At 40.8% G+C, this 143,567-nt stretch overlaps 4 protein-coding genes and 1 pseudogene across 4 annotated transcripts; 3 read left to right on the top strand and 2 right to left on the bottom strand.

Moving 5' to 3' along the window:
• The first annotated feature begins 12,367 nt into the window (after positions 1 to 12,367).
• On the top strand, positions 12,368 to 52,668 carry SNRNP200 (small nuclear ribonucleoprotein U5 subunit 200). Its single transcript, XM_027853821.1, has 45 exons — positions 12,368 to 12,546; positions 13,257 to 13,420; positions 16,961 to 17,132; positions 17,671 to 17,863; positions 19,784 to 19,839; positions 24,269 to 24,367; positions 24,767 to 24,919; positions 25,826 to 25,925; positions 26,091 to 26,227; positions 26,638 to 26,721; positions 26,827 to 27,000; positions 27,401 to 27,538; positions 27,997 to 28,152; positions 29,010 to 29,180; positions 30,183 to 30,376; positions 31,586 to 31,709; positions 32,175 to 32,324; positions 32,685 to 32,795; positions 33,133 to 33,264; positions 33,434 to 33,622; positions 34,096 to 34,293; positions 34,708 to 34,860; positions 34,982 to 35,062; positions 35,331 to 35,414; positions 36,050 to 36,156; positions 36,463 to 36,581; positions 36,918 to 37,072; positions 37,780 to 37,969; positions 38,207 to 38,380; positions 39,701 to 39,861; positions 40,289 to 40,516; positions 41,144 to 41,335; positions 41,433 to 41,611; positions 41,908 to 42,059; positions 42,546 to 42,654; positions 44,030 to 44,138; positions 44,592 to 44,781; positions 46,778 to 46,942; positions 47,148 to 47,269; positions 47,484 to 47,627; positions 47,715 to 47,891; positions 48,240 to 48,400; positions 48,536 to 48,617; positions 51,987 to 52,079; positions 52,220 to 52,668. Exons 1-45 carry the CDS (start codon positions 12,502 to 12,504, stop codon positions 52,361 to 52,363), a joined length of 6,411 nt encoding a protein of 2,136 aa, XP_027709622.1. The 5' UTR covers positions 12,368 to 12,501; the 3' UTR covers positions 52,364 to 52,668.
• Positions 52,669 to 53,837: 1,169 nt separating this feature from the next.
• CIAO1 (cytosolic iron-sulfur assembly component 1) lies at positions 53,838 to 57,616 on the bottom strand. Its single transcript, XM_027853897.1, has 7 exons — positions 57,429 to 57,616; positions 56,695 to 56,843; positions 56,238 to 56,349; positions 56,044 to 56,132; positions 55,353 to 55,554; positions 55,144 to 55,231; positions 53,838 to 54,358 (listed from the first exon to the last, which is right to left on the bottom strand). The coding sequence occupies exons 1-7, from the start codon at positions 57,565 to 57,567 to the stop codon at positions 54,118 to 54,120; spliced, it is 1,020 nt and encodes a 339-aa protein (XP_027709698.1). The 5' UTR covers positions 57,568 to 57,616; the 3' UTR covers positions 53,838 to 54,117.
• Positions 57,617 to 58,122: 506 nt separating this feature from the next.
• Positions 58,123 to 73,762, top strand: TMEM127 (transmembrane protein 127). The gene is made up of 4 exons (XM_027853947.1): positions 58,123 to 58,201; positions 58,409 to 58,738; positions 70,794 to 70,958; positions 71,247 to 73,762. Exons 2-4 carry the CDS (start codon positions 58,495 to 58,497, stop codon positions 71,552 to 71,554), a joined length of 717 nt encoding a protein of 238 aa, XP_027709748.1. The 5' UTR covers positions 58,123 to 58,201; positions 58,409 to 58,494; the 3' UTR covers positions 71,555 to 73,762.
• A 20,219-nt stretch (positions 73,763 to 93,981) lies between these two features.
• STARD7 (StAR related lipid transfer domain containing 7) lies at positions 93,982 to 114,567 on the top strand. Its single transcript, XM_027853884.1, has 8 exons — positions 93,982 to 95,237; positions 106,228 to 106,436; positions 106,778 to 106,827; positions 108,212 to 108,322; positions 108,405 to 108,487; positions 109,214 to 109,313; positions 111,016 to 111,100; positions 112,161 to 114,567. Exons 1-8 carry the CDS (start codon positions 94,810 to 94,812, stop codon positions 112,343 to 112,345), a joined length of 1,251 nt encoding a protein of 416 aa, XP_027709685.1. The 5' UTR covers positions 93,982 to 94,809; the 3' UTR covers positions 112,346 to 114,567.
• On the bottom strand, positions 104,311 to 104,760 carry LOC114037082 (annotated as a pseudogene).
• Positions 114,568 to 143,567: the final 29,000 nt, after the last annotated feature.

Below are 143,567 nucleotides of genomic sequence, written 5' to 3' on the forward strand. Positions count from 1 at the left end.
TGAAAGCAACAAAGAGCAAATGGATAGCCTGAGATCACCGGTGATAACTTTGAGGATGAAAAACATATAGAGATAGGCCTCCAGCCTGGCAGGTGATTTGTTTGTGGGGGCTCTAGGAAAGAACAAGGATGAGAATAGCACAAGATAAGAAGCCATGAAGGGTTTCAATCTGTACTAATGGAGGGAATATCTACTTTGATGAGATCACAGGTTGATACAAGGAAGGCATCTAAGGCATAGAAAATAGTATACAACTCTAAAATATGAGCATTCACAAATTCAAAAGATCTATATCATACCAACATTTAACTTTTTATATATGCTTTAAATGGAGAGGCAGCATAATATATGTATGTAAACATATATACGTGCATATATGTGTATACAGTATATACATAAGTGTGCCAATAGATCTATAGATCAATCAGTAGATAGATGGAGGGATAGGTAGATAGATAGATGTGATAGAACTAGCCTTGGAATTAGAAAGACATGAGTTTAAGTTTCCACTGCTGGCTACATAGATGGAACTCTGAGCACTTCACTTAATATCTCAGTACTCTAGAGGCAATTCTCTAAGGTGAAAAGGCACAGAGAAGGTACCTGCATAAGTAGAGATCTGGAAGTTCCCTATACTAATTAAATCACAGCTATACCTATTAAATCCTCGCCTATGAATTGAAAATCTTAGCCACCAGGCCTTAATTTTTTTTAAATTTGCTGTAAGTTTCTGCCAGGAATTGAAATTAAATTTACTGGCCTGTAGTTTGAACTGTTTCCTTTCCCATTTCTGAAGATCAGAATATCATTTGCCTCTCCTCAGTCTCAAGACACTTCTGCCACTTGGGAGAATCCCTCAAAAATCACAGACTTCAATTCAACAATCATGTCTGCAAGTTCTTTCAAAACTCAGAGATGTAATTAATCTAGGCCAAGTGAAGAACTCAATCAGGGTATCTCCTTACTTATTTGGGTTTCTTTTGTCTTTCCCATTCTGGTAGAGAAGACTCATTGAAGAAAAAAAAAAGAAATGAAATAAAAATTAAGCAGTTCATCATTTTTCTTGCCATCCACTACAAGGTAAGGATCCTATCATTTCCTGATTCTTGTCTCCCACATAACCCAAAAAAACTATTTTGGTGTCCTAGTGCTTATCACAATCCTCATTATACTGGTCTTTAGCCTTCCTGACATTAATCTTTCTGGACCTTGTCACTCTTTTATATTCTTCTACTGTTACTTGCCTTGGCTTTCATCTCTTATATGTATGTCCCTTTAAAAACAATTCACTTTTAAGGTTTGCAGAGTGTTTTCCAAAAAACAATCCTGTGAGATAGGTAGAGTATTTTTATTTCCATTTTACAGACAAAGAAACTGAGGCTCAGAGAAAGTTGTTTGCTCAAGGTCATATAGGTAGTTATCAGTAAATAAACATTTAATTACTTGAGGTACTAGAAATTGTGCTAGGCACTAGGGATAGAAAGAGGAAAATAAAAGTCACTTCCCTTGAAGAGTTTACAGTCTGTCACCAAGCCAACATGTTCATGTATAACAGACACACAAAGAAGTTATGAATCAACCATTTTGGAATGTAATTTGGAATTATGCAAATAGAATGATTATAATATCTATACCCTTTGACCCAGAGATTCTATGACTAGTGGTTGTATACCACAAGAAGACCACAGATAAGAAGAAAGTGCCCATATACACCAAAATATTCATATCAGCACTTTTTGTGATAGTAAAGAATTGGAAACAAAGTAGATGCCCATCAGCTGCGGAATGGCTAAACAAATTGTGGTACATGAATGCAATGGAGTATTACTATGCTATGAGAAACAAATAATATGGTGAATACAGAATATGGAAAGGCTTACATGAACTGATATAACGTAAAAGTAAGCTGAGCCAAGAAAAGAGTATATACAATGACTAAAATGTAAATCATCGCTCTGCTACTTACTACCCGTGTGACTTCAGGCAATTTGCTTAACTTCTTCAGGACTCAGTTTCCTCATGTGTAAAATAAGAAAGTTGGACTAGGTAGCCTCTCTAATAATAAAAAGAGTTTTGAGACTTGCAAAGCATTCTTGTCTGTAAAATAGGGATAATAATAGCACTTATACCGTAGGATTGTTGTGAGGATCAGATGACATAATTTATGCAAAGCACTCTAAAGTACTACATAATTGCTTGCTATTATTATTGTTGTTGATTATTGTTGTTGTTGTTATTGTAAAGACTTGTAGAAATAAGAGTTCTCCTCTCCATAGGAACATTTATATTGGCACTAAAGTGAGAAAGACTGATAAGATCTAGGGAAGGCAGTGCTTGTGAACATAGGCTCCTCTTGGACATAGCCCCCAGCCACAAGAGCCAATAAAAGATTACTGCATCCTTCATCTAAAAGCATGAATCCGGGGCAGGTAGGTGGCACAGTGGATAGAGCACCAGCCCTGAAGTCAGGAGGACCTGAGTTCAATCCAGCCTCAGACCAAACACTTGACATTTACTAGCTGTGTGACTCTGGGCAAGTCACTTAACCCCAATTGCCTAAAAACAAAACAAAACAAACAAACAAAAAAAAAACAAAGCATGAACCCTTCAGCAAGGGGTCACAGCAATATGTCCACTGGCAGCGACCAGGCCAGATGACCCATCCCCCTACATATTTCATAAGAAGCGCTCCAATCCAGTCTTCCTATAAATAAATCCCAAGTAAGTAATTAATAAAGTAATTTCTGGGAGTAGGAAACTGGTTTAATATGAAGGCAGTTTGTTAACAACAGAACAGGTGTTCTAGAAGGTACAATGGAAAGGTAGGAATGAATTAGATGGGGACATCAGAGGGATAAGGTTGACATATGGGGATAAGGAAACAAGGAGTGTTGACCAGAGAATTATAGGTAGAGAGGTGAATACTTTGTACTCTCCTTTTAAAGACTACTGAGTGGGTCTCAGTGGCCAATCCTTTCTGGAATCAGACTCTCCTACAGTTGAAACCTATACATGTGAATCCAGAACAGGAGCCCACTGTGGGAGAGGGGCACTCAGCAGGCTGCAGTGTGACTTTTATATGTGCCCATGCTATTTCCCCTCAATCTAACATAAGCTTCCTGAGGCTAGGAGTCATTTCATTTTGTCTTTGTGCCCCTGGTACCTAGCACAATTCCTGGCCCAAAGAAGAGATTTAGTAAATGCCTGTTGAATTGAATTGACTTAACACCTCTAAAGTTCCAAAGTAAAGCTACTCCACATAGGATTTCAGGGAAAAACAACTTTAAAGTTTGAAGGGGAAAGGAGATAAGCTGTTTTCTAGTGAGAAGCATTGTTTATAAACATCTGGAGAACTGATTAACATTGCCAAGGGTAGCTATAGCTTATTCTGTGCCCACACCCAAAGCCCTCACTTAAGTGTGACAAAAATCATTTAATTCAGACTCTGACATTTCACATTGACTTCAGAATCTTCTAAGCTTCCCTCTGCCTGGTCCTCCTACTCTTCTCTATTCCATCTCCCATTCTACATTTCTTTAGATTTTGGCCTCCCCCGTCTCAATCTTACTCTCCCTTTTGTCTTGCTCTCTCCTTTTTTTTGTTAATTCCCTGTCAGCAATCATAAGGACAGTAAGGAACACCAGGATACATATTTATAGAGATTGAGAATTAGAAACTAGTAGTGTTATTGAAAACAAAGGATGGTACAGATACAGAAATGGGCTGACCCCGAGACTGGATCCAGAATACCATGGTGAAGGCAGTCAGGCCCAATTAAGCCATATTAAATGGGGATATGCCCAACTATGTAAGGTCAGATCAAGACGACAGATCAAAATGAGCTAGGCAAGACAGAATCAAGTCACTTCTTGGTGGTAAAAAGTTGGCCAGGAGATAGTTAGGTGGTGCAATGGATAGAGCACCAACCCTGAAGTCAGGAGGACCTGAGTTCAAATCTGGCCTCAGACCAAGCACTTGACATTTACTAGCTGTGTAACCCTAGGCAAGTCACTTAACCCCAATTGCCTAAGTTGGTCTGAGACTAGTCAGGCTGACTGGAACTTGAAGATATAAATATTGTTGGGCAGAGTCAAGAATCCTGGGATCAGAAGGAGCTGATTGGTTTAAGATTGGGAAAAGAATATAACAAGGCTGTATATTGTCACCTTGTTTATTTAATTTATATGTGAAGTACATTATGTGAAATGTCAGGCTGGATATTTATCCAAAAGCCAGAATTAAGGTTGCCCAGAGAAATAACATTCTCAGATATGCAGATGATACCCTCCAATGGCAGAAAGCAAAGAAGAATTCAGAATCCTCCTGATGAGGGTGAAAGAGGAGAGTGTAAAAGTTGGCTTAAAGCTTAACATTAAAAAACAAACAAGGGGCAGCTAAGTGGGGCAGTGGATAGAGCACCAGCCTTGGATTCAGGAGGACCTGAATTCAAATCCGGCCTCAGACACATAATAATTACTAACAGCGTGACCCTGGACAAGTCGCTTAACCCCATTGCCTGGCCAAAAAAACCAAAAAAACCAAAAAAACGAACAAACCAAAAAACAACAAACAAACAAAAACTAAGATCATAGCAACTGGTCCCATCATTTTCTGGCAAATAGAAGGAGAAGAAATGGAAGCAGTATCAGATTTTATATCCTTGGACTCACAGATCACTGCAGACATGAAATGAAAAGACACTTGTCTGGACAGCATAATAAAAAGCAGAGACAACCTATCCAGGATTCTTGACTCTGCCCAACAATATTTATATCTTCAAGTTCCAGTCAGCCTGACTAGTCTCAGACCAACTTAGGCAATTGGGGTTAAGTGACTTGCCTAGGGTTACACAGCTAGTAAATGTCAAGTGTTTGGTCTGAGGCCAGATTTGAACTCAGGTCCTCCTGACTTCAGGGTTGGTGCTCTATCCATTGCACCACCTAACTATCTCCTGGCCAACTTTTTACCACCAAGAAGTGACTTGATTCTGTCTTGCCTAGCTCATTTTGATCTGTCGTCTTGATCTGACCTTACATAGTTGGGCATATCCCCATTTAATATGGCTTAATTGGGCCTGACTGCCTTCACCATGGTATTCTGGATCCAGTCTCGGGGTCAGCCCATTTCTGTATCTGTACCATCCTTTGTTTTCAATAACACTACTAGTTTCTAATTCTCAATCTCTATAAATATGTATCCTGGTGTTCCTTACTGTCCTTATGATTGCTGACAGGGAATTAACAAAAAAAAAGGAGAGAGCAAGACAAAAGGGAGAGTAAGATTGAGACGGGGGAGGCCAAAATCTAAAGAAATGTAGAATGGGAGATGGAATAGAGAAGAGTAGGAGGACCAGGCAGAGGGAAGCTTAGAAGATTCTGAAGTCAATGTGAAATGTCAGAGTCTGAATTAAATGATTTTTGTCACACTTAAGTGAGGGCTTTGGGTGTGGGCACAGAATAAGCTATAGCTACCCTTGGCAATGTTAATCAGTTCTCCAGATGTTTATAAACAATGCTTCTCACTAGAAAACAGCTTATCTCCTTTCCCCTTCAAACTTTAAAGTTGTTTTTCCCTGAAATCCTATGTGGAGTAGCTTTACTTTGGAACTTTATTGGAATAACAGACACTGAAGCTAAAGCTAAAATACTTTGGCTACATGATGAGACGGCAGAAAAGACCCTGAAATCAGGAAAGATTAAAGGCAAAAGGAGAAGAGGAGGCAGAAGATGAGATAGAGGGATAGTTTCATGGAAGCAATGAACATGAGCTTGGACAGACATCGGGAGATGGTGGAGGATAGAAGGGTTCTATGGTCCATGGGGAAACAAAGAGTTGGACACGACTGAAAAACTGAATAACAAATTTCTTTTGATACTTTTGAGATCTATGTGTGTATAAATTTCAACATACTTCAGCTAATTTTGTAAGGGACTACAAAATTTCTGGCCCTAAGGAAGAATGTGACCTGCCTTTTGGGCCCACAGAGGCATTGATATAGAAGACTTGAAGAGTGACAGACCTTCCTGCTAGCAGGGAGTGATATATACCCAGCTTCTTCAAGTTCCTGGAGTCAAACCCCTGATTTTGAACCTTAATGAACTTCTGAGAGAAACCATAGTGGGTGGCAACATAAGGGGAAGCCATTGAAGCCATCTTGCCAAACTACAAACTAATAGATAGTTATCTCAAATACTTTGTGGAGGATCAGGATTGAGAAACTAAGATGGTCTGATGGAGGTCATGTATGAACCGAGGACAGCATGAGCACAAGTATGCAAAAATGGTAGGTCCAGGCTGGTGAGATGCATAAAACCTGAGCCACAATGCTTTTCTTCCCCTTCTCATCCACAAAGGATATATATGTGGGGAGGGGGAAACCTATTTCCCATTTACTTCCTGCCCATTCACTTCCTGTATCCATTGTTCCCTTCCAGGCTCTTTGTCAGTAGCTTATGTGTTTGTGTGTGTGTGTGTGTGTGTGTGTGTGTGTGTGTGTGTGTTTTCCCCTAAATGTTTACTTTGGCATTTTAGCTATGATAAACTTGTTTGGCCAGCAAACTCAAGCTGTTTGCTGTAGTTATTGAATAAATTACAAAAGAAAGGAAGAATTCCATTTCTTAAAGATGGGAAATACTTTTTTTTGTTAAATGAAATTGGGTGGGGAGTGGGGAAGGAAAGGGAAAAAGGGGAGAGGGAGAGGGAGAGAGTGCGCACCATACTGAAATTCCACAGACTAATAAAGGTACCAGAAATCACAAACTCAGAAAGTCTATGGATTGGAAAAAAATAGCTGCTTTTAGTCTGAGAGGCCTTGAGTGACTAGTTACCCTCTTACACCTCAATGCCCCCTCCCCTACTCTCATTTAAAGCCAAAATTTATAGTTCCAGGGAGGAAAGGTGAAGATATCCAACCCATACTCTCAGTTGGAGTTGTATATATGTCAACTCTACCTGGCTGTTAGCTCCTGGGCAGGAGGATACCTATCTCCACTCACAAGCTCCACCTTGTGGTTAAATATATTCTCTCTCAAATCTTTAACCTCTCTAGTTACTGGCTCTTTACTTAATGAACTCAAACATGCCCAAGTCTCCCCCATCCTAAAAATCTTTACAAGACACTACTATTTTCTTAAGACATTATGTTCTCTCTCTCCTCCCTTTCTTGGTCCAGGTCCTTGAAAGACCTGTCTATACTTGTTGCTTCTACTTCTCTCACCCCTCAATCCTTTGCTATCCGGCTTTTAACTCCATCAATCAACTAAAATTATTGTCTCAAAAGGGACCAATGCTCTCTTAGTTGCCAAATTTGATAGTCATTTCTCAGTCAATCCTACTCAAGCTATTAGATTCATTTGACACTGTCAATCACTCTCTCTTTCTGGATACTCTCTTCTCTCTGGGTTTTCATGGCACTACTCTCTCCTGTTTCTCCTCTAAGCACTCCTAATTCTTTGCTGATCCATCTTCTACACCATGATCCTCATCTGTAGGTATTCCCCAAGGGTCTTTCCTAAGCCCTCTTTTCTATTCTCTCTACACTCTCTCATTTGGTAACCTCATTAACTTCCATAGGTTTAAATATCATCTCTAGGTTGGTTGGTTGGTTGTCCTTTGTTCTTGAAGACCAAATTGACATCATTATATTGGAGTCAAGGCACAACATGTCCAACTATGACTGATCAGAACAATACAAGCTCAGAAGGCTCTACCACAGGTCAGATATAAATAGTCCACATGAACATTTGGAATGGAGATGCCTCTAAATTCACACATCTCATGTTTTTTTTGAGCTACTGCAGTTCTGCTTCACTCATCAGTGCCTTCTTTGACGTGAGCACGCCATGCTGGGTGGTCTCCCGTGTCATGCAATCAATTTCAAAGTTCTTCAGAGAGACCTTGAGAGTGTCCTTGTATAGCTTCTTCTGACCTCCATGTGAATACTTCCCTTTCATGAGTTCTCTAAAATAGTCTTTTGGCAAACATAGGTTTGCCATTTGAACAACACAGCCAGCCCATATGAGTTGGGCTCCCTGAAGTAGAGTTTAAATGGTTGGCAGTTTAGCTCAAGAAAGGACCTCCATGTCTGGCACCTTATCTTGCCAGGTAATCTTCAGAATCTTCCTAAGACGATTAAAATAGAAGCAATTCAGTTTCCCGGCAGGGCGCTGATAGACTGTTCAGATTTCACAGGCATACAACAATGAGGGCAACACAACAGCTTTGTAGACCTTCAGTTTGGTAGGCAGTCTTCTCTCCCACATTTTCCTTTGGATACTCCCAAACACAGAGCTATCTCTGGCAATATGTGCATCAATCTTGTCATCCATATGTACATCCCTGGAAAAACTGCCAAGGTTAGGGAACTTATCCACAGCATTCAAAATTTCTTCATTTGCTGTAACCAATGACTCACAGGTCTAAATATCTAGCTTTAGGCTAGAACACCAGTCTGGCAGCACTAATTCCATTTTGGACATTAAAATTGGATGTTCCAGAGATACCTCAAACTTTACATGTCCAAAACTGAACTTACTATCTTCCTATTCAAACTCTCCTCTCTTCTAACCTTCCTTATTTCTATTAAAAGACACTGACATTCTTCTAGTCTCCCACCTCCATAGTTTTGGTGTGGCTCCTTACTCTCTCTCGCTTCACATATCCAATCAGTTGTTATATCTTACCATTTCTACCTCCCCATTAGAATCATTTATACTTGACATATATAATCATCTGATCTTGTTGTTTTCTCAAAAAAATTTTTTTTCACTCTAGTTACGTACTCTAGTTATTCACTCTAGCTGCCCACTCTCCCCCTTAGGAGGATGAGATGCTAAGGATCTAATCCTATTAGGAACACGTAGGTAAGAACATTTTTTGTAAGTAGATGACTTCTATGCTTAAGTTTAATGGCCACACAAATGAATTTATTTAAGAGATGCTTATTTTACTCCAATTATATTGAAAGATATGGAACAGGGTGTGTAAATAGACCAAGTAATTAAGACTACTGCTCTTAAATCCTCTCTAAAGGTGAGGACATATTTAATGTAACTCATGTAATTTGCTAGCATTTCAGAGTGTGTTAACATTATACACAAATATATAACTACTACCTTGCAGATGACAAGCCCAAGTACTCATCTACTTAGTTCTTTAGGATATGGAAAGGACTATAACTTCAGTCTGAATAACTTAAATTTTATATACTTATATCATCTTATAGTAACTTAGATGTGTTCCAGGATCAGTTTCTTAAAGATTTAAAATTGTGTTCATATATTCTACTGACCACCTGCCATAAAATTTGTCATAAAAGGAAAAAGAAGGACATAGCTATGGTAAGGGGAAAATTCTCCCCTAGCTTGATGTAAATTTCAGGCAAGAGTCATATAGGCAGCCAATTAACATTATGTCACAGCCAGGCTCAGAATTAGCCAAGTGGGAAATTTTTCTATTCAAGAGGAAATGTTGCACTAGGGAAATCAGTTGGGAGAGTCCTACTTCAGCTCACATAAAAAGTCACTCCCCTGACTTTTCCCTGAGACAGAACTCCACCAGTGGTAGGTCCCAGATGTCTTTCCCATAGGGCAGCTGAAATTATGAATCATTGGCTCAATGACATTTCCTTATTATTATATCTGGAATAAAATTCAGAATACCAATTACAGTCCCATAAGATTCAACCTTGGGGCAGCTAGGTGGTGCAGTGGATAGAGCACCAGCCCTGGAGTCAGGAGGACCTGAGTTGAAATCTGGCCTCAGACACTTGACACTTACTAGCTGTGTGACCCTGGGCAAGTCACTTAACCCTGATTGCCTCACCAAAAAAAGAAAAAAAAAGATCCAACCTTAATAGGCAAGTTTCATTAATCATTGCTTGGAGCTGAATTCAGTTATTATTACTCTCATGTTGTTCAGAATAAGTATTGTAGATTGACCTTTTAATTAAGTCCCTAAGACTGCAATCTTAAGACTAGGATGATTCAAGATGTAATTTCAATATATACCATTTCAGGTATAACTTCATAAATTTCATAATCACAAATCATCTCGCATACTTTGTAAAAGGATATTAGTAATACATGAAGGGCACTCATTTTCTTAATAACTATATTTTGAAGTTTCATAGCCTCTGCAGCAGCAGAATCATTCCTGGCAGAGTTGCTGTTTGTTTGTCCTTCATTTTTTTTCAAAGAGGACCAATGATAGTACCGGTGATGTCTTGCATATGAATTGGATTTAAGTGGGGCAGAGTTGCACAAAGTCATTAACCTCACTCTCTTCCAGAGTCATAGAAGTCCAGTGGCAAGACAAAAGTCAAGAAGACTGGTGATGCCCTGGGATGTAGTGGATGACTTGGCATCTTAGATGACCGACCAAACTCTAAGTACTCCACAATGCCTACTTCAGCTGCCTTTATGGCCATTGGAACAAGTTATTCTCATCTACCCATTCCCCTGGGAGAAGTCTTCCAGTGTTTGAGGTAGACATCCCTCTAACACACCAATGGATTTGAGGTCTGTCAATCTGGTTTAGCACATCTGCTGAGATGGTTTTACTGATGCATGGCTGCTGTGCATGCTACAGCTTCTTGGAGGCACAGATTAAAGACAGGTGAAGGTGGACACCAAAGGCGGATGAACAGTCTTGGAAAGGACTCAATAAGGCCTTACATCAGTGGTGCTACTCCTTCCTGAACACCCCCTACACCTGGATTATCTAGAAAAATAAAAGTCGTTTTAATCAGGCTCCCCCTATTTGGTCTAACCCTTGTAGACCAAGTCACCCTTAACTCTGATGAAGGAAAAGCAAGGACAAGAGACTTGTCCCATTTGGGAGAGGTCCAGCCCAAGCTGGTTAATGAGCAGATGCCTTAGGGGCTGGGAGTGATAACATTACTTGATCATAGCCCTTCAGAAATTGCCTGGTGAGTTTCAACTGAAAAAAATGAGGTCTGACCAAATAGGGAAGAGGATGGATTTCAGATTAATATGATACAGCATGATATTAATTTTTCTCAATAGTGAGACATGTTCTTCAAGATGATGAGATCATACACTGAGAGCTGGAAGGGCTCTTAGAGGCTATTTAGTCCAGAATCCTTCCCAGATTTAAATCGTGTCCCTAAGTCCCATCACCCAGGTCAGCCCTGGGGCTTCCGTTGTGACTCACCAGGTTTCCTCTTACGCCCAGCATTGATTTACTGGAGGTCACCTGGAAGCTCACACCACCTCTGGAATATTTCTCTATTGGAAGTCTCCTTGCAAGTCTCCCTCTCTATTCGGCTGTTTCCTCCCAGAACTTCCATTTTAAAGAGGAGACCCAGGCCCATCAATCTTTATTCCTCTCCAGGACATACTCCTGATTCATTTACACAGGACTTCCTCTACCAAAGCATCACCCCACTCCTATCTCCATTCCCCCTTCCCTTCCTCCTTTGTCTTCTCCATTAGACTATAAACTCCTCAAGGAAGGAGCTTTCTTTCTGCTTGCATTTCTATTCCCAGGGCTTAATGTAGGGCCTAACACATAGTAAGAACTCAATAAACAACTGACTAAGCAACACCTAAGATTCCCCCAGGGAGAGCCACAGAAAAAACTCCGGAACTTCAGAGGAAGCCCCAGCATCCTCATAAGGTGTTTGGAGGACATTGGAGACAGACACAGGTACAAAAAGGTAGTCTTCCAGCAAAATCACTACAGTGTGGACACCTCTGCAATCACCTCCGTGATACAGAGCAGGCACTTAAATGTTTGTGTTCTAATTGGGGACACACACAGTTTATGAGCTCTTTTCAATAATTAAAAACAACCAGCCAATATTTACGCAACTATCCACTTTAGAGAGGAAACTGAGGCACAGAGAGGTTGTCATTTGCCCTGGGTCCCGCAGCTATTGTGTTTTAAGAATTCGAATTTTAACTTTGATAACTTTAAGAAATTCGAATTTTAAGAATATTAGGAATTCGAACTGAGGTCTTCCTGACTTCAAGAAAAGCTCGTTGTCCCAGTCATGGAAACGTTTACGATATCGGTCTTGTATAAGGAATGACCTGTTTTTATTGGTACGTTTATTTTAAATTTGCTTTCAAGGCGGTATAAGAAGGCGCAGCATTCACTCTACTTTAATTTCGGACTTGTTCGAGATTACTATTGCACATGCGCACGGGCAAGCTAATCGTCACGGTGGCGTCCAAACAGCAGCCGTGCGGGCCAAAACGACCGGACACGTGACTCTCGTGAGCCATAAGGGAAGCCTGCTTTCTCGTTCCCCGCTCTTGAGAGACTTGGGGTTTTCTGCACATGCGCATTTCCCTAGTCGAGTAACCTGGAAGCGGAAGTGAGCTGCTTTCGGCTCCTTCCTTCCTTCCTTCGCTGCTTGTATGAAGAGTTTCTGTGGTGTGTCCGTTGTACTGGAAGAGTATAGTAGAAGAGCCGGGCTTTGAGAAGATAGATTCGACGCTCGGGGCCTCTTGCCGGAGTACTTGAGCAGGCGCAGCCATGGCGGATGTGACTGCCCGGAGCCTGCAATATGAGTACAAGGCTGTGAGTGTCAGGCCCCGGCTCGGCCTGGGGCGGCGGGAGGCGGGAACGGGAAGAAATCTCTGCGGGTCTTGGAGAACAGACGGAGGGAGGAGTAAAAGGCGGAGAGAAGGTTTTAGAGTCGACCACATTGCAAGGAGTGGTGAAGGGGAGTCCCTGAAACAGAGTCCGAGCTTGGAGACTACTAGGGACACCCATAAATCCTGAAGGAATAGGAAAAAGGATGGGACGAAGAGACCGGACTCTTAATACATTGTCTCCCGCCGTCAGACACACCTGTGTTCTTAGATACCAAGTTGTGTACTTACTGTAGGTGCTATTTTCAGGAGGCATTCCCGAGAATGGGGAATCCTCTTATTCGGCAAGTTACAATAATTTGTAATTTGCTAATTTTAGCCAGTAAGTGCCATATCTACGTGTACTGTTATGAAGTGGCCATGCATAAGTGCATAGTTATTCTTTCTTCAAAATATTTTTGCTTATCAATTTTTAGCATTTATTTTAAAAATTGTTTTTGGGTTCCACATACTCTTTCTCCAGACCCTCCCCCACTAATTGAGAAAGGCAAGCATTACGATGCTCATTATACGTGTGAAACCAGTACACATTCTCAAGAATTATCATCTAGGTAAAGGAAACATTTACAGGAATTGGGTCTACCAGTGCCAGATCCCACTTTTGTTCTAGCTCTGTTAATATTGTGATTATTCCAGAACTCCAACCTTGTCCTCCAAGCTGACCGCTCTCTTATTGACCGAACACGTCGTGATGAGCCAACAGGGGAGGTACTTTCACTGGTGGGGAAACTGGAGGGTACTCGAATGGGTGATAAAGCACAAAGGACCAAACCCCAGATGCAAGAGGAAAGAAGAGCCAAGTGAGTGTATAGAGAATTCCATTCTTTTCCTTGAAACCACCTTCTGATTTTCACGTATCTTTTGTTGAAATGCTTGAAGCTTGAGTATGGAACTACTTGACTGGAAATCCCTAAAGGATTTTAGGGATCCTTCTAAACTTTATGTCACATATAGGTACTTCATAAGTGTTGTTTTACAAGTGAATGAAATGTAGAATGCTGGTGCTGAAAGATGTATTAGAGATCTTGTAGTCTATCCCCTTCATTATACAGAATCAGTCAATAAGTTTTATTACCTATTCTATGACAGGCATTGTTCTGAAAGTGCTATACTTACAACTACTAAAGATCCATAAATGAAAGTTCTTGCCACCAAAGTTCTTTGCATTGTCAAACAACTTAACAGCTGAAACTGTTATAATTTTATTGGTAGAAATGACATTAAAGAGAAGACATTAGTTATGTGCTTTGCTACTGCACCCAGAAGACCATGGGACCTTTCTATTTGACTTGAAGCTGAAACTTTCTTTATGTCTTGTTTCCCTTATCAAATTGAGTTCTTCAAGAGCAGGGACTGTCTTTACTATTTGTATTCCAGCACTTTATATAGTACTTTGCACATAGTAAGCCCTTAATAAATGTTTCTTAAAATTTACTTATTCATTCACTGGGGATATAATTTTTTTTTTTCAGCCAAAGACAAGGTTTATTAAAGATTTGCCATGTTGGCCAGAGTCTTAAGGAATCTGAACGTTTGTAACACTGTATTGGCTAGATTTTAAGAATCTGAGCCTGGGGATATAAATTTTTAAAAATGAAATAGTCCCTACTTAAGTTTACAAGATGATGGATGATACTTATATGAGTATACACAGAATAAATATAAAGATAATAAATAAGAAATAGTTAAACACAAGGTAGCCTGGGAGGGAAGACAGTAGTAGTTGGGAGCTCAGGAAAGGCTTCATGTAGAAAGTGGGACTTGAGGTACATCTTGAAGAAAGAGAGAAATTCTGTGAGGTCAGGAAGGGATGCATTTCAGGCGGGGGGGGGGGGCAGACATCGAGTACCACGGCAGGGAAATGCATTGTCTCTTGTGTGAGGAACAGAGAAAACATGAGTTTGGCTGGATCTCAGAATTCAGAAGAAAGAGTAAAGTCCAGTGAGGTTGGAAAGATAAGTTCAGGCCACTTTGTGGAAGGCTTGAAAAGCTAAACAGAAGTTTTTATGTTGGAAGCTAGAGGCAGTGGGGAACTTCTGGAGATGGTTGAGTAGTTAAGTTACGAGGTCAGATTTGTACTGAAGGAAAATCACTCTCCCAGCAGTATAGAGAATGGACTACAATTGGGAGAAGTTTGAGGAGGATGTTACAGTAATGTAGGTGAGGAAATGAGGGCAAACTAAGGTAATAGCTGAGTGAGTAGAGAGAAGGGCTCAGATGCAAAAGATATGGAGCTGGAAATGTCAAGATTAGACAACTGATTGGATATGTGCAGTGATATTGAGTAGTCCAGGATTATACTTATTCTAAACCTGGGAAACTGGAAGAATGGTGGTGTCTTCAACAGAATTAGGAAGGTTTGGAAGAGGGAAGTATTGGGGAGAATTTATGTTCAGTTTTAGGCATGTTGAGTATGACATATCTCCAGGACAGACTTTGTAACATCCACTAGGTGCTGGAAGACTGAAGCTCAGAGGAAAGATTGCGTCTGAACATACAAGGAGAAAAGAAAAGAAGGCCCAGGACAGAGCTTTGAGGAACACCCACAGTTAGGGGCTGTGATATGAATGATGAGCCAGTGAAGTGTACTTAGAACAAGAGATTCAACAATAAGAAAACCAGAAAAGAGTAGTGTCACCAAAACCCAGAAGAGAGAGTATCAGGAAAAGAGAGTGGGCCACAGTGTCAGAAACAGCAGAGAGGTTGAGAGGTATCAAGACTGGAAAAAGACAAATATGGAAATTAAGAGATTGATGGTAACTTTGGAAAGAGCAGTTTCAGTTGAGTTGAGTGATCAGATCAGATGCCAAATTGCAGTGATTAAGAAGAGGAAATAGAAGTATAGGGAGTGTATAGAGCTTTTTTATTTACTGGGGGGAAGAGGGACATTGAAAAGCTTGTCTAAGAAGGGAGTCGATACAGAGGATGATAGCTTGAGATGATGGTAGGATCTAGCAAAGGTTTTTTAAGGATGATAGAGACATGAGACTGTTTGAAAGCAGTAGGGAAGAAACCTGTGGATAAAAAGAGATTGAAGATTTGAGAGAGTGGGGATAAGATTAAGATTGCAGTCTATTAGAGAAGATGGGAAGGAATTGGATCAGGAGCAAATCTAGAGGGCCTGGCCTTGCCAAGGAGAAGGACCATCTTACTCTCAAACTGGGGGAAAGGAATAGACTATTGGGAATGATGTCAAAGGGCTTTGAAAAAGAGAAAAATAGGAGCTTACATCAAATAGCCTCAGTTTTCTTAGTAAAATGATGGGAGGGTCCTCATCTCGGAGCAGGGAAGGAGACAATATGTGAGATTTATGAGAAGAAAATATTTGGAATGGTTTCTATGGTAAGTGAAATAGGGAACCAATTAGGGAAGAATAGAAGGATTACCTTGCTGTAGTGAGGGCCCAGTAGGAATTGGATAACACGAATTTGTAAAACCAGCTTGTCTGTGTGACTTCCTCAAGCTTATTTTCCTCTCAGCTTATCTTCCTCTCAGAAGATGTAACTGATACAGTGACTTACTCATAGAGTGGGAAGTACTTAATGACAGAGCTGATATTAGAACCTATGTCTTTATCCCTGTTGCTTTGCTGCTTCATATTTGGCAGTGAGATGATTTATTGAAAATGAAGACAAAATAGTTCCCTCCTATAGCAAATGTTTCTACAGAAAACAGTAACCCTTCATTAATTTTTTTTAAAAATATTAATATGTTGGGGCAGCTAGGTGGCAAAGTGGATGGAGTTCCAGCCTTGGGGTCAGGAGGACCGGAGTTCAAATGTGGCCTCAGACACTTGACACTTACTAGCTGTGTGACCTCAGGCAAGTCACTTAACCCAAATTGCCTTACCAGAAAGCCACCAAAAAAAGTTCTTTTGCAGAACTGGTTCTTTTTTCCTAGCACAGTATCTTCAGGCTTTTTCCCTTCCCAAAGAGACTTACTAGATCATTTATTTAATTTTCTTTTGCTCTCAAGTTCTCTGATTATAAAAAAGAAATTTCTCACATATAGAAAAAAGTGATCAAAATAAAATTGCTTCGTGACACTGAGAAAAAAGCATCAGAAAATATGAGTTGTAATCAAGTGTCAAATCTTTAAAATTTTAAAGCATTTGGTGAAAACCAGCATGGGAATTTTCTGGCTGTCATTACCGTAACAGGATGATTCCTGAAGTTAAATGAGGCCAGTTTGATTCACTTTGGGAAGACATCCATTGTGTTGTTTCCACAAAGAGAAGCTGAAAGGAAAAAGGGTGTGTTTTTTAATTAGTCTTATCATGTGGGTGAGAAGTGGTAGGGAGGGGTCTTGATCAACTTTCTTTCTTGGTTCTCTGCACTCAGACGAAGAAAGCGTGATGAGGACAGGCATGACATCAATAAGATGAAAGGCTATACGCTGCTGTCAGAAGGCATTGATGAGATGGTGGGTATCATCTATAAACCCAAAACCAAGGAGACCCGTGAAACCTATGAGGTGCTACTCAGCTTTATCCAAGCAGCACTGGGGGATCAGGTAAGTTTCTAGACAAAGCAACTAAGGGAAGATGCCATGTTTTTGTTGAGAGAGTCCGGGCACCTGAAATTCTGTTTTCTGATAGGACTTCTTCCATATCAAACTGTCCCAAATTAACTGCCTGTTTAGGTTGGGGGCCCTCATATGTCTTTAAGACAATGCATTGAAGTAGATCATAATTGCTAATAAGTACTTTGGTGTTTTCTAGGGACTAAGTATACTTAATTTACTGAAGACATGGGATAAATCGATTAGGGGAAGCTTTTGTCCAACTTGTCAAGGCATTTACTTTTTCCCTTCTAAAAGCAGTTTGTGCTTCCCTTTAAAAAAGCAATAGTCATGTTTGTGTGATTTTGAAACTGTGTGCATATCTTCAACCAAAAGAACCACAACTGCTTTATGTCTTATATCATATGGTTTAATAGAGAAACTAAAAAAATTTGATGGACTCTAGGTTATTTATTAAAGTTTGTTGTGGCTTGATGGCTAGCTTAAGTATCATGACTCTAAAACAACACGTTTCTTTTTCTTCCATCAGCCACGGGATATCCTTTGTGGTGCAGCAGATGAGGTCTTAGCTGTCTTGAAAAATGAGAAACTCCGTGACAAGGAAAGAAGAAAAGAGATTGACCTACTGCTGGGCCAGACAGATGATACCCGATACCATGTGTTGGTGAATTTGGGCAAAAAGATAACAGATTATGGTGGAGACAAGGAAATCCAGAATATGGGTAACATAGCTCTTTAAAACCTATGTTCCACAAATCTGGCCTCAGACACGTAATACTAGCTGTGTGACCCTGGGCAAGTCACTTAACCCCATTGCCTAGCAAAAAACCAAAAAAAAAAAAACCAACCCCACTGGATAGCTGTTGTCTGGTTGAAATAGAAGTATTTGGGCATAAAAGAAGGCTTGCTTAAGTGGAATGCGATAACGGTATTTGAGTATTAGGATCGTTGTTATATGAAAGACTTGTTTTGCTTGGTCCTAGAGCAGAGGTTCCCAAACTTATTTGGCCTACCACCCCCTTTTCAAAAAAAAATTACTCGGTATCCCCCTGGAGATCTACCTTCTTATGTATTTTTCTAAAAAGATGCATCTTAAATTTAATAATTTATTGTAAATTTGTAGATTTTTTTTCCCTGCATTGCAATTTTGATGATGCAATATGTAACCATATAGTATTGTGCTGTAAACAAGTCATTACACACACATATTCCTGCTGATGCATGCTGGACTTCCCAACAACGTGCGACACACTTGCCTACCAACACTTCCTTGTTAAGACCTGTCAGTGGATTTGACCACCAATTGGTTATACCTGGCATTTTGTGTGTTTATTTCAAAAATAATGTAATCACTATAACTTTAACTCTGTAACACAACAGATGAAATATATACGAATGGTTTTTCAAAATTTTCTTCTCTTATGCTTCCACTGCACCCTTCTTTTTGTTCAGTGCCCCCCAGTTGCACCTGAAGCTACTACAGCCCCACCTGGATCATTCCAGCACCCCACAGGGGGCAGTATCACCCACTTTGGGGACCCTTACCAGGTAGAACTAGGAACACAGGGTGAAAACTGCAGAAAGGCAAATTTCATCTGAATATAAGAAAAACATTTCTTGATTAAGAAAATTAGTGCTACCCAAAAGTGTAGTGGCTGCCTGAAAGGTCATGGGTTCTTCATTAGACATCTTCAGGCAAAGGTAGCGTAACCTCTTGTTGAGTCTGTTGTAGAGAGTGTTCTTACTCAGGTTTGGGTGAGACTAGCTGCCCTTTTAGGTCTCTTTAAACCAGCAGTTCTTAGCCTTTCTTGTGTCCTGGACCACTTTGGCAGACAGGTGGAGTTTTCTCAGAATAATGTTTTGAAGGCATAAAATAACATACGTAGCAATACAAAGGAAACCAATTATATTAAAATAATAATTAAAATATTTTTAAAGGCAGGTTACTGGATTGCAGGTTAAGAATCCCTGCTTTAAACTCTTAAAGAGGCAGAATGGTATAGTGTAAGGGTAGGGAACCTGTGGCCTTCTAGGTCCTCAAGTGCAGCCCTTTGAATCCAAACTTCACAGAACAAATCCCTTTAATAAAAGGATTTGTTCTGTAAAACTTGGACTCAGTCAAAAAGCCACACTCAAGGACCTAGAAGGCCACATGTGGCCTCAAAGCCACAGATTCTCCATCCCTGGTGAAGTGGAAGGAACACAGGAAGGAGTTAAATGAGATCTGGATTCAGTCCCACTTAGTAAAAGCAAGTAGCCTAACCTCTTGAAGCTTGCTTCCTTATCTACAAGATTAAAACAATTATACCTGCAGTTTTTGCCTCAGAGTATTTGTGAAGGTTAAATGAGATAATGCATGTAACGTCTTTTAGAAACTTTAAGCTGGCATATAAAATTGTTATTAAGAACATTTCTGGAATTTTGCCACTCTGCTCTTTGATGAAGCTTGGTGACTTTTTTCTTTCTGGTATTTATAGGGTTGAAGTTTTTACCTTGAAGTGATACATAGTGGTGAATTCCCAACCATCGTTTTAGCATTCCTGAAGATAATTAGGGGTACTGTGAAAGGCAAAGATTTATTGTCTTACCTCTCTCTCTTTCCTTAGACAACTCACTCTTAATTCCTTCATTTTCCTTTTTAGATGATAACATTGATGAGACATATGGTGTAAATGTGCAGTTTGAGTCAGATGAAGAGGTAAGTGATGAACTGTGAAAGCGAGTAATAATTCCGCACTTTTCTATCTTTCATGGTATTGGCCTAATGAGGTGGCTAGGTAGCACAATAGCTAGAGCACTGGACCTGGAGGCAGGAAGACCTGAATTCAAATTCAGCCTCTGTCTGTCTCAGTTTTCTCATCTGCAAAATGGAAATAATATTAGCACCTACCTCTCAGAATTGTTGTGAGGATAAAGTGAGACCATATTTGTAAATTGTTTTGCAAAGCTTAAAGTGCTGTATAAATCCTAGCTATTATTATTACTGCTGCTATTATTAGTATTATTATTATTAGCTTCCAGGGAGTCTCCTGTCATGGAATTCTTTTTAAACTTTCAAGCCCCATTCTTATAGCCTACAAACATGCCTATCTCTTCACCCATCCTCAAAAAACCCTCACTTGATCTCTCCCATCACTTCTAGGTATCATCCTTTATCTATCCTACCTTTTGTTTCTAAACTCCTTGAGAAAGCCATCTATACTAGGTTCTCCACTTTTTCTACTCTCACCTTTTTCTTAACTCTCCATAATCTGACTTCCAACCTCATTCAAATGAAATTTCTTTCTCCAAAGTTACCAAAGATCTCTTAATTGCCAAGTCCTTCAGTTCTTATCTTTCTTGTCTTCTCTGCAGCCTTGGACCCTGTCCATCACCCTCATCTCTTTGATATTTTCTTCACTGGGTTTCTGTGATACTATTTTAGTTCTCCTACCTGTCAGACCTCTCCTCAGTCTCCTTTACTAGATCTTCATCCAGATCATGCCTGCCTACCCTGGTTGTCCCCCAAGGCTTGGTCCTGAGCCCGTTTCTTTTTCTCCCTCTATTCCATTTTGCTTGGTGATCTTATGTGCTCCCATGGATTCAGTTATCTCTATCCTAATGTTCTCAGGTCCACTTAATATCCAATCCTAACCTTTCTTCTGACTTCTAGACTCACATTTCCATCTGCCTCTTAGACATCATGAACTGAATGTCCCATAGATAACTTAAACTCAACATATCTGTAACTAAACTTACTGTCCTCTTCCCTTCTCTACCTCTGTCCCCCAGCCTTGCCTTTTCTATCTTTTCTGTTACTGTGGAGGATGCCATTATCTTCTCAGTTATCCAGGCTCACAACCTATGTGTCATCCTTGACTCCTCACTTTCTCATTTTTTATATCAATTTTTGCCATGCCCTGTCAATTTTACTTTTACACTTTTCATATGTACCCTCGTCTTTCCTTTGACGCTGCTACCATCCTAGTGCAGGCTATTATCACCTCATGTCTGGATTATTGTAAGAACCTTCTGGTTAGTTTCCCTATCTCGTCTCCCCATTCCAGTTCATCCTCTATTCATCTGTCAAATTGATCTTCCAAAGGTGGCAGCCTAACCATGTCACCCTACCCCCTTCAGTAAATCCCCCTGGCTGCTTATTCCTGCTGGGATCTAATACAAAATTATCTATTTGGCATTCCGAGCTCTTTATAATTTGGCCCCTTCCCATGTTTCCAGTTTTCTTAGACCGTACTCTGCAGTCCTGTAACACTTGCCTTCCTGCTGTTCGTTGCTCAAGACCCTCAATCTTCCAACTCTGTACATTTTCACTGGCTGTCCCCCATGCTTGGAATGCTGTCACTCTTCATCTCTGCCTCCTAGATTCCCTGGCTTCCTTTACATTCTAACTGAAATCTCACTTTCTGCAAGAAGCCTTTTTTGATCTCCCTTAATACTAATACTTTCCTTCTGTTGATTATCTCCAATTTATCCCACAAATATCTCATTTGTACATAGTAGTTTGCATGTTGTCCCCCATTAGACTTTGAGCTTCATGAGAGCAGGGATTGTCTTTTGCCTTTCTTTGTATACCCAGTACTTTGCACAATGTAGACACTTAGTACTTAATAAATGTTTGTTGCATTGGTAATAACTTGCTGCCTATATTCACACTCATGTATCTTAACATGGCTCTTTGATTCTTCTGAAATTGAGTCCTGAGATCATGTTGCTCCATGATTCACAGCCATAAGTATTGCCAGGAGAATACTACTGTTACAAAGATTGGCATTTGTGGAATGGAGCAGCTTGGAATCACCAAAGCACTGTGCTATTGACTGACTGACTTTCCCAAATGCAGTCCATCTCCCTCCTCTTCTATCCCTATCCAGCTTGTTGTTCTTTGGGAACACTTGTCCCAAGATACATGGTCTAATAGGACAATTCAGTGTGCTACCTATTCAGCCACATTATCATCTGGACAGTGCATTCTTTTTTGGGTTGCTAAACCAGTCTTTTGAGTGACCATGAATCTATCTCATTGAAGGAGTATCTGTAGTGTTCTAACATTCAATACAACTAGCAGATTGTTATCTGCAAAAAAGAGTATTAGGTGACTCTCACCATTTATAGGGAATCTTCTGTTTTGTACTTTGCACTTGAAGTGTTCTATGACACTCACACATACCATTGACAAGCATCTCTTTGTTTGGTGGTAGTGCTCAAGCTCTTTGAATAAAGTTATCTCTGTATTATAAATAGGAAATACTGCATTGGAGGAAAGCTTTAAAGTCTGTGTTTGCTGTACCCAATCTAGTGCTTTTGGGGTAATAAGCAATAACAGTGGCATCCTTCATTCTCTATACCTTTGAGTCAGTTGTGTGACTGAGAATGTCATCTGCTATAGCAAAGCTTCTGTGAAAACTTGCTTGTTTCTTTTCCCATTGTTTCATGAAGTTTAACCTTAATGTGTGCATAAAACATTTCCATATGATTTCATAGCAGTAAGAAGGTAGATGTGTATTAATAGTTGCTGGGGGGGGTTATTTTGGGTTTTTGCTAATAATACTTTGCATAACCCTATCCCTTTCTTTTAGAATCATCTCTTTTTTGATACTTTTGAAAATTGATCCCTATGTTGCCTCTAGCACAGGTCATTTTTCCTCTACTTCTTTATTCAGGTCTAACTGCTCTACCTGAGTTAATCTTCAGTGTCATTTTCACTTATCCACACCGCTTGGGTTCTACATCTAGTTGTTCTTTCCAGTTCCATATATAAAACCTATCAGGATTGATCTCTGGCTGTCTCCACTTCTTTTTTCTGTTTTATGAGACAGTACTACTTATAATCTTCCATCTTCCTTTATAATATTTTATGATTAAGCTTTTATTCCAAACTGTACTGCTCTTGACTGTCATGACTCTCCTTGTGGCACCTCATGTCATGAAATGAAGTGCCACATTGTATAGTTCAAGAAGCCTGTAATTTTGAGTCTGGGGGCCTGCCTCTAAACATTGTGTGGGGCAGCAGCCCACAGACTTTCTCTTGGCTTCAGTTTTCTTAACCATACAATGAAGGTATTGAAGTACACAATCTCTAATATTCCTTTCAACTTTGAATTCTAGTGCACATTGCTGTCATTGATTTTTTTAAAAATATTTTAACATTTTTATTAAAGTTTTGAGTTCCAAATTCTATTGTTTTCCTCTCCCCTCCTCGAGACAGTAAGCATCAGATACAGGTTTATACATGTGCATTTATGTAGAGCATTTCCATATTAGTCATCTTGTACAGGAAGACTAGAGTAAATGAAAGAAAGAAAGTGAAAAAATAGGATGCTTCCCTCGTATTCCTAACAATATCAGTTCTTTCTCTGGAGGCAGATAGTATGCTTCATCATTACTCCTTTGAGATTGTCTTGGATCATTGTATTGCTGAGAATAGCTAAGTCATTCACAGTTCTTCATCGAACAATATTGCTGATACTGTTCTTCTGGTTCTGTTCACTATGCTTCACAGTTTATGTAAGTCTTTCCATGTTTTTCTGAAATCCTGCTTGTCATTTCTTATAGCACAATAATTTTCCATCACAATCATATACCATAACTTGTTTAGCCATTCCCCAGTTGATGGGCATCCCTCTGATTTCCAGTTCTCAGCAACCACAAAAAGTGCTGCTATAAATATTTTTGTTCAAATAAGTCCTTTTTTCCCCTTTTTGGGATGTCTTTGGGATATAGACCTAGCAGTCACTGATTGTTTTGCTCTTCCAAGTGTATTACTATAAGACTTTCATTTCATGTTACCTGCTTATTCTAAAAAGCTTCATTAGTCCAAAATTTTAATTTTGGAAACCCAGACCATTAGAGACTTTGTCTCTTTTCATATTACCCCGTTGAGGTAATTGCCCCTTTGAGGAATGATACCCTATGGATTAAGTCCTTGGTTTGGAGTAAGAAAGAGATGAAAAATCAGATTAATGAATTCACATGACCCTGTTTTCTATGCTTAATATAGTTTTTGTTGGTTCATTTGATATTTTCATCCTAAGGATTCTGATGTAAGAAGCTAATTTTGAGTGATTTAGGACTAATAGACTTTTATAGAACCACCAAGGTCTGCTCTGACTCATTAAATATATCTACAGGAAGGTGATGAGGATGTGTATGGGGAGGTGCGAGAAGAAGCATCTGATGATGATATGGAAGGGGATGAGGCCGTTGTGCGTTGCACCCTCTCAGCCAATGTGAGTACAGCCTCTCCACTCTTCTCACAATCTATGGAATAGACTAAAAGTAGGGCTGAAGACCAGTTTATTTCTTGGTGTAGCATACTATTCTCACCCCCTAGGTTATAGAGGTAAACTTGTAATGATACCTCTTTGAGGGCGAACCCAAAGGTGAGGAGCTAATCTCTTGATTTTCATAGTTTTTCAGGAAGGGGGAAAAAATGATTGCCTGGAGCCTGGGATTGGTGAGCTCCTACTTCAGTTGACCGAGGGGGAAAATTACATAACTGTTTTTGAAAAGATATCAAAGGCACAGTTGACTTTGTGGTTGGGAATATGGCTTGATTTCAAACATTGGAAAGAGTAGTTGGGACATATTAAGAAGTATTGAGTTAATGATAAAAGTTATTTTTATAGCTTGTAGCCTCAGGTGAGCTGATGAGCTCCAAGAAAAAGGATTTGCATCCCCGGGACATTGATGCCTTTTGGCTACAGCGACAACTTAGCCGATTCTATGATGATGCCATTGTATCTCAGAAGAAGGCAGATGAAGTACTGGAGATCTTGAAGGTATGTTGAGGGTAGTTTAAGGACAGTGCCATTCCTTTAGACAAGTGGCTACCCAGTCAGTCATTCTTTTTATTCTTTTTATTCAGTGGCATGACTACATAGGGAAAGTGTATGAGATGTTCAGGGAAGACCAGCACCTCTGGTTTGAGGGCTTGCCAGGCCCTTTTCAGGGCCACTCGTCCACCTTTGGTGTCCACCTCTTCACCCAACTCTCACCTGTGGCTCCAAGAAGCTGAAGCATGATTAGTGGCCCCTCCCTGGTGAAACAGTCTTGGCAGATGGGCTAAATCAGGTTAAGGGTAACTGACAGACCTCAAACCCATTTGTGAGTTAAGGGGATGTCTGTTCCAAGCAATTGAAGACTTCACCCAGTGGGATAGTGGGTGAAAACAGTTTGTTCCAGTGTCCATGAGGGTGACTAAAGCAGATGCTGTGAAGTACTTAAAGCTTGGTCAGACGTTGAAGACACCAAGGTCATTCACTGTATCCCAGGTCATTGCCAGTCATACTGACTTTTGTCCTGCTATTGGACTTACATGACTCTGGAAGAAAGAATGAGGCTAGGGCAGCTAGGTGGCGCAGTGGATAGAGCACCGGCCCTGAAGTCGGGAGGACCTGAGTTCAAATCTGGCCTCAGACCAAACACTTGATACTTACTAGCTCTGTGACCCTGGGCAAGGGCAAGTCACTTAACCCCGATTGCCTAAAAAAGAAAAAAGAAAGAATGAGGCTGAAACTTTGTGCAACTCTGCCTCACTTAAATCCAGTTCCTGTGCAAGTCAAGACATCACCCATGATGTCACTGGTCTTCTTCAATAAGACAAGGCCAAAACAACAGCCTAGGGAAAGTAATGTGGTAAGAACAAACTGCTATGTCAATTCTAATCATACCTTGTGTCTATATAGACAGCCAGTGATGATCGGGAGTGTGAGAATCAGCTAGTTCTGCTCCTGGGTTTCAACACATTCGATTTTATTAAAGTGCTGAGACAACATAGGATGATGAGTAAGTATTCACGGGGTTCTGTCTCTTCATTTTGTATGTGTGTTTGAGACTATTGTTTTCATCTCTATGATTCCCATAACATAGTAACTTGGATTCCCCATTATCCTGTTATTCCTTCTCTATTCCATTATTTATGTTTCATCTTTTTTCCTTTCTGTTTGGCAGTCTTATATTGTACTTTGCTGGCTAGTGCACAGAGTGAAGCTGAAAAGGAAAGAATCATGGGAAAGATGGAGTCTGATCCAGAGCTCTCGAAGTTCCTCTACCAACTCCATGAAACTGAGAAGGAAGATCTGATCCGGGTAAGGTTTGGGCTATAATTTTTTAATCTGCTTTCTGACTTCAGTGATTGTCTTTGAAAGAATTAAATTATTAAATGGTTCCTAAAGAGCTAAAATGTGGAGTAGAATGTTATTTTGTCCACTTGAGTACATGTTAGTGGGTCACATTAGATCTGGTAAGTTCAGATAGGCCGTAGTGAAAAGACCATAAGTGCTTTACTGGCACTATGTGGTTCCTTTTACTCCAGACTGCCATGCTGGCTAGAGGCTGTCCACATGCTTTTGTGAGCACGCTGTGGCAAGTGTCAGAAATGAGGACCTTTCTGTTTTAAATTGTTAGCACTGACCCTTTCCAAGCTAAGTTTGGTTTAAATAGGTGCATTATAAAGAGCCTGAGGTTGAAGGTGATACTTGTCTTTTATCCACTCTAGGAGGAGCGGTCCAGGAGGGAACGTGTACGTCAGTCTCGAATGGACACAGATCTGGAAACCATGGATCTAGATCAGAGTGGGGAGGTAGGTCAGCACGGCTGTTTCAAACAGCTGACACAATGAAAGTATTGAAATTTAAGAAGGCGAAAGCAGCTTTCTGGCGAATTGTGCTTTCTTTGATCTTTCCAGGCACTGGCCCCAAGGCAGGTTCTAGACTTGGAGGATCTGGTCTTCACCCAAGGAAGCCATTTCATGGCTAATAAACGCTGTCAGCTTCCTGATGGATCCTTCCGCCGCCAGCGCAAGGGCTATGAAGAGGTACATGTACCTGCTCTGAAGCCCAAACCCTTTGGCCCTGAAGAGGTGAGTTCCTTTATTGATAAGCTGTTACCTTTGTCCAACCTCACATTTATTTTTCAGTTTGAATGTTTGGGCCCTTTCTGGGATCTGGGGGTTTTCTCTTAGTTTTGTAGCAGACTCTGAGCTGAGGACACTGTTAAAACTTATCCATAATGACACTACATTTTACATGCTTGGGCTCATTAATGCTTATGCTTTGACAGTAATGAAGTCATTTGAAATTCAAGCATTAAATGCCTTATCTGGTACATTCGCCCATTTTGACAAATTAATATTGTCTTTCCAGAAGCTAATGGTTCAAGGAAATTCTGGCATTCGGCAGAGTCAGATTTTTTTAGCAAGGTAGACTACCAAATGTTTGAGACTTTTTCGACATGATGTGTATGCCATTTTGTCTTCTTAGCAATTGCTGCCAGTGGAGAAGCTACAAAAATATGCCCAGGCTGGATTTGAGGGATTTAAAACACTTAATCGGATACAGAGCAAACTCTACCGTGCTGCATTGGACACTGATGAGAATCTGTTGCTGTGTGCTCCCACGGTATGAACTCCATAGATTCTTCCTCTTTCTTTTGAGATCAGCTATACAGTTTGGTCAAGGTGTATCTGCCTTTTATTAGTGGAGGGATTTTGAACCAAAAAAGAATAAGGACACTTAGGTGGTACAGTGCACCGGGCCTGGAGGCAGGAAGACCTGAGTTCAAATCCAGCCTCAGACGCTTACTAGCTATGTGACCCTTGGCAGGTCACGTAAACCTGTTTGACTCAGTGTCCTCATCTGTAAAGTGATCGAGAGAAAGAAATTGCAAACCACTCCATATACTTTGCCAAGAAAACCCCAAATGACATCATGAAGAGCCAGATAGGACTGAAACAACTGAACAAATAACAAAATCCAAAGTAGGATACTGTTATATAGTCACCTGAGATGAGGACAAGGAATGAATTTAGCTTACTTTGCCCTCTTACCCACCTCATGTTTTTTGCTATTTGTCCTAGGGTGCTGGCAAAACTAATGTGGCATTGATGTGTATGCTCCGGGAGATTGGGAAGCACATTAACGTGGATGGTACCATCAATGTAGATAACTTCAAGATCATCTACATTGCTCCCATGCGTTCTCTGGTACAGGAGATGGTGGGCAGCTTTGGAAAGGTAATAGTATAGAGCCTTATAAAAAGTTAACTCTACTCTGGACTCTCCTAAGGCCATTATTGTAAAGATTTAACTACAGATTTTAAAACTTCAGAGTGACCTAATTCTTTTATGTACTGATAATAGTGAGATGTGACTCGGTATCGTTAACCCTATTTCAGAGTCATTGGAGTGTATAGAAGTAGGTCATGAAGCAAGTCTGAAAGAAATTAGTTTTGAGCATTTAGACTCTTGTTTGTGGTTTTACAACTGCGTCACAAACTTGGTGTTCTGTGATATGGATCCTTTCTTGGAAATTTTTGGGTATCAACAGTGAAAATTGCTTTGTGATTGTCTTTTGCCAAGGTTTTTCCCACTTTCTCATTCTCAGTCATTTTTTTCTTTACTAATTGATTTATTTTCATCCCCATAATATTTGTTAAATGCTCATATCACATAGCAATTGGATAAATGTTACCTAAGCTTACCTAAGTTTTTTTTCTTCTTTTCATTGAGATGTATAGTGCTTCCAAAGGTCCTACCTTAGCTTTAATTTTCCATATATATAGATTTAACGGTGTGAGTGTGTGAATAGGGTTAGGAAAACTGAGTTCTCGCCCTAGCTGTGTGACCATGGACAACTCACTTAACCTTGAATTGCTGATCTGTATTGGTGAAGGGAATTTTCACACGAGGAGTACTTATACAGGTCTGGGCCAGAAATTCAGAGGTAATCTGTTTTGGCTGACAGCTTAGTCAGTGGATTAATTGAGCTGTCTATATCCCAAAACAAGATTTGCTGTGGGTTGTGACGTATATAATATAGATCATCTCTAAACTTTCCTCTCTGAGATTCCTCTTGATTCTTATTTCTTCAGCGCCTTGCAACATACGGTATTAATGTGGCTGAGCTGACAGGTGATCATCAACTGTGCAAGGAAGAAATCAATGCCACTCAAATCATTGTCTGCACCCCTGAAAAGTGGGACATCATTACCCGAAAGGGTGGGGAACGTACCTATACCCAGCTAGTACGCCTCATCATCTTGGTGAGTAGAGAGCCCCTTCTGGGTTTACCTGGCCTACATTTACTAGTTTTGAAGGAACAAGAAACAATCTTTAGTCAGAGAAAATAAGGTGAGTCTAATACTGTAGCTGATACAAGCTTTATGCTCTTAATGCTATCAGTATGAGACTGAGGCTGATAGAAAATCTTGAGCTAAAAGTAGTTTTACAGATGTTCTAGTTCAGGATACCTCAGAAAATGACAGGGAGAATCAGGAAAGGAACTCAGAATGAGGGTGTCTGAATTGGAAGAGAATCCTTTGCCTAGTCCATCCCTGAATCAGAATCTCCTCAGCTTCTCTTGAGAGGAAGTGGCCACCAGCTTTTGCTTGGAGAGCTTTATGGTAGAGAAAACTATAGGTGTTTCACTCTTAGAAAACTGTTAGGGAGTTTTCTGGACATCAGGCCTAAAACTGCTTTTTTTGTAGCTTCCCCTTCAAGTCGTCCTCTAGATCATGTAAACCTTTTGCTGCTGATGAATGAGCATATTTATCTTCAAAAATACTAACTCCAGGAGTGGAAACATTTGGAGAAACAAAGTAAAGTTTGGCATAAAATTGCTTGATAAGCAGTTAAGAAATTTACCTTTTAAATAAATTAAGAAATCTTTTGCCAAGGATGTTATCTTTCCTGTTGGGAAGTTTTCTTTCTTATAAATAAATGGTAGTTTTATCCGTGCCTCTTCTGACTTTTTTTTGTTCTCTTTGGTTCAACATATGTATGTGAAGTACAGGTTACATGCAAGACTATTGTGCCATGTACTGTGTACATTTTTCCCCTCGAAAGTGCAGGATTCCCTCTGATAATACAGGATTGATGCCTGTGCCCTTTAGTGAGAGATTGAGTAAGATACCTCCTTTCTCCTTAATACAGGCTTTATAAACAATTAGTTGGTAGATATAGTATGTTTATTAAAAGGAAAAAATTTAGTCCAAGGGATTATTTCTCTTGTAATGAGGTTACTCTGGTTTTCATCTCATCTCTAGGATGAAATTCATCTTCTCCATGATGACAGAGGTCCTGTCCTGGAAGCTTTGGTAGCCAGAGCTATCCGAAACATTGAGATGACCCAAGAACGTGTTCGGCTCATCGGGCTCAGTGCTACCCTCCCAAACTATGAGGATGTTGCTACATTCCTTCGTGTAGACCCTGCCAAGGGCCTTTTTTACTTTGACAACAGGTATGGATTGGGAGAAGACCTTGAAGCTGTTGGCCAAGATTTTTCCCTCTACTATTTCCCATACAGTTAAATATTTGGACTGGAGATCCCTTGGATTGGGTCAAGGAGGAGAAGCTTTGAGGGGAGTTGTGGAGTAAATATGGAAGGCATTTTGGGAAACAGAGTTTAACATTTGTTTTCTGAGAATGAGGGAAAAGATTTCACTTTCCCTCCTCCCCACTCTCCCAAAAAACACAACACTTATGACTATTGTTTTTTGTTTTTTTTTTGGTTACATTTTAAGTTTCTGTCTCCCTCCCACCTTGCACTAGAGAAGGCCACCATCTGACACAGATGGGTGTGTGTATGTATATGTATGTATAACACCATACTATGCATATTTTTACTTATCAGTTCTTTCTGTGGAGATGGATAGCATCTTCCTTCATATGGTTCCTTTGAAGTTGATTTGAGTATTTATAATACTCATAGTAACTTAGTCATTCACAGTTGTTCTTTGAACAGTATTGCTGTTACTGCATACAACATTCTCTTGGTTCTGTTCATTTCACTTTTCATTATTTCATGCAGGTCTTTCCATGTTTTTCTAAAATCAACCAATTCATCATTTTTCAAAACACAGTAATATTCCATCATGATCATATACCACAACTTGTTTAGCCCTTTCCCAATTGATGGGCATCCCCTCAATTTTCAGTTCTTTGCCACCACAAAGAGAGCTGCTATAAATATTTTAGAACACATAGGTTCTTTTCCTTTTTACCTGATCACCTTGGGAAACAAACTTATTAGTGATATTGCTGGGTCAGAGGGTATATACACAGTTTTATAAAACTCTTGGGCCATAATTCCAGATTGCTCCCCAAAACGTTTGGATCAGTTCACAGTTCCACCAACAGTGTTTCAGCGATCAAATTTTTCCACATCCTCTCCAACATTTGTCTTTTTCCTGTCCTATCTTTTAGCCAATCTGTTAGGTGTGAGAAGATATCTCAAAGTTGTTTTAATTTCCATTTCTCTAATTAATAGTTTAGGGCCTTTTTTCACATGACTATAGTTTTGATTTCTTCATAGAAAAACTACCTATTTTTATTCTTTGACCATTTATCAATTGAGGAATGACTCATAGTCTTATAAATTTGACGAAGTCCTTTATGTATTTGAGATATAAGACCTTTATCTGAAAAACTGTCTACTGTTGTTTTTAAGCTTCCGTCCAGTGCCTCTTGAACAGACATATGTGGGGATCACAGAGAAGAAGGCAATCAAACGTTTCCAGATCATGAATGAAATAGTTTATGAGAAGATCATGGAGCATGCTGGGAAAAACCAGGTCAGTTGCATGTTCCTTAGTTTGATTTCAGGTGTCTTTAAGCAACTTGAGTCCTTTGGGTTTTCTGCAGACCTGTTAATAATTGTAGAGGACTGAGATGCATTTAATCTTCCTAAATCCTAGATTTCTGACCCTGCCGCATTCTAGGGGCAGATGAATTCCAACTGAATTCATCTGGGACGATGCCAGGGTATTAAAAGGCAGCTGAGACACAGTGAATAGAATGCTAAGCCTGGAGTCAGGAAGACCTGAGTTCAAATCAGGCTTCAGACACTAATTGTTCTCAGACAGCCAAGATTGTTGCTTTTCCTTAGCTCGTCCTTCTCAGAAAGCCTTGACTTCTTGTCCTTTTACAGTATCAGATACTCTGTGCTTGCTGTGCTTCTCACTAAGTTTTCTTGAGGTGGTAAAGGTGGCTCTTGGCATTGCACCTCTTAAGATTGACATTATATAATTTCCTTACAGGTGCTAGTATTTGTCCACTCTAGAAAGGAGACAGGAAAGACAGCCAGGGCCATTCGGGATATGTGTCTAGAGAAGGATACACTTGGCTTGTTCCTTCGAGAGGGCTCTGCCTCCACTGAGGTTCTTCGGACAGAAGCTGAGCAGTGCAAGGTGAGAAGGAAAAGACAGGCTCCACTCATGGCCTGTACCTGCTGGGCCAGAGCCTGGCTTCAAACAAGCAAGTCAGCAGTATCAGCAGCTATTCCATGTTGTACCCTAAGAAATTGTTGAAGTGATGACCCTGCCTCACTTATGCTTGGGATCTTGCCCTGGGTATTGTTCTTTCCAAATGTGGAGTTACTATGTAGATGGGATCTTGAAAACTCAGTAGTAAACTTTAACTTCATCTGTGTTGCAGTGTGTGTTTGCAGGTTGCAGAGAGAGTTTGGTGACATGGAAGGGTTATGATTTCAAATCAAACCAGGAAAAGAAGATGGGGCTCACTTACTAAGTGTCTTTATTGTGCTACAGAATTTGGAATTGAAGGACCTCTTACCTTATGGCTTTGCCATTCATCATGCTGGTATGACCAGAGTTGACCGAACACTTGTGGAAGATCTTTTTGCTGACAAACACATTCAGGTGAGGGAAAATATGGCTGACATACATACCTCAGTGGTGACCCAGCCAATTCCTTTGTAAGGCCCTGTCCTTTTTGGGGGGGGGGCATAGGGTAGAGTTACTTTTTTAAGGTATCTCACAACCTCATTTTAACTAGAGACCTGATTGTTGTGGTTCCAGAAGCCATCTATTACCTGGACATTGCCAGGCATGTGAGATACCAGAAAAGGTGATCATCCTTTTCCTAGGGACAGTTCCCAGATATCTAGAGAAGTTAGAACTGCTTATTTTGGTGTTGCTGCCTGTAACTAACAAGACAGCCTTTGGTTATCTTTAAAACCTTGTCTTGCCCATATAGGTTCTCGTCTCTACGGCAACTTTGGCTTGGGGTGTAAACCTCCCTGCGCATACAGTCATCATTAAAGGCACACAGGTGTATAGCCCAGAAAAGGGGCGATGGACGGAATTGGGAGCATTGGACATTCTGCAGGTACTGGGCCTTTAACTTAGGAGTATTTCTGTTAGAAAAAAGTACTTTGTGCAAGGGTACTAGGAGATTGCCAGGATAGTAAAATTTAGCCCAGAGTTTTGAAACCCTTAAGCCAAACAAAAAAGCTTTCTTCCATCCTCAACTCAATTTCTTTTTCTGATTGATCTAGATGCTGGGTCGTGCTGGGCGACCACAGTATGATACAAAAGGGGAAGGCATCCTCATTACATCTCATGGGGAGCTGCAGTACTATTTGTCCCTACTCAATCAGCAGCTACCTATTGAGAGCCAGATGGTATCAAAGCTGCCTGACATGCTCAATGCTGAGATCGTCTTGGGGAATGTCCAGAATGCAAAGGTAGGAGTTGCTCTGGCCACTGGATGTTACTTTCTTTCTTCTTCTTCTTCTTCTTCTTCTTCTTCTTTTTTTTTTTTTTTTTCTTGGTTTGTTTATTTGTTTGTCTTTTAGGCAATAGGGGTTAAGTGACTTGCCCAGGGTCACACAGCTAGTAAGTGTCAACTGTTTCATCTGAGGCTGGATTTGAACTCAGGTCCTCCTGACTTCAGGGCGGTGCTCTATCCACTGTGCCACCTAGCTGCCCCCTGGATATTACTTTCTTGTATCTATCTGGAACTCAAAATAAAGTACTCAGAAGAATAAGCTAGCACCTTTAATCTTGATCCTACTGATCACTCAGTATTCAGTGATGCTTTCTCCTTAATACCTCTTTCTTTTTTTGTAAATTCTCACTTAGAAGATTTTGAGGCTACCAAGATCTTGGGGATTGACAACTACTTCTCTTCCTAAGATCAGTGCTCTTCTTTTTGCAGGATGCAGTAAATTGGCTGGGTTATGCCTACTTATATATTCGAATGCTTCGTTCCCCAACCCTCTATGGCATTTCACATGATGACCTTAAGGGGGATCCCCTGCTGGATCAGCGCCGGCTAGATTTGGTGCACACTGCAGCTCTCATGTTGGACAAGAACAATTTGGTCAAATATGATAAGAAGACTGGCAACTTCCAAGTGAGTAGGATGATTCTTAGGCCTCATAGCCTGGGGAGAGGTCCCAGACCCTGGGAAATTTTACTTTATTCAACATGGACTTTAACTTGTACCCAGTTCCTACCCAAAAACATAGAAGGTATGGTAAAGTACAGAAGAGCATTTCAATAGGATGGTTGATTCATTGAACTTAGAACCTCCTGATCTCATTGTGATGACTCCTGAAAAATCTTTCCTTTTATATTGGTTGAGTTGATATGGAAAGCTTGTCTATCTTTTCACTGTGGCCACTAGAAATGTGTCCACTTGATTGAGCTAGCTCAATCACACTGGTGAACTCACTGTCTGTGCCTGTGGCCCTTTCTGCAAATGAACCTGCCACAAAAAGGGATTTGAACAATTCACCAACCTTAAATCGAACTTTCCTACTCACAGGTGACAGAGCTTGGCCGTATTGCCAGTCACTATTATATAACCAATGATACGGTGCAGACCTATAACCAGCTGTTGAAACCAACTCTGAGTGAAATTGAGCTCTTTAGAGTGTTCTCACTCTCTTCAGAATTCAAAAACATCACAGTGAGAGAGGTGAGTCTGTAGAAGTCAGTCTGAAAATGATTGGGATTTGGTACTCTGTGCATTGGGACCTAGAAGATTGCTTTCTGTGAACATTAGTTTTCTTTCTGATTTATTTTCTGACCTATAACAGGAAGAGAAGCTAGAGCTTCAGAAATTACTAGAGAGGGTTCCTATTCCTGTGAAGGAGAGCATTGAGGAACCCAGTGCAAAGGTAAGCCTCTTAACACTTAAACTAAGGCACTTGCACAGGGATGAAGATCACATGGTTTTCATAGCTCCTAAAAGAAATGTTAAGATTTAGGATAACTGTTTTGGTAACCTGCTGAACTCTAACCTAATGCCTTCTACCTGTCCCTTTTGTACAGAGTAACTACTGTCGCGTATTGGGAAGGATGCCTAGAGTAGGAATGTAATTCACTTGATACTATACATCAGACCACATGGGCTATACTGCTTTCCTCTCCTTTTCCCTTTTATAGATCAATGTGCTTCTCCAGGCCTTTATTTCACAGCTAAAGCTTGAGGGTTTTGCACTGATGGCAGACATGGTATATGTTACACAGGTGAGTTCAGAGTTGTAATTTGGTTGTAACAGAGTCAAGTAGTTTATAATATCCTAATCTCCTATGTCTGTGGGTGGGGTGGGGGTGGAGCTTGTCAGAACTGGTTGTGGTTCATTGTTGCTGTGAGGGCCTAATTTCTTATGCTTTGTTGACCATGAGCATCATGAAAGGGTGAGGCTGCTGGACAAGATGGTAGTGGTGGGGAAAGGCGGGGAAGTAAGTCATATAGCTATGCCTCTTGAGGGCAGTTCCTTCTTGCTAGTGTCACAGCATTTATTAATAACCAAGGGATGACAAAAAGCCTCTCCAGTTTTATTGTTCCCATCTGTTAAAGTCACTTGGTAGCCTCAGGCTGCTGGCAAGAGACATCTTTGCTATATTGAACAGTGAACCTTGAATTAAGTTACTTAAGATTTTTAGAGATCAACCATCACAGAGATCTGTTTTTCCTCAGTAGCACCTCAGTAAGCATAGAAAAGGAATAAGAACTATGTTCTAGCACAGGAAGAGGAGAGAAGTGAGATTTTTTTGTGAGCAGATAAGGGTGGTTGGATCAGAGGATGAGCTCATCCCCACATAAGCCTGCCAAACAGGTCTGGCACTAGTAAGAGCTAACCATAATTTTCTTTTCCTAGTCGGCTGGTCGGTTAATGCGTGCCATCTTTGAAATCGTCTTAAATCGAGGTTGGGCACAGCTGACTGACAAGACTCTGAATCTGTGCAAGATGATTGACAAACGCATGTAAGGAGCTAGTAGGCTGGAAAGTTAATCATCGTGGGTTGCAGTAAAGAGTCTGAGGGTACCAGCTGTGATTTCAGTCTATAAATCTGATATCTGTTGGTTGGAGTGGATATGAAGCAACAGTTTATATCATCTTTGGCTTCTCTGGGTTTATTGGAGCTTGTGGAATTAGGATTAACTGTTGGGTAGCAAGTGTATTTGGCGGAGCTTAGATTTTCTTTTTGTTAGTTTCTGTATGTGTCTTCTATAATCTTGCCTTGTCTTTTGGGAATGTGACCCAATGGCTTTCATTTCCTTCCTGGTTAGGTGGCAGTCCATGTGTCCCCTGCGCCAGTTCCGGAAGCTCCCTGAGGAGGTGGTAAAGAAGATTGAGAAGAAAAACTTCCCCTTCGAGCGGCTGTATGACCTGAATCACAATGAGATAGGTTTGTGGAATTCTGGTCTTTTTTGCCATGTTGGCAATAAATATGAGTTGAAATGAAAACTACATTCTTATGTCTAAGCCCATCCTAACTCAGACCTCTTTTCTTATGCTCTGACCTAATTCTGTCCCTTATCACTTACCTCTCACCTGACTACTAGGGCTTTGTCTTTGAGCTTTTAAGTGATTGAAGTGCAAATTTGCATTGTGATCAAAAGAACCCAGCCAACCAACACATAAGCTATTGATAATCTATAGTAGTTCTTTGGTCCCTACTTATGTAGTGCATCAGGTTGACTGGGCCTTCAACCACTGAGCCACTTCTTGGGTCTTTTCATAGGTGAGCTTATCCGCATGCCCAAGATGGGGAAGACCATTCACAAATATGTCCACCTGTTCCCCAAATTGGAACTCTCCGTGCATTTGCAGCCCATTACTCGTTCTACCCTGAAAGTAGAGCTGACTATAACCCCTGATTTCCAGTGGGATGAAAAGGTGAGGTTTTACTTTGTTATGACTGGTTGTTCTCAGAGTGATTATGAGGAGATTGAATGAATACAGAAACATTTGTTAAGTACCTACTGTGTGCCAGTCACTTTGCTAGGCTCTAAAAATACAGGGTGTACCAAAAGTTGTAGTGCAGCTACTAAAAGCTTAGATCTGCACTAGGGCTTTTGGGGTGCCTTCTGTAGCTACAAGAGTGAGTCAGTCCCTGCCCTTGTGATTAGAGCTTACGTTCTACAAGAGGAGAAAACACATTGGAGAAGGAAGGTGTGGACTAGGGAACCAAGTTTTGATCTGGAGAGTCAAAGGGTTTATGAATGAAGCCATAGGGCAGTGAGTTGCCATGCTCTTTCCAGTAGTAGTGTTACTATTGATTTCATTGGTGTACTTGGTGCATGAGGCTAGAAAAAAGAGGGGGTGTGTGTGTGTGTGTGTGTGTGTGTGTGTGTGTGTGTGTGTGTGTAAGCAATGGCAGGGCAGGGCATATGGCAGAGTTTCAGGTCAAGTCAGCAAGCATTTATTAAGTTCTACTCTATGTTAAGCAATGAAGATACAAAGGATGGTCAAGGCAGAATCTGCTCTCAAGGAGCTCACAATCTAAAGGGAGATACAGTTTCCTGGAGCGGTTACTGGATGGGATACCAGCCAGTGAGTGTAGGGCATTGTCCTCTGCTGACCCTGTGCCCCTCTGTTGGAAGGTTCATGGTTCATCTGAGGCATTCTGGATTCTGGTAGAAGATGTCGACAGTGAAGTGATCCTGCACCATGAGTATTTCCTGCTCAAGGCCAAGTATGCACAGGATGAGCATCTCATTACGTTCTTTGTTCCTGTGTTTGAGCCACTTCCTCCACAGTACTTTATTCGTGTGGTGTCAGACCGCTGGCTATGTGAGTACTGCCTTCTCCTGAAAGCCGGCTCCTTCGACAAGAATATGTCCCCTTTGCCTACTGATTTCACAGTATCTTCTTTTTTTTTTTTTTTAAATGTTCTGGGGAGGATGTGGTATTATATATTGTGATAGTGCAGAACTACAAACCTGGAGTTTCCTCTGCTAACTACTGGCTTTTAAAGGGTATGTAGTGGAGATTGATAGGAATTCTAACTCCTGATTTCTTATATGGTAGCTTGTGAGACCCAGTTGCCTGTCTCCTTCCGTCACTTAATCTTACCTGAGAAGTACCCACCTCCCACAGAACTTTTAGACTTACAGCCATTGCCCGTGTCTGCCCTGAGGAACAGTGCCTTTGAGAGTCTCTACCAGGACAAATTCCCGTTCTTCAATCCCATCCAGACTCAAGGTGGGTATCAAATCACCAGATAATACCTCCTTATTTGAACCTTGTCTTGAGATTAATTCAGAAATAAACCTATTTTTGCCAAAGAAGGCACATTTCTCTTGAGACTTGTTTTTCATGAAAGCTAGCTGTTGGGAAGACCCAGTAAATTTTCTTTCATAGTAACACTTGAATCCAGCATCAGAATTTAAGAGTTCCAAAAGCTTTGCCGTCTCAGTAACTGGAAGAACCTTCAAACTTTTGCTGCTTTCTGGGATTTATTACAGTGGATCCAGCTTTTCTTCAAGTGCTTTGTTATTTCTTTGGTTCTCATAGCTAATGCCAAAGACATGTAATATTCATCAAATTTATTGCTTAACCACATACCCAGGGTGCTTGAATGGTTAATCTTGTAGGGTGACTTAAGGTTCCTAACCTCCCTATCCAGTGGTCCCTAGAACTATTATAATGGCCTAGGTACTTAGAAATATTTCTGATGACCAGAGTTAGGGATACAACTTTTAGCAACTGTCCCCTTTTTAGTAAGTGATCTTTGGGATAAAGGCAGTGTCAGAAAAGCAGGATAGAAAATGGTTTGGGTTTTTTTACTTGCTTTGGGATTTATTGTTAAAATGGCAGAAACTCTCCTTGGATCTTGAGCTATTTCTCATTCTCATCCACTGTGTCTCTGGTTACCTGACTTCTTCTCTTCTTCATTAACAGCTGCAAAAAAGAAAATAACTAGCATTTATATGGCTCTTTAAGGTTTGCAAAGCACTTTACGTATGTTTTCTCATTTGATCCTCACACCAACCCTGTGAAGTAGTTGCTATTATTATTATTCTCATTTTACAGATGAGGAAACTGAGGTACCAAAAAGAAGGCATGAGGGGGGCGGAGCCAAGATGGTAGAGTAAAAACCAAAAAGAGGGCATATGACTTGCCCAGTGTAACACAGTGTCTGAGGCATAATTCAAATTCAGGTTTTCCTGAGTCCAGCACTGTATGCGCTCTATCCCCTACCTGCCTTGAGAGGGACAAAAGATGAGAAAAAAGTGGAATGAAGTAAAATGAGTTGATTATTTTTAGTTTAGTATGCCACCTGACAACTGAGATTTCTAGCCTATCAGTATTGGCAGTTTGCTTCCCCTAGTTTTGTGTGTGTGGTGAGAACTTAGTAACTTCTTGTTGAATGAATGAAACAAGTGCTATTGTACTAGTAATGAAATAACTACAACTTGTCTTACAAGGGCATTATTTTTATACAACTTTTGTGGCCAGTAGTCTGCCTGGTCCTCCCTTCTCCTCTCTTGGCCTTGACATTGCCATTCTTTTGGCTTGTAGTGTTTAATACGGTGTACAATAGTGATGACAACGTATTTGTGGGGGCCCCCACGGGCAGCGGGAAGACCATCTGTGCTGAATTTGCCATTTTAAGGATGCTCTTGCAGAACTCTGAAGGTCGCTGTGTCTATATCACTCCCATGGAGGCTCTAGCAGAACAGGTAAAAGTATTGGTAGCCTTTCTCTAGTCATACCCTCCCCAGAAGCTATTCATAGGTTCAGAGAAGGACCCTGGAGACCTGCCCCTGAGCCTCATTTTGGATAGATGCTTAGGCTGGGTTTGAAACCAGATCTTCAGACTTCAGATCCAATCTTTCTGTTCTGTGGTTTTTCCCTTGTTAATCCATATAAAGGTTCCCCTGCTTCTGAAACCTTCAGCTGATAGTTTCCCCCTTTTATGTTTCATTTTCTTTATTTGTGCACTGTGGGAGAAGGGATTCTTCAGTGAATTGGTGAAGGTTTGTAAAGTACTTAGACACCTGTAGCTAAAAAGGTAATCTTATGACCTGTTTGTCTCCTGAACTTTCTCTCAGAATGATTGAAGTGATGGCTTGAAGAGGCTTATTTCTTCTGCCCTTCCCCCATCAGGTGTACATGGATTGGTATGAGAAGTTCCAGGAGCGGCTCAACAAGAAGGTAGTACTACTGACAGGAGAGACCAGCACAGACCTGAAGCTTTTGGGCAAAGGCAATATCATTATCAGCACTCCTGAGAAGTGGGACATCCTCTCCCGCCGCTGGAAGCAGCGCAAGAATGTCCAGAATGTCAACCTCTTTGTGGTGGATGAGGTCCACCTCATTGGGGGTGAGAATGGGGTATGTACATGGTCTGTTAACAAAATTGGGGGGCTAGTACATCTCACTAGGACATTGTGGTTTTGGGATGCCCACACAGGCATAGGGACAGTTTCCTCATCTGATGGTTCTCACTTAAGAGAATGGTATTTGCCATTTGCCTTCTTAAAAATTCATTGGAGAGGAGAGGACCTAAATGCTTTTTGTAGAGGTCATGGAGTATGACCTGGAACATTTTCTAGTGAAGAATGACTGCTTTGGGGGATAAATAGTGGAAGAAACGAGATCCTTAGCTTTGAAGAAAGGATTAATAGTAATTGTAGCATATATTTACTTACGAGCTTTGTGAATATATAAAACATTATACATACTCATTCAAACCTGTGATTAGCATCATTTATTTATTGGTAGACTTCTTTTGCAGATGGTTAACTGAGGCTTGGGTTATAATTTGCTCCAGATTGTGTAGCTAGTAAATGATGGAGGCAGAACTCAAATCTAGGTCTTTGTGACTCTCAGGTCCATTGCTTTTTTTCATTATGGATGGATTTGAAGCTGTTGGAAATGAAAAGATGGGTTTCTAGAGGATTGACTGGGGTAGTAAGTTGATAGCCCTTTCCTGAATTCATTCCCTTATTTCTCTTACAGCCTGTACTTGAAGTGATCTGCTCTCGTATGCGCTATATCTCCTCCCAGATAGAGCGACCCATTCGCATTGTGGCACTTAGTTCCTCCCTTTCTAATGCTAAGGATGTTGCCCATTGGTTAGGCTGTAGTGCCACTTCCACCTTTAATTTTCACCCCAATGTACGTCCTGTCCCCTTGGAACTGCATATTCAGGTGAGAGCTACTCCCATCATTCCCACCTGCCCTTACATATCTAGGGAGCAGCAGACTTTATGACGTCCATCTTTTCCCTTTTCCTTTTGGTTCTTAGGGCTTCAACATTAGCCACACACAGACTCGCCTACTATCTATGGCTAAGCCAGTATATCACGCCATTACAAAGCATTCGCCCAAGAAGCCTGTCATTGTTTTTGTCCCATCACGCAAGCAGACTCGCCTGACTGCCATTGACATCCTCACCACCTGTGCAGCAGACATTCAGCGACAGAGGTACGCTTCTTAGGTAGCAGAGCTCTTGTGGGCAGAGGCTGCTTCTGCTACCTTGCTTGGGGCCAGCTCTGCATTCCCATCTTGGTACAATGGTGTCAAGTTCTATAGAACTCCCAAATTCCCTGGAAAGTTCTTTGTCTCTAGGTAGGTCCTTGTAGAGGTGTAGGCATTCCTTGCATTCCTTTCATGGTGCTGGGCAAGACAAGTATACTGACCCACCCACCACCAGAGGCAGAGAATGTGAGGCTTCATGCCTGAGATATCCTGTGCTTTCCTCCCATTGCTCCTATGGGCAGATTTTTGCATTGCACAGAGAAGGATCTAATCCCATACCTGGAGAAGCTGAGTGACAGCACCCTCAAGGAGACACTACTGAATGGCGTGGGCTACCTGCATGAGGGGCTTAGCCCTGCAGAGCGGCGCCTGGTGGAGCAGCTCTTCAGTTCAGGTACGGAACAGAAAGAAATCACCACAGGAACCATCTTGGACTTTATCAGCCTCCCCTTAACCTTGTCTTTGTTCACTTGGCACTTCATTGCTGGCTTTGGTTTTAACATTTGCTTTTCTTATTGTTTCTCCATCTATAGCGCTTGTTATTCTTCACAACAGGCCTTGCAGCCTTTTAGGAAGCAGCCTGTTAATGCTTCCTTTTTCTTGTCTTTAGAGTGTATCGCTGGCCTCCATTATTAAGTTATGAGATTTCCTCCTTTCTTTCCCTCTTCCCCCCACCAAACTAGAGCAAGGGTGCCTTTGAATTAAGTATCTGTGGTGCTGGGCACATTGCCCTGAAGCAGTGGTCTGTTTGTCAAAGAGTAATATGTGGCAGATCTGCCTTGGTGTCTCTAGATCCTAAATGTCATAACGTAGTGTGGAAGCCACAGGTCCTTCCTCAAGGGAATCCTTGGACTCATCTCTACTACCCTCTGCTCCTCAGGTGCCATCCAGGTGGTTGTGGCCTCCCGAAGCCTGTGCTGGGGTATGAATGTGGCTGCCCATCTGGTGATCATCATGGACACGCAGTACTATAATGGCAAGATCCATGCGTTAGTACAGTACTTCTCTACACATGGGCTTTACCTCCCTGCAAAGCAAAGAGAATACAAAATCAGTAGCTATGGATACATAAATATCATGGAAGAAATATAATTAATGAAGTGAAAATGCAGCCCAGTTAGTACTCATTTTAGTCAAGTTACAGTGATAATTGTCTCTGTCTTTGTTTACCCTAAAGGTCACTTTTGTGATGATAGTCACTGCTCTGCTGCATTTTGAGAAATTGTAGACAAGATTACAAGAGATCAAGACATAAAGAAATACTGAGGATGTAGAAATAATATATAAACCTTTTTTTAAAAAAAGAGAAAGAGGAAAAATAGGACAGAAAATGTGAGGAAACAGTTTTTTTTTTTAGTATTGGGAAAATCTGAACACATTTGTAGATTAATATGGACCTAGGGAAAAGAGAGAATGAAAATGGATCACTTTTCAGTTCAGCTGACAATGGTACAAGACAGAAAAAGGGATGATGGTTTAAGCAGTGTCCCAGAGGAGTCAAGAAGGGGATAGGATTTAAGAGCATGGGGTAGAAAAAGGATTAGCTTCAGCAAGGAGTTAAAGAATACCTTATCTTTTGAGACGAGAGGAGAGGACAGGCAAAGATCCTGAGAATTTTTTTGTGGATGTTGGAAGATGAGCAGGCTCTCTTTAGATAGCTTCTATCTTATGAGTCAAATGGGAGACTTGGTTACTTGCTTTGGGAGTGAGGGGTGAGACTCTGAAGAGAAAGGATTCAAGACAGTTATTGTAAGGAGTGAGATAGGGAGGTAATGAGATTGCTGAACCCATACTAAGGGCATTTTCATTTGCATATAAAGTGGATTAAATGGTATAGTTTTGTAACTTGTTCCAAAGTTCTGTAGCAGCCCAGGAACAGAAATGGAGGAAATGGATGATGGGGATTAATTACTCCAGGGTTTTGAGGTTGTTGGGAATGGAAAAGGATCAAGGGATAAAGGGTCCTAGGATAGGGTCTAGTGAGTCCCTAGAAATTGCTGTCCAAAGGTTCCATACTGATTGTGGAGTCCTTTAAAGGGAGTTTTGTAGTTTTTGGTTTGGGGTACTTTTTGCCGTTTTTGCTGAACTCCCTTGGGGCCCTAAGCCATGAAAATGTGAGATTTACCCTTAAACATTTTATCCTTAAGTTCAAAATTGCTAACATAAATTACATGCATAAAAAAGAAACTGTAAATGTAAAACTCATAGATAATAGTAGTTTTTACCTGTGACTTTCACCCTATTATGGGAACATTTTAAACCCGACTTGGCATTCAAGGGAGAATGATCAGGATTTTTCTTTTTCACATTGTCTCTCTATTTTATACACTGTCTTATTTCCCTTCTTGCCTTCTATCCTGTTAGTTATGTGGATTATCCCATCTATGATGTGCTACAAATGGTGGGTCATGCCAATCGACCTCTACAGGATGATGAAGGACGATGTGTCATCATGTGTCAGGGCTCCAAAAAAGTAAGTCCTGGGAATATGAAGAACTCTGGAGAGTTAGGCCTCAGAGTACCCAGTCACGTTGTTTGTTCTCGTCTGGATGATGGCTTCACTTACAACCCAGATATCTCCGGTGTTGTCTACTCTCCAAACTCCTTTGAGTTCAGTTCCATGAAATCACATCAAGATGTTGGATTCTTGCCTGTCATGTTTTCTGCTGCTGTTCAGTGCTCCCTCACATTTAACTCCTACCTCTAGCTGGTTCTGGCTGGTTCTGTGCCTCATCATCTGTTTCTCAGTGTCTTCAGTGCTGCTGCCTTCTCCTTCCTTAAGAAGGAGATGGTTGAGTCAGTGATTGCTACTTGCAACTTTAGCTTCTTTTGGTGTCTTATCACTGTCTGACAAGCAGAGTCTATGCCTTACTGATCAACCTAGTAGGGTTCTTATTTTTCATTCTACTGTTTCCTTTCCTCATAGGACTTCTTTAAGAAATTTCTCTATGAGCCACTGCCAGTGGAGTCTCATCTGGACCACTGCATGCATGACCACTTCAATGCTGAGATCGTCACCAAGACCATTGAGAACAAGCAAGATGCAGTAGATTACCTGACCTGGACATTCCTGTACCGGCGCATGACCCAGAACCCCAACTACTACAATCTGCAGGGTGAGCTCAATGTTTTGAAGCCATCTTCACTGTGATATTTCTAGCATTAGCTCTGGGTGTCTAGCTTCTTAGCCCTTTCTACACATTTTTTTTTAATTGATTTATCTTTTGTTTTTACATTACCTGAATTTCCCCTGATAATCATACTCTCCCCACCCCCGTGAAAACCATCCTATATAACAGAATTTTAAAATTGAAAAAGAAATTCAACAAAACTGATCAGTACATTGGGGAAATCTGACATCATATGCAATATTCCATACCTGTTTTATCATTCTCATCCCACCCCCCAGCAATTTCTGCAAAGAGGGGAGGAGTATCTTTATCATACCTCTTCTTTAGAGCCAGCCTTGTTCTTTATAATTTTGTAATAGTCATTTTAAATAAGTTGTTATTGATATCTTTTGTTCTTCTTACTTCACCAAATTTCCCCCAGTATCCCTCTTGTTTCCCCTCTCAGAGAGCCATCCCAGATCACAAAAACTGTTTTTAAAGGAAAATAAAAGGTAAAGAAGAGGAAAATCAGTGTAAGTGATCAGTATATCAAAAAAAAAAAGTTTGAAAATGAAGTGATCAACACTTGTGGACTTCCCACTTCTGTAGAGATGTTGGTGTGTCTTTTTGTATCTCTTTGAGCCACACTTGTTCTTTAAAATTGTGCCACATTTACTTTTGATTTGTGTATGTGTATTTGTTCTTTCTGTTAACATTGTAGGCATGTATATTGTTTTCTTGGCCCTTATTTCACTCTGCATCAGTTCAGGTAGATCTTTCCATGTTTCTCTGTATTCATCACTTCTGAAAAAAAATTCTTCATTTCTTTTATAGCACAGTAATATTCCATTACAATCATGGACCACAATTTGTTTAACCATTCCCCAATCAATGGGCATATACTTTGTCTCTGTTTCTTTGTTATCACAAAAAGTGTTGTTGTAAATATTTTGGTTTATATGGAGGCTTTCTTCTTATCAATGACCTCCTCGGAGTATAAACCTGGTAGTGGAATCTCTGGGTCAAAGGGTATGGATATTTTGATCATTTTTTATATGTAATCCCAAATTGTTTCCCAAATGGTTATAGTGATTCATAACTCTGCCAACAATGCACCAGTATGCCTGTCTTCCCACAACTCCTTTTACATTGATTATTCCCATCTTTTGTCATCGCTGCCATTTTGCAAGGTATGAGGTGAAACCTCAAGATTGTTTTGATTAACATTTCTCTTTTTAGTGATTTGGAGCATTCTTTCCATTTGTGGTTGTTAGTAATTTTCTTTCTTTTTTTTTTTTTTAAGGCAATTGGGGTTAAGTGACTTGCCCAGGGTCACACAGCTAGTAAGTGTCAAGTGTTTGGTCTGAGGCCAGATTTGAGCTCAGGTCCTCCTGACTTAAGGGCCAGTGCTCTATCCACTGCACCACCTAGCTGCCCCCAGTAATTTTCAGTTCTTTTGAGAACTGTCTATTCATATCCTTTGACCACTTAGCTAACCTGTAGTATTCAGTTTCCATTGTTTTATAATTATTATTTTCCATTTACGTTGTTGTAGTCATAGTGTATATTGTTTTTCTGTCTCTGCTTACTTCATTTTGCATCAGTTCATTTTAAGTCTTTCCATGCTTCTCTGTAGTCATTTCTTATAGCAGAGTAATATTCATGTTCTACATTTTGTTTAGCCGTTCTCCAGTTAATGGGTCTCTGATTTGTTTCCAGTTCTTTGCTACTGCCAAAAAAATTATTACTCTAAGTATTTTGGTGTTTGTGGAACCTTTTTTTTTTTTAAATTCTTCTTAATCAATAACCTCCTTGAGGAATATACCTAGCAGTGGAATTTCTTCTCAATGGATGCAAGCATTTTTGCCATCTTATTTGGATACTTTCAGTTGCTTTCTGGAATGGCCTTACCTATTCACAGATCTACCAGCACTGTGTTAGTGGAATGTTGTCCAATACAATCCCTCCAGCATTGACTTCAATTGATCTCTTAAATCTATAGGTATCTCCCATCGTCACTTGTCGGATCACTTGTCGGAACTGGTAGAGCAGACATTAAGTGACCTGGAGCAGTCCAAATGTATCAGTATTGAGGATGAGATGGATGTGGCACCTCTGAACTTGGGCATGATTGCTGCTTACTACTACATCAACTATACCACCATTGGTAAGGGAACCTAGAGTCATCTGAGGGAAAGTCGTGCAGGAAGAACCTTGCCTAAGGAAAAAAGGTGGCCACAGGTGCCTTACCCAAGACCTTTGAATGTGATAAATTATGTAAAATATCATTGTAGTTCCAGGATGTTGGGAATTTCTTTTCTGTTTCCTTCTCCAGCTGTCCTTGACTTTCTGCCAACATCTTCTCTCCCCAGAGCTTTTCAGTATGTCTCTGAATGCTAAGACCAAGGTGCGTGGGCTCATCGAGATCATTTCCAATGCAGCAGAGTATGAGAACATCCCCATCCGACATCATGAAGACAACCTGCTACGGCAGGTAAGGATAGAGAGAATACTAGTCACAACTCTGAGAGTGTTCAGACCGAGCACCTGAAGTCCACAATAACCTATCACAGAAAAATGCTATGTGTAGAAATTACTCAGTTATAAATTTGGGGCTTAACCATAAGGCTGAACGTTTCTACACGGCTACTTTGGGTGAGGAGCAGTGACACTTAAGCATCACAATATTTCTTTTTCCCTCTTACCAGTTGGCTCAGAAAGTGCCTCACAAGCTGAACAACCCCAAGTTCAATGATCCCCATGTTAAGACCAACCTGTTGCTTCAGGCCCATTTGTCCCGTATGCAGCTAAGTGCTGAACTGCAATCTGACACTGAGGAGATCCTTAGTAAGGTACTGTGGGATTGGAGGGGGTGCATAGTGGAGGGAAGTAAGGCAATAGTTCCTGTGCCTAATGTGCTCTTGTTTCTCCATCTGTAGGCAATCCGGCTCATCCAAGCCTGTGTTGATGTCCTCTCTAGCAATGGTTGGCTGAGCCCTGCTCTGGCAGCCATGGAACTGGCTCAGATGGTTACCCAAGCCATGTGGTCCAAAGACTCCTACCTGAAGCAGCTGCCACACTTCACCTCTGACCACATCAAACGATGCACAGACAAGGTAATCTGAGACTCAGATTGGGAGCATTAGGGAGATGCCTGAAGAGGGAAGCACCTGCTATCTTAGCTGAACTTTCTGGACTTAAGCTTTATCCAAGGTCAGAGGGAGCCCAGCTGTAACCTGAAAAAATCTCTGGTCCTCATTTGGCAATGAAGGGGCCACACATTAAGATCTTAGATGAGGAGAGGTAACATACTTACCTCCCAGCTGTGGGCAATGTTTCCTCTGGTTAAGTAAGACCTGGTACTGTTAGTGAAATTAATGAGTTCCTTCAGCAAGTTTTCCTTTTTATTGGTATTTTCCTCCTTTTCTCCTGGATCTCTCTGAGCCTCCATTGTTCCCTTACAGGGAGTGGAGAGTGTCTTTGACATTATGGAGATGGAAGATGAAGAACGCAACACGCTGCTTCAGCTATCAGATAATCAGATTGCTGATGTAGCCCGCTTTTGTAATCGCTATCCCAATATTGAATTGTCTTATGAGGTGGTGGAAAAAGAGAGCATCCGCAGGTGAGTTGGGAGGGGCCAGCCTCCGGCCCCAGAAGTACTAAAAAGGACTACACAGTCGTGGGTGGGTGGGAGGCAGCCCTTGGGTTTGCTCTGAGCCCACTGCATGGGTTGTGATGTCCTGTTTCTTTCGTACAGTGGTGGGCCAGTTGTTGTGCTGGTGCAGCTGGAGCGAGAAGAGGAAGTCACAGGCCCTGTCATTGCTCCTCTTTTCCCACAGGTAAGCTTTTCAGGTTTTGCTGACATATAGGTTTGAATCCCTTTTTACTAGCCAGAGTCCAAACATATCATTGAGGAAGAAGACATTTAGACTTAGTAATGTTGCTTTAAGAAGTAAAACTGCATAGTGCTTAGAGAGCCGTCCTTGAAGCCAGGATGTCCATTTGAGTTCAGGTCTCACCTTTGACATATACTATGTTGACCTTGAGCAAGTCACATAACCTTAGCTTCTCTAAAACTGGAAGTTAGAGAATAGATACCAGTCTGTGTTGGCAGAGATATTTTCTTGCCAGGAGTCCCAGACAGATTTTTAAAATACAGATTTATGGTGCTAGAAATCCCTTGGGGCCATTACAAGCATTATTCTGTCTCTTGCGGCTGGGGCTGGTTCTTTATCTTTCCTTCAGCCACATTTCTGAGCTGGTTTCAGGACCAAATTCTGAGTGGGGGAAGTTATGGAAAGTATAGTGGGACTGGTGAGTAGACTAGCCCTTTTTCTAGAGTTCTAGAAGCCATCCCCCTGCTAAATGAATGTTTCAGACAGAGGACTAATGCCTCTTTTTTCTCCTCCAACCTCATTCTGGGAAGGTCCTCTCCATAGGTGTTAACTGCATGGCTGTACAATTGCAGAGTGCCACTGGAACCAGATTAAAATGTAATCAGGATGTGTTTTCCAAAAGGAAAATACAATACAACATAGATACTGTTAATGTGTGGTTTTCCAAGTCACTGTGCAGCTGCAGGGATCTATTTCTGTTTGAATTTGACAGCCTGGCTCTGCACGGTAGCTTGCCTTATCAGGAAGCGTTGTCTTTTATCTGATTTAATATTGGTGGATATGGAAATTAGATGATTGCTGTTTTCTTCACTAATACTTCAGTTACCTGACAGTGTAAGAAACTGAAGTGTTCTGGATTCATGAGTTTCTAGATAACTGAATTAAATTCAGTTCAGACATTAAGTTTTGCAAGGCACTAGGTATTGGAGTTTTCTCTTGTAGGCCTCAGAAACTATTTTAATGGTTTTTGATGAAAGTTTGGAAGTGGTTTAAAAAAAAAAGTTTGAACACTTTCCTGCCTTAGTGACTTGGGTTAATTATAAATGTTGTTATACTGTGCTGTAATATACAGGGACGATTGGGGGCTATTAAGATATGTTGGATCTCAACCTTTTCACACCTTACTAAGACTCTTGATGAGTTTTTGTGGCCAAAATAACCTCACCTGGCAACCACACTACCCTTGATGAACCTCTCTGAACTTAGTTAGGCTGGCCTTTAGGCAACACATCCAGTCCATTATTAGACCCATATCTAAAGCCATTTTCAGCTGCAGTGCCATTTTCTTCACCTTTGAGAACCCAGTCATCTCTATCCCATTGAGTCACTGGAGTAGAACTTGAGTGGAGGACCATGATAGTCCTCATTTTGATTTCTATACTCAACTGAGTGTGTATGTTGTTCCCTCTTTGAGCCAAATCTTATGAGAGTAAAGTTCAAATAATGATTGTCCCACTCTCCTTTCCCTTCACTGTAATAGGTCTTTCATGCCTCTTTGTGTGATATCATTTATCCCATTCTGCCTCTCTTCCCTCTTCTCCCAGTGCAGTCTTCTTTCTCACCCTTAGTTGTTTTCCTAATGTATATTCCTTCTAACTGCCCTAACAGTGATACAGTTCTTAAGAGTTACAAGTATCATCTTTCCATGTAGGAATGTAAACAGTTTAACCTTATTAACTTATGTTGTTTCTTTCCTTTTTATGCTTCTCTTGAGTCTTGTATTTGAAAATCATATTTTCTGTTCAGCTCTGTTCTTTTCATCAGGGATGTTTGCAAGTCCTCTATTTCATTGAATTTCCACTCTTTTTCCCCTGAAAGATTATGCTCAGTTTTTCTGGGTAGTTGATTCTTGGTTGTAATCCAAGCTTCTTTGCCTTCTGGAGTTTCATATTCCAAGCCCTCCAATTCTTTAATGTAGAAACTGCTAAATCTTGTGCAATCTTGTGACTTCTCGATATTTGAATTGTTTATTTCTGGCTGCTTACAGTATTTTCTCCTTTATCTGAGGGTTCTGGCATTTGACTATAGTATTCCTGGGAGTTTTCATTTGGGGATTTTTTTCAGAAGGTGATTGGTGGTTTCTTTTGAATTACTATTTTACCCTCAGGTTCTAGGATATGAGGGCAGTTTTCTTTGATAATTTCTTGAAAGATGCAGCCCATGCTTTTTTTTTTTTTAAATCATGGCTTTCAGGTAGTATAATAATTCTTAAATTATTTCTTTTGGATCTCGGATCAGGTCAATTGTTTTTCCAATGAGGTATAAATTTTACATTTTCTTTTTTTCCCATTTTCCCCCCATTCTTTTGATTTTGATTGATTCTTGATATTTCTTAATTAGCTTCCATTTGCCTGATTCTAACTTTTAAGGAATTATTTTCTTCAGTTAGCTTTTGTACCTTCTCTTCCATTTGGCCAATTCTACTTTTTAAGGGGAGTTATTTTCTTCAGTGAATTTTTCCATTTTTTTGCGCTTCCTTTACCAAGCTGTTGACTCTTCATGATTCTCTTGCAAACTCTCATTTCTTTTCCCAATTTTTCTTCTGCCTCTTATTTGATTTTTAAAATCTTTTTTGAGCATTTCCAGGAGGACTTTCTGGGCCTGAGACCAATTCATATTTCTCTTATGAGGCGTTGCATACAGGCCTTTTGACATTGTTGTCCTCTTATTAGTTTGTGTCTTAATCTTCACTGTTACCACAGTAGCTTTCTGTGATCAGGAACTTTTGCTTTTTGCTCATTTTCTAGCCTATTTCATAACTTTTAAAGTTGAGCTCTGCTTCTGGGATACAGGAGGCACTGTCCCAAGCTTCTTGTCCTGGGAGCCAGGTGACTGGTCATTGGCTTGCTGCACCAGAGCCTCTGGGACTGGTAGCTCACTGTATGTGGGGGTGGGGCTGGAATTAGGGGCTAGCAGCTCACCTGCTGGTGCTAGAGGCCTCACAGCTGGTGTGCTGAACCAGGAGGCTCCAGAATTCATTTTGAGGCTTGACTTAAAGTTGTTTCGAGGGAAATTGGGGAGAGCTCAGGCAGCTTCCTGCCTTTTCTCTGACATGTTCAATAGCCCTCATTTATATAGCACTTTAAAGAGCTGTGTGCTTTCCTTTTAACAGCCTTATAAGGTGAGCAGTACAAGTATTATCTACCCTTTATAGACAAACTAAGACTTAAAAGACATGAAATAACTCATCTGGTTATGGTTAATAGGTATAAAGAGGTAGGATTCAAACCCCATGTTTTTTTCCATTACAATAAATGGCAAATACTGAATTATCTTTGTTTATTAAGGTCCTTACTTTGTTTACTTTTATAGAAACGTGAGGAGGGCTGGTGGGTGGTGATTGGAGACTCCAAATCCAATAGCCTCATCTCCATCAAAAGGTTGACACTGCAACAGAAGGCCAAGGTGAGTGAATTGTTTGGGCCTTACCTGGTAGGTAAGGAGCAGACTGGGGGGAGGTGGGGAGAAGGGCAGGATGGGACAAGACTAGGTTTTCTAAATCCTAGAACTGCTCATCTTCATTCTTGCTTCCTTTCTCCCTCTAGGTGAAGCTTGATTTTGTGGCTCCAGCGACTGGCGCCCATAATTACACACTCTACTTTATGAGTGATGCCTACATGGGTTGTGACCAGGAATACAAATTCAGTGTGGATGTGAAGGAAGCAGAAAGTGATAGTGATTCTGACTGAGTCCCAGGGCACTCATTTACTCTCAGAAAAATGCTAAACTGGGATTTGAAATGTGCAGTTGTCTGAAACCGTGGATTTTCAGAGATCCAAAATATGTGAGAGAGTCATGCTAGTGTTGGTTTAGCTGTCAACATTTTCACCCTTTATTTTGTTTAACCGTAGGTCCCCTTCGTAATTTGAATGTCTGCTGGTTTTTGTTGGCTATGCTGAAGAATGGAACTTGTACAGTATTTTTTAATGTGGTTCTTTGTAGGTGTTTTTTGAGTTTTGAATATTCAAGTAAAATTATTTGAAGACTCCCTTGACTATCTTTACTTTTTGAGGTGATTCTGTTTAGTAGTAAAGGCTCATGGACAGCCCCTTGGCTAAGATAGGTCTTCCATCCTGCTCCATTGGCCAGATGAAACTCCTCAGCATAGCATGTAAGTGCCTTATGAGGCCAATTGCTATTCCCAGGTAACCACTCCAGAATTTTTGGTCAGGGTTCAAGTTCTCATTTATTACATTCCTCGTTAACTGAAATAAGGTCATGTCAGAAACTGGGTTCATTGTTTAGCGGATGACGGGGTGGCTAATTCAAATCAGGCTAACATGTTGGCCAGTGGTACCCCAGCTTTCTTGGACCAGCCATCCTACAAGGCTGGTCAACATTATAGTTTCTAAGCACCAGGGGGCAGTATAAATTGCCCAGTGAGACAGTGCAGTCAGCTGTTATTCCAGAAAGCTTTACACACAGCTTTCTTCATTTCTTTTCAGATCATATGCACAGTATCATTTTAAGCAAGTGATCCAGGCAGGTTTGAGAAGCCAAAGTTGCATGTGCTAAATCTGTGGATTTCCTTGAATTGCTACTTCTTCAAAAGAATGTAGAGCTGGAAAATATGCTAAATTTCATCTGAAGGAGACTTGAACATTTTGTGGTAGTGAGTCATTCTTGGGTTCCAATTAAAACAGGTTGTGGAATGCAAGGCAGACTTTAGTTCTGGCCCTGCCTGCCTTCTGCAAGAAACCTTTCCTGGTCCTCAACCTTCTCTCTGAGATTACCTCCTAAATTTATCCTTTATATAACTTGTTTGTATATAGAGATAAGTGGACATGAAAGTGCATATAAGAATATAGAACACTCATTCCTAAATCTGAGCAGGACCAGTTCTACTGGGTGGTCCATTCCCAGCTTCCCTGTAGTCCCTGGAAATTTTTCTGTGAGTCATGAATAGTTACAGTGGTCTTAAGACTGGCAAAAATGGCTTGGGAGACAGAGATACAGAGCTGAAATGAGAAGTGACTAAAGGTGTATTGAGGGGTATTTCTGACATCCAGTACTGTCGCTCTCTCTTAAATATTCAATTTAATTCATACACCTGGCTGAGTTTCTCAAAATGAAAGCCATGAAATTTTTATAAATCCATATACAGTATAGATATTTAAATAATTAATACTCCATACCCACCTTAATGCAAACAAAAGCTGAGGATAAGATTTTTAAAACATTTATTTTACACAACTGAACTAGAGGCCCAAGTCAAAAGGATGGAAAAATTATTAGTGATCCTAGAGCTGGGCTCTTTCAACCAGCTTCTAACAAATGAATAGGGGATTAAGTTCAGACATGAAGAGAGTGAAGCTAGCACTGTGTTCCTTCAGGCTTTTTACATAGACTGAGAAAACTGACTCGTGATTTTTTCCCCCCTCTGGGGAAAATCAGTATTATCCCTCTGCTGAAAGGTTCAGGGGATATGTGTGGGTAAAAGGCCTTAGAGACTTTCCGGTTGTTGGTATTTCCAGAAAGCCATCTCACCATCATCACTGCAAGAAGCCAGCAGTCCTGGCTCCTTGGGGTTCCAAGCTACACAGTTCACATCCTGAGAATGGGCCTGGGGTAGGTGAGCTGTTAGGGAAAAAGATGGCTGCTGAGGGTCTGAGCTGGGATCTTCTTCAAATACTCGAATGGCATCATCACCACAAGCTGTGGCCAGAGCCCCTGTCAGGTGACACCTAGGAAGAAAGGTGTTGCTTTTCAATGCATAGGTAGTTTTTTGGGGGGCAAGGCAATTGGGATTAAGTGACTTGCCCAAGGTCACACAGCTAGTAAGTGTCTGGTCTGAGACAGAATTTGAACTTGGGTCCTCCTCACTCCAGGGCTGGTGGTCTATCCACTGAGCTACTTAGCTGCTCCAAATACGTCAATTCTAAGCAGAACTGGAATCGTGATGTTGGGAGAGGTACTAGTTTTCCCAACTTGGTCTCAAAAGTCCAGTCTCCCTTTAGGATTCAGCCACAAGTTTTACTCAAGATCTTCCTTGAACAGACCTAGAGACCAACCCACCTAATCCTAACATTTCTAAACCTCTACGAACATGCTTATATGCAATTTTAGAGGTAGCTTTAGCTTGGAAGAGATTGAAAGAAAAGTTCCCTAAGCCATTTTCAATACAGAGACCAATTACTGAGCCAGAATTAGTGCTGAAACTACTTTCCAGTCTTCCTTAACACATATTTCATAAGGGGAAACTAACTCCATATACTCCAGACACAGAGACAGTCAAATATTTCTTGATAGTAAGATAATAAATAATGACTCCATAGCCCAAATCAAGCTGATCTCCAGGCCTATCCATCTTCTGTCTAAATACTCCCAGACCAGCAGTTAGTGTGAGCTTGTTACATCAGGAGGCTAGTACTGGCCAGATCTGGCAAAATCAACAATCCAGCTCAATCTCAATGAGTAGAAGCCAGTGCAGGATATGTGTGTACCAGCTTCATGAATGAAAGGGACTTACCAAGAGACATCATAAACAGTTCTAGAATGGAAGCCAGATAAGGTGCAGATACACTTCCATGTAGGGTCAGAGCCACTGCAGGCCACTCCTGTTACAAAAAGTCTCTAATTAGTTTGAAAAACAAGTTGCTTCTTACAGCAGATGTCTCCGGAGGATTCTGATCCGAATCTTAGAGAAGCCATTCTCTGCCTTAGTTTCTGGCAACTCACCTTGCTCATTGCCTGGTAGGTACTGGCGCCAAATGCGCACGGTTCGGTCATCACTGCAGGACGCCAGGCGCTGGCCACTGGGGTCAAAGGACAAGCTCCACACTGTGGACTCATGGCCTTCCAGGGTAGCAAAGCATACCCAATCATCCTCTTCTTCCCGGTATAGCTTTACTGTGTCATCATAGCTGGCTGATGCCAACAGCTAGAACAACACACAGGACACATCAATACTGCTAAGCAAGTTAATGATAACGAGCATTTGTATAGTGCTTTCAGATTTGCAAATATCACAAGTGTCACATTTACACACATCTCTTTTGATCTTGACAGGCATCATCACCCCTATTTTACAGATGATGAAACTAAGGCAGATCACATAGTAAAGGTCTGAGACAGTTATGAACTCAAGTTTTCTGACTCCAAGTCTATCCACTGTACCACCTAGCAAGCAGCCTTTGTTAAGGAGTTACGGAATATCCACACTATCTCTTCCCACTAGGCCCACATGCTCTTACAGCCTGGAGGGGCTTTATTACATGTTTCTAAGAGTAGCTTCAAGGTTTTGATTTACAGCATACAACAGTTTAGAGTCCAAGCTCAGGAGGGACAGAATTAAGACTGTTTAACATCAGAGATTTTCAAAGTCCCAAGACTTTTTGTCCCAAAAGTTGCCCCTACCCCAGATTCTTACCTCTTGGTTAGGGTGCCATATCACATGTTTAACATCCTGTGTATGTGAATTCAAAACACTGACACATTCATATTCATCCTCTTCATCAACTGTAGGAGGTAAGGACACTATGAGCCCAACAGCCAAAGGCTACATTAAGAAGGATACAACTGACTACCTTTCTTAACTATCTCCACACAAGCTATGCTACTCACCTTCCCAGACCCAGACACTCTTGTCCCGGCTGCAGGTAGCCAAAAGGCTACCAGATGGGGCCCAAGCTACTGACTTTACTTCATTTTCATGTCCTTCAAGGGTGGTTACACACTGTGGAAAGTATAGTGGGTGAAAGTCAATAGAAGGAGAAGGTCCAGAGAGGCCTTTCTTGATTCCCTCAATCACTATCCTTTCCCTCCCCCCCCATCCTAGATAATTATTTGTATATATTTTGCATTTATCTGTATTTACATTTCAAACTCATGGAGCGCCCCATTTTTGTCTTATTGCCCCAGTATGCTGCAAAATTCCTTGCAACCAGATAATAAATAATGGCAATAATAGTTACTTGTTCGGTGATAATAATAAATGCTTAATCGAAATAAACTAAAAAAGCCAAGCACAGGTGGGCTCAGGATTTAATCATCCTCAGCCAGAAAGCTCCAGCCTAGTTACCTCAAAGTCATCCTTGTTCTTCTTCCAAATACAGGTGGTAGCATCAAAACTTGCAGATGCCAGGTAGTTCCCACAAGGGGACCAGGCCACCTTCCTCACAGTGCGCTGGTGACCCTCGGCCAGAACTGACTTACACACCCAGCCATCACCTAGAGAGAAAGATGATGCAGGTCACAGCATCAGCCAAGGAGCTTGATGTGGGGAGGAAGGTGGCTGAAGAAAGACACGACAGATTTCTTATCTTAGAGAAAACAACTGATGCATTAGCACCAGGGATACCTCCCTTACATTTTTGGGGGTGGGGGGAGATTAAACTTCTCTCCAGTGACATGGCTGGTGGGATGGGGTAGGGGAGGGGAGGAATCTGGGAACAATTCCAGGATGGTGGATGGAGGAGGGTAGCATGACACGGCAAAAACTTGAGGCCGGGAAGACCTGGATTCGAATTCTGATACTAGGCATCAAGAGCATGTCACCGTAACCTGAGTCGAATTTCTCGCCTTTTTAAAAGATGAGGATCACACCTGTAATCTTCCCTCATTCAACTAGATAGCGAATGCACTGAGTTTCGTAAACTTTGAAACGCTGTTGGTCACTATAATTACGCAAGGCACCTGATTTGGGGGCTTCCCCGTGGGGTGGCACCTAAAGAAGGGCGGGGGGAAGGGGAGGATGGGGAGAGCGTCCAGGACCAAGGGCCCCGAAGGGAGGGGTGCGGGGGGCCTGGCCCTTACCCTCCTTGCCCCAGATGCGAATGCTGCGGTCACCGCCGCACGAGGCCAGCAGGGTCCCGGCAGGGTTCCAGGCCAGAAACCAGCAGCGGGAGTCGGGGTGGGCCGGCACGCGGGCCAGGAGCACCAGGGAGTCCTTCATGGCGGCGCTCAAGCTCCGCCGGACCCGGGCCCCCCCCCCCCCGCTCCCTTGGAGGCCGAGTCAAGGTCTGCTCGGAACTCTAGCAGTAACTCAGCTCCAGAGTCCCGCGGCGACCCCCCCCCCAGGTCCCCTCCACTTCCGCTCTCGGGCCCCGAAATCTCCTGGGAACTGTAGTGCCCGCTGGGTCCGGCTGCCGCACTGCCTTCTGGGTGTTGTAGTTGTCTCCTGGGGACTCGGAAGCACGGTCGAGTCTTCTACAGCCTCACGAGCCGCAGCGGGCTCGCACCCCGTTCCCAGGTAAGCGGATCCTTCCCAGAACTGGATCTGGCCGACCCCAAATGGTCCCTGGAAGCAACACAGGAGCAGCAGAGGCGGGGCGGGGGGAGGGGAGAAGAGGGGAGGATGCTTACGAAACACGTACGCGGCGTCATGACGAGTGGTCCGGGGAAAGAAGGGGTGGGGGCGGGAGGGGGGAGCGGAGGGAGGAAGCCGGAAGTGGACCGGGCTCTGGCCGAGTCCGGGCGTTGCGGGTTCGGGCTCCGGGATCGCTCGACCGGGGAACCTGGCGGGTGGGCCCGGGGCGAGGAGCGGAGGTGACGGGCCCGGAGCTGCGTGGCGCGAACCCCGAGCGGAGGTGAGCGGAGGGCTGAGGATGGATAGATGGATGGATGGGCTGGGGGGTGGGGGCTGCCCTGGGATTGCCGGTTGTACCCCCCTCCCCCAGCTGGAGCGACGGTCTCCTGCCCCCTCCCCGCCGAGCCCCGGGTCTCCGCCCCCCGCTGTGCCGGGGCTTGAGCCGGGCCGCCCCCCGCAGTGCCCTTCTTTTTCTCTTCTCACCCAGGCTTTCGGTCAGCCGAAGGTGGGCAGCGGGCGAGCAGCGAGCAAGCAGTCCTAGAGGATCGGGCCCAGCCCGGCGGGCTCCCCGGCATGTACGCCCCGGGAGGCGCAGGGCTGCCTGGTGGGCGCCGGCGGAGAGGCCCAGGGGGCAGCGCCCTGCCCAAGCAGCCGGAGCGTAGCCTGGCCTCGGCGCTGCCGGGGGCCCTCTCCATCACTGCCCTGTGCACCGCGCTGGCCGAGCCGGCCTGGCTGCACATCCATGGGGGTACCTGCTCTCGCCAGGAGCTGGGAGTGGCCGACGTGCTGGGCTATGTGGACCCAGACCTGCTGAAAGGTAAGGATGCTCCAGGATGGCCCGGGTGCTGCCTCCCTGCGCCTGGGGTTGGGGGAGGGGGCGGGCGATGGACAGAGCCAGAGCCTCTGGGGTCTGAGGATGGGCAGCCTATTCAGTCGTGCTTTTCCAGTGCTCATGCCCACCAGGTGGCTCTGTTTGAGACGGCCCAATTCATTAATTTTAATTCTATTTAGCTAACCTCTATGGCGTACTCCATGCTAGGTTGAGAGATGCAGATTTTGACTCCATCTAAGGAAACCCTTACAATTTCAGAATTGTCATTATAACTGTCAGAAAGTGAATTGGGCTGCTTTAGTGGGTTCCTTATTCCTGGAGGTCTCCACAGGAAGCTGAGTGACCACTTGTCCAGGCTTCTGTAGAAGGAATTCCTTTTAGACTAGGTGACCTCTGAGGATTCTTCCAGCTCCAAGATTCTGATTGATTGGGATTCTTCCTAAGGGTGTTTATGTTCAACAAAAGAGAGATAATTAGTAAAATGAGAGCCCAATTAGTAGGGTCCTTCTTAAGCATAATTAGGAAATTGCCAGCGTACAGGAAGGCTTCCCGATGGTAATCTGATAGTGAGGTAAGAGTTTTAATTTTATTGCTTGAAAAAAATGTCAGTAGTGTGAAGGTGTCTTGTAGGTCAGTTATTTGCCTCTCAGAATGAAATGTCATTTTCCTCTTTTCTATATAAATTTAGTCAGATGTTGCTGTACTTGGAAATACTACATTGTGCCTAACAAGCTCAGTTGATTGATTCATTTCACTCAACCTTTTACCTTTCTTGTGAGATCGTTAGAAGAAAAGAGAGTATTCTCTCTTTGTTCTTAGAAGAAAACCAAAGCCCACAAGAGGATGTTTGTGTCTGTGGTACATATGCCTGTGATTTGTTTGCTCCTGTGGTGGAGTCTTGAATGGAATCTGGGCATTCTGCTTTTCACTCAAATGCTAGAAGCCAAATCTGTAATAACGATTCATTGACAGTAACAGTTACAATTTTCAGGACAGCCAGTTGTCCTCCTAACCTTTACAAAGTGTCCATACACACTGTCAGATTATAAGAAATGTTATATTGGATTGTGCTAGCAGTTTGTTTTGACCATCATTGTCTCTGGCTGTGGCATTAAGAACTGTTTGGTTTGGAAGCATGGACATCCTCCCTTTGACTTTAATCTTAAAAAGCTATTTATGATCCCCAATGGCCCCAGCTTTTAACACATTGTGGACATAAAGTCCATGAATTTTTAAACCTGTCTTAAACTTTCTTGTATTTGTATTTATCCCATAACACTTTAGAAATCTGGCTCTTTCAAGCCCAAGGTGTTGTTTCCTCTATTTTGAGAAATATATAAATGAGTTTCTCAGCTAGTCTTTGCATATCTTTGTATGTTGCCCTGCCCTCTGCCCCTTTTTTTCTTATCAAGCTGAAGAATCTTCCCTTTTTTCACCACCTTTCAGTTGTCTTGATTGTTTTAGTTGTCTTTGGATCTTTCCCCAACTTGATTATATTTTTATTTAGGAAGCCCAGACTTCACACAGTTGTCCGAGTATAGATATACCTGGACATATTTTTTCTACATATGCTGCATAACAGGTTCAGCTTTTCTTCCTGGTGCTACACAGCACTGCATTGGCCCGTTGGATTGATCTGTTCAGGGAACAGTTTTATGACAGCACCTAGATCTCTTTCCTGATACACATCTGACAGCTCAGATCAGAAACTAAGTATGTAATGTAAGTATGTTTGTAAGTTTGGTTTGTATAATTAGTCCACATTAAAAATCAGCTACCATTTTTCCAGCTTTGTGATCTTTTCCTGTAGTTTATTGTTTTGTATTTCATTAATTGGGAGAGCTTAGCATCTGGTTGTCAATTAGGAAATTTCACTTTCTGTGCCCTGTATACTATCATTTGTAGGAGAATTATGAAATAAAATTTTACAACTGGAAGTGATACTGGGTAAAAATGATGTGAATACTTTAATCCTGACTTCTCATTTTACAGATGAGGAAACTTAGACCAAGAGAAATTGTAACTTGCCTAAAGTCACACTCCTAATTAGGACAAGAATAGAGCCCCGAGGTCTTGTGACTCCAGTATTTATTGTAGTATGGTACCCTATGCCCTCTTTTTTACATTTCTTAATCCATTTTTCATTACCCTTTGAGACTGTCCCCTGCCAAAAACAAAGCTTTCCCATTGCCAATAATTCTGTGTTAATTCAGTTTGGTTGTGAATCCTTGTCAGAGGCATTTTGAAGGTCTACTACATAAATTAGGTGCACAGGTTTTCCCTTGTTTACATGTTTATTTGTCTCCTCAAAAAAGAAATATATAATACAGTATGATTTCATAAAAAGGAGGTGGTTCTCTTATGTCCTAATTATGAGAAATCATAAATAGAGAGCCCCAAGACTTCACTGATCCCTGAAGAGTATTAAGAGAAAGTCCTCTGGTACATTGAGTAGATCTTCTATGGAAGATATATGTGAGGTCATAGATGCCAGTCACACAGGATAAAAGGTATGGATGTATTGCTTCCTGCAGTGTTGATATTACAAATCTGTTGAAATATTGAAGACAGATTCAGTATTGAATATCAGTTTAAAATTGGTTCAGATTGAATAGCAATATTAAAGACCAGTGCAGTGAACTTTTCCTTTATTATAGTTTCTCTATATAATAACTTGGTAAATATTTAAAATACCTTTTTATCTTGTTTGCTAGAATCATGCAAGACCTATCTTGGTGAATAAATTTGACATTGAGGACAATATCCTGCTATCCACTCATAGACATTAGGAAAAAAAAAGCAGTAGAAGAGATCAAGAAGGGATCAAGAAGATATCTGGTAGATTATCTATCCATTACTTGATTTCCTTTTCCTTTTTATTCTGAGGCTGTGTAGCCAATAGGAGAACCAGGTTAATGAATATATATCCTAACCTTGGTTCCAGCTCTTTTGTGGACCGTGAAAGATTGTCCTAGTATGTCATAGAGATCCAGGAATTCTCTTATCCCTGAACATACCAACAAAAGGCAAGGTTATTAAAGCCTCTGGTTGGAAATCTATTTTCATTTAATTGGTTCCTGAAGGAGGAAGAAACCCTGGGAAATCTTTGTAGATGATTGGGGAAAGATGGACAGTTAGCCCTGGAATTGAGTCAGAAGGGAATTCTTCTTCATTAAATTAGAGCTGTCCAGGGTTTGTTTGTTTGGTTTTTTTTTCAAGTTTAGTATCTTCCAAAGCCAGCCAAGGCTGTATTCCTTATCTTCTTGAATACTTTGATGTTGAGGCTTAGTGTTTTAGAGGGAGAAATATCCAGCTTTAAGCAGTGGTTCGGGCAGCTTTGGAGACTTTAACAAATACAGGCTAGCTTGATCTCCTTCAGGTCATCCTGAATTGCTTCAAATCCCCTAATCTAAGGCCTGCATTGTATAGAGAAATCACAGTTAGGACCAGCTCAAAGAATATTTTCAGCTTTCCTGTGCTTCAAAGGGGTTAGGATTTCCTTCAGAGAAAGACTAAAGTGATGATAACTCTCAAACGTAAACAGCTTTTTAAAATTTCCAGGTCAGTATGCTGGATGACATATAGGATAGCAGCTTCAGGAATAGCATCTTTCAGGAACGCAGAAGGTTGAGATTTGGTGCTTGATGAGTCATCGTTGATCAGCCATTGGAATTTCAAGTATCTTCCAGGGATTTGACAGTGCATCTGAGGTTGGCATATGTGTAGCTGGATCCTTCCAGGTGCCTTCAGTTCGTTCAGGACCCAGTTTATACATTTTCCTTTGACTTTTTGGTTACTATGGTGACAGACTCCCCCAGAGAACTATTAGGATCAAGTGTCAGCTGCCTGTCATGGATTCAGTCAAATCAAGGTGGAGGAAAAAAAGCCTGAGCAGGTGGGTCTTCCTAGTGCTCAGAGAGATTGAGTCTGTCAGAGGCTTTTCCCATCTGTCAGGGAGTAACCTGGAGTTGACAGGGGCACCAGTAAGACAAAGGGAAGAAGAAAAGGGAGCTACTCTGAAGCAGAGTTAGGCATTTAGCCTGCAGCCTGTCTGAGGAAGGCAGTGGCTGGAGTGATGAGCAGGCAGACAGGAAGAGCCAGAGCTTTCAAAACAAGGCCACACTGGTGACTCACCAGTGACCTTGGGCAAAGTCAATTTCCCAGGATCCTGTTACAGATGACAACAGACCTTTTTGTGTGGCCAGAGGTGGCAGTCTAGTTATACTCACCAACTTAAAGAACTCCAGAACAAAATCTGATGACATCCACTAGGGACTTCTGTATGTCAGAGTGGAATGGAATAGAACAACGAAGTCTCCTTCAAGCCCCACTTCTGTCCTTTTACTTTTTAAAAATTAAATTTTTGTCTCTCCTCTTCTTCCCCCTGCTTCAAAGTAATCATTTGTTCTAATTTTGTCCTTTCCTGAAACGACTAGATTTTATGATAATATACCATCTTATATTTCTATAGTCATTTCAGGTTTTCACAATTTTTCTTATTCATGAGCTCATTTTAATCCCAAACAACAGCCCTTTAATTTTTTTTATTCTGAATTTAACAAATGCCAAAAAAGAATATTTCCATATACAAAATAGAAAGAAAGAGAGTTATGTGTAAAAATGCAAATATATTATGTACAACTTGTTCTTTAAAAGAATGTAGTAAAATGGTCAAAGGTTATGAATAGGCAGTTTTCAGAGGAAGAAATAAAGCAGTCAGTAGCCATATGAAAAAATGTTCTAAATCACTTAATAATTAGAGAAATGAAAATTAAAACAACCTGAGGTACCACCTTATACCCATCAGGTTGGCTATTTGTTGTTGTTGTTGAGTCCTGTCCAACTCTTTGTGACCCCATTTGGGATTTTTTTGGCAAAGATAGGAGTGGTTTGCCATTTCCTTCTTCAGCTCATTTTACAGATGAGGAAACTTGAGGCAAAGATGGTTAAATGACTTGCCCAACTTGACACAGACATTTACTAGCCATGTAAGCTGGATTTGAACTTAGGTCTTCCTGACTGCAGGCCGTGTACTCTATCCACTTCACCACCTTTCTGCAGATTGGCTAAGATGACAGAAAAAAAAATGACAAATGCTGGAGGGATTGTGGGAAAACAGGTACACCAATGCGCTGCCTTCTCATTGAGTGGGGGAGGATGAGGAAGAAAATTTGGAACAGAAGATAAAATTGAATTTAAAAAAAAGTTTTAAGTATATAATGAAGTCATCATGTTATTTTCAAAGCCATCCTGATTATCTGTTTCCTTCTAGACTTCCTTCATTTCTTTTCTGTGCATTTTAAAAATGCTTCAATGACCCTTAGGTTTTGCTTTTTTGGGGGGGGGGGTTGGCACTCTTAGAATTAGTTCCTTTCCCTCCCCTAAATTATATCCCATCCATAAAAAAGGAAAACACAATCCTTATGTAAAATAAACATAGACAAAATAAATGTACAATTTGCTGTATCAAAAAAATATGTCTAATTCTGCACCCTTAAATCTGCCCCACCTCTGTCAGGAGTTGGGTAGCATGCTTCTTTGCCAGTCTTTGGAATCATGGTTGGTCAAAGTTGTTTTGCTTTATTATGTTGTTATCGTATAAATAATTTTGTGTCAATTCATACAAGTCTTCCCAGCATTCTGCAAAACTGTAATATTGTATTGCATTCATGTACTATATTTTGGTAAACTATTCTCCAGTTGATAGGCACCTACTTTGTTTCCAGTTCTTTGCTGCAACAAAAATATTTTCATATATATGAGTCTTTTTCCTCTTTGATCTCTTTGGGATATAGACTTAGGAGAGTTATAACTGGGTCAAAGAGTTTACATAGTACAAATACGTATTTGGGGGCATAGTTCTAAATAACTTTCCAGAATGGTTGGAGCAATTCAAAGTTACACAAACAGTGCATTAGTGTATCTGTTTTCCCAAAGACCCTCTAACAATTGTTATTTTCCTTTGTCATCTTCAGTGCCAATCTGTTAGGTATGATCTGGAACCTCAAAGTTATTATAATTTGCATTTCTTTAATTATTAGGCAGTTGTAGCATTTTTTCATATGGATGTTGATAGCTTGGATTTTTTTCTTTTAAGAACTGATTGTTCATATTCTTTGATTGTTTATCTGTTGGGGAATGGCAGTCATTCTTATGTATTTGAATTGGTTCCTTATGGATCTTTGATATCAATATTTATCAGATAAACTTGCTGCAAAGATTTTTTTCCCCCAGTTAACTATTTCCTTTCAAAATTTAACTAAACTGATTTTGTTTGTTGTATCACTAATAGTAGGGCAGGAATTAATCCCATAAGGAGAGTGTACCTCAGAAAGGTTAAGTGATTTGTCCAAGGTCACACAGCTTTTAAGAAACAGAACTTTTCTTCCTTTGAGGGTCATTCAATCCAGACTTATCACTCAATCCAGATTCAAGTGGCTATTACCTACCAGTCCAAAGGACATTTTCCCTCCCTTCTCAATTAGTTCAGCGCCAGGCTCACTGTCTTCTTCTCTACCCCAACTCTTTCCCCTATCCTAGGGGACTTCAAAATACTTGTTAATGTTTCCTCAGATACCCTAACTTCTCAGTTTGTCACACTGCTTAGCTCCTGTTACTTATTCCATTTCACTCTAGCTATACACAGCATATCCTCTTGACCTTGATCATCCACAGCTCATCTACCTCCACGTCAAGGAACTCTGAATTTCCTTGATATGATCCTCTTTTATTTTTCCAGCTCTCCCTTATGCCTCGCTCCTCCTACCATGACATCCAGTCCCTCCATCCCAGGTCATCTCTCCTACTTTAGCTACATAGTCCTCCCTACCCAATCTGGACCCCTTAGAGAACCAGTTTAACCTTATCCTCTGCTCTTTCATCCCTAGCTCCCTTGTTCTTTTGCCAGTTGCTTTCAGACCAGAACCTTGGATTACTTACTCCCACTGCCTGTCTCTTCTATATCTATTCATTGGCTGCTGCTCAGAGCTAGAGGAAATTTAAAAACTGTGCTAACTGGGTCCACTATAAATTTATGCTGGCTAATCTCAACTGGGCCCTCAAGTTACAGGGAGCCAGTCTTCCTCTTCCTTAGATGTTTCCCTGTTTTACTCACCACAGTGGTTATTCCAAACATATTTTCTCTCCTCAGACTTCTCATATCACTCCCTGTTCTCTCTTATCTATGCTGAGGTACTCACCTCATACTTTACCAAAAGAACCAGGACAATTCACTGAGGCCACCCTCTTCTCCTTTCCCTCTTCTCCTTCTGACGTTGTTCTCAACTATCTCCTCTTTCACTCCAGCCTTTGATGTGGAGATGGCCCTTTGCTTGCCAAGCCAATCCCTCTACCTGCACCCTTGATTCCATCCCTTACTATATTCTCCAGCTCCCACCATTATCCCCACTGTTTTCTCTAATCATCAGTCTCTCCCTATCTACTGGCTGCTTCACTGCCACCTAGAAACATGCCCAGGGCTCTCCCATCCTTGAAAAACTCTCACTAGATCCTACCATGCCTGCCAACTGTAATTCTTTATCTCTCTTCCCCTTTGTGGCTAAACTTGAGAAAACTATGTAATTGGTGCCTCCACTTCCTCTCTTGTCATTCTCTTCGAAACCCTTTGCAGTTTGGCTTCCAACATCATTGTTCAACTGAAACTACTCTTTTCAAAGTTACCAGTGATTTCTTAATTGTTAAATCTAATTGCCTCTGTTTAGTCTTTATCATCTTGACCTCAGCATCATTTGACTCTGTGCATCATCAGTGTCTTCTGAATGCCCTCTCCTCTCTGGATTTTTGGGACTCTGATATCTCTTTGCTCTTCTCCAACAAGTCTTGCTGCCCTCTTTTGCTGGATCTTCATTCATGTTACACCCACTAAGGTGTAACATCTCCCAAGGGTGTGTTCTGGGTCCTCTTCTCTTTTCTCCCTAGCCTCTCATTTGGTGACCTCATCAGCTCCCATGGGTTCAGTGATGATTTCTCTGCAAGTCTACTTATCCAGCCCTAGCCTCTTTCCTGAGCTCCTGTATCATCAATTGCCTGTTAGTCATTTCAGAATAGATGTCCCACAGGTGTCTTAAACCCAACATATTCAAAACAGAACTCAGAAGCTTTCCCACCAAAGAATTTCCCTTCTTTTGAGCTTCCCTATTACTGTCAAGGGAACCACTATCTTTCCAGTTACTCAGACTTAAAACCTAAGTGTTCTCTTCAGCCCCTCACTATCACACTTCACCCCATCCAATCAGTTGTCAACTCCTGTCATTTCTACCTTCTTAACATCTCATGTATACCCCTTTCTTTCCTCTGACACTGCCACCACCCTGGTGTCCAGGCCTTTATCACCACATGCCTGCAATAATATTGTAACCTTCTGGTTCATCTCTCATGCCTCAGATCTCTTGACCCTTCACTCCATCCCCCAATCAGCTGCCAAAGTAATTTTCCCAAAGTACAGATCTGACCACGTCTCTCTCCTACAACTCTGTACACAAGTTCGTTCTCCTTTTGGAATTTGAAATGTGGTCACTGTGATAGAAGGTCATGCTAACCTGAATATAGCACTTTCTGTGTGACAGACACTGTGCTGAGCACTTTACAGTTATTGCTATCTCATTTGATCCTCACAGCAGCCCTGGGAGGAAGGTGCTATTATTGTCCTCATTTTACAGGTGAGGAAACTGAGGCAGTGGTTAAATGACTTGCTCAGGGTCACACAACTAGTAAGCATCTGAGGCTGGATTCAACTATACTACCTAGCTGCTTCCAGCTGGATTAAAGTGTAACCACTCCAGCTTAAGCCTGCCTCTTAGAACTGGCCCATAATATGGAAATGATGCTGTAAAAGGCAGTCAGCAGACTTCAGCCTGAGGACCAACTCTGGCCTGCTGCCTATTTTTGTACAGCTGAAACAAAATGGTTTGGGGTTTGGGTTTTTTTTTTTTAACATTTTTAAATACTATAAAACTTTATTTAAATGCAGAAAACTATTCTTTTTTTTTCTTTTTATTAATTTATTTTAATTTATCAAAAATCACTTCCATAAGCTTTTGAGTTTTAATTTTTTCTCCCCCTCCCTCCTCACCTCCCTTCCCAAGATCACGTGCAATCTGATACAGGCTATACATATACATTCCTATTAAACATATTTTCACATTAGTGATGTTGTAAGTAAGAATTAGAACCAATAGGAGGAAATACCAGAAGGAGGAAACAAAACACAACAGAAGAAAAAAAAATAGCAAATAGTATGTTTCGATCTGCATTCAAACTCCATAGTTCTTTCTTTGGATGTGGATAGCATTTTCCATCATGAGGCCTTTGGAGATGTCTTAGATCCTTGTATTGCTGAGAAGGGTTAAGTCTGTCCAAGTTAGTCATCACATGATTTGGCTGTTACTGTGTACAATGTTCTCCTGGTTCTGCTCACTTCACTCAGCATCAGTCTATACAAGGCTTTCCAGGTTTTTCTGAAGTTTGTCTGCTCAGCATTTCTTATAGCACAATAGTATTCTGTTACATTCATCTACCACAACTTGTTCAGCCATTCCCCAATTGATGGGCATCCTTTCAATTTCCAATTCTTTGCCATAACAAAAAGAGTTGCTATAAATAGTTTTGTACATGTGGGCCCTTTTCGCATTTGTATGATCTCTGGGATACAGCCCTAGAAGTGCTATTGCTGGGTCAAAGGGTATGCACATTTTTATAGCCCTTTGGGCATAGTTGCAACAGAAAAGCATTCTTAGTTCACAGGAAGCTGGCCAACCTCATATATGAGAAGTGTCCTGCTTTAAGGAAAGTTAATTCAAAATTTGAATTTACAAACTAGATCTATTCATAAGTAACTAGTCACATATAAGAAGGATAAGAATTTTAACCAGAGATTCTGATGCTTTCCTACTACTCTTAGATCTTACCCCTATCTTCTTTCTAATTATTATTAATTATTTGACAGAGAATGAACAATAAAACTTAACTCAAGCATTAAGAGCCACTGATAAAGATTGTTGAAATTTTTAAAAATCCATTTCTGTAAGTTATAAAGTAAGTTATTTGGAAAATGGATTCAATTTACAAATGTGAATTGTGTGAATTTCACACAACTTTTCAAGAATACATCTGTTGCCTGAAAGAAAAATCTTTAATTGGAGTGAAAGGATTTCCTGATTTGGGGGAGAATCTGATTGCTGCATCTGCTGGGTGGTGTCCACTTGTGGTAGAATCCCCTCATCTGTAAAGATCCCATGTATTTCAGTTTGTGGAGGCTTGGACTGCTTTTTATTTTAAAGATTCTACACTGGAATATTTAGAGAGGCTTATTAGAAAGGCAAGTAGTTGTTAGAAACTTTGGTTTCTGGTTGACATTGATTGACCTTTGTCCTCCATGTGTCCTGGGTGGAACCTGAGGGGCTTTCCTTTGGACCAGAGCCTGGGGCAGAGTTCTCTCTGATTAGCCTGGAGAAAAGATTTAGGAGTAAAATAATAGCTCCAAGCTTCTGAAGGGCTATCATATGAGAGTGAGATGAGAGACAATTAGAACAATTCAAATTGATTATTCCCAAACCAGTCTGACTCACTGTTATCAAGGATAAAATTAAAAAGCCTTCAGGCTGGCATTTCAAGCTCTCTACTGTCAGGCTTCTGTCTACCTTTTGAGTCTTGCCTTGTTTTGCTTTCTATCCTGTATTTTCCATTCCATCCAAACTGTCCAGCTAGCGTCCATTATTGATGACATTTCATCTCCACCCTCTGTCTTTGCACAGGGGGTCCCCCATGTTGTGTCTTACCTTTCCACCTCCTCCCTGTAGAATGCCTGGCTCAAAGCCCAGCTCAGATGTGTTAAGTCAAGTCAACAAGGATTTAATAAGCACTTCCTATGTGCCAGGCACTGTACTAAGCACAGGGAATACAAATATAAGCAGAAAAGCCAGCCCCTGCCCTCCAGAGAAGATGAAGGTACCAGCCCAGAGGCATTGGAGAGAAAGCCTCGAGAGTCAGGGGTACAGCCTGGAAAGCACTGAAGACCTGGCCGGCCTGGGCATCCTTAAAGAGGAGGTTCTCAGAGGAGGAGAGCACAGGCAGGGACAGGGTGGAGGGAGCTTCCCACTGTTTTCACTCTCTTCCTCTTGAAGTTAACTTTATATACTTGTACATGTCTATAAGCTCTGCCACTTACTACCTATGTGCATGACTTTGGGTCAGTCACTGCCCTGTTCTGAGCCTCAGTTTCTTCATGTGTAAAAGGAGGAGTTGATGGGCAAAAAAATGAACAGTAAGTCCTCTAAGGAAGAAATCTAAGCTACTTCACAGCTGTCAGGTTATCATGATGTAAGAAATAACAAAAGGGATAGTTCCAGAGAAACCTGGGAAGACTTGTATGAATTGATACAGATGAAGGAAGCAGATCCAGGAAAATGATTTCAATTCACTGAGTCAATAAACATGTATTAAGCAACTGCTATGTGCCAAGCACTGTGCTAAGCACAGGGAATACAAAGAAAGGCAAAAGACAGTACCTGCCCTCAAGGAGCTTACAATCTAATGGGGGAGACAACATGAAAACAGCAACATACAGACGAGCTATATACCAGATAAATTGGAAATCATCAAGAGAGGGAAGCTACCAGAATTAAGATGGATCAGAAAAGAATTCTTATAGAAGGTAGGATTTTAACTGGGATTTGAAGGAGGCCAGGAGGTAGAGAAAAGGAGAGTGAGCATGCCAGGCATGGGGGACAGCCAGTACAATAACCATGTCATAAAGAAAAACAACCGGGGCAGCTAGGTGGCGCAGTGGATAGAGCACCCGCCCTGGATTCAGGAGGACCTGAGTTCAAATTTGGCCTCAGACACATAACACTTACTAGCTGTGTGACCCTGGGCAAGTTACTTAACCCCATTGCCTAGCCAAAAAGAAAAAAAGAAAAGAAAAAAGAAAAAGAAAAACAACCTTGAAAGTCTCTGTGGGGAAGTTGAGGAGGGAGCCTAGACATAAGAGTCTGATTCTCAAATCATTTTTTTCCCCAAACAGATTTCTGCATGAATCCCCAAACGGTGCTACTACTGCGTGTCATTGCTGCCTTTTGCTTCTTGGGGATCCTGTGCAGCCTCTCTGCCTTTCTTCTTGATGTCTTTGGGCCCAAGCACCCTGCTCTGAAGATCACCCGCCGCTATGCCTTTGCCCACATCCTCACAGGTAACCTTTTTGCCTGGCAGGAGAGAGGACCAGAGAGCTAACAAAAGCTGAGCAAAGAAATGTTCCTGCACACTGAATGTTGCCTGCAGTGACTAACTGGCAGAGATCAAGGGCTTTCCACACCTACCGCCCCTCCTCTTCATGAGGGAATGCCAGTCCTGACCACCAAGTCCCATACTGCACTGCCTTCTCACGGCGTAGTGCCGTTAGTCAGCAGCTCAGATCTCAGGGGCTAGGGGCTCCAGAAGAGACATTAACTGTCACTTTTTCTTTTCTCTTCCTGTCTAGTCCTTCAGTGTGCCACAGTGATTGGCTTCTGCTATTGGGCTTCAGAGCTCATCCTGGCTCAGCAGCAGCAGCACAAGAAGTACCACGGTTCCCAGGTCTATGTCACCTTTGCTGTCAGCTTCTACTTGGTGGCAGGAGCAGGAGGGGCCTCCATCCTGGCCACTGCTGCCAACCTTCTGCGCCATTATCCCACCGAAGAAGAGGAGCAGGCGCTGGAGCTGCTGTCAGAGATGGAGGAGAATGAGCCGTACCCAGCCGAGTATGAGGTCATCAATCAGTTCCAACCACCCCCTGCCTACACGCCGTGACGCGGTGGCTGGGCTCCTCTCGCCAGCGCCCTCTTCGCCTGACCCCGTATCTTCACTCTCCCCATAAGCAGAGGAGCTCCCTTCGTATAGCACTTAGTTCTGATGTCAGAGTCTTCACCGACTCCTCTAAATGAGAGATATTACATCTCAGACTTTTCATCTGTCTCTTCTCTTGAAAAAGGAAACTCATTCATTTAAAACCTTGTCCTCTTTCTCTCCCCTCCCCCTCCAACTCCAGGTCTTCTCTGCTCACCATAGCCACTACCACTGGGGTGATCATGCCAGTTTTCTCTCTTTCTGGGTCATGTTTTTAGGACTCAGATACTCCTCATGTGGCTCAGAGCATTTGCCCCTCCTAGGTAGATTTGGCAATGTCTGTGAAAAGAGATAATGTGTTCAATGGCCTCCGGGCAAAGGTGAACGCATTGGTGCAGATACTTTTTTCCCACCCCACAGCTATAGCTTTGGGAACAACTGTATCTGTCAATCCACCCAAACCTGTTCCTTCTTTTGATCCACCCCTATATATGATGCACACTATGATGGAAATCTTTGCACTTTAGTCTTTGGGTTTCCTCCTCCTTTTTGGCTGCATTTGGTGGGGAAGGTGAGACACTGGTAGAAATCATAAGAGTCTCTCTCTGTGTACCCCTTGGTACAGAGGTGGCAGGAGCTGAGCAGGTAAGAACAGTCAGTGAAGGGCCTGATGGGAACCTGCCTCTTATGAGAGTGAGAGCCCACTGGACCAGGTCTCTCCTACCTCTCACCTTTTAAAATATGGTGATTTTTAAGGGGGGAGTGGGAAACTATCTTTTTAAGTAGGGACAAGAAAGTTGTAATTTTTCAGATTTTTATTCTGGTCCCTTTGGCCTCAACAGTGTTTCAGGCCTGATCCCCTTATAAGTCCACCTTCCTTCCTCCTAGTATCTTTTCCATCCAAACCCATCCTTCCACCCTCTCTGTCATTGTTTCCCCTATTTTGAGGAGGTTGAGTTATTACTAGGTGATACAAGATACTCTGCCTTTCTCATGGGGTGCCAAGCACTAAGCAGCTGCAGGGGCCTGGTCATCATGATGCTCCTCATGACTCAGTGAGGTTGAATTCAGCCTCACATCAGGAGCAATGACATCAGAAGGCCACAGGACCCCGCCACCGCCACTTTACACATAGGAACTGAAACCGATGGGAGACCAGAACTACCTTGGAGACCAGGTCAATGAAGGAGCTAAGAGCTAAAATCCTTCAGGGTCAGACATGGTTACTGGAACTACAGCTTGGGGTGGAGGCACTACAGCTTGCTGCATGCCCACTCTTCACCCCTTCTTGAATGTACCACTAGTTTTGCATTGTACAACTGGTTCTTTCTTGCCCTGCCCCTTACCTTTGGCCACTGCTGGTCGCACAAAGACGTCTTTGGCTCTGGCTGAATTTAGTATCCAGAAATCCAAAGTATGGAGTGGGGAAAACTCAAGAGTTTCTTCCTTACAGCCCAACTTGTCAGGAAGATAATGAAGGCAGCTTTCAGAGTGGATTACCAAGCTATTATCTTTAATATATGGGCGCCTTTGAAATCAGTGTCCAGATACTGACCTAAAAAGGAAACATTCAGATTGCCTGCCTGCCTGCCTTTTCATTGCCCAAGGCGTGGGTAGTTCAGAGCAAAGGATTTTGGGAGCGTCCAGCTCTACTGGGTGTTTGGTTGCAAGAGGAATGTCAGCTTGTTCCAGCATTGGGCATCCCTTCAGCCTGGAATGAACTGAGGTCAGGCTAATCAGAACTTGTTTTGATGATGAAGATCATGTCCTACATCCAGGCTTTCCAGCTGCCTAGAGTTCCTTACTCTGGTGTTCAATTGTAATTACAGTGGTGACTCTCACACTCCATTGGACTTTTTCTTCTTATGAAAGAAAAAGTTAAATATAAATAGCCTGTGCATAAAACAGAGGAACTGTATTAAGTGTTGTATTTCTGTCAAGTACTTTCATTGTTGTTGGCACATTTCTAGAGAGTGGCCAACTTTCTGTGACCATCCATTTTAGAGAAGGCAGCCTGGGAAACCTGGCATAGATAGTATCGGGATGCCTAAGGATCCTGGGCGTGAACCTCTTGGACTCTTCCCTGTGGTCTGCTTTTTATTAATTTTCCATTCATTCTCATTCTTACTTTGATACCCAATACTGATGGTTTGCCATGTAAATTCCGCCCCCCCGTGTTTTTTTTTTTCTAAAGAAAAATAAAAAAAAAATCAAACAAACAGGAATGTAAAAAGCTACTCCTATATTCTCATTATTTGTTTTCCAGATTTGGTCTGTGTGTTGCCCACTTCTAAAGAATCTGTAAGTCACTGATAGGAGTCAAAAGAGCCCCATATGAAGCTGAATACAAATGATCTTTAGGCTTATGGGACGGAGAGGCACTTTTTCCTTGAGTTTTGTTGGAGAAGTCTCATTTTCTTTTGAAACTACAAAGTGGGACACCCAGTAGGAGAGGCAGAGGGGTTGAGTGCACATTAGGGCTGAATGTAATCTCAGTGAGCAGGCCTAGCATGGCGGTCCTTGGCTGGAAGAGAGTTCAGAGTGAGTGCTAAGACTTGCTGTTTGCCATTAGGCCAGAAAACCTATTCGGAATTGTTGAAGCAGCCCCATTCAGTGCCAGTTTTTCTCCTGAGGAGTCATAAAATCATTGGATTTAAAGCAGGATGAGCCCCAAACATCCAGGCCCCACTTTTAATAGATGAGGAAACTGAGGCCTAGAGAGCTTATGACCTGGCCAAAATGAGAACCAGTAGTAAGCAGGGCCAGTAGTCAAACCCAGGTCTTCTGACTCTTTTCCCACTGTATCACCACAGCCCAGAGGCTGGAGGTCTATGACATGCAGTCCTATGCAGGCAAATTTTCTTAAGGTACCTAACTGTTGGGTAATAATGTTTTCAGCTAACGCTACCCACAGACTGTCTCCGGAACAATGCCTACATGCATGCATATTTATGAACTCTTGAAGTAGGTCTAGAACATTTTACAAGTTTCTGAAATGGAGTATTAAGAACATAATATTTAATATACTCCATGGCATCAATCTTCCACTTTTTTATATGCTTTAGGTTTGAGATTGGGGTGTGGGAATTTGGCTGTAAGTGAGGAAGGAGAACATAGGAATGGCTACTTATTGCATATATACCTATAATTAGGAAGAAAAACTTTTGGCAGAGAACAAATCTGGAAATAGGCACCAGAATCTTAGCGCTCAAACCAGTTTTCCCACCAACATTTTGAGTTCTAAAGTAACTATTCTAAATTATCTATCTAAATTATCTGTACTCACCCTGTTACCTTGCATATGTAACAACAGCATGCATTTACATTAAGGTTTACAAATCACTTTACATGTTTTATCTCATTTGATCCTGGCAACATCCCTGGGAGAGAAGTGCTGTTATTACATCCATTTTGCAGATGGGGAAACAAGCTAAAAGAAATTAAGTGACTTACTGAGGCAGGGCTAAAAGTCAAGTTTTTGGCTGCAAACCCAGCCTTCCCACGCCACCTAGTTGGTCTTCTCACTAATAATCTGTTGAAGTTGTTTGCTGGCCTGGTCTTATTTGGTATGACATCATGATGGTACATGATGAGGCCTCTGGAAAATTAAATTCTTCAAACAATGAAACCAGGTTCTTTTTCTATGCTTACAATCAGCACACTGCTGTTAGATGAGCATCTTATCACCAGAAGGAAACAAATGAACTGAACCATTTGGAACTTGGTAGTAGCAGATAATACTTTTGTTTTTTAAAGTCCAAGTCATTCATCACGTCAGCCCCTTCCTCCCCAAAGGACAGGCCTCACACTTTAGCTTACAGCCGTCAACATTCTGTGCAACCACAGCAGTCCAGACACACATCCACTTCGTTTTTAACCTGGTCATGCAAATGCAAACCCCTTCCTAGTTAAATAGCAGTTTGTGAGCAAAGGAATAGCATAGCCAGATATATACATGAGATAAATTATTCCAGAAGGAAGCAGGAGAAAGTGAAGAATGGTAGAGCTCTCAAGGGGCTCTTAATAAGTCTAGGCGAGTGGTACAATGAAGGCCTACACTAAGGAGCTGGCAGTGGGAACAGAGATATAGATGAATATGGGAGATGTTACAAGTTGTCCTTGATAGTCGATTGGATACTGGTGGTAAGAAAGAAGGAAGTCGAAAATAACCCCAATTTTGTAGATAAGAGAGTCTGGGTGACTAGTGGTATATTTATAGTATAGAAATAGTATAATTAGGAGGAGGAACAGCTTTAGTGGGAAATGAAATAAGCCATTAGGGATGTTTGAGATGCTGGTAGAGATATCCTAAAGGCAGCTGTAGATCTAGAAGGGAAGGGTCCTGAAAATAAAGATTTGGGGATTGTAACAGAGTTTGATGAGGCCAGTAATGATAATAGTTTATCCCACCTGATCCTTATAACAGTCTTTTGAGGTGGGCAAGTCAAGCTTAATTACCCTATTTCAGAGATGAAGAAAGGAGGGGCAGCTAGGTGGCGCAGTGGATAGAACACCGGCTCTGAAGTCAGGAGAACCTGAGCTCAAATCTGGCCTCAGTCCAAACACTTGACACTTATTAGCTGTGTGACCCTGGGCAAGTCACTTAACCCCAATTGCCTAAAAAAGAAAAAAAAAACAAAAAAAACCAGAGATGAAGAAAGGAAGTCTAGAGTTGTTAAGTCATTTGCCCAAAATCACACAGCTAATAATTAGTAGAACAGGGATTCCAACCCAGCTCTTTAGACTGCCAAATTCAATGATCTTTCAAAGGCAAAAGACAGGGCAATGGCCCTCATTTATGTAGGAACTCCAATTGCCCCACCTTACATGTTATACCTGAGAAGGCAGTTGGATCCAATGAAGTTTGATACCGTTTAATGTCTCCTGTACATTATCCCATGCAATTTGTAATTTTTTCTGCCTCAGGACCTGAAACTTTATTTAATCTACCTAAAAATAGCATCACAGCAGGAGTCCACTAACTTAGGTATATATAGAGAATTTAAGGCACAAAAAAGAGCATCAGCAAATGATGAAAGGGTTGACCAGATCTTTGAGGGACTGCTTATGGTACTGGTTTACAGAAAACTGAGATGAGAATGGAATAGAAGTCCTTCAGTCTACAAAGGGAGAATGAACTGGATTGCTACTGTCTAGTTGTGTGTCCTTGAGTAAATCATAACTTCTCTGGGACTCATTTTCCTCATCTGTAAAATAAAGGAGTTGAACTAGAAGATCTCTTAAGGTCCCATCCTGCTCAGTCTATGATTCTGGGATCATAAAGCACTCCATTTCCACTAGAGTCAGGACAGGGGGATGTTTGAAGCAATTCCACAAACATTTATTCATGTTGGTGTTCAGAGCACTGGAAAATTTAAGACAAATTACAAGGAAGATTTGAAATCATATCTGATGATTTAAAAAAAAACCAATATCTTTTGGAGGCAAGATTAGACATAGACCTGGCTGGAGGCAGAGGCATGAATTCAAGAGTGGAGAACCTCTAGGTTCTCAGGTCCTTCACAAAGTTTGGATTCAGTCAAAGGACTGCACTTGAGGACCTAGAGGGCCACATGTGACCTCAAGGCCACAGGTTTCCCACCCCTGAATCAGAAGATCTCTGAAAATGGTAGAGACCAGGAGATAGGACTAGAGTTGAAAAGCTTTCTTGGTACTAACCTGAAACAGATAGATGATGCCAAACCCCACTTCAAGTTGCTGAAGGAAAAGACTTCTTCCTAGAGTCTTTTCCCTTAGCAATCTCAAATGGGATTCAGCAGGCACATCTTCCCTCTCCAAGGAAGCCAGAAGTGCTGGAGGGAATAGACTACAGACCTGAAGACACTGGCGCTCTCCTCTCTCCCATTCTCAACAACTCTGCCCTGCCTTGCCCCTCATGCAAGTGCAAAGCATCAGATCTCCAACAATGAGAAGAGTCCTTTCGGTCTTGGATTACATAAAAAATAGAGATGTTAATTGCCAATTGGGAATTTAGGGAAGCTTTTTAACAGGACAGGCAAGCACAGATTGAACATTTAACAAATTTTTGCTGAATGATTGAATCATGAGTTTGGGTAAGAATAGGAAACTCAGTAAGTAGTAGTAGTTACTTAAGGAGTATTTATCTCACATCCCATACCAAGGGTCAGCAGTCTGGCTTCTAGGACTGCACATAGCTTTTTACATGTATAGTGCTTGAAGCAAGTGTATAAGAAAGAAACAAAAAAGCCCTAGCCGTTCCAAACAGTGTTGATGTCATAAGGGAAGGTGGAGGTTAGCTTTTTAAAAAGATACTTAGCTCACACCCAAACTGCAATGGAGCAAATGTTGTATTTGTTGCTGAAGGACTTGGATTCAAATTCTGACTCAACCACTGCACGAGTCTTCTCCGGGTCTCCGTTTCCTCACATGAGGGGGTTGGACTAAATGACTTCTGATGTTCCAGTTCTAAATCCGTGAAATGTATAAATAACGTGTCAGTTCTGTTCGATATGATAATTAGGTATTTATTACTAAGATATCATTGAACCTGTTATCTCTCCAAAGATGCTCATCCTATGTGACTTTTATCCATGTCCTCTCATAAAACCACCAAAAAGGACCCATCCAGTGAGCTCAGAACCTTCTTGTAGTTCTCTTAATGTTCACATACATCCTGGTGTACTATGTGTGCCATCCATCAGTTATCCGCTGCTCTTGCTAAATGATTAGCCTGGGTATAGATAAGATATATAGATATGGCATATAATTAAATGAGGTATTAGTATTTTTTTAAGTGCTGATTATGCCCCCTGTTGATCCTGATGAATTCTGGCTCTGCCTCTTACTCTGGTTGGTGAACTTTGTTATGAGAAACAATGTTATGTAGTGGAAAGAACACTGAATTTGGCATCAGAATGAATGAATAAATAAATGAATATGTATGTATGAATGAAAAACATTTATTAAGTGAGCCAAGCACTAGGAATACAAAGAGAAAAGCAAGACAGACCTGGCTCTCACAAGGCTTCCATTTTGGTAGCAGAACATATATTTATTTTTATATTTATTCATTCAGCTCTGAAAGTCACATAGAATGACTCCATGTTTCTGAGGGTACAGCTGCAAAGTAAGTGGTAATGCATCTTCTTTAACATCATTTCCATTAATCAAATCATATTGGTTTCTGATATTGAACCATTTGACAGTGCCAAGAACTTGAATGGGGAGAAGTTTCTTTTCCCAGCCTTTAGCAGACATGGCTGCTGAGGAAGTGGAGCCCACAGCACCTGCAGAAACATTTCCCAGGTGGTGACTCTGCAAGGTAGTTACTCTTCCCTGGACTATGGCTATAGGGGGCTAGACTGGAAGCAGGCCTGGTGGTCTGGGAGACCCAGCTTTTGGGTTTATCTGCCAATTACTGGCAGTCGGTCAGTGATTGGTATTGGTAGTAGCAGGCCCCTTCTCCACAAGTCTATACCCCATGATGATAGCTACAAGGACCAGGTTGGAAGCAGAACCAGTGGAAGATGGAGTCATTTCTTTTTGTGGGACTCTTGGACTCAGAGCCCTAGGCCATCTCTAGTAAGCTTTGAGGGGAGATGGTGGTCAAGGCAGTTTGACTCACTTGGAACATGTGGCTTCCTGTCTCGCCTTCAGGGTGCCCTGGTGCTTCTGCTATGCCTGCCTTGGTGGTGGTAGTTGGTGGGAGGTAGTGGAAGGGATGATGAGCCCCTTCTCCACAAGGTTTGTTTCCCTGGGCTGTGGTTGTGGGGTCCAGGCTAGGTTTGAATCTGGCTACACTTCTGAAGAACTATGTGGCATTGAACCAGTTACTTAGCCTGTTTTAGCCTCATAGGGTCACAGATTTAGAGCTGGAATAGATCTCTGAGAGCATCTAGTCCAAACCTGGTGTTTTATAGATGAAGAATTTAGACTTAGACAGGTGGAAAGTGACTCACCTGTGGTCACACAGATAGCCAATGTGAAACCCAGGCCATCTGACTACAGCTCCAGGGCTCTTTCTATTACATCATGCTGTCCAAACACCTTAGCTTGACATTCAAATCTTTGCACCATCTGACCCTATCCTATTTTCCCAGCCTTTCTCTTTCACTCCAGCCAAATTGGACCAAAGTACTTATGTACCACCCTCTTCTTCCCATCTTTCTTCCCTCACCAGCTGTCCTCTCCTCTTTCTATCTGTCTAAATCCCACCCATTCTTTAAGGCCAAGCTCAAGCCCCACCTTCCAAAAACCTTCCGAAGTCAAAGCAAGTCTCACCTTCACCTGAGCTACTATGACATTTACCCTTTATTTGGCAATGATATGCTTCCTTATATTATTGTTGGAAATCTTTTCAAATATGGGCATCTTGAATTCCCAAACCGTAAATCTCCAACACAGTGTCTTGCATATGATAGGTACTTAAATATTTTAAAATCAGGTCTAGACTAATTTTTACCTGAACAAGAATTCTCTCTTCAACACACCTATTAGTCAATCTTTCAACTTCCACTTAAAGATCTCTAGGGATGGGAAACCCAATATGCCCTGAGGCAGCCTATTTTGATAGCTTTTTGATAGCTCTAATTATTAGAATATTTTTCTTTATATTGATTTGAAATCTACTCCTGCAACTTTCATTCAGTGCTCCTACGGTTAACCTTAGAAGTTGGACTTTAAAACAAGTCTAATAATTTAATAACCACTCACATTTATATCCCTTTAGAAAATGTTTTTGGTTAGTCGTTTTCAGTTGTGTCCAACTCTTCATGACTCCTTTTGGGGTTTTCTTAGCAAAGATACTGGAGTGGCTTGCCATTTTCTTCTCCAGTTCATTTTACAGATGAAGAAACTGAGGCAGACAGGGTTAAGTGACCTACCCAGGGTTACACGGTGAGTGTCTGAGGTCAGATTTGAACTTAGGTCTTCTTGATTCCAGACCCAGTGCTCTATCCACTGCACCACCTAGCTGTCCCTTTAGAAAATGACAACCTTCATATATTTGAAGATGACTATTGATTGATTGATTGATACATTGTGTTGTAACAAAGATGCAAATAGAACTTACTTAATGTTCTGAGTCATTATTTTCCTTTCAGCTAGAGTAGAATGTTAGACTTGGAGTCAGGAAGATCTGAGTTCAAACGTGACCTCAGACACTTATTAGCTGTGTGACCATGGGCAAGTCACGATCTCTGCCTGAATCTCTTCATTCATAAAATAAATATGATAATAATAGCACCTACCTCCCAAGGTTGTTGTGAAGAGAAAATGAGATATTTTAAAGTGCTTTGAAAACTGTAAAGTGCTATAAAATTACTGTCTATCATTATCATTGTTATTACATGCCCCAAACCTTCCGCCACTATTCACAAGAATGGCATTTGGGGCTGTTCCTGCTCTGTGGATAGAGTGCTGGGTTTAGAGTCAGGAGATATCAACTGCCTCCAACATTTAATAGCTATGAGATCTTGTGTAAACTTCCCAGAAGTTTCCTCATCTGTTAAATGGAAATAATACCTCAGTTATTGTCAGGATCAAATGAGATAAATGTGTGTTGCACAGCATTATACAAACACTAGTTATTTTTATATTTGGTAAACATGCCTGTCAAGCACGTATCACTGGTAATATTCACGAAATCCATGATCTTTTAAAAATTCTTTCTTAAAATATTAACTTGGAACATTAGTACAACCAACTAAACTTACTTAGTAACCATGTTTAAATTAATATCAATGCATAAAGTATCATAACTATGTTTCAAGTCATTCTAAGTCCTCATGAGGATTGTTTGTCCATTTATTCTCATTCCCTTTTCCTAGGTTAGTGTTATAGTTAATGTGTACTCCATTCATCTAGTTCTGCTTTTCACTTTCCCTTATTTCATATAGCACTTTCATAGTTTCTTTGTAGTCTTCCTACCTGTCAGAATTGATTACGTTCAAGTAGTATTGATTACATTCAAGTAGTAAGTAGTATTCCATTACAATAATGTAACAAAATTTATTTAATTATTTTCTGCTGTTGGAAATTTAGGTTGTTTCCAGTGTATTGCAATTATCTATAGTACTATTAAGAAAATCTTTGTACAAATCTCTGTTCTCTTTTTCTCTCCTTCCTCTCCCCACCCCCCCCCTTCTCTCTCTCTCCCTCTCTGTCTCCATCTCTCTCACTAACACTTCCATGGCATATTCCCAACAACAAAATTATTGGGTCAAATGGTATGTTCAATTTTTTTACAGTTTTTACTGTGTACCAACAACTGCTCTCCAAAAAAAATTCTACAAGCTTGCAATTCCACCAACAAGGTTGATAAGTATAACTGTTCTTTTATTACCTCATAAACATTGACACAAATTCATAATCTTAAAAAGAGAATCAATTTATTTTAAGAGTAGCATTCAAACTACTACATATAGCCTATTTCCTTTGAGCCTTCCATATATCTTGACAGATTAATATCCAGTTTTTTCTCCTACTTTGTTTTTCTGTTATTGGATGTGCTTTGAGTAGGAACTTGTGGACACTGTTATTGCCAAATTTCAGACACACTAATGCTTAGATGATAACACAATTGAGTATGGGGATGTGCTATTACTCAGAAAAGATGAACACTTCTGATTATATGTGTACTGTAGGTGATTGAAATGATGAAAATCTCTCCCTATCTAGTTGCTTCATTGCTGCCTATAAACAAGTCTAGGATTACCCTATCTTTAAAAACAAACAAAAAACCCTTCACTTGACTCTGACATCTCCCTCTACCTCCCTTTCCCCATGAAACTCATAGAAAAAGCCAGTTATACTTGTTGTCTTCACTTTCTCACCTCCTACTCACTTCACCCCTTATAATCTGGATTCTCATTTCACCACTCAATGGAAACTGTTCTCTCCAAGGTTACCAATATTATTTTAGTTGTTAACTATGATGGATCTTGAACTCCCTGTAGCTTTTGAAGCTGTTGACCATCCCTTCCTCTGTATATCCTTTCCTTACCGAGTTTTCATACTGGTACTCTTTTTTGATCTTTCTTCTACATGTCTGAGCACTCCTTAGTTACTTTTGATTGATCTTCACTCATGTCCCACTCTCTAATTGTGGATGTACCCCAAGGATCTGCCTCTTTTCTCTACACAGTCTCTCTCAATAAAATAATCTCAGTTCCCTTGGGTTCCATGATCAGCTCCAATACCACCAACTACCTGCTGGACGTATCCAGTGGCTATCTCATAGGCATCTTAAACTCAACACATCCAAAACTGAATTCATTATCTTCCCCTCCCCTAACTCACCCCTCTTCTAAACTTCCACATTTCTGTTAAAGGTACTACCATTCTTCTAGTCACCCAAGTTTGTAACCTGGGAATAGCTGCACTTGTATCCTCTGTGCCTTACACAATGCTTGCAAGATAGTAGATGCTTAAATGCTTGTTGATTGATTGGTTGATCCTAGATTCTGCACTCTCTTTCACCACCCCCTCCCCATCCAATCAGTTGATGTCTTGTCATTGCTTCCTTCATAGCATCTCACAGCCATATCCTTCTCTCTACCCACATTACAATCATCCCAGTTCAAGATTTCATCACCTGTTACTTGAATTGCTGCAATAATAGCCTCCTAGTCTCCCTGCTTCCAATTTCTTTTTTTTTTTAGGCAGTTGGGGTTAAGTGACTTGCCCAGGGTCACACAGCTAGTAAGTGTCAAGTGTTTGGTCTGAGGCCGGATTTGAACTCAGGTCCTCCTGACTCCAGGGCCGGTGCTCTATCCACTGTACCACCTAGCTGCCCCCCTGCTTCCAATTTCTTCTTTCTCTTATCTATCCTCCACACAGCTGCCAAAATGGTCTTCCCAAAGCACATGTCACTGTCCTATTCCACAGAGGTATAACTAGTGCAGGACAACTGGGGCTTGGCTTTAAGAAATTTAAATGGCACAAAAATTTAGAATATCCAGAAATGTATCACATGTACTCTTCTAGCAGAGTAGAAGGAGATGAGGACGTGTAAGCTCTGATGATAACTAAGGAGCAGGGCAGAGGAGTTTGGGGTTCTGGGTGTCAGTGTCAATAGCAGACTGTTTATCACCTTTCTTTCCCTCCTCACTTACCTCAGGGCTTCCTCTTCCCTCTGTCCTTTGATGGCAGGCCAGCTGTTTCCCACTCCCCTCTGTAAATAGTGACACTTCTCCATGAACTGAGTAAGGTGAGTAATCCTAGTGATATCTCCCCTCCTAAGTGCTATATTGGAGAGACTCTGGCCATGCTCTCTGATGAAGTAAAAATGCATGGGAATAAAAGAAAGAAGTGTCCATGAAATATTTATTTAAAAACCCCACAGAACAAAGTGGGAAGAAATTCGGAAGGGCACGTAAATGGAGCGGTGTTGTTACTATCTTGTTAAATTTAATATACGCTTTTAAACAAGTTATTAATAGAGGTTCACAATTTTATTTGCAATCCTCTTCTTTGTAAGTTGAAGTGTTCATCAGTAGAGTCAATAGGACTACTGACTATATGACACAAAGAAGTTAAAAAAACAAACAATAACAACAATGGAAAGTTCCAATATATGAGAAAAATATTTGTAGCACTTGTTTTGTGGTAGCAAAGAACTGGAAACAAAGTAGGTAACCATTAGTTAGAGAACAGCAGAATAAATTGTGGCACATGAATGTGATGGAACATAATTAATCTGAGGAATTCAGAGAAACATGAGATTTCTAGCCAATAAAACCATGTAAAGTAAAATAAGCAGAGTCAGAGTAACATATATAATGACTATGACAACATTAATGAAAAGATAACTAAAAGAAAGCCAACTCTGAGGAATAAATAAAAGCCCTGAAGAATAAATGATATTTCCCTTCTCAAAGCAGAGAGGCAGGGGACTATGTGGCAGAATACTGAATACTTAATTAGTTGCTATTTTTTGACTGCTTTCCTTTGCTTTGCAAGGTAGGGATTGGGGAAGAAAGGCATGATATATCTTAAAGTGACTGTATTGTAAAAACCAAAAGATGTCAGTAAAACTTATTTTAAAAGAAAACAGTGAAAGCCTATGGGATCCAAAAGCCAAGTGTTGGATTAGGTGTCTTCCAAGGTCCCTTTCAACTTGTAGATTCATCCCAAGTCTACTAACTAATTCTAAGTAACTAATTCTCCATTTCACTCAACTGATTTTTGTCTTAATTACTTAATTACTAATTTTCACAAAATAAATTACAGAGTTGATTTGAGAGTTCCTTTAATTCTGCTTCTAGTTCATGCTGTTGGCCCTGTGTGCTGAAAATGTTAGTTACGGCTCTGCTGTTCAAGAACCGTTTGTGGCTCTCTACTGCCTTATATTTAAAGCCGCTTCATCTTACGTTGTTACCATTTACGTACTGAACATTCTGCCCAAATTGACCAATTTATAAATCTCTGAATTTGGCATCACATCTCCGGCTGCCACGTCTTGCACAAGCTGTCAGCCTCTCCTACCTAAGAACATGCCCCTTCCTTATCTCTCCATATTAATGCACTTAGCTTCCTTTAAGATTTAATTTGGGAGGGGCAGCTAGGTGGCACAGTGGATAGAGCTCTGGCCTCGGAGTCAGGAGGACGCGAGTTCAAATCCAGTCTCAGACACATGACACTTACTAGCAATGTGACCCTGGGCAAGTCACTTAACCCCAATTGCCTGGCCAAAAAAAAAAAAAGATTTAATTTGGGAGCCAACTCATAGGGCAATCCTGCCTTGATTCCCTCTAATGCAAGTCTTTTCTTCTTCCTCAAATTATCTTGTATTTGCCTATGTTTATATCTGCATTCTCTACTGGGATATAAGCTCCTTCGGTGAATACATAGAGTGTTTACCGTTACTGTCTTTGTGTCTCTAGCACCAAGCAGAGTACCTTACAAATAGTAGGCACTTAATAAATGCTTGCTGGATCACAGGTTCCCAAAATGGGTGATAGTGCCCCCTGGGGGGCACTGGAATGATGGAGGGGGGCAGTAGTAGCCTCTGGTGCAATTGGGGGACATTGAATAAAAATAAAGGGGCAGTGTAAGCATAAGGAAAGAAGAGAAGATAAGAAAATTTTGAAAAACCTTTCATACATGTTTCATCTGTTGTGTAACAGAGTTAAAGTTGTAGTGATTACATTATTTTCCACATAAACACACAAAATGCAAGTTATAATTGATCAGTGGTCAAGTCCACCAACAGATCTTAACAAGCAAGTGTTGACAGGGCAAGCTTGTCGCACATTGTCAGGAAGTCCAGCATGCATTGGCAGGAATATGTGCATGTAATGACTTGTTCATGATACTTACTATACAGTTACGTGATGCAATATTGCATCATCAAAATTTCAATGCAGGAAAAAACCCACAAATTTACAATAAATTATTAAATTAAGGTGCCTTTTTAAAATAATTTTTTAAAATGATACAAATTTTAAAAAAATGTTAAAGAGTTAAAGAAAGTAGATTTCCAGGGGGGTACTGAGTAATTTTTTTTTAAAGGGGGCAGTAGGCCAAATAAGTTTTGGAACCTCTGGATTGTATTAAAATGGATTGGAGGAGGTTAGAACAGGATGACAGCATGACACCATGCCTGGAGGGACCTTAAAGTTCATCTAATGCAAATCTCTCAAAAGTAAGATGAGGAACCTGAGGCTAAGAGAGGTGAGGTGATCTATCCAAGGTTGCAAAGACAGAAAGTGATAGATGTAGAATTTGAACCCAGTTCCTCCACTTCCAAATCCAATACTCTTTCCTCTTTCCTCTGTCTCTGGGTGGCAGCTAGGCGGTGCAGTAGATTGAGTACTAGGCCTGGAGCCAGGAAGACCAGAGTTCAAATGTTCAGACACTTGTTAGCTAGAAGCTCCTTCTACTCTGCTGGAGGAGTATGTAACCCTGGGCAAATCACTTAACCTCACTCCACCTCAGTTTCTTCATCTGTGAAATGGGGTATAGCACCTACCTCACAAGGTTGTTGTGAGGAATAAATGAAATCATATTTGTAAAGCACTTAGCACAGTGTTTGGCACATAGTAGGTACTTTGTAAATGCTTATTTCATCCCCTTCCCCCTCTTAGGTGATCAGTGAACTCTAAATCTATAAAAGTATGAAGTTATAATCCTTGTCTTTAAGAGCTTGTAATATAGTTGGGGTAAGGAAGAAAGGCCAATGTACCAATGGAAAACAAAGATAAATTTATAAAAATGGTAAGTTGTGATATAAATACTATAGGTATTCAGAGGTTAAGGAGTTTAATGAAATTAGGCTTCATGTAGGAGGTGACTTCAACTGGGCCTTTAAAGATGACTATATGACTTTAAATAGAACCTTATCCATGAACTTCAAATAGAACCTTATCTCTTGGGACCACCAACTGAACAGCTGGAGTGACTTGAGCATCAGGCTGGAAGTCAGGGATTCTGAATTGTTACTATGCTTTAGGCTTATTACTCAACAAATCTCTCAATGAGTCATCCTTCCTCAGTCAGAAACAGGGGGCTAATAATATTTACTTTCTCTCTTATCTCATATTCAGTCCACAAAGATTTATTAAAATTGTGAGCCCCTTGAGGGCAGGGATTCTTTTTTTGGCCTCTTTTTGTATCCCCAACACTTAGCACAGCACCTGAGAAGGTGCTTAATAAATCTTTATTTAATTGAATTGAACTTGCTATGTTCCAGGCACTCCACTAAATGCTGAAGATACAAAGAGAAGCAAAAATATGGTCCCTGCCTTCAAGGAGCTCACATTGTAATGAGGAAGAGAATATGTAGACAATTATGTAAGTCCAACATACATGCATGGTAAATGGGAGTTTATACTTATGGAGAAACACTCAGGGGATAAAGCCTGAGGAACAGAACAACCTCAGAAGTCCAATTAAAACTTGTGAGGAAAAAAAATGTCCTGGCTACAAAGATTACAAGAGTATGTGGAAGAAATGAAATAAGATATCTAAAATGGAATAGAGATAGGGAGGAAACAAATGACAAGGAAAACTGATACCTTAGAAAAGATGGTGGAAAACCTCACCCAAGAACTGAATACCCCGAAAATGAGAGCTAGCTGAACAGAAAAAGCAAGTATTATCTTTAATGAAATACAGGATTTTCAAACATTCCTGGTCAGAATTGAGTAGATATATTGAAATGAAAATATAGGAGACAAGAAAAACAGAAAATTACATTTGTTTAATTGGAAGGAAATATGTAGGGATGGATTGTTTATATGCTAATGGGAGATAAGAAAGTATAAATTGTTCTTCTTGTGCATGAGTTCATTCAAGAATTCCCAGGTTTCTCTGAAACCATCCCCTTCATCATTTCTTAAAGTACAATAGTATTCCATCATATTTATAAACTATAATTTGTTCAGCCATTCCCCAGTGAATCGGCATCACCTCCATTGCCAAGTTTTTTGTTTTTCTTGTTGAGTGGCTAGCTGGTGCCCTGGATAGAGTTCTGGGCTTAGAGTCAGGAAGACTGAGTTCAAATCTGGCCTTAGACACTTACTTGCTGTGTGATTCTGGACAAGTCACTTAACCCTGTCTGCCTCAGTTTCCTCAGTAAAATGAGCTGGAGAAGGAAATGGCAAACCACTCCAATATCCTTGCCAAGAAAACCCCAAATGGGGTTATAGAGAGTTGGACACGAGTGAAATGACCAAACAACAACAACATTCTTAATTAGAGTTTGGTTTGCTTAGGACTAATTCCTCTCTTAATCTACCCTCCCTCTAAGTCTACTTTCTTCTCCCTTCTATACTTTCCTCTAATTTCCCTGTTGAGTAAAATATATACCTGTATCCAACTCTCTGTGTGTGTACTCTTCCCTTCTTTGACAGTTCAGATGAGAGTGAGGTCCGAGTGTCTCCTGCTTTCCAGTCTCTTCCTCCTTAATTATAGTTTTGCATTTTGATTCTGAGATAATTTTCCCCAATCTTCCTTTCCTTTTCTCCTCCTAGTGTATTTCTCTTTCCCTCTGTTTCCACTCTTCTAAAATAATAAAGGTATAACAAAACCAGTCTTAGACATTCAGTCTAATTAGATTCCCTTCATGACCCCTGATGATAATAGGGTTCAGAAGGGATACATATCATCTCCCCATATTAGAATGTAAGCAGTTTTTCCTTGTTTATTTTTTTTATGATTATTCATTCATGTTTCCTTTTTTATTTTTCTCTTGACTCCAGTGTTATTTCAAACATAGTTCTGGCCTTTTCATCAGAAAATCTTGAAAAACTGTTTCATTAAAGGTCTATTTTTTCCCCTGTAGGATTATACTCAGTTTTGTTGGTTAAGTTTTTCTTAGTTGTCAGACTATATTCTTTGCCTTCTGGAATACTATATCCGAGCTTTACCTTTCTTCAAAGTGGTTCCTGACTGTGGTTCCTCTGTACTTGAATTCTTTCTTTCTGGCTTCTTGCCATGTTTTCTTCTTTGACCTGCAAGGTCTAGATTTTGGCTATAATGTTTCTGGGAGTTTTCTTTTTGAGGTTCTTTCAGGAAATAGCCATTTCTATTTCCATTTTGTCTTTTGGCTCTAACAACTTGGGACAGTTTTCTTTTAAGATTTCTTGAAATGTCATATGATTATAGCAGGGGGGAAAAAAGCAAAAGAAAGTTTTGACAAAATACAATACCCATTTCTATTAAATACACTAGAAAGCAAAGGAATAAATAGCACATTTCTTAAAATGGTAAGTAGCATTTATCTAAAACGACCAGCAACATTATATGTAATGGGGATAAACTAGAAGCCTTCCCAATAAGCAAGGTGAAGCAAGGATGTCCATTATCACTACTATTATTCCATATTGTACTAGAAATATTAGCTATATCAATAAGACAAGAAAAAAATTAAGGAATAAGAATAATATGGAAACAAAACTCACTCTTTGCAGATGTTATAATGGTATACATAGAGAACCTCAAAGAATCAACTAAAAAACTAATTGAAACAATTAACAACTTTCACAAAGTAGCAGGATATAAAATAAACCCACGTAAATGATCAGCATTTCTATATATTACAAAAAAAAAAAACAAAAAAACAAAACCAAAACCCAGCAGGAAGAGATAGAAAACAAAATTCCATTTAAAGTAACTGCAGACCAAAAAAAAAAAAAAAACTTGAGATCTGCTTGCCAAGACAAACTCAGGAACTATGTTATTACAAAAACACTTTTCAGACAAATAAAAACAGAACTGAAGAAGTATTAATTGCTCATGGGTAGGCCATGCCAATATAATAAAAAAGACAATTCTACCTAAATTAACTTACTTATTTAGTGTCATACCAAACTACCAAAAAATTATTTTATAGAGCAAAAAAATAATAATAACAAAATTTGTGTCCAAGCTGTGTTTTCTCTGAGGCTTTGCTTGTAAAATTTTTGGCGTCATTCTTTTCTTCTGGGTTTGTGCTTTGAGCATTTTAATAAACCTAACAGCTTTTTTTTTTTTTAAATATTGCTTATTCTTCCAGTCTACCGCCTGATTTTGGACTTTATGATAAAGCCATGCTCTGAGCACTTCTAGAATAAATTTCTAGGCTGGTTTTGCTATTGCTCTCTCGGTTGTATTGAGTGCTATGTTTTTGCAGGATTGCAGGGACAACTCAGGCTGGACACCCGTAAACTTTCAGTACTCCCAAAGTGGTCTGATCCAGGGCAAAATCTGAGCACTGCTCTGCACTGCCTCCCCTCACTCTCCCCTCCCAGCTCTGCCAGTTCCTGATATGGGTCTGAGCAAAAAGCCTGTGGACTTACCTCCTTTGGAGTTTTAGTAGACTCCTGCTGGGTTCAGCCCCTATCAGCCAGCTGGAAAGCTGTACTGGTTCTGAGTAACAGAACTGCAGCCTCCCCATTGGTCTGAGATTCTTGCCCTGGTTATTCCTCTGTCGTTTCACACTAGGCTAGAGCTGAGCCCCTACTCCGTAGCTGAGCTCCAAGCCACACAGCTGCTGCTTGCTTCTGAACTTGCTCTTGCCTATGTACACAGCCTATAGCTGATGAGGTCTAGAGGTTTAGGGGTACTGGGACCTCAAGATCACGACACGTGGGTCCTGCCCAAAAGAATTCGACCCAAGCCTTCTTTCAGCCAAAGACAAGGTTTATTAAAGATCCTCCATATTGGCCAGAGTCTTAAGGAATCTGAACACCTATGAGCTATTGGCTAAATTGTAAAAATCTGAGCAGCGACTAGATTATAAGAATCTGAGCCTCTTCAATGGAGACAAGATGGGCCTTAGATACAGAAAGACTGTGGGAGGGATCTAGAAGCGGCCAAATGACTGGAGGAGGGGTCTAAGGAGGATCTGGATGGGAGTGGCCAGTAAACTGGAGTGAACAGAAGGAAGGGAGAATGGAGCCTAGCTAGGATTAAGGGTGGGAAATGGCCAGGGGCCATAGGGAAGTAAGACGATGGAGGACTAGGCTAGGTTAAGGGTAACAGAGAATTGGGAGATTGGGTGTAGCCACGATGAAAGGCCAGTTGATGTGATTATAGCCTCAGGCTAAAGCCAGAGATTTGGCCCTGTGGAAAAGTCCAGGGTTTTTCCTTTTTGGGGTCTAAATCCCATCCTCTTAGTGGCCGAAAATGCACCTCACCCTGGAAAGCCACTCCTGGGCGGTTTCTATCTTTAGTGACCTGGGACTAGGCAGTGATCCACATAGCTGCCTGTTGGCCTCTGTTCCTGAACTCTATAAAAGTTTATCCCTCTCCATGCTGGATTTTGGACCTCATATTTTCCTACCACACAGCCTTTCCCTGTGCTGGAATCTTCCACAAAAAGCTTCCCATCCCCAGTGTCCACAGACCTTTGTCTCTTTAGGCTCACTTGGGCCAGAAAAATGACTTACTGTAATTTTTTCTTGAATTGTTCAATCAGGATTTGATCTAGTGTTTTCTAGATTTGTCTGGAGGAGTTTTGTTGGGGGAAGCTCAAAGTCCTTTTCCCTGCTACTCAAATGATTGACTTTATGGGCATTTTAGAGTGCATTTCCCAGGAAAAGAGAAAACCCAAGAAAAGGTCAGTTTTTCCCCTGACTTCTCCTTCTTGACGTCTATCTATTCAAAGACATTTTGATATAATTTGCTGTTCTGATATACAAATGTTTTCAGTAAACTGAATTTTTGCCTCAACCACAAAAAAGTCAGGGGCAACTTGTAAATATAATTGTAACATTAGATATTTTGGAGTCAGTCTCCAAATATAAGTTTAGGGAGAGAAACATCAGATGTCAGGAATTTTCCTAATGGAGGCTTGTAGTGATTGTTACAACTAAAAAAAAAATGTACTTATTTAATCTAAAATAAACTTCCTAAAGCTAAAAAGGGAGGAAAGCAAATGGTTCTTAGGGGCCATCTTATTTCCACCATGCTTGTGTAACTCAGGCTGGTCTGGGCATGCCCAATTCAGGTACTATGGAGCCTGGGGACACCCTTGAGGGGCCTTTTCCTGCATGTCTAGTTTGCCTAACAAGGGGCCTGAATCCCTTACCTACCCTATGGGTGTGAGTGACCTCCTTCGATAGGCTGCCTTCATGTTAGCCCCAATTGGGAATTCTCAGACCAGCCCTGGTTACACTTAAAACAACTCAATTATTACAAGAGGGTGTTAGAGCTCGATTTAGAAAATTCACTGGAGAGGTGGTGATGGGCCGAGCTACCCGACTGTGATTTTGGTGTGAATGGAGAGAAGCAGACACATGTGAGGCATGTTGAAGAGGTGGAAATTACAAGACTTGGCAACTGACTTGGATTTGAGGAATAAGAGTGGAAGATGTCTCTCCCAGGAACCTAAAATAATGATGGTGCCCTCAGCAGAAGTAGAGAAGTGTCTGGCACATTTGTGGTTTACTCATTTCATTCATGTCTGACCCATTTGGAGGTTCCTTGGAAAGATACTTTTCTTCCTTTTCTAACTCATTTGACAGATGGGGAAACTGAGGAAAGCAGGGTTAAGTGACTTTCCCAGGGTCACACAGCTAGTGTCTAAGGCCAGATTTGAACCCTATTAGTCTTCCTGAGTCCAGACCTGGTATTCTACTGCGCCACCTAGCTGCCAGTCTGGCACATAGTTGGCACTTAATAAATTGTTGTTTGTCCTTCCTTCTTGAAGATGATCATGACATCAGGGAGGTGATGCCATGACATGCAAGTGACTTGGATTTAAGTGAGGGAGGGTTGTGCAACGTCACCAGCCTCACTTTCTCCTACTGTGCCATTTGGGTCCAGTGGCCAGATACAGATCTGGAGGACTGCAGATGGCTCTGGATGAAATAGGAGACCATGCATGGCCTTTTGAAGTTCAAGTCTTTAATTGATCTTGGTTTGACTGAGGCAATGCCCATTCAGTGATTCAGGCTAGGTGAGAAACGAGGCAGAGAATGGCCGCTTTTATCTAGTTAAAAACAACAACAACAACAACAAAACAACCAAACAATCCTTCCCTGAGGGAAGACCCCCAGGGTTTCTGGACAGTGAATGCAAAACTTAATATAGGCTCGTTAAATGAATGGAGGAGGAATGAGTTTAGGGTAAAGATAATGAGTTCAAATTTCGCACATTAAGTTAGAGATGACTATGGTGCATCTTGGTGGAGATTGGGAGACTGGAGCTCAGGAGTGAGGTGTGGCTGGATACGTGAATTTGGGGATCATCTACATAGAGACAAGGGTGAAATCCATAAGAGTTGATGAGATCACAGGATTTGCACCTAGGGATGGGCTCTTAGGACCCTTCTGCCCTTGCGCCTTCAAGTGATGACGTCACCACACCCCACTTCTGGAGTAGTCGCACTAGTGCCATTGTAGAGAACAGGTGAAACAGAGATTTGTCTAGCGGTTGAGGGTCTCTTTCGTAACCTGCCATGGCTCGGGAATAGTCTTCACTTCCACGAGCACCTGAAAACAAAACAGTCCCTCTCGCAGGCACCTCCATAGACAGCTGCATGAGGAGGGCGGGGCGGGAAGGGTCCTGGATCGTCTCTAAGACGCCCTTGACTGGTTCAGGCAGTGCGCGGGCTCCACCTACCTTGCTAGCGGATGCCGAGGCTAGACGAATTGGCTCCGGGCTCCGTGACAAGCACTCCTTGACTCCAATGAGTGGCGGGAGGGCAAAGGTTAAGACCAATCAGAAGAGAAGTAGCGGCAGTCGGCGGGAGGGGGGGGGTGGTAGGTTGCAGGGCCTAATGCGTGTGGTGGCTGCTGAAGAGGGGTCGGGATCTCCGCAGCGGCCTGGCCACACTCCCTCTAGGAGAACCTGCCAGTGTCCGACCTTCATTTAGGCCCCTTCTGGCCCGCCGTGCACGGCGGCCCGCAGCTGTTGGTCCTGGCTCCTGCGGCTGCTGCGGAGGAGGCCAGAGGCCTGTGCGCGCAGGGGCGGGGCCGAGTCGGGCCTGTGGCGCCGGGGACCGAGACTCAGAGGCCGCGGGGGCCCAGCGAGGGGAGCCCAGGTCTACGGGCCCTAACTGACTGGTTACTCAGGGCCCAGTCTAACCCGTCCCGTGGGGCAGCCTCCACCCCAGCAGCCCTCTCTTCCTTGGGACACCCCCTCCACCACCTGTCTGACTAGTCCGGGCATCAAGTTCGAGGTCGCTCTGCCGGTCGGCTGGGGTGGCTTCCAGGGGCGGGAAGTCACGCTCGTCCCTCAGGCCTGGGCCGCATGAAGCTTCCCAGTCACCCACCTGTGCGCGCCCTCCCGCTCACTGCCTTCCTCGGGGCCCGCCTTCCTCCCTTCTTTCTTCCATCCCTTCCTGCCCCGCACACCCACGGGGTTTCTTAGCGATCCTGTTATCTTCTCGGCTGCTTTTAAATTGACTCCCTGATTTCCCAAGACGCTTCCACCCTCGTAGGGGATGGTGAGAAGTTAATCAGCTCTGTAGCAGAGAGCTGGCCAAGCGTTTTGATACCCTTAACCCCTGAAACAGTCTGCCACGTTACCTGTTTGTTCGCGGGATCTTCCTATTCCTCCTCGTTTGTGATTTGGGTGGGTTGCTTTGGGCCCAATTGTGTAGAGAAAGAATAGGTTTTTCTCCCCCAGAAGCTAAAATCCCAATCACTACATTTGTAAATCAAATGCTGAAACTGAGGGGCAACCCTGGACTTGATGGTTTGAGAAAGAGGCTCCTGGTGAGTCCCAGTTTTGTATGTGCCTTGCTTTGACTAATCCTTTCCGTGGGAGGAAGTCGAGGGGGACAGACTGGTCGGACCGACTTAGCAGGAATGTTCCACTCACTGCAGAGGAGGTCGCCCTCCAGTGTTTATTCATACTGTGTGAGCTCTGCACGGTTCGCCAGCCTTGCAGATGGGAGTCAGGGCTGGGGGCATCAGGTGAGCTCCCTGAAGGGCAGGGTCCAGCAGATTCTGAGTTGGTTCCAGAAGGAGATTGAAAGAGGCCCTAGGCAGAATAAGAGCCTGCTCTCGCTTTTAGCTAACCAGTGTAGCTATGTTACCAGCTTGAGGGTCCGCCGTGCCCAGCAGATCGGCCAGCTCTACAGCAACATCTACTCGGAGAGGACGCGCTGGAGCCTCTTCAGTAGACTTTGGCGCAAGTTTCACAGCCACCACGGGAATGCCTGTAAACTGATGGCTGCTTTAACTGGAATCTTTGTGTGGGAAGAGGAGAGGATCAAAGAAGAGGAACTACAGAGGTGAGGTCCTTGGTTTCTGATTCGAAATTTTAGTTCTTGATGGTTGTCGAATGGAACATTGGTGGGTTTGTTGCCTTGTAGTTGGTACTTTGCCAGGGTGCTAATCTCTGTAGCAATGAACACGTTTGCCAAAAAATTTTCTTCCCCCACATATTTTTAAGTTCATTCTTGTAAGTAAGCAATAGGAAGCATGTTTATCCTGTGGAGAGAATTTGTATGGGGAACTGAAATGCAAAGACTAGTGAAATAAGGTTTCTTTTTTGTGCTAGAAACATTCATGACATTGTTAAGTCTTCAATACAATCATAATCATTCTGACACAGCAGTACTGTAGCTTTCTCTTTTTATGGAAAAAATTTAGGAGTCAGAATGAGAATTTCCTTCCAGTGTGAATTAGCAGCAAATTGATGAGATTTCAAGCTCCGAAAATCGAAATCAACTCACACTTGTACTAAATAAAGTAGGACATTATGATTGTTGAACATCATCAGTGCTAGACTCCAGTACCGCGTCTCCCTTATGATTAGTTTTCCTCGGAGTTCTGAAGAAATCCTTGTTTGGGCCCTCTTTTCACTTTGTGCCTCACTGTTCTGACATTTGTTTATGATGCTAGGGATGCGGAAAAAGTGCATCAGCCTCCCCATAGTTTCCTACATTTGTTTGCTGATTCTTGAAATTCCAGTAACAGGGATAAATTTTTATTTCTATAGTTAGGGATAAGGCTTAAAATACAAATACTTCTTCCAGAAGTAACTAAATATATGTATCTGAAGTGGCAGCCATTAGTCGGCTTGGCAGAGATCTGGCCATTTGGTGACCAGGATAAGTATTTTATCAACCCCTCCTCTTTGGACCTCGTGAAACCGTGTTTTGGTTACATTTTGGGCCCCAATCCATTTTTACTGGCCTTGGGATTTGTTTCTCATAACAAAGGCTACCCAGAAAACTTTTAAAATGCCTAAACTAAAATCTGGAAGAACTGCTTTACTGGGTTTCTTATGAATATTGTTCTTATAAAATCATGTTAAATTTCACGCGCTCAAAATTTGGCCTTCATTCTACAGCTCTCTAGATTTAAGAACATAAGATGAAAAAAATTATTGTTAGCTTGATAAAATAATAAATGTGAGTGAGATTTTTTTCTTGAAGAATTTGGTTGTACAGTGGTATTCTAGGTCTCTGTAATTGGTAACTTATACTTCTGATGTTTTGTTAAGTAAAATACTCCGAATACTGGTTGACTTTCTTTGCTTGGTGTTGAATATTATTCACACTTAATAAGTACTTGTTGATTGATTCCATCTGCTTTGAAATAAACATATACAGGGATTATCATAGCCAGCTTATTAGGCATTTTTGTTTCCCAGAATGTTTGTAGATTAACTTAAGTAATGAAGTACTGATTCTTTGGTAGGGAAGCACTGCATATACACCTATGTGTACTTCCCACAGAATTTTTATTCTTAGAGGGCAGTATACTTGCTGCTAATGGAATAAAACTATTATTTTTATGTGGTTCCTAAATCACAGCAGGCATTTTAAATTGAATATACAGACTAAGCTGTCTTGTGTTACGTCAGTGTTCTTTGTTTTCTACTCAGAATGAAGGCCCCCTATTCCTGTAATAGAAGAGCATTGGCACTTTCTATTCTAAGTACTTACCTCCAGAGAGCTTAAAGGACTTTACTAACACTATCGCATTAATTTTAGCAGCATCAAGAGAACCTGAGAGAGGAAGGAACTTGTACAAGGTCACTTTGTGAATCATTGCTGGGGCCAAAAGTTTATGGCTCATGTCTCTTAACTCTTAACCTGGAACTTTTATCCACTAAGCCTCTTTGTATTTTTTATAAATTTTGATTGTTTTTGTTGCTGTCTAGGCTTTCAAAATAGTGACCTGTGAATCTAGTGCCCTTTGTTAAGGGAAAATAAAACATTTTTACTTATCTCCTTGTAACTTTGAAAAAATAAAAAAACAAAACCCCAGCAATAGGAGAGGAAGGAAATTAAGAAATATACACTGTGCTGAACAGACATGGGAAAAAACTATGAATGTTTTATTAGGCTCTTGCTTTAATTCATACCAGAAACAAATATATTTACAGATTGTAGGTTTAGTAGAGAATATTGTCTTTTTTTTTTTATCCATTTCTAAACCCAATCCAGGAAATTGAGTACTTGAATATTTCAGTATGGTGTTTATTAGAATGCCCTTAATTAAATAAAATCCTTTTGGCTTACTGGTGAGGCAGAAAGTGACTTTCTTCTGTCATTGAGATTAAAGCTTCTTTTGTATAAGAGGCTCCTGTGATCATTGAGGCCACCAGTTCGGGTTATATTTCTGATGGCTTTGTTCCATATTATCAAAACTAGTTAAAAGTTGACCTGAGATTTTTTAGTTTTTTCCTTCATTCTACTGTGGAGCAACTAAATGAATTGGCCCATAATTAATAGTATAATCTTTAGTATCTCAAGTCAGTACCTGAAAATTACCAACTATGATGATAGTGTGGAAAGCTGAGGTAGAAATTATGTGAAACCAAGTTAATAAGTCTTCTAAGGACAAAATCACAGTCTCAAAGTTGGAAGGGATCTTAAAGACTATTTTGTTCAAACTGTGCTTGAAAAAGAACCTCTTCAACAAAATCCTTTCGACATAGGCTTCCAATCTTTAGCTGAAGGCTCTGATGAGGAGGAATCTACTATGAATGAGTGAAAAAGTATTTAATAAGTGTTTTCTACAGGCAAAATGCTGGGAATACAACTAGAAAAGGCTGCTTTCTGCTCTGAAGGAGCTCACATTCTAATGGGAAGGAGATTATAGAGAAGTTTCAGCTACAGTTCAGATGGAAGGACCTTGTCCTCATGGTGCACTGGCCAAACAAATGTCAATGAATTTTCTTTAATGACATTTTTATTGATAATCGTATCCTTTTCTTTTTCTTTTGGGTTAGGCAATGGGGTTAAGTGATTTGCCCAGGGTCACACAGCTAGTAAGTGTTATGTGTCTCAGGCCGGATTTGAACTCGGGTCCTCCTGAGTCCAGAGCCAGTGCTCTTTCCACTGCACCACCTAACTGCCCCCAATCATATCCTTTTCTGATGTTGAACTTGACAGTGCTAAGGACTTTGGTGGCAAGATTTTCCAAATCTTTCGTATTTGTGGCTGCTCAGGAGGCAGAAATTCTAGTACTCACAGAAGCTCTTGTCAGGTCACATTTCTACAATAATTGTATTTCACTGATGCCCGAGGCAACCTATTCCATTCTTAGATAGTTCTGACTGTTAGGAAGTTTTTACTTTTATCAGCTTAAATTTGTCTCTGTAACCTCTATCTGTCTCTCTTAGTTGTACTATTGCATTCTGGGGCCAAGCTGAACAAATTTCAAATATTCCACTTCTCTTCAAATATATAAGACCAGTTAGTCATCATACTTCTTGTCTGGTCACCGTCCCCTGGATATGGTACAATGATTCTCAGACTTACCCTTTTGCACTCTTAAAAATTGAGGACCCCCAAAGAACATTTGTTTATATTATGGGTTGTATTAATTACTGTCTAGAAATTAAAACTAGCTATTTATTAATTTTAAATAACAAAAAAATCATTTCATGTTAACATAAATAATCTGTTTTTATGAACAATAACTTTTCCAAAACTAATTTAACTAGAAAATTTTAATTGTTTTACATTTTTTTTGCAAATCTCTTTAATATCTGGCTTAATAGAATTATAATATAGCATTTATTATGTTATCTCATTTGATCCTCACAACAATACTGAAAAGCAGGTCTATTATTATCCCCGTTTTACAGATGAAGAAGTTGAGACAGATTTAAGTGACTGGCCCAGAGTCATACAATTGTCATACAGAGTCATACAAGTGTCTGAATCTGGATTTGAACTCAGGTCTTCCTGGCTCCATCTCCAGCATTCTGTGCACTGTATTACATAGCTTCCTAATAGAAAACTTTTGGATTCTCATATCTGCTTTTTTCATTTAATCTGTTGTGTTGTGTTGTTTTGTTGTAAATATGTGAAGAAAATCCAGCTTCAGATGTATCCTTCAAAAAAGGAGGGACATTTTAATAGGCAAATAATGTCTTAGTATTGTTATGAACATAGTTTTTACCCCATAGATTCTCTGAAAAGGTCTTGGGGACCCTTATACTTTGAAAACCAGATTATACTTGGAGAACTGATGTCCTACATCGTATCAATGTGTTTGTTTTTAATATGGTGCCCAAAATTAAACACAGTACTCCAGATTGTGGTCTAATCAGGTCAAAATTCGGCAGAATTGTCACCTCTCAACTTCTGGATACTATGACATTTGATTGAAGCCTAAAATCAGATTAGCTTTCTTAGCTATTGTTGTATACTTTTGATATTGAACTTTCAAACCACCAAAAACCCTAGATCGTTAAAAAAAAATTATTGATGTCTTTTGTTTCCATATTGCTTTCATTTTCAAATATATCCTTCACCTTCTACTCAATGAGCCATCCTTTTTAACCAAAAAAAAAAAAAAAAAAGGAAAAAAACCAGTTCAGTAAAATTAAAACACATCAACTGAATATATTCTACATCTTAGCCTTCTACTCCAATGAAGGCAAGGAGATGCACCCCAGATGATTTTCAGAAAGCACTGTTGTCTATCTGTGTTTCCAAAGCTTATGTTATGCTTATAAAATTGCTGTTTTGAACCTAAGTGATAATTGTACCATCTGTGTCACTAATGAAAAATGTTAACTCAGAATAAGCATAAGGCCAAGCACAGATTTCTGGGGCAATATATTAGAGACTTTCTTTCAAGTTGACTTTGAAACATTACTGCTACTCTTAGAGATTTACTAAGCAATCGGTTCCCAATCCACTGAGCAGTATTATTGTCTAGCCATCTTTTCCATAAGAAGAGCGTGAAAATTTGGTCAGATGCTGCACTAGCATCTAGGTGAACTGTTCCCATGATATTCCCCTGATTTGCCAGTCTAGTAAACCCTGTTTTGGGTCAACTCCAGAGGTTCAGGCTCAATATTGAAATGAAATGGGACATTGGTAGACCATCCAACACTTTAAAAAGACGTTTACTTAATAGTAGCATGGAAACTATACTCAATAAGGATATAGTACTACTTCAGCCTGATGCAGCTTTCTGTTGTCTGTAAGAAAACACATCTGGTCAGAGGGGTTAGTATTAACTTGCTTGTCTGAGGGGCCACAGAGCCTCATAGGCTGACTTTTTTATGTCCTCTGTAAGAGGGGCTGGCCAGCTGGCATAAGCAGACTGGCAAAACTCCCAGAGTACAGTCCATATTAAAATGTAATCAGGAAATATTTAACAAAATAAAACAAATAAAAATGCAGTACAACGTAGACAATGTTAATTTTTGACTTTCTAAGTCACTATGAGGCCCATAGGAATCCACAATTTCCTTGTTTTGATTTCACTGCCTTAGGTAATTAGAGAGTCCCCTTAATGCCTTTGAGCTATGCATAGTTTCCTGAACCAATTGAGTCTTGGGGACAGTTTTCCTGCCTTTTTGGGAAAACTTAGCCTGGTGTGGCAAAGACCCTGGTAGATGTTTCTTGTCTCACACTGTTGTCTTCCATCATATTGTGAGCTCCTCCATTTCGTGGGCTGTCTTGTCTGTCTTTGGGTCTAAATCCAGGCTTAGCACAGTGCCTGACACTTAATAGGAACTTAATACATGCTTATTGACTGACACTGTCAACAAAGGAAATGAAGTTAATCTGGCAGTACCTGTTCTTGATGACGCCATGCTGGCTTTTTATAATGTTTAGCATTTTAAGGTTTTCAGAGTGCATATGACAATCTCTTATGAATCTTATGGTAACTTTGTGAGTTAGGGACAATATAGATATTAACCCCATTTTCCAAATGAGGAAACTGAGATCCAGAGGTGCTAAATGAATTGCCCATGATCTCACAGCTAGTAAACCCAAGAGGTAGGATACATCCCCAGGTCTTTCCCCACTCCAAGGCTAGCACTTTTCCTTTATACCGTCTTGTGTTTCTTTGTGTTCTTTTTTTAAAGATGTTCATTAACCATCTCTTCAACTGTCTGCTTTGGAATTTTGAAAGGAATTAAAGTCAAGCTCACTTGTCACAGTTGTTAGTGGTACCTTATATCAATCTCAGATTAACCCAAAGATGAGTGTGCAAAGTTGGGAGCATGGTAGGAGTAGGTAGGCAATCTGAACTACTCTTTATTCTGTTTGATAGTTGGATTTTTTTCAGTCTCCAGCACTTTTAGGTCTGCCCTTTTTTTCAAATTTCAAAATCACTTGTTACAAGTTGGCTTTACACTGAGATTTTAATGACTCCTTCATTTAGCCTTTAGCACTGCAGGTTAAACGGAGTTTATTGAATTTGCTGAAGGCCACATAGGTAGTGGACTATCAGAATACTTACAAGCTGCCTCTGTTGTGAAATAGGTATTATAACTTATAATTTCTTTTTTCTTAAAATAACTTATGCTACCTTTTTATTGGAAAAGTTTTCTGAGTGGTTATCTGACTTCTTGTGACTGACCTTCAGCACTTGTCTATATTTGGTACCACTCTTAATGCTTAACTTTGACATGAATACCCAGCAATGAGCTCAGTAACTACCTCCTCATAAGGCTTTTCCTGATTCCTCCAATTGTTAATCTTCACCCTATCACTTTGTATTTTATATATTCTTTATTTATACTTCTATGAAAGTGTCCTATGCTTTCATTAAAATGTAATTGCCTTGAGGAAGGAGCTGTTTTGCTTTGGTATTTATATTTCCCCTAGCATCTGGCACTATGCCTGTTAGATAGTAACTATTTAATAAATGCTTGTTGTACCAACTAAAACATCTTTTAGGACTAAAGATGAGACACTGAAGAAATGTTGGGCAATGAGATGAATTTTGGTTGTTGGGGGGGGTTTTGGATGGTACTTTCTAAAAATGAAACCTAAATCTATATATTAAATTGATATCAAAGATTAAAAATGTACTTTTATAAGAAAATTTATTAGATGAATTATCTAATGGTTGCTTTAAATCAGATATGGAATTATTTTAAATATATCCTGTGAAAGGGCACTCTCATGCCTTTTAAACTTTTCCCAGAAAATGTTTGATTCAGTTGAATTGAAGCTTGTGGATTTGAATCATGGTTGAAACCACATCCCAGAGATTATACTTTTGCTTTAAAGGTTAATTTCAAAGGATGAGCCATCTGATTATATCTGTTAGCAAGTTTCTAAGGAGGGGGAATTATATCCAGTGTTGTTATCATCCTCTCTGCTTGAAGGATAGAACATGATATATATGAATTATAATTCTTTGTTCTGATATAGAAAACTCCCAAGCAGTGCTTGATTTCATCTTGGACTAGGTAAGGAGAAGCACTGAAACGTGTAAATAAGCTGAATTGCTCTTTAGCACTATGTATTGGGCACCTGTTGTGTTACAGTTGGCTAACCCAAAGCCCTGGCCAGGAATTGAGTGGGCAGGATAGAATAAAAGAAAATTATCTCCTCCCTTTTATTTTTTGTGGGAGACAGTGGAACTGATTCTTTGATAGACTAAGTTGGGTGGCTTTTTAGTTCGATTAAATAACTTGCACGATCACATAGGCCACTTTCTAGAGCAGTGACTGCATTATTGTGGAAGAGGGAAGGCTGATCCAAAAGCTTTTCATCAAAATTCTTTTGTAGAAGTTGAAAAAAAAGATTTACTTGTAGCATTTGGAGGTTTTGGTAGGCGAGGTAGGACAGCTGTTTATTACCACTCCAGCCAGACAAATTGGAAATCTGTCGATGTCCTTATGTCAGCAGCCTACTTAAGAATACTTAGCATCACAAATGAGTCTTTGTCTTGTCCAAGAATAAGGATTTGGTGCTTATGATCTGAAATCTTTCTTGTTGCTTCTAGCTGTAGATGTAATCGTGTGAAATTAGCTTTGGAGTTAATTCTGTGTTTCTGAACTTCTTTGTGTTATAGATAACTTCTAGAATTTCCAGTTTCTTCTTAGTATTGTGTTAACTTTTATTGAGCCCAGTGAGGGCGGAACGCTGGATAGGCTACTTTAAGGAGTTAAATGGTTAGGTCTGTAGTGGATAGAGTGCTGGGACTTGCCATCAGGACAACCTGAGTTCAAATGCTTCCTCCCATATATTAGGTGTGTGACACTGGCCAAGTCACTTAACTTCTTTGAACTTTAGTTTTCTCCTCTGTAAGATGAGGATAATAATAGTTGATATCTCAAAACGTTGATGAGAGGATCTAATGAGATAATATATGCAAAGTGTTTTGCAAGACTTAAAGCACTATAAATATTAGCTATTGTTATTGTTATCATTAAATAGATGCTGTAGTCCTTGGCGTTTATGACCACATTTTTGGTAATTGCTTTATTTTTCAGGGTGAATATTTTAAGGTCCTTTAGTTTCCTTCCATTTTTAAGATACTAAATATATGCTTTGGCTTTTCATTTAGTGCAAGGATTCACATTCCAACTAATTTCATTTCAGAGGGCATTTTGATATTTTGGGTTTTGTTTTTTTCCCATTTCGATGGCACTAAAAATACAGTTTTCATTTCTGAGTTGTATTTCCTAGGTTTTTTTGAGTGGCTTTTTGTTTGTTTTAAACTTTTGGTTTCATTCATGTGCCAGAAAAAAAGGAAAAATTAGGTTGAGCTTGAGTTTTAGTAACTTGTAATCTGTTGTGTGATTCATAGTTTGATTAAATTATTTGGTTCATTTAGCATCATTTTTTGCCTCACTGCCCACTTCTTTGTTGCTTTCTTTCTAATTATTCAATTTTTTTTTTAGATTGAAGCAGTGATTTTTAAAACAAATCAGAACTAGAACATCTTAAATTTTTAATCCTTTCTTTACAGGTTTACCTAGAGCATTTTAGATTAAGAAAACTGTAGAAAGTTAGTAACTGCCACAAGTTGATGCCGAGAAGTGACCCCTGTCAGTTTCCCATAGAGTCCTGATTGCAGAGTGTTGGAAATGCACTGTTCCATGTCTCCCCTTGCTCTGGTTGGAATTGAATCACAGAAGATTTAGTCTCCATGTTTCTTTGTAAACTCTTCAGCATTCTTACAGAATTTTTTATGATCTTCAGAGGACGCTTCAGCTAAATGGGCCTGAAGGGGGTGCTCAGGCTGGGGGTCGTTCACTAGGGTTCTGAGGGACTGGATGACTTGGGCAGTTTTGATTGTGGGCTTCCAGTTTTCAGCACTAATTACTGGCAGACAGACCTGCCCTTTTTCATTGATGTTAGGGTGGTAAATCTTTGTTTTAAAAGTGATCGTAGGTGGTTTGAATGGATACTTTGCTGGGAAGTTGATTTTGATTCTGAAGGCTCCCTTGTTGTATGGAGGGTTGTCAGGAACGATGAGCCTTTGCCAAGTCAATAAATTAGTTTCATCAACCTGAATGTTAGGGAAGTTTTTTATCCCACACATGCAGATTTCTTCCAGCTCCTTCATCAGCCTCCTGCTGGCCGACATCTTGGGTCTGGTGCTGCTGCTGTTCCACAGTGCATTGCCTGGGCAGCTTGAAACCCTCTAGTTATTCAATTCTTTCTTTTTCTTTTTTTTAAATTAATTAATTTTTAGTTTTCCACATTCACTTCCATAAGCTTTTGAGTTTTAAATTTTCTCCCCCTCTCTTCTGATTTCCCTCCCCAAGACAGCGTGCAATCTGATATAGGCTCCTATTAAACATATTTTCACATTAGTCATGTTGTAAAGAAGTAGAACCAATAGGAGGAACTACAAGAAAGAAGAAACAAAACGAAACGATAGAAAATTAAACAGTACGCTTGATCTGCATTCAAGCTCCGTAGTTCTTTCTCTGGATGTAGATAGCGTTTTTCATCATGAGCCTTTTTGGAGATGTCTTGGATCCTTATGTTGCTGAGAAGAGCTGAGTAGATCACAGTTGATTATCACACAATGTGACTGCTCACTTCATTCAGCATCAGTCCATTCAAGTCTTTCCAGGTTTTTCTGAATCCATTTGCTCATCATTTCTTATAGCACAATAGTATTCTGTTACATTCATATATTACAACTTGTTCGGCCATTGCCCAATTGATGAGCATCCCCTCAATTTCCAAGTCTTTGCCACTGCGGAAAGAGCTATACATATTTTTGTACATGTGGGTCCTTTTCCCATTTGTATGATCTCATTGGGATACAGTCCTAGAAAAGTGCTATTGCTGGATCAAAGGGTATGCATATTTTTATAGCCCTTTGGGCTTAGTTGCAGATTACTCTCCAAAATGGTTGGATCAGTTCACAACTCCACGAACAATGCATTAATGTTCCAGTTTTCCCACATCTTCTCCAACATTCATCATTTTCCTGTTTTGTCATGTTAGCCAATCTGATAGGTCTGATGTGGTACCTCAGAGTTGTTTTGATTTGTATTTCTCTAATCAATAGTGATTTAGAGCATTTTTTCATGACTATAGATAGCTTTAATTTCTTCATCTGAAAACTGCCAGTTCATATCCTTTGACCATTTATCAACTGGGGAATGACTTGTATTCTTATAAATTTGACTTGGTTCTGTATGTATTTTAGAAATGAGACCCTTATCATAGACACTGGTTGTAAATATTCTTTCCCAGTTTTCTGCTTCCCTCCTAATCTTGGTTACATTGACTTTGTGCAAAGACTTTTCAGTTTAATATAATCAAGTTATTCAGTTCTTAATGACAACTTTTAAGCCCTTTGAAAATATAATTGAAAGTGCTGTTTCTCTTCCTCACAGGTTTAAATAGCTATCAACCCCAGTTTAAGCTCTGACCCTTTCTGGGTTTTGAAATTATGTTTCTCAGAATGAAGGAGATTTTTCCCCCCCGTTATGTTCTCATGGTGTTTTTTTGTTTGTTTTTACTGAAATTTCTTTCGGATAATGACAGTGATCATAAGGTTCCACAGGATCTCTTCACTTTTCCTTTTTCTCAGATCTATTGATGAGATGAAAAGAATGGAGGAAATGTCTAGTGCGTTCCGAAGCAGTGGAGTAGAGTGCCACCCCCCTGAACTGAAACCCCAAACAGAAGAAGCAAGTGACAAGGCCACCAAAGAGCAGCCATGGGAAATGGTAATGGACAAGAAACACTTCAGACTCTGGAGGCGCCTAATCAGTGGCACTCACCTCTACCAATACAGGGGTGAGTCCTAGCTTTCCTTTCTGGCTTAACGTGGTCCAGGTGCCCTTGTTGGCTAGGAGTACAGAGTTGTAGCATTGCTGTTTGCTGCTTTTTCTCACACTGCTTTATTGCTACTGACTTCCATTTAGATCTGCCTTTCTCTTTTTCTTATATTCCAGACTTGTTTATTGTCAGTCTTCAGGTTTATAAAATATGTTTCTTTCTTTCTCCCCAGATCTACTGTGATTACTAGTTTTTGCATCTGTCTTTAAATAAATACTCAGTGATACATTTTTACCCTAATCACAATTGAAATACTAAGTCAAGTAACACTTGTGACACACCTTCTATTTTCCTTTTAGTTTTTGGAACATATACTGATGTGACACCTAGACAGTTCTTCAATGTTCAGGTAGGTCAACTTTTTTTCCCCAAAGCTTAAAGTTAACTAGTACTCCTGAGAGGGGGGGAAAATTGTCCAGAAAAATCTTCCTATACAAATAAACAATACTTGTATCAGGATGTTGAGTTGGCCATTTTTTGCTACAACAAAGTATCTCTGTGGATTTAGGCCATTCATCATCTCTCTGCGTTTGTTTCGCATCTGTCAAATGGGTATAATATGATTTCTGTCTCAGATCACATGACTCTTGGAAATATCAAGTGAGAGAATATAATGAAGTTTATTTTTAAAAGTGTGAAATATTATAGAAGTGTTTTGATAATCGTTATTATTGCAATATAATATTGTTGAGCTCTAGGTAATGGCCTTCTAAATAGATAAAACACAACATATATTCAGTATAGCCAAAGAATTTTGCTAGTTTTTTGGAGTTTACTTTTATTTGGATCTGAACTATGGCAAGATTTTTATTTTTTATTTTTTTGCTGCCTGGAAAGTTGGATGGATTGAGACTCTTGATTTTTCCTTGTAGGGCAAGTAATTAGCTTGAGTCATTCTGTAATCTTTGTTTTCCTCGTAATTGGCTTTAGTCTGTAGTCATTAGTTTAGTTTCATAACTTATTTTCACAAAATATTGATAGGTAACTTGGAAACCATGTGAAATATCAGAATTACATGCTATTTAGAAGTACCTGTTTAATGTACCGTGCCATTTAGAGTTTGTGATTGTAGTGGTCTCCCTTTTCCCCTCTAAGTCCCACTCTACCTCCTGTAGCTATGAGAAGCAGTATGATGTAGTGGAGAACCTGTCTGGCGTTAAGATCTGCCTCTGACATTGGGCTGTATGACCTGGGCAAGTCACTTAATCTTTCATTTCTCCCCAGGCAGCTGGGGAAGTTATATTATATGCCAGTTGCCAGTATGCATCAGCAGAGGAAATTTCTAAATGGGGAGTTCCTATACCAATGAACTCACAGATCTGGACCAAAAAAATGACATATGAAGACAACTTTAAACAGCAGCGAAACTGTTTGTAGGGTAGTATTCTGTGAGAGTTTTAAGTCCTAGCATATGAGTTAGGTTGAACAGATGTGTCAATTTTCACAAAAATATTTCATACCCATGACAAAAATGAGTTATTCTATGCTCCTCATTTTTCTCCTTTTTTTTTTTTTTAACATATGATCTTTGTTGTGGAGTACATGGTAACTTTCCTTTTCTAACATTCTCTTAGCTTTTTTTTTTTTAATTTACCATTCTTTTAGCTAATAAAAACAGAAGCAGTGCTCAGTGTCCCACTTTCCAGTGGCTAGGGTTTGGGAAATTTTTTAATAGAGCTTTCCAAAACTTTATTTGGAGTTTCTTAGTCTTCATATGTTCTTTCTCTCTACAGCTGGATACAGAATATAGGAAAAAGTGGGATGCTCTGGTCATCAAACTGGAAGTGGTCGAGAGGGATGTGATAAGTGGCTCTGAAGTTCTTCACTGGGTGACTCATTTTCCTGTGAGTACTTTTCTTTTCGTAGATGTTTTTACTTTCATCAGATATAGCTGATGCAGACACCTAATTCTCTTTCTTTCTTCAGTATCCAATGTACTCACGGGATTATGTGTACGTACGAAGGTACAGCGTGGATCAGGAAAACAATGTGATGGTGTTGGTGTCACGGTGCGTATAGTTGGCAGTGGGGCAAATAGTAATTTTGAGTAAAACCTTCACTTTTGTTGATAGATGCATTTGAATATCTTTGGGGTGCTTAACATTCTCCTCAATGGATTCTATGCAGCAAATGTTCTATGTTTATCAGGAATGATTTAAAGAGAAAGAATATCCCAGTAATAATTATTCCACAAAGACAAGTAAATCTCTTTAGAATGACACCTCCTAATTGGCTACCAAAAGATAAATTGGAGTTGGGGGTAGTGCAGCACATTTTGGTGTCATTAATTAGTTTATATTTTACAAAGAAGCAGCATGGTATATTGGACAGAGAGGTGACTTTGGAGTTGGGAAGACTTCCTGCTTTCACATGTCATGACTTTGTGACACTGGGCAAGTCACTTAATGTCACAAATACTTCAGGAAACTCATTAAAGACTGAATCTGCTGAGTAGGTGCAGATAATGCATTGGTAAGGGGATTTCTTTGCTGGGAACTCCCTAGATCAGTGAAATCATAGCAGCATTACAAAAATTTTTTTCTTTTTTAATCTTTTTTGTTCCTTGTTTGTCTGTTTATTTTTAACCAAAAAAGGCTTCCTGCTTCTCCCCTGCCCCAATCATTAGCCTCATGAAACTTAATATTGTTTTAATGTACATGTTGCAAAGGCAAGTGATATCTGGCGTTATCCTTTCGTCCTCAAAGTTATCATTCATCTTATCTTCTCTCTCACAGTGCAGTAGAACATCCTAATGTACCAGAATCTCCTGAATTTGTTCGTGTCCGGTCTTATGAGTCCCAGATGGTTATCCGCCCCCACAAATCATTTGATGAGGTGAGCTTTCTTTCAGCCATGAATGTCTGGATGGTTTTGACCTCAGGGTGGAAATCAGCTGCTAGTGTACACCTGGATGGCATTGATGGAAGAGACCCAGAATAAGGTGGTGATTAGCAGCTGCATTTTTCTGGGTCCAACTCATGGGGTAATGGTGAGGCATTGTCATACTAATGGCCAAGTAGATGATTCATTGACTAGGTAGCATCCTTTCTCTAGTCACACCATAGAATACTTTCCAAACATCTTTCTTTACTTAGCTGAGTATCTGGAATTTTATTTATCCTTTCTGTGATTCTAATTTCTCCTATTTATCACTTGGTTTTAAACGTATATGAATAACTTGGGAGTATTATTTCAGTGTATTGTCTTAAAGGGGAACCTGTCTGGGTAGTTGTTCATGTTAAGGGGTCATCATTCTGCCCCTTGAATGGAAACTATTAAAATGAACGTTTAGTTCTCTATTTGAAATATGCCTCTTAATAGTTCTTGCCTTGTGATAAAGTTTTAAGTTTCATGGGAAGGTTTTAAAATTCATATAAATGCTAGAAATGGGAGATGATTTAAACAGTAATTAATATATTTTGTTTTTATGTCTCCTTAACTTCCAAATAGTGAGGAAACTCCCCCTACCAATGCATGTTGGTACCTTCTCTGCAACGTAAAATAGCCTAGAGCGGTGAGAGGTTAAATGTCTTGCCTAGAGTCACATTTGTGTCTTCCTCGTCTTCCTGACTTTGAAGTTAGTTCTCTACCTTGTCACAAAAAGAGTAACAAAAGTTTTAATTTATTTCATTAAACATGGAACCATAATTCTCCCTTTTTTAAAAAAAAATTTTTTGTTCATATTTCCTGTTTTTACATCACTTATTTCCCACTATATTCCCTTCCCTACCCTCTCTAAAAGAGCTATTCCTTGTAATAAAGTATGAAGGAAGAAAGATTCTGCAAAACAGAGTAAGATATCAGAAAAGTCTGTTATATTCAGGATCCCACTCCCATGATCCTTCACTTCTTTAAAGGATCAGGGTGAAGCATCATCACTTAAATGATTATCCTTCTCTAAAACTTTTTGTAAAACAATTCAACATTATTTTCTTGGTTCTGTTTACTTCATACTACAGATAATAAAAGCTTCCCCATTTTCCCCTGAATTCTTCATGTTGTTTCTTACAATGCAGCGCTAGTGTGTTACATTCAAGTACCACTGTTACTTTAGCCATTCCCTAGCTGATGGGGACCTACTTTGTTTCTAGTTCTTTGCTACCATATAAAAAGTGCTGTAATTCATATTTGAGTATACATATGACCTTTCTTTGCCTTTGGCTTCCTTGAGATATGTGCCTAGTATTGTATCAAGTTTTTTTTGTTTTTTTTTTTTTAAGAAGCTTTTTCTTAAGATACAGGATGCGTAGGCGCTCTGGGAATCACTATTCTAAATTATAAACCTTCATTTTTTTCCCTTTATGCATTGATACCACCTTGCCTAGCAAAGTGCTCTACTCATAGTTGCCCAGCACTTGTTCACTTATCATCAAAAGACTTAGACCTTCATCTCAGCTGCCAACATTGACCACTGGAGATAAGCATCCATGACTGATGTACTTTCCAGAAATAGGACCTGGTTACTTTTTGGAGTTGATTGGGAAAGTTATGATGAGTGACACAAAGTCCCTTATCCAACCCTATTATCCTTTTTCAGAATGGCTTTGACTATTTGCTGACATATAGTGACAATCCCCAAACTGTGTTTCCTCGTTACTGTGTCAGCTGGATGGTCTCCAGTGGTGAGTATTCATAGCTTGTATGTGTGGGAATGTAACCTGAGTTGGGTGCATGTTATAGATTGTGTTCCTGAACATCAGGAATATTCTTATTATTTCTTAATACATCAAGGGCAATGTGGAGAGAATTAAAGCTTTAGCGACTTAGAAATGAACTTGTATACAATAGCAATGTTCAGAATCTTGAAAGACCAGTGATACTTCCATTAAACAATGAAGAGATTATGATATTAAAAAAACCTGAAGTCTTAGCTTGTAGAACCATTGCCATTTACCTGAGGGGCCTTGCACATGGACTCTGTGATATGTATTTACTCAATATATCTATGTGGGGGTATGAAGTCAGGGTTAAGTGACCTTACCCAGGGTCACAGAGCTAGCAAGTGTCTAAGGACAGATTTGAGCTCCAATCCTCCTGACTCCAGGGCTGTTGTTCTGTCCATTGTGCCTCCTAGCTGCCCCCATTTATATTTCTTAGGTAGTATTGAAGGAAGCAAGATATGGTGGGAAAGATGTGCTTGTCAGGGAGCTAAAGTTGCCCTGGAAAGATGTTACCAAAGCTTCATGTCATAGCATTCATCTTGTTTCTCCTTCTTTCTAATTTCTTGTATTTAGGATTGTTCTCATGTCACTTTCTTCTTTTCTACTATGAACAAGTAGGTTTTCTAACCTCTTTTGGGTAGGGGAGAAAGGTGAAAGGAATATAGGTAGAGATGAAGCTTTACCAGTTGATATATTTCCAAATACAGAGATGTGACCTGGGCTGAGCATCTCTACCTTGAAGAAGGCTTTCAAGACCAGAAGAAGAACTATGTCTTTGGGTCTGCTCAGGGAAGATAGTTACTGATGTATACAGGAATCCCCTTTTCACCTTCTTTGCCCACCTGACTGCTTGACACACCTCCTCTGGGCAAAACCATGATATACCTTCATCCCTACAGTGTTCCCTAAGTTAACTGTCAGAGTTGTGATCTCAGGAGAGGAATAAATTCTTGCTCTTAATGATATGAGTACCTTCTAACTTTTATATGTCACTAATATACATCTTCCCTTTCTCTAATAGGCATGCCAGATTTCCTGGAGAAGCTGCATATGGCCACTCTGAAAGCCAAGAACATGGAAATCAAAGTGAAGGACTACATCTCAGCCAAACCCTTAGATGTTGGCAGTGAGGCCAAGGCAGCCACTCAGACCCCAGATCGAAAGAGTGAGGGCAACTGTGGCCCTCCTCGCATTGAATATGCTTAAAGGGAATTAGGTTGGGGGAGGGGGGAGGAGAAGTTTCATACCTGCCTTGGACCTTTAATCCCCTGCTGCAGAACAGGGAAAAGCCAGGTTTATTGGAAGAGGTCTGCTTTACTCACAAAGACCACATAGTTTGATAACTGGAGTCTAATTCACCTGGCCCTGACTTCTTTCAGTGCTTTTGCCAGAGCCTTTGAGAAGATGGCATCTCTCCTGGAAAGCTGTTGTGTTCCTGGCCCAAGAATTTTAAATTCATTGTTTCACTGAGGTACTCTGAAACAGATTTCTTACACCTCTGCAAGGATGAGAACATTTCCGTTTGTCCTCTTGGAACATTTTCCTCAAGCCTGGATTTTACTTTGTGCCATCAGTTCTGCAGTGACTTGGCTTCCATTCACTTCCTGAAGACTCCACCTAACAAGGCTGTTAGGGTTTTTTCATCAGTTTGTGGGGGAAAGGGGTATTGAGAAATCTCTTGGCAGTAGGTCTTTGTATATGCTGACTATAAATGAAACAGTCTTGTGTGGCCCAAGTGCCTTTTCTTGATCTTTGTTTAGGAACAACATGAAAGCTGTGCCAAGAAATGCCCTTCCTCTACCAGAAAGGATCATTTTTCCCTGGGAGATTACACTTTAAATCTACTTAATACTTTTGCTGCCCTTCTGGCTTGAACTATGTCTTCTTACCCATCATCTCCTTCCCATCCACTCCTACATAAAGGAAGCCCTTTTAGACAATAATACATTAACAGTATTCAGGTACGATCAGGCAAGATGATGGTAAGGCAACTTACTAAAGATATTGAATTAAACTTTATTTTTTACTTTGTGTTAATTTTTGATTGAGAAAGTGGAATAGAGAATCACACAGTTGTTACTGGCTTTGAGGATTCCTCTTTAGTCTAGCTACAAAAGATTCCTTTTTAACCTCACTGTAAAGGAAGTGCCAAACTTGTTAGCCCTCTTGGTTTGACTTAACTCAGTCTTATTTCTGAATGTTCGTAAGGTTTGTATAGACCCTTTTCCTGTGGTGAAGCTTAGGCATGAAATCATGATGGAGATATTCTCCAGGGATTTATCCTTAGTTCCCAGTTGGGAAGACTACACGCAGGGAAGGGAATACAGTTTTCTTCCCATAGAGGTTTCAGAATCACAAGCTAAGGTAGGATGTTTAGAATGAAAAACCTAGCCATAACCATAACTGCCATCATTAAGAAATGCTGGCTGAGCTACTTATATACCTGTTCATCTGAACATTTTGCCTAGCATTGAAGCCAGGGAAGGAGTAAAACTAAAGAGAAGCCTCATTCCTTTACTTTTCCTCAGTCACTGCAGTTTGACAAAACCTCTCCCATTACCTCTCTTCTACTTGTTGCATTGAAATGGTATTGGCTCTTACGTGGTTGACTTGAATTTTGCTGGAATGTCTTGGCTCTGGTCAGGTATATTAACCAGTGTGGCCAGAGAAAGGTCGAACCGGAAGGCTAACAGAATCTGCAGAGTGGGATGAATGATTTTAACTGGGTTTATTAGGTTTTGATTTTGACTAGAGTGCCTTTCTCTGGATGGGTACATTGGCTATAATGACTGTGGAAGAATCCTGCCTGAAGGCAAGTGTGCGATCTCCAGATTTAGATATGTTCTCATTTATAGGGTATAGAGTAGTAAGGGTGGTATCATCTGGGCTCAGTTACTGTGACAGAATTGCAGTCTGTAAGGTGGTAGGTGATTTTGAAGTCTCCCTTGTCATCAAAATTTAGGTGGGAAACTTCTGTTTGCCATCCTTCACACCCTGTTTCTATCTTGGGAGAAGGGATCTAGCCCTAAAAGTAACCATCACCTTATAGTACCCTTGCTGTCTATTTGGTCTCGTGCCAAGATAGTGATCCTACCAATACCTTTCTTGGCATCTGTTCTGATGATATGACACAGGCACACTGAAGAGCCCAAGCTCCTTGATCCTCCTTTCCTCATTTCAGGAAGGGATGAAATCAGGGAACAGTCAGTGGATTCCATTAGTATCCATTACCTACAGGAGTTACTGTCTGTATAAAGAGAGAAATCATAAAGGTGCTTAGGGTACTTGGGATGCTCTGTATGATTCCATGTGCTGATCTGTGGCACTGGGTTATGTCAGTGTAGTAGTTACTTTTGGGATTGTAATAATTTCACTAATAACTGGTATTTTTATCAAAAGTGTGAATAAATGTACCTATTGGTATGAAAGAGTGTTTGTCTTTGGAAGAGTGATGGTGGGGAAACTTTTCAGTGTTTGAATTATCTTTTCCTTCCTGGTTATAATTGAAAAGAGGAGTATTTCTGCTTGATGCAGGGGCATAGCCCTTTTATTTTTTAAGTTTGGGTGTGGGGACAAAAATAGCTCATCCTTTCTCAGTATTAATTGGCTTATACTTATAGCTGAGCTTTCATCCCTGAATTCTAATCCGTCCCCTTTGGTCACCCAGCATGGCAACCAAAAATAAATCACCCATTTCTGCTTCCTTGTCTTGATAATTGCTGTGAACCTTTTCTGTTAAAGATATGTCATTGTGGAAGAATGATGCTGAATTTATGTAAATGACAAAGGTACTGTTCTCAGAGCAAAAGTAGTGGGAGGTTTAAGATTGTTGAGAAACAGAGTCCTGAGGAATTCTAGAAGTAGGTTGGGGCAAGCTTATCTGGAAAATGTTTCCTCATGGTGGAGGGAAATGTGATTGAGTTTTGCCGTAGGATGCGAGAATTGAAAGAATGTACCAAATTGGGTTGCAGATATTTTGCCTTTTTTTTTTTAGACATTGTAGGTTGGGGAAGTTATAACAGGAATTGATAAAATTTAGAACTGCTTATTTGGGATTCTGGATCTTCTCTTCATCCCATTAATCTTGATGCTTATTTAAAAAAAAACACCTTAAGCACCTACCATGTGTCTCAATGCTTATGTTTTAATGAACTTAGCATTAAGAGCATCGTATCTTTGATTTTTAATAAATTGGGTATACTTGATATATGTGAGGGGCCTCCTTCAGTCTCCATAATTAATGCCTTTGAAGATCAGAGATGTGAATGACTGAGGGAAGAACCTCAAGCAGGCACAGAGTTTATGCTTGTGTCCATAGTCAGAAGGGACCTACTCTCTTTTTTACAAAAGAGGGAGCCAGAGGCTTCAGCGACAAGCCCGAGCTGTTATTTGAACCCTGGTCCGACGTCAAGGTCCAGGGCTCCTTCTGCCTCTTCACTCCTTTCTCCCCCATTCCCATCCCCCTCAGGTCCTTACTTTGCGACCTTTACTGCGGCCTGTCCCTGTGAAGGAGCTTGAGAAGGACTGGCGGCTCTGTGGCTTAGGGATGCACTGTGCCGCACAGTAGATGATTGTGTGTTCTTGGATTGTGTTAAAGGAGCTTGAGAAGAACTGGCGGCTCTGGCTTAGGGACGCGCCGCGCCGCTCAGTAGGTGATTGTGTGGTCTTGGATTGATTGCGTTAGCTTGTTTCTTTAGCAGCTTCGCAACGTGCCTGACACTTAGGTCAGTTAGGTCAGCCAGAACCTCTGGGTCTTCCTCATGTGAATTTAAGATGATTGTTCTGTACGCTGTATTTCATGTGATTGGTGGTTTTGTTTTTTGTTTTTTTCATTCTGAATTCAGCTCCTTACATTTATCTCAAATTGAATTTCTAAAATTTGATTCCATTCTTAAGGCCATAGGATCATAGAGCTAGCAGGAACCCCAGAGGTCATCTTGTCTAACCTCCTCATCTAATAGGATCCTTAGATGAGGCTCCCTAGGCTCCCTGGGGGTTAGGTAACTTGCATAGGGTCACAGAAGCAGTGATCATAAATGGTGGGATTTGAATCCGGATTCTCTGAATATTAAAGCTTCTGCTTTTTCTACTGTACCACACTACCTCATTCTAACCTGTTAAGATTTTTTAAAATACCAGTTGACTTCTACCATTGTTAGCTTTGTGTCATCGATAAAGTTAATAAGCGAGGCGTCTTTCAAGTCATCGATTAAAAATTTAAAACAGGACCAGGACGAGGTTCTTTGGCTTGTAGCCTCCCTCCAGGTTACTATTAATCCATCAGTCAACGTTTTTTGAATGCTGAATTGTTCAACCAGAGTCCAGTTCACCTAACTGTACTATCATACTATTGTCGAACCCACATTACTCTATTTCCCTTGCTGAAATCAAAATACGCTTTCTACACTGGTTTAATAATTTTATTTTTTAAAATGAAGTTTGGGGGCAGCTAGGTGGCACAGTGAATAGAGCACTGCCCTGAAATCAGGAGGACCTGAGTTCCAATCCAGTCTCAGACCAAACACTTGACACTTAACTAACTGTGTGACCCTGGGCAAGTCACTTAACCCCAGTTGCCTAAAAAAAAAAAAACGAAGTTTGGCATAATGTTTTTTTTGGTGAATCCATGGTTGACCACTCTTTCTTATGCTTATAAACATGCTGTTGAATAATCTTTTCACCAATTTTTGCCACAGATCTGTAGTTCCTGGAATAAATAATTTTCTTTCATTTTAAAATTAGGACATTTCTCTGTCTCTGGTTTTCTGAGACATTACCTGTTTACCATGATTTCTCAAAGACTATTGAAAAAGCTTGCAGATGGATCTGAAATATTTTCAGTTCTCTGTGATAAAAATTTTTCCAGTCCTAGGGACTTGAAATAATTTTAAATTTTAGATACTCTTTTAATTTCTTGGGCTTCAATACTTTTTTTTGTATATTACATTTTTATTGATTTATTTTAAATTTTAATATCACAGTTTATCTTGCCAGAAAGCAATTCCTTATAATAGAATTTGTAAAAAGGAAAAACAGTTCAGCAAAACAAAAATATTGAAAAAGTGACATGTAGTGTTCCCTACCTGTGGTCCCTTATCTCTGCAAAAAAGGGAAGAGGAGGGAAGAGAGAGGTACCTTTTCATCTCTTTGGTACCAAGTTTGGTCGTTATTATATTTTGGCCCCATTCTGTTTCAATTATTTTATGGTTGAACTTTGCATTTTATGTTGTTGTCATTTATATTATTTTCTAAGTTCTGCTTACTTTACATCAGTTCTTATGTCTTCCCACATTTCTCTTCATAAATTTTTAGCATTTCTGACAGCACAATAATATTCCATTACATTCATGTATCACAAACTTGTAGAGCCATTCCCCAATCATCGGTCATCTACTTTGTTTTCAGTTCTTTGTTGCTATAAAAAGTACTGCCAAAAATATTTTTCTTTATACAGGATCTTCCTTTTTATACTTGGGGGTATATGCCTAACAGTGGAATCTGTGGGTCAAAGGGTATGGTGACTTAATTTGCATAATTCTAAATTGCTTTCCAGAATGGTTGTATCAATTCACGCTTCTACCAACAGCATGTTTATTAATGTTAGTGATTCCATAACCCCTCCTAACATCTCTTATTCCCAGCTTTTGTTATCTTTACCAATTTGCTATGTGGAAAGTGAAACCCCAGAATTGTTTGATTTGCATTTATTTCTCTTATTAGTGATTTGTAACATTCGTCTGGTTATTAATAGGGTACAGTCCTTTGAAAGAACTATTTGCTCATATCCTTTTCATATCAATTGGAGAATGACTTTTGGTCTTATATGTACAGTTCTCTCTTCACAGTGTTTGATCTCTCTTAAATCTGCTTCTTACATTGTTGAGTGTTCTCTTTGATAAAGATGAAAGCAATGGCTATTCAGCTTTCTACATTAACATTATATTGTTTCCTTAAACAGGAGCCCTTTCCCTTGCTTGTTCTAACTGTGAACATAACTTTAAAAACTATTTTTATTGATGCCTTTTGTTTTTACATTACATCACATTTACTTATATCCCTTCTCCCTCTACCCTACCTAGGAGACAAATGCTAAGTAGGACTAGGGCCTGGAGAAGAAAGTCTGAAATAGCTACATTGGGTTAGCCTAAGAGAAGAAAAAGAAACCTGGTTCAGCAAAACCAACCAAAAGAATCCAGAAGCTTCAACTATGTCTGGTAATATTTCACACCCATAAACTATCACCTTTGCAAAGAAAAGAGGGAGGTACATTTTCTCAACTCTGCTTGGGGCTAAATATAGTCATTGTAATTGCACAGCTTTTTTCAAAAAACTCTTTGAGTTGTCTTTAATATATGTGTGTTTTTGCAAACCTCAGCTCACTCTGGGCTTTTTGGAGCCTCTTGAAGCAATTCTTACAAGTTCCTTCCATTCTTTAAGATTTGTTGTTGGCTATGCAGCCATCAGTCTTTTGTATGTGTTCTTGTTTTTTACTTCTGAGCCTTTATTTTCATTATAGACCTTTTTTCTCCCATGAAAGTATATTGAGTTTCCTCGAATCTCTTATTGATTTGATTTATAATAAAACCACTTATAATTGTGAATACAATGGCACAGAAACGTTGCTATCCTGCCTAACTCTTAACATGGAATACTGACATTTTAAAAAATGTAATTTTCTAGGAAATAGACATGTTTTCCATGCATTGTCTGTTAGAAGAAAGTATCTCCTCATCTGATTAAAAGTGGATGCTGCCTTCAAAATTTCCCTATATGGGTCTCTTAGACATTTTATTTTTTCTTGCCAAGAATTAATTTTTCCCCCTCTCACCACCTCCCTTCCCCACTAGAAAAGAAAAGAAAAACTCAGATAAATTTCTGTATTGGCCAAAACTGTGCAGACTCATTCTGCTTTAGACTATCACCTCTCTCCCAGGAGATAAATAGTGTTCATCACAGTCCTCTGGAGTCATGGTTGATTGTTGCATTGATCAGGATTCTTAAAGTCTTTCAAAATTATTTGTACATTCTCTTAAATTCCAAACTCAGAGACTTTTCTGTGTAGCCCAACTCTCTTGTATCCTCATGGTATTTGTGATTACAGATACTGCTGTAATGAATTAGCAGAGATTTTTAACATGAGTAGTTTAGAAGCTACTAAGAGCTTACACTGAACTTGTCTTCTAAGGGCTGCCCCCTCCCAACCCCGTGTACTCTGGAGCAAAATACTTAACTTCTCTGGGCCTTGGTTTTCTCCTCTGTAAAGTGAGGGAGGCAGTTCGTACCAGATGACCTTTTTCAGTTCTAAATGTATCCATTAGCCCACAGACTCCACCCTGATGTAACTACAGCTTGGGTACAGCAGATGGCAGAGTTGTATCACTCATCTAATAGCCCTGAGTTTCTCCGCCTTCCCCCTTTCGGAGGAAGAATTTTGCACAAAACAAATTGTCCTGACTCTTTCATAGCTTCCCCTGTAGGGGGTAGATTTGAGCTCTATTGCCTCTCAAAAAGTTAAAAAACTTCCCAAATGCATAAGGTGACAAGCAAAGGAAGTAGGTCAGACGACCACAACATGAGTGGGTGCTAGATTAGGTGGCTTTGGTGGGGAAAAGCAGGGACTGGGATTGTGCCTCAGTATTTATTGATTAGTGAGGCTGGGAGAATATAAAAAAGTGGATGTCAAGGCTAATTTTCAGGTTTTTATCTAGAACTGAGCGGGGAGGAATTTTTTTGAAGGTGATGGGAAAGGTGTCATAAAGATTCACATATATAAGCCAGGAATGACTTCAGTTTGTTTTTGCATCTCATCCCCAACTCTACAGACCTACCTTTCCCTTACTTAGGGCTAGCCCTAGCTCATAACTTAAGGGATTGTTCCAAGTGCTTCTATACGTCTTGCATCTTTTTTTTTTCTCTTCCTTTCCTCTTTCGATCCATCTATGAATAAATGGTTTGATCCAGGCAATAAAATAATAGAATTAGGATTGATTAATTTCTCCCCCAGCCTATCCGTCTTTGCTCTGTAATATAGGTTGAACCAGTGAATACTGGAAACAGGATAGAGATGGAGATGTTCCCTGGAGAGTCCCCTATTTGAGCTCCCCCAGGTAACTGCTGTGAAGAATACTATAGTTAAGTACAGGTGTGGTTTGTTAACTCATTCTCCTTGTTTTAGTCATACCTTATATATCATATGCTCATTGTAGCAAGCCATCAAGTCGAGTTAGAGGAGCTGGGTTTGAAATCTAACTCTCTTACTGACTCACCACTGTGTGATCTTGGGCAAATCACTAAGCCCTGTGGGTTTTTATTTTTAGCTCAGTGGAGAACCATAAAATGAAGAGATTTGGACTGTGTGAAGTATCTGTGGTCCCAGTTCTAATTCTTATGATCCTGTTGTGTAAGGAGTCAGTGTGAACAGACACTGATAGGAAAAGAGTTGGGACATGAGCTGGGCCTTGAAGGTTACATAGAATATGGATAAACGAGGAAGTGAGAGAGGAGTTAGCTTGGAAAATCAGGTTAAATGATATAGAGGCCCGCAAAAGCGTGGTAGGTGGCAAACACAACATTCATCTATATGAATCAGAGATTTTAAGAAGTTGAGGTTTTAAGGAGGTCTGAAATAGCCATGTGGAGGTGACTTAGGAGTACAGAAGAAGTAAATAAAAGGAATGTTGAACAGTGTTGAGGCAAGATGAAGTTGGACAACATGAATTTGCATTAAGTCATTCCAGCTCTACACCCTATAGCAGTGCACATTGGGACCAGAGACAGTGGAGGTCACCTAGGGTTGGGGGCTTCTGTGGCAGGTTCAGTGGGCTTGCCTTGGAAATAGAATTAATGGAATGGACAATGTTTTTTGTTTTTTTTTTTAATTAATACCACTGTCACCAGTGAGCTGATGTCTCAAGATAATACCAATAAAAAAGAAATTGTACACTTTAGAAAGAGAAGCCAGTGTGGCTATGTTAGCATATGAATCCATTAAATGGTGGTGTTACTGAGGGAGGGCAACAGCTTTGAAGGAGAAAAGGGGTACCATGGGGGTGTACAAGATGGCTTCTGAAAGTCATAGTTCAGTACTTGTTTCCTGATTGCCCTTTGTACCCTAGTTCTATGAGTCCTGATTTTACTCCTGTGTAGAATGACCATGCCCTACCTACTCCATTTGCCTCAACTACCAGAAAAGAACCTTCAGCCCATCAGAAAAATCTCAATGCCTATGTATGGAGCCACATTTTAAAAAATTCTAATGCCAAGACCCTCCTAGACGGAAGTATATGTTTCTATAGTCCCTCCCATTAAGCTAAAAATAAAAGCACAATACCCCCAAACCAACCAGAATGAGGTGATATTAAACCATTATGGGTCTGCCTAGGAGTGAGAGGTTTCAGAGTGGTGGAAACAGGATGTGAGCAGAGGAGGTGAATGGGGAAGGTAAAGGTGGCTTTTGTAATGTTTCATGTTCTGAGCCACAGCAAAGGCTCAGGGCTGGTGTGGGAGTCCCTACATCCTGCCTCCCCACAAGGCCTCTTACTCTTTAGTGACTAAACCAAGCCCTGCTGTTAACCCCTTCATGGCTTGTGGCCATTTGTTTTATGAATCCACTGTTCACATATCAGGCTCTGTACCTGCCTTCTCAGCCATTTGGATGGTTGGGTGGTGGGGATAGTGCCTCTTGCCCCAGAGCAAGTCCGTCAATGTCTCTGGAATTGTTTCCTCATCCCTAAAATTTGGGGCAATAGAGTTGTGGATGGAGTGTGTGGATGACATGATTTTTAAGATCTCTTCCAGCTAAGATGCTATGATTCTACTTTAATGATGGATCTCCCTCTCTGAGGAATACTTTCTGCAGTAGATCTTAAGTTTCATAGGAGAGGCTGCATGATATAGTTAATTAAGTGCTGGTTTTCAAGTTAGGAAGAACTGGATTCAGATCCTGCCTCTTCTGTTTACTAGCAGATTGCTTACCTTCTGTTGAGTTTCAGACCATCTCCAAAGTTCCTTTTAGCTTGAAATCTATGTTCCAGTGATCATTCAGAGAGACACTGTTATGTAAGGACCACTTAAAGAGGCTTGCCTTTCTTTCCTTCTTTCTCTTTCTTTCTTTCTTTCTTTCTTTCTTTCTTTCTTTCTTTCTTTCTTTCTCTCTTTCTCTCTTTCTCTCTTTTCTATCTTTCTATCTTTCTTTCTTTCCTGTGGTAAATCTTTCTTTCCTGTGGTAAATCTTTTTTATGTTTCTGTAAGTCTGCTTTTGGCATCATGAATGGCCTTTCTTAAAAAGGCAGACCTGTGTATACGTCATACTTGGAAGACAAATTTACACTGTGTGTGTGTGTTGTGCAGGGATTAGTTTTAGATATTCATCTTCATCTTTCCTGGTCTGGGTAGGTGAGTATGTTTGATTGTCTGAAAGTGATAGATAAAACTAGCTCTCACCGAAAGATACTGAACTACTCCTCCTCTGGGCCTGGAATGTGTGTTGTAGAGGCCCCTACTGGTTTTACTATGGGGGAGAGAATGGGGAGAGAATGATTCATGCTTCCTGAGTGATGGTATGGGTCTTCCCATCCCCCACTTTCCCAGTGTTGCCCTAAGCTTATCACCATTACCAGGCTGAACTCCCCTTGAAACAGTCAGTAAAAGGTCTACCTGTTACTTCTATTGCTGCCATCTCCTGGTCAGTTTCTGATTTCTAGAAAGACCAGGATCTGGGTGAGTTGGCATGGGGCTTTGGCTGAAAGCCTTATCCTTCTTAGCAAGATTGGCAGGGCACACAGCTGATTCATCCCATAAGTGGCCAATGGAGCGGAGCATAAAAAAAGCCAGCCAGGGTCAACCTAGCACTTCTTTCTGACAGGAGCACCCAGCATTATTTTGTGGGACAGTGTGGTAGTTTTCCTTCAAAAGGGTATCCTTAGAGTTTATGAATATCTCTTCCTCAAATCCCTAACTACCCCTTTAATCTCCTGCTATGGAGATTTTCCATTGTCTGATTTTTATATAAATCCTTTCTCACAATCTCTTTATGTTGTCAGACTGTCACCCACCACCTGGCATTACTAATTCACTTTGTAGTTGTCCAGGTCCAGAAATTCCCAGGAGTACTCTTCCCTATCCTTTATACCCAACAATCAACCAGTCATTGAGCCCTACTGATTTAATCTCCATGCTCTTTTACATTCTTCCCTTCCTTACCATTTCCACTGCCATATATTTTTTTTTTAATCACCTCATATTTGTATGTTACTACAGTAGTCTTCAGACTGAACTCTCTGCTTTTGGTCTCCTCCCCTTCCAACCCTTTCTATATGCCTGATACTGGATTAATCTTCTTAAAACACAATTTTAATCACGTCTTTCCTTTGTCCAGATCCCATTATCTAAAGGATGAAATAGAAAAAACCTGACATTCTAGCTTTTCTGCAGACACCCCCCAACCCACCTCTTCACTTTTACTTCATGCATTTCTGACAGGAACTCTGATGTAGCCACTGTTTCCATTATCCCAGTATGTAGTCTTAGCCTCTGAACCTTTTCTTACATCATTCTCCAATCCAGGAATGCCTGGTCCCCTTTGTCTTTCCCTATATCTTATTCTTCCTTCTAGTTCCATCTGCTCCATGATAGCTTTTTTGACCATCCAATTCAAGCCTCTCTGCAGTCATTCCACATGAATACTTACATGGTATTGAAAAAAGGGAGAGAATGGGAGCAAATCACTTGTCTCCCTCTTTCCATCATTGGCTCTGGCTTAGCTGTCTATGAGCATCAGGTCTTCCAACAACAGTTGGAACAGTTTAAATTGGTTATTATGCTGTTAGTGTCTGACAATGCTAACTGACAGCTCAGTTGACCAGTTCATCTTTTATTTTATTTTTTAAAGAGGACCAGTGACATCACGAGATGATGTCATGACTTCCTCATGAATTAAAGTCAGCCTCACTCTTCCTGAGTCATTGAAGTGCAATGGCAGGACAACAGTCAAGGCGATTGACAATGGTCCAGGATATGATGGATGACCTTGGTGTCTTTGATTCCTGACCAAGCTCTAAGTGCTCCACGGCACCTGCTTCAGCTGCCTTCACGGCCATTGGAACAAATTGTTCTCATCTGCCCATTCTGCTGGGGAAAGTCTTCACGTGCTTGGGGTGGACATCCCCCAACTCACTGACAGGTTTGAGGCTTATCAATTACCCTCAACCTGATTTATCTATTGAGATAGTTTTACTGGGGTGTGGCTGTTGTGCATGCTACTGCTTCTTGGAGCCACAGATGAGAGTTGGGTGAAGGTGGACACCAAGGGTGGATGCAGCCCTGAAAAGGGATTGGCAAACCCTCACCCCAGAGGTGCTAGTCCTTCCTGAACATTCCGTTCACCTGTGTGGGACAGCTTGGTGGCACAGTGGATAGAGCACTGGGCTTGCAATCAGAAATATTCATGTTCATGAATTCAAATCTAGCCTCAGATGCTTACTAACCATGTGACCCTAGGCAAGTCACATAACCCTCAGTTTTCCTCCTCAGTAAAATGGAGTAAAGGAAATGGCAAACCACTCCAGTATCTTTGTCAAGAAAACCCCAGGTGAGGTTACAAAGAGTTGGAGACAACTGAGTAACAACAAAGCTGGCCAGTAACAGTGTGACTGGAAAACTGAACACAAGAAGATAGCCCAGGAAGGTGAATTGTCTGTTGCTGCTCTAGAATTGCCAGGGAAGCAGCATCAAAGGCTGTTGACTAGAGTCTTGCCACTTCATAAAGATCTAGAGTAATGTGTCAAATTCCATAGGGTGATATTAACCCTGCAGTGATCTTTTCTCTCCTCTGAACTCATAGACTTTATTATCTGTGTCAATCACTTGGCACTTATACTGCCTTGTGACATCTCTCTGTATTTAATGCAGATGTCATGACATGTCTCCCTAATTATAATGTAAACTCTGTGAGAGCAGGGACCATGTTTTATTGCTCCTTTATGTTCCCCTAAGCACTTGTCACTTTGCTGGGCATTTAGGAGGTATTCAGTAAATGCTTAGTGAATAATTGATTGGTCACAGCAACTCTTCATTTTTGTTAAAAGAAGGGAAGTCAGTTTATTTGGGCTTGTTGGACCATTCCAAAGTGGGGTCAGTAATAGAAGTATCCAAAAAAGAACCTAGTTAGAAGGTGGTTTCACCTGAAGGTTAGAGGAGGGAATGGAAAAGATAGCAATTTTTTTTTAAAATGCCTGTTATCAATACCAAATAATGATTAAAAGCAAATATTTTCCCATTGGTTTTCTTTTGAACCCAACACTGTCATTAAGGTGTTCATTTGCCATTTTATAATTGGGGACACTTTTGGATGTGCCCATTCGTTTCATGAGATACCTCACAGATCTTTGTGGGAGGGAGGGAGATTGAGTATATCACTTTTTTTCCCCACCAAAATCTTGAGATTTTGTTTTTAAATTTGGTATATTTTTGTTTATAAGTGTCTTTGTAATTTTTCTAGGACAATAGAATTTTTTTTTAAAAAGTCATCAGAATCAAACCTAAGGAGCAACTAGGTGGTGAGTGGGTAGAGCACCCTGCCATGGAGTCAGGAGGACCTGAGTTCAAATCCGACCTCAGACACTTGACACTTACTAGATGTGTGACCAATGGGCTTAACCCTATTACCTAGCCAAAACAAAACAAACAAACAAAAATAGAAGTAAACCTAAGTTGGAAATAACTTTGAATTATGTTTCTTTATTTGGGATTTGCTACTCAAACTGGGATAACGAATATTTATTTCGCTGTCAGTCATGATTATTAACGCTTTTTGTCTCTTCAAACTTCCCATTTGTACTCAATTACCCATAATGGGCATCAGCACCAAAATATTAATGGTTAAAAAGGCTAATTAATACAATTGGTGGTTAATTAATTAAATGAATAACCAATTGATAGGTAATTCTAGCCAACTTGTTAGTAGTGGTCAACTTCAGTCATCATCAGTTTCAGTTTATGTCCATTGGTTTTTCTCGTCAGCTGAATGCTATAGGCGTTGTGTGAGATCAACACAGACAGTAAGCTCATCTCCAGAACTACTGCCATTTCCCCAGACACAGCTGGAAATATCTGTAACTTCCTTTCTTAGTCAAGATTCTTCTTTTTAGTCATGCAATAGATTTGGTTTTGATCTTCTTACTTTTCCACACTCATTGAGGCTGACCAATTACCTTCACCCATAGAAGGAGGAGGTATATTCATATAGAGATAGCTAGAGCTATCTGATGGAATTGGGAAGTCTGAAGGGAGAGGAAAGCAAAAGTGATAGTAATCAAGTGTTTGAATACCTGTGTGCTTCTATGGCATTTAAATTTTTTTCTTTGTAGAATATCAGAGTTCTGTGGGACACAGTTTGAGAAATATCATTGAAGATATATTGAAAAGAATATTGGACTGAGAATCAGCAGAACTCTTGGGCTTCTGGTCTTGGTTCTCTTCTGGGCTCATCTCTGGAACTAACTTTCCCCCTTCAGACCACGTTTGTACAATGATGGAGACTGGATTATAGCGCTAACGTTTTGGGAGTATTCTGGGATTTGGTGGATCAGTCATGTTCACCCTATCTCTGTTCTACACGTGGTTCTGGAATTCCTGTCAGACTATGCTTTACCCTCCCCTTCATCTTTGACACTGGTTCTCAGAAATAGGTTGAGTCTTGAAAATGGGGTTATTAGCTAAATTATAGTTAAAGGAGTGAGAAGTGGAATAAAAAATGGATTGAAAGTGAGTTCTGGGTTCACATTCCAATTCTGTATATGGTCTACTCTGTGGTCCAGCTTAGACCTCAGTTTCCCCATATGTGAAAGGGAGGGAGAGGAGACTTCATTCATCATCCTTTATGCTTGGATATGAGAAGGTAGGCTCCTTTCTTAATATCCTCAGGAAGAAGTAGGAAGAATTCAGCCAAGCACAAAGGACCTTGGATCCTCAAAGGGGCTCCGTTGAATTTCATTCCTTCTCATGCCCATATACCTATTCTGGCACCTGATGTGTGTAGTGGAAATCATAGGCCTGTGGGAATCAAAACACAGTGGAATTCTACATATATCACTGCTCGGTTGATACTTTAGCCCTTCATTTGCAAATGGGGAAACAAGCTCAGCAAAGCTAAGTAAATTGCCCAAGGATAGCCTTCTGTACTGCTTCTATAGCATTTCTAAGGATTTCTTCATTACTCTAGTCCCATTCCAAATCACTTCTGTTTTTCAAGGAGCTGAGGGAAAGGGAAGTTGCAGCCCTTGGGGAATAGTTTATGTTTTTGATTCGACTGGAGGGCCCCTAGCTTTCTGAGCAGTGGAGCTTGGGGCATGGTTTATTGCTGGGGGAAGGGGTAGGACGTCAGCTGCTTTACATGGTCTGGCAGCTGTGACGCTCTTCTGTGGGGAAGTCTTCATAGTACAGAAAGGGTGGGCATGTGGGAGGTGAGTCACCATCTGGGTCTTTCCCCCATGATTTTCTGGCTGCCAGCTTTTAATTTCTGGGACCTCCCCTCTCTATAACCAGGGCTATCTCCTCCCCCATTCATCTGAAACTCACCCACCCCTCTCCCACATCTGAAATGCCATAGTCCCTCCCCTTCTGTTTCCCCTTCTCTATACAGGCTTTGCCTAAGTAATGAGGCAGGGAAGTAGGGGAAAAGATTCAACAAGGCCCCTTTCCTTCCACCCTCTGTCTGAGTGAGAATATCTAGGTTTGACTCCTAACTCTAAGGGTTGGAGGATGATTAGCTAATGGGTAGAGAGAAGTGGTACATGTATGCTCATTGTCTGGCTCTGATTCACTGAGTCTCCTTCCCTTCTCTGTGCCTCAATTTCCCCATCCATGAAGTAAGATTCATTAAATACCACAGGCCTTAGGATGTGAGTCAACACCCCGCCCCATAACCCCTGGAAATGTGCCATTCAGACCCAATTCCAAAGATTCAATCTTCCTGCCCTTGACCCCTGGAAGCCTATAGGCCTTGCTGAAATGAGGAGGTGGTAGCTGGGCTCTCCAGGCTACAGGGCATGTGACTGTCTGCACAAAGCTCCAGAAACAGCCTTATGCCAACTGGCATAGACCTCTGCAAAAGTCCCAGAATCTCAAAGTTACTCCTTTCCCTGGAAACCAACTCTTCTATGCTACCAAAAGTGTGAGGTTTGTTTTTATATCGATGTCCTAGAATCCTAGAATGTGAGAGCTGTCCTTAGAAATCATCTCATCCAAACAGGCCTAAAGACATCTTTTAAAAATTATCTTTTGCTTTTATATCACCTTAATTTCTGAATATACCCCTCCCCTCACCCAGTGAACCTTGTAAGAAAGAATAAAAAGAGAGAACAGTTCAGTAAAACCACCCAACATGTTGAACTTGCCTAACAGTATATACTATATTCTATACCCATAGTCCTCCCTTCTCTTCCCCCCTACCCACCTCAGTGAAGAAGCAAGGGAGGTGCATTTTTTAAAGTCTTTTTCAAGGCCAAGCTGGGTCACTATGATTATATAACATTTAGTTTCATTTGGTGGGAAGGGTAGTTGTTTTTGTTCCGTTTACATTAGGGGTTCTTAACCTGTAGTCTATAAACTTTAAAATATAATTTTGATAACTTTTAATATCATTAGTTTCTTTATAAATCTATGTATTTCATTTTGTGCATTTAAAATATTCAGAGAAGGCACCCATAGGCTTTACTAGAGTGCTAAAAGGGGTCTGGGACCCAATAAGGTTAAGAATTCCTGATTTACATTGTAGTCATTGTTTAACCAGAGTTTAACGGATGGAAGATAGGAAAAACGAATAAACAAACAAAGCACTCATCTCCTGATGGGCCATTTGCCCAGAATCTAAACCAAAGCTTCAGGGTAGTCAAGGCCTCTGGGTGCCTCCTCTCCCAAGAGAGAAGAGAGGCCACCCATCTGGTCACACAACAGGTGCTTTGGACAAGACCAAGACTAAAATTGGAGGCTAGAGTTGTGGTGATGTTTGTGTCTGTGGGTAGGGTTAGACTTAAAATGGCAAATATGGGTCAATGTAGGAATTTGTATTGTCGAACTCTGCCTATTTATTAAGATGACTTTTTCTTTTTAAAAAATTATTATTCATTGGGGAGGAGGAGAAAATAAATACTCATAAAAATCAACATAAACATTGTTGTCATTGTGTATTTTTCCCCTCGATCTGCTTATTTTGCTCTCAGTCAATTAGAAATGTCCCTAGGCTTCTTCGAATTCTCCATGTCTATTGTTTCTTGTTGTCTGTTCAGTCACTCAAGTTAGGTCCAACTCTTTGTGACCCATTTGGGGTTTTCTTGGCAAAGATGCTGGGGTGGTTTGCCATTTCCTTCTCCAGTTCATTTTACAGATGAAGAAACTGAGGCAAATAGGGTTAAGCGACTTGCCCAGTGTCACATAGCTAGTAAGTGTCTGAAGCCGGATTTGAACTCAGAAAGATGAGTCTTCCTGACTCCAGGTCTAGCCCTCAGTGCACTATGGTGCCTCCTAGCTGCCAATATTTTCTTATGGCTCAGTAATATTCAGTTGCATCACATGCCACAATTTATCTAGCCTTTCCTCAATCAAAGCTACTTCAGTTCCACAAAAAGAAAAAAAAGGAAAAAAAGTTCTATAACAATATGGGAGACCTTAGTTCCCTGATGTGGACCATGGGGATGATCAAATGTTTCTCTTTACTACTACAATGAATGTGAAGTCTTCCATCCTCCCCAATCTGTTACCAAATCCTGATGTATTAGGAGAAGATCTCTTTTGAAGCTTGAAAGGGAAAATTAAAGAATCATAGGATACCTCTGTGGTATCCAGAAGCTCACATTGAGAATGAGTTGGAGAAAACTTGCCCCTAGTACTCAGAGGAGGCAGAAAAAAGCTACCCCACAATTGCTGCTAAGATGAAAGGGGCACAAAGACTGGGCAGGTCCTGCCTTTTGCTCCAATATGAAACAAATATGTTGTTCAGCTGTTTTCCGTCATGTCTGACTCTGCATGACCCTGTTCGTTTTTTTTTTTCTTTTTTGGCAAAGATACTGGAATGGTTTGCCACTTCCTTTTCCAGCTCATTTTTTTTTTTTACAGAGGAGGAAACTGAGGCAAACAGGATTAGGTGACTTGCACAGAGTCACACAGCTAGTAAGCGTCCAAGTCTAGATTTGAATGCAGGAAGATGAGTCTTCATGATTCTTGGCCCAGCACTCTGTGCACTGTGCCACCTAGCTGATACCTCAGCCTCAAATAAGTCCTAAGAAAGAAATTATTCTGGTATCTCTCACTTGTTTTAAGCATCTCATGACCGGTTGTCAGGGCGCCATTCTTGCTAACAAATCTTTATCAAAGTCATATCAACTTGGCTACTCTCATTTGGCTGTTAGATGGGTACAGGCTCAGATCATCATCCTAACCTTGTCACCCCTCCCCATATACATACACATACTTTAAAATTTAGTATAGGTCCCCTCATGTGAGACTGCTTTGGGGAAAGGGAGAGGCACAATGAGGATAAGAAATTACCTTTTTCAAGACCCCACAGAGAGGGAGAGGGGAACTTGAGGCTGGACCCTGGTATTCTAACTCCTTTTTACCTTTACAAAGGAAAAAACTGAGCACACAGAGATTAAGTGACTTGCCCAGAGTCACACAGCTAGTAATTATCTGGGTCAGGATTTGAATTCAGTTCTTCCTGGAAGGATAAATGATTTTCGCAAGGTCACAATGCGGTGTCAAAGATGAGATTTGAGCCCAGTCTCCTAATCCTTCCCACTATATCCCATCACCTCCTAAGCCTCCTCTCCTGATCTTTCTATCTCCTTCATTTCACTAATCTTCTGGGGGAAAGTTTCTTTCTGCTAATTTTCTGGAAAAAGTTATTTACAACTGATATTTCTATTTCCTCATTACCTACCCACTCTTTTCTGAACCTCTACTCCCACCACTGCAGAAACTTCCCTCTCTAGGTTCACCAATGACTTCTTAATTACTAAATCTTTTTTTAGTCCCTGCTACCATTGATTGACCTTTTTGCAGGTTTTGGCAGTGTTGACTTCCTCCTACTACCAGACACTCTCTTCCCTTGGCTTTGGAGACATCGTACCACCTGTTTAGCCTCCTAGCTCTCTCTGTCTCCTTTTTTGGCTTCCTATCCTCTTCCCAGCCTGTTAATGGCCCCAGTGGTTGTTCCCAAGAGCCTGTCCTCCATTGTCTTTTCTTTCTCTGCATTCTTCCGTTGGTGGTTTCATTTACCCCATATTTTCAAATACCACCTCTCTGCAGATGATTCAAGTCTTTTTCCCCATTTTCTCATCTTCCTTCTGAGCTCTAGACCTTCCTCTCCTAAAGGTTATTTACACCTAGATGTCCCAAACAAAAAAAGAATTAAACTGGGATCAATGTCTTGATCCCCAATCCTGTTTTTCCTCCTCTTCTTCCTGGCCTCATTATTTCTGCCCATGTCAGCATTATTCCCTTATCACCCACGTTTGTAACCATAAGTTTATCTTTTGACTCCTTCCTTTCTCCCCTGTCATATTCATGTTAGGTCCTATCAACTCCACTTGTGAGAAATCAATCACATCTGTACTATCTTTTTTTTTGTCTAAAAAAAGTTTTATTGATAACTGTGTTTTTTATAACAATCATTTCCTGGTACCCCACTTTCTCCACTGATTTCTGCCATGAAACAAAGAAAAACAGTCAAGCAAAATTGACCACCTCATCTTATAGCGTATGAAACATTCCATTCCCATCTTCTCACCTCTGTACCAAGAGATGGGAAATGTATTTTGTCATTTTTTCTGTAAGATAACTACTGCAAAAAATGTGAACCTGACTACCTTCTAGCATTGTTTTCATTTACATTATTATAGTCTTTGCATATATTATTCACCTGGATCTGTTTACTCTGCATTATTTCATCTAAGTCTTCTAATGTTTCTCTGAATTCCTTGTATACATTATTTAATATGGAGCAATAATAGTCCATTATGACTTAGCTATTCTCAGCAATACAATGATCCAAGACAATCCCAAAGATCCCAAAATCCCATCTCCAGAGAAAGAACTGATATTGTTTGAATACAGAGTTGGTGTACTATTTTCCATTTTTTTCTTTCATTCTTTTTCTTTTATTTGAGTCTCCTTGTACAAAATTACTAGTATGGAAATGTTTTACATGATTACACAAATATAACCTGATTGCTTACCCTCTCGGGGAGGGAAAGAAGGGAAAGAGGGAGGGAGGAAGGGATAGAATTTGGAACTCAAAACTTAAAAAAATTATAAAAAAAAAACTTAGCATGTAACTGGGGGGAAAATAAAATATATTAAAAATGATAGCCCATTCTTTTCATGTACTCCAGTTTGTTCACCCATTACTCAATGAATGGGTAACTACTGTGTTTCCAGTCTTTTACTCCTACAAAGAGGGTTGCTGTGAACATTTTGGTATACATGGTTTCCTTTCTGTAACCTTGGACTGGCACATGTTCAGAAACTAATGGCTCACTCATGATGAAACTTCCCCATGTAGAGAGACTGGGAAGCCTGTTTCTGGGAAAGTAATGTTGGAGTTTAAGAAAAATGCCTTGGAGAAACTGTGGAGCATGCATAGATCTTCTGTAAGTAGTTGGCTAACTATATGGTGAGTGGAAATCTCTGATTGGCTTCAGAGGCATTCAAAAAGCCTAATTGGCTTCCTCAATCCTTCTGGGGCATCAGTACTTTCCATTGCTCTGTTCCTGATGGTGTGACTCTTTTACCCATGATGGCTGGTGAGAAAGATTTTCTCCCTTCTGAGACCATGTGACCTAAGAAATGGACCTCAATCCTTGACCTCTGAGTTTTTCTTTTCCATTCCAAGTGAAGGGTATAGAGCTTCCATAATCTTGTGAGTTTTGAAAGGTCCAAATCATCCTTTAACTTCATGGACAAGACCCCACACATAGTGAGTACTCTCTGGCTCACTCTCCTAGAGCCAGACTGCTACATCTGCCTCCTCAGGGTTCTAGGGTGTACCAAGAGTTGGCTGGATATCTTTCTTCTCTGCTATCATCAGGTCGAGTCGTACCGTGTTCCTCGTGTTTCTGGGGGCCAGTGACTGCTTCAATTCCATTAAACCATTTGACATTGATTAAATTTTACAAAGAGACATTTATTTTGGAAGATACCATAAGATCAAAGTATGAACATTCCCCTCAACACTTTGAGGGGCATACTCTCTCCTTTTATGGGGTCGTAGGCTCAAAACTTAGCTCTCTTCTTTAGCATTGCCACCACCAAGTTCAAATCCAAAGGCAATGTCTCTGCCAGATGAGTCTTGTCTCAGGTATTGCTGGGATGGGTTCTGAAGGTCTCTCCCAAAGGCCACTTCTTGTTTCTTGGGACATCAGTGGTGTATGCTATTATTCTGTTGTGTATGGGAGCTATGGATCAGTCCAACCATCCTGGAAAACAATTTGGAATTATGCTTTTAAAAAAATTGACTAAAAATATCCGTACCCTTTTCCCCAGAGGTTGCCCTGCTATGTATATATGCTAAGGAGATCAAAGACAGAAAGAAAGGACCCATACACACAAAAATATTCATAATAGTACTTATGCTGTAGGAAAGAAATAGACACAAAGCAGATGAGCCTTGATTGAGAAATGGCTAAATAAACTATGACATGTCAGTATAATACAAGAAATGATAAACATCAAGAACACAAAGGAGCATGGGAGGAAATAGCAATTGGTATAAAACAAAGTAAGTGCACTATGGAAAACAATGTACAAAATGACAGCAATGATGTAAATAACAAAAAAGGAAAATAACTGTTGTGCAATTATGATTGGAGAACAGTTGATGAAATGTACCTTTCTCCCTTTTTTGCAGAAGTAGAGGACTGTGGGTTTAGCATATTACACACACTCTCACTTGATTGATATGTTGGTTAGTGAATTTTGCTGAACTGATTTTTTTCTCTTTTATTTTTAGTAACGGGATAACTCAATGTTTAGAGAAGGTGGTAAGGGTATGTTTGAAAATAAAGATGCTGCGAAAACAAAAGATAACAATACATTTTTTAAAAAATGAAGTTGACTAGGGCCAGCTAGGTGGTGCAGTGGATAGAGCTCTGGCCTTGAAGTCCGGAGGACCTGAGTTCAAATCTGGCCTCAGACACTTGACATTTACTAGCTGTGTGACCCTGGGCAAGTCATTTAACCCCAACTGCCTCACCAAAAAAAAAAAAAAGTGTATGAATATAAAAAGAGATGTACGAATAGTAATGTAGCAAAAGTAAGAGATATCTCATTGGATGGACAACCTTCATAGTCCCCAGGAATATCCACATAATGTGAACTAGGTTTCAAAATGGATAGAGTGCTGGACTTGGAATTCAGATTCTGCTTCAGACACTATCTATGCAAATCTGGGAAAGTGATTTAGTCTCTCAGCCTCAGTTTCCTCATCTGTAAAATGAGCATAAAAATAACACTTATTTCACAGTGTTGTTATGAGGATCAAATGAGATAACACATAAAGTGGTTTGCAAACCTTAAGCACACATATGTACTCTTCCCCTTTGAAACAATTTCAATGAGATGGAGATTCAAGCATTGCCCTCCTCCCCTCATTTGCCTTCCACTGTAAAAGTTTGTCCTTGCATACCTCTTTTATGTGAGATAATTTCCCTCATTCTCCCTCCTTTCCCCCTTCTCCCAATGCATCCCTCTTTCTCACTCCATTTTTTTTTAGATTATCCCAACATAATTCATACCCATGCCCTCTTGTCTATGTAGAGTGCTTCTAACTGCCTTAATAATAAAGTTCTTAGGAATCACATGCATATTCTCATATAGGAATGTAAACAGTTTAACTTTATTAAGTCTTATGATTTCTCTTTCATATTTTCCTTTTTATATTTCTCTTGAGTCTTGTGCTTGAATGTCAAATTTCCTATTTGGCTCTGGTCTTTTCATCAGGAATGCTTGACTATTTCATTAAATATTCATTTTCTCCCCTGAAGGATTATACTCAGTTTTGCTGGGTAGGTTATTCTTGGTTGTGATCCTAACTTTTTTGCCTTCTGGAATATCATTCCAAGCTCTCTGCTCCTTTAACATGGAAACTGCTGAATCTTGTGTGATCCTGACTGTGGTTCCATGATGTTTTAATTGTTTCTTTCTGGCTGCTTGCAGTATTTTCTCCTTGACCTGGGAGCTCTGGAATTTGCCTAAAATATTCCTGGGAGTTTTCATTTTGGAATCTCTCTCAGGAGGTGATTAGTGAATTCTTTCAATTTCTATTTTATCTTCTGGTTCTAGAATATCAGGGCAACTTTCTATGATAATTCCTTGAAATATTGTGTCTAGGCTCTTTTTTTTTTTTTAAATCATGGCTTTCAGGTAGTCCAATAATTCTCTCTCTTCAATCTATTCTCCATGTCAGTTTTCTTTCCAATGAGATATTTCACAATTTCTTCTATTTTTTCATTCTCTTGACCTTGTTTTATTGTTCTTGATGTCTGATGGAGTGATTGGTTTCCACTTGCCCAATTCTAATTTTTAAGGAATTCTTTTCTTCAGTGATTTTTTTGTACCTCCTTTTCCATTTGCCTATTCTGCTTTTTAAGGAGTTTTTTTTTTTTTTTTTGTTTGTGGGGCTGGGGAGGCAATCAGGGTTAAGTGACTTGCCCAGGGTCATACAGCTAGTAAATGTCTGAAGCTGGATTTGAACTCAGGTCTTCCTGACTTCAGGTTCAATGCCCTATCCACTTTGCCACCTAACTGCCTCTTAAGGGGTTCTTTTCTTCAGTGAATTTTTGTGCTGCTTTTACAATTCGGCCAATTCTGTTTTTTGTGGTTTTATTTTCTTCAGTATTTTTGTGTGTCTCTTTTACCAAGCTGTTAATTCTCTTTTTATACTTTTCTTGCACCACTCTCATTTCTTCACCCAGTTTTCCCTCTACCACGCTTTCTCTTCCAGGAATTCTTGTTGGGCCTGGGCCCAATTAGCACTTTTCTTTGAGGCTTTGGTTGTGGCTGTTTTCCCTTTTCATTATCTTCTGAGTTTGTTCTCGTCTTCCCTGCCATCATAGTAGCTTTTCATGATCAAATTCTTTGTTGTTGTTGTTTGCTCGTTTTTCCAGCCTATTTTGTGACTTTGAACTTTATGTTAAATTTGGACTTTACTCATCCGGGGCAAGGGGTGCACTATTTCAAGCTTGGGCTACTAATTCTGTAGGTCTACAGGTTTTTGGTGTTTCCAAGGTGGTGTGATCCAGGAAAAGGTATACTCACTGCTTTCCTAGTCAGCACTCTGATCTTTACCCTGGAAGGGTCCCTACTTCCCTGTAATTGCAAGTGCTTGAGCTTTTCTTGGCCCTGGAACTATGACCAGGTCCCCTGCTCTCTGTAGCAGTAAGTGCTACTACCCCTCTCTGCCCTTGAACTGTGACCAGGGCTCCTGCTTCCTTGTGACCAATCATAATCACTCCTCTCTGCCCTAGAGCTGGGCCCCAGAACTGCATATGGCCCATAAAGTTGCCAATCAGTTCCAGCTGCACCCAGTGCTAGCAAAGGGTCCCCTATAATCTCTTTCTGACCAGTTGTCTGACTCCTTTACTGTCCGTGAGCCGACAGCCACCATTGCTGGTCGCTGCTGCTGCTCTGGGCTGGCTCCCACCCTGGTGTCACTGCCTCTTCTGCAGAATTCCTAAGTTGTGTTAGGCTGGAAAAGCGTCTCACCCTGACCTTGTGTTGTCCCTGCCACTCCAAAATTTGATTGGAGTCGTTATTTTAAAATTGTTTGGAGGGAAATGTTGGGAAAGTTTGGCTGAGTTATTGCCTGTAACCCACCATCTTGGATCTGCCTCTCTCCACCACTCATGCCCACAAATTTATGAAAGGACATGGACAAGCTTTGAACAAGATGGTCAAGCATGAGTGGGTCTTCACCTGCATCATTGAAGGGGATATCCATGTTAATGAGATCAAAGATCCATTGGAGTATTTATTTTAATCTGATTCCTCATTGTGATATGGAGGTACCTCTGAGTTCTGGAAAGCTATGTTAGCAGAATGTACCCCAGACTGGCAGGTCCTATTAACTGGGAAAGGTTTTGAATATGAGCCCATTGTTGGATCAGATGTCTTTTACTGAAGGATCAGTCTAGCTAAGTTCAGAGAGGCTCATCATAGGGTGATGGGATCACAGCAGGTAGAGTTGGCCTTCAAACCTAGGTTTTTTTTACTCCAAATCCCCAACTCTTACTACTACACTATTCTGCTTCCATGGGAAGGTGAGTTGTCAGGTGGCTTAGTGGATAGTGCTCTGGACCTGGAGTTAGGAAGATCTGAGTTCAAATTTGGCCTACGACACTCACTAGCTCTGTGATCTTGGGCAAGCCACTTAACCTTTGTCAGCCCTGATTTCCTCATCCGTAAAACGGAATAACATCACCTACCTCAAAGAGTTGGGAAGATAAAATGAGACCATATTTGTAAAGTGTTTTGCATACCTTAGAGTGCTATACAAATGCTACCTATTATTGTTGTTATTACTGCCCAGTGATTGAATTGTTCGGTCACAATAATTCTTGAAGCCCAGAAGACATGGAGATATTATTGTCTTTCTCACTGGGGAATGTACCTATCTCCAGTGAAATCATTGATCTACAGAAATATTGATTTTTTTTTTTTTAGGCAATTGGGGTTAAGTGACTTGCTCAGGGTCACATAGCTGGTAAGTGTCTGAGATCAGAGAAATATTGATTTTAAAAGCACTTTCCTTAATAACATCTAGCATTTGTAGAGTATTTTACAAATGTTATCTCATTTTATTTGCACAACAACCCTGAGAGGTTGATGCTATTGTTATTCCCATTTTACAGATGAAGAAACTGAGGCAGGCAATGGTTAGGTGACTTGCATTTTCACTGGCTGTCTACCATACCTGGAATATTCTCCCTTCTCATTTTCCTGGCTTCCCTGGTTTCCTTCAAATCACAGCTAAAATACTACCTTCTACAGGAATCCTTTCTCAATCCCCCTTTATTCTAATACCTTCCCTCTATTGATTGTTTCGAACTTAACATGTCTATAGCCTGTTTGTACATAATTGCTTACATGTTGTCTCGCCTATTAGACAGTAAGCTCCTTGAGAGCAGGGACTGTCTTTCACCTTTCTTTGTATCCCCAGCACGATGCTTCGTGCATAATAAATTGCCTCACACAGATTGTAAGGGTCCGAGGCAGGATTTGAACTCCAGGTCCAGTATTCTCTCCACTGTACCACTTAGTTACCGCTGTATAACAGCTCCTTGAGGTAAATAGGAGAGCAAGTACTATTCTCCTTTTACAGATGAGCAAACCAGAGTTCAGAGAAATTAAATGATTTGCCCCAGTCCATCCCATGGGTAAACAGAGCTGGAGCTAGAACCTAGGTTTTCTGATTCTAATTCCAGTGCTCTTTGCATAATGCCATGCTGTCACAGGAGAAGTGATTAAGAGGGCATCTAGAAGTAGGGAATTACATTATGTTGCATTACAAAGTTACAAATAGCTTCTCTACCCACATACTCCTCCCTTCTCCAGCAGATCTCCAGGTCCTTAGCCCATAACTTCCTACTCTGGTGCCCTTTGGCTGAGGATTCCAAAGCACTTCACTAGCTTGCTGGGTGACCTGAGTCAGAGAGGGGGAACATGAGTTATTCCTCCAAGGTCACCTGAAGTGGCCTCTGAGTCTGTCCCTTAGATCAGATTTTATTCAGGAAAAACCACACTAACTTCTTTTGGCTTACCCAGGAGTTACCACATTGGGTTGAAAAACATAGTGAGTCTGGGGGGTGGGGGGTATGATTTTGTGAGAATTAAGGAAACAAGGTGAGAGGGAGAGGAAGTTGTATCACAGTGCTCTGGGTGTCAGGATTCCTGAGTTCCCTTACCAGACCAACCACTGACTCACCATGTGACCAAGGATGAAGTCATTCTTCCCCTCCATCGCGTCATTTATGTAAAGGAACTGTGACTTTGAAAGCCTTTGTGAGCAAGGGGTCAGCCTGGCAAGCAGAAGCCCCAGGTGTAGACTCTCAGAGCCTTCAAGTACATGAAACCGAGAACCGTGGGTTTCATTTTATCCACTCTCCACTCATCCTGTTGGTCTGTGGGTTGTCTGTATCACTCATTGGGCCCCCTATAAGGAGATTTATTTTAGAGACTTCATGGTGGCGGGTTGTCTAAGGCCTGTGTTGCTTTCTTGCCCTGCATGGGGAGCCGGGCAGCTCCTTAGATGATGGATTCTAAAAAACAGTGGCAAAGTTTCACGGTATCAGTCCATCAGTAAACGTGTATTAAGTGTCTATTACGTGCTAGGCACTGTGCTAAGCTCCGGGGCTACAAAAAAAGGAAAAGGACACTGCTTGCTTTCAAGAACTCACAATCTAATGGGGGGGGGGGGGGAAAGGGGAGAGCCAACATGCAAACAATTATGTATGAACAAGATATATACAAGATAAATTATGTATATATATAGCCTATATCAGATTGCACGAGGTCTTGGGGTGGGAGGTGGAGAGGGAAGGAGAGAAAAATTTAAAACTCAAAAGCTTATGGAAGTGATTGTTGATAAATCAAAATAAATTAATAAAAAAAAGATAAATTAGAAATAATCAGCAGAGGGAAGACACTAGAATTAAGAGGAATTGGAAACCGGACCCCCTCTTATTCACTTCTCCTGTGACAGCATGGTATTATGGAAAGAGCTCTAGGCTTAGGATCAGAAAACCTAGGTTCCAGTCTCAGCTCTTTTTGTGGGACTAGGGCACGTGGGATTTTAGTTGTGACTTGAAGGAAGCAGAGAGGGGGAAGAGAATTTTCTGTATGGGAGACAGCCATGGAAGATCCTTGGAGTCAGGAGATGGAGGGTCTTGTGTAAGTAATAGCAAAGGCTACATGGTGTAAACAGATTGAAAAGGCTGGGGGCAGGGAAATTATGAAGGGCTCTAAAAATCAAACAGAGGATTTGATATTTGATCTAGGAGGTGATAGGGAGCTGGTGAAGTTGAGGAGGGCAAACATGGTCAGATTATTGCTTTAGGAAAATCATTTGGACAGTTGTGTGGAAGGTGAACTGGAATGGGGAGAGGCTTGTAGCAGGCAGACCAACCAGCAGGCATTGCAGCAGTTCAGGTGGGAGGTGAGGAGGGACTATACCAGGGTGGTGGCAGTGTCAGAGAAGAGTTGACCTCACCATGGGGACCACTGATAATATATGAACCAATTTACTCATTTAAGTGAATTTTTTTTTTTTTTTTGCTTTTTTGGTAAGGCAATTGGGGTTAAGTGACTTGCCCAGGATCACACAGCTAGTTAAGTGTCAAGTGTCTGAGGCCAAATTTGAACTCAAGTCTTCCCGACTCCAAAGCTGGAGCTCTATCCACTGCGCCACCTAGCTGCCCTGAACAGAGTTAAGAGACTTTTTTTTTCTTCAATTTACTCATTTAAGAAGGGCACAACACTGCCCATCAACAGGGAAACAGCTAAACAAACATCAATGTAATGGATTATTATTATCCCATAAGAAACAAAGAATATGGAGAAGGTGGAGAAGCACAGAAAAACATGTGAGCTGATGCAAAGTTATAGAAGTAGATCCTGGAAGATAGTGAGTACAATGATTATATCAATGGAAATGGAAAGAAAACAACAAAAAATCCTGAAAATGTTTTATTATAAGAATGCTAGTCCCTGAAGAGGAGTAGAGAAATACTCCTCCCTCTCTTCTTTGAAGAGGTGGGGGATTATGGGTGTGTAACATTTTTTATGTTGCTAGGCTTGTTGTTGTGTGTTAATTTTGTTGAATTGCTCTCTCTTGTATTCTTTGTCACAAAGAATAGCTCTTTGAGTCATGGGGTAGAGATGTATTTGGCAGTGAAGGTGATGTAAAAACTAGGACATCAATAACTTTTTCTTAAAGCAGGGTATTTTCAGTCAATCAATAAACATTTGTTAAATGCCTAATATGTGTTAAGCTTGAAGGATACAAAAAGAGGCAAAAATTAGTCCTGGCCCTCAAGAAGCTTACAATCTAATGGACACAAGTTATATGTTCTCACTTTAGGGTTATTCCTAGTTCCTGACTGGTCTGGTTTGAGAACAGAAGCTGCAAGGCACCCAGTACAGTCTCGAGCACCCTCTGGTTCTGGATGACCAGAAGATGCTCAGAATCAGATCCATTTTATTCAGGATTGAGCCAGAACCTGCTAAGAGAGCCGACTGATAAATGTTCCGTGTGAGCATTTATACCTTTGATATCAGCAAATGCTATAAATCAGGGCTTGGTTTATCGTTTTATCAATTAATCTAGATTTAAGAAAGTGAGGGAGAAAACATTAATGATGAAGATCAAAGTGTGTTGAACATTTCCCTGACTGGAAATCCAGTTGTTAAACATTTACCTGGTTTTATATGGAATGAGAAGAAGGGAAATGGATGCTCCAATTGGTAGCTCTGGGGTGGCCAATCAGATACATCTTTGAATATACCATTCATGGGTAAGTTGAATAAAGTTACTCATTGAGGTTAGAAGAATTCCCATGGCTGTCCTCATGGATCAGTCACTTTAGCTGTGTGTATCTCTATGTCCCTCATGGGATCCCAGATTCAGAGCTCGAAGCAACCTCAGGAACATCTAGCCCAACCCTTTCCTTTATCGATAAGGAACTGAGGCCCATGGAGGTGGAGCCTTGCTAAAGGCCACACAAGGAGTAACTCTTCCCTTGGTGAATGAAGGGGCTTGAACAGCTGGCCTGCCTCCCTGAGTAAGAGACCGTAGTTGAGGGACAAGTGATTGTTTTTATTTTTGTCTCAGTTTGTCCGCACCTATCACACTTTTTGGGTCATAGCAGGCTCTAAACAAAATCTTCTTGAATTGAATTCAGTCAGTCAATCAACATTTATTAAGCACCTCTGTTTACCAGGCACAGTGCTAGGCAGAACCTATTTTCATTACAAGGAGAGCTTTGATAAAAAGAAGATAGCTATCACTGTCCCCTGAGGGGATGAAAGAGGGTCAGCATGCCGGAAGTCCAAACAACAGGTCTTTATTAAGCACTGTGCTAGGTGCTGGTGATAAAAGACAAAACAAAGGTGGCGCAGTGGATAGAACCCTGAAGTCCTGAGGACCTGAGTTCAAATGTGGCCTCAGACCAAACATTGGACTAGCTGTGTAACTCTGGCCAAGTCACTTAACCCCAATTGCCTAAAAAAAAAAAAAAAAAAAAAAAAAAGATAAAACAAAAAATAGTTCTGTCCTTAAGGAGCTTACAGTCTACTGGGAAATCTCTCCAGGAATTTCCCTGTTTGCTAAGCCCTAGCTCAATTTCCCTCCTAGACCTTCTACCCTCATCCCTACTCCCCAGATCTGGGCCACATAGGAAGCCTTTTCCAGGGACCATGCCCAATATATGTTTTTATCTTCTTGGCACATTTTAAGTCATAAAGTTGAAGGCGCAAGAGCTAGAAGGAAGATTGAAGACATTTAGTCCAAACCCTCCTGCAAGTGGAACAGTTGAGTCACAGATATATGAGATGATGTGCCAAAGATCACATAGCAGGTAGATGAGAGAGTTGAAACCTGAATCTGGGTCCCCTGGTTCCAGATAGAATGTTCTGTATACCACATCTTTCTCAGTGACTGCTTATGCCAACTCAGAGCTGTAAGGAGGCTGTGATGATCAGGGCTTTGCCCTCAGGTGACAAAATTTAAGAATAGGCTGACAATACTTATATTCCTTTATCGAATAGAAACAATTGAGTTTGTCACCTAGAATAAAGAGCCACTGGGGGGGGTTTCTTCTCCACCTTGAGCTCTTTCCTAGTCTGATGCTCTCCTACTTCCGCCCCTGGTGGTGCCAGGAGCTGATGCTTCAGGGTCTCTGCCACCCCATCACAGGACCTTATGTTTCTGAGGTCTGAGTTCTCTCCCCAACTGAATTTATTTTAAAGGTTAATTTGAGACCATCCTTTCTGCTCACTCTCTGTTGGTGAATTGGGTAGTGCTAGTCATGACTATAGTTAATCCACCTTGTATGGAGGAGCCCAGGTAGTATCACCAGGGCAAAGGAAGCCTAATCCAGGAGTTAGTGGCAGTAACTCTAAAGAAAGAGCTAAATTCTCTATAGCGGTTTGTGAAAGCTAGAGTTTTGGGGTAGCTAGGTGGAGCTGTGGGTAGAATGCTGGCCCTGGAGTCAGGAGAACCTGAGTTCAAATTTGCCCTCAGACATTTACTAGCTGTGTGACCCTAGGCAAGTTACTTAACCCCAATGCCCCTTCTCTTCTACCCCCCCCCCCAAAAAAAGAGCTAGGGTTTTGTTTATTGGGATTAGTTCCTCAGCAAACATACAGTGCATACCAGTATTTA

This window comes from Vombatus ursinus, unplaced genomic scaffold (genome assembly GCF_900497805.2).
Source record: "Vombatus ursinus unplaced genomic scaffold, bare-nosed wombat genome assembly UNPS02010219.1, whole genome shotgun sequence".
NCBI lineage: Eukaryota > Metazoa > Chordata > Mammalia > Diprotodontia > Vombatidae > Vombatus > Vombatus ursinus.

Bases quoted from the DNA above. Each gene is read 5' to 3' on its own strand.
- SNRNP200 (XM_027853821.1), top strand. From the start codon at position 12,502: ATGGCGGATGTGACTGCCCGGAGCCTGCAATATGAGTACAAGGCT. The intron at 19,840-24,268 runs GTAAGTGATGAA...ATATATCTACAG, and splicing joins AGTTTGAGTCAGATGAAGAG to GAAGGTGATGAGGATGTGTA. The intron at 46,943-47,147 runs GTAAGGGAACCT...TTCTCTCCCCAG, and splicing joins CATCAACTATACCACCATTG to AGCTTTTCAGTATGTCTCTG.
- CIAO1 (XM_027853897.1), bottom strand. From the start codon at position 57,567: ATGAAGGACTCCCTGGTGCTCCTGGCCCGCGTGCCGGCCCACCCCGAC. The intron at 56,133-56,237 runs GTGAGTAGCATA...TACCTCCTACAG, and splicing joins GAGTGTCTGGGTCTGGGAAG to TTGATGAAGAGGATGAATAT. The intron at 55,232-55,352 runs GTGAGTTGCCAG...TTTTTGTAACAG, and splicing joins CCTACCAGGCAATGAGCAAG to GAGTGGCCTGCAGTGGCTCT.
- TMEM127 (XM_027853947.1), top strand. From the start codon at position 58,495: ATGTACGCCCCGGGAGGCGCAGGGCTGCCTGGTGGGCGCCGGCGGAGA. The intron at 58,739-70,793 runs GTAAGGATGCTC...TTCCCCAAACAG, and splicing joins GGACCCAGACCTGCTGAAAG to ATTTCTGCATGAATCCCCAA. The intron at 70,959-71,246 runs GTAACCTTTTTG...CTTCCTGTCTAG, and splicing joins CTTTGCCCACATCCTCACAG to TCCTTCAGTGTGCCACAGTG.
- STARD7 (XM_027853884.1), top strand. From the start codon at position 94,810: ATGTTCCACTCACTGCAGAGGAGGTCGCCCTCCAGTGTTTATTCATAC. The intron at 95,238-106,227 runs GTGAGGTCCTTG...CCTTTTTCTCAG, and splicing joins AAAGAAGAGGAACTACAGAG to ATCTATTGATGAGATGAAAA. The intron at 109,314-111,015 runs GTGAGCTTTCTT...ATCCTTTTTCAG, and splicing joins CCCACAAATCATTTGATGAG to AATGGCTTTGACTATTTGCT.